At 37.5% G+C, this 144,179-nt stretch overlaps 8 protein-coding genes and 1 long non-coding RNA gene across 15 annotated transcripts in view; 7 read left to right on the forward strand and 2 right to left on the reverse strand.

Moving 5' to 3' along the window:
• Positions 1 to 1,880: 1,880 nt before the first annotated feature.
• LOC128018238 (opsin-5-like) lies at positions 1,881 to 20,541 on the forward strand. Its single transcript, XM_052603631.1, has 6 exons — positions 1,881 to 1,974; positions 3,159 to 3,321; positions 7,680 to 7,807; positions 16,506 to 16,644; positions 18,070 to 18,265; positions 19,193 to 20,541. The coding sequence occupies exons 1-6, from the start codon at positions 1,887 to 1,889 to the stop codon at positions 19,688 to 19,690; spliced, it is 1,212 nt and encodes a 403-aa protein (XP_052459591.1). The 5' UTR covers positions 1,881 to 1,886; the 3' UTR covers positions 19,691 to 20,541.
• Positions 20,542 to 41,477: 20,936 nt separating this feature from the next.
• nfu1 (NFU1 iron-sulfur cluster scaffold homolog (S. cerevisiae)) lies at positions 41,478 to 52,193 on the reverse strand. Its single transcript, XM_052603630.1, has 8 exons — positions 52,098 to 52,193; positions 51,428 to 51,525; positions 51,209 to 51,344; positions 44,495 to 44,561; positions 44,303 to 44,420; positions 44,144 to 44,207; positions 42,168 to 42,342; positions 41,478 to 42,059 (listed from the first exon to the last, which is right to left on the reverse strand). The coding sequence occupies exons 1-8, from the start codon at positions 52,154 to 52,156 to the stop codon at positions 42,018 to 42,020; spliced, it is 759 nt and encodes a 252-aa protein (XP_052459590.1). The 5' UTR covers positions 52,157 to 52,193; the 3' UTR covers positions 41,478 to 42,017.
• Positions 52,194 to 56,400: 4,207 nt separating this feature from the next.
• Positions 56,401 to 72,163, forward strand: sypb (synaptophysin b). Its single transcript, XM_052603629.1, has 8 exons — positions 56,401 to 56,500; positions 58,307 to 58,372; positions 61,186 to 61,310; positions 64,342 to 64,540; positions 65,498 to 65,689; positions 67,672 to 67,810; positions 67,942 to 68,110; positions 70,956 to 72,163. The coding sequence occupies exons 1-7, from the start codon at positions 56,483 to 56,485 to the stop codon at positions 68,091 to 68,093; spliced, it is 891 nt and encodes a 296-aa protein (XP_052459589.1). The 5' UTR covers positions 56,401 to 56,482; the 3' UTR covers positions 68,094 to 68,110; positions 70,956 to 72,163.
• A 1,600-nt stretch (positions 72,164 to 73,763) lies between these two features.
• On the forward strand, positions 73,764 to 88,658 carry plp2b (proteolipid protein 2b). Of its 2 annotated transcripts, none has more exons than XM_052603634.1 (5): positions 73,764 to 74,061; positions 82,222 to 82,377; positions 82,451 to 82,549; positions 82,684 to 82,780; positions 86,908 to 87,097. In XM_052603634.1, exons 1-5 carry the CDS (start codon positions 73,966 to 73,968, stop codon positions 86,913 to 86,915), a joined length of 456 nt encoding a protein of 151 aa, XP_052459594.1. In that variant the 5' UTR covers positions 73,764 to 73,965; the 3' UTR covers positions 86,916 to 87,097. The 2 variants fall into 2 exon arrangements, with proteins under 2 accessions (XP_052459594.1, XP_052459592.1); XM_052603632.1 differs by lacking the exon at positions 86,908 to 87,097 and adding an exon at positions 87,105 to 88,658 and having other exon boundaries at positions 73,766 to 74,061.
• Positions 88,659 to 89,254: 596 nt separating this feature from the next.
• Positions 89,255 to 122,705, forward strand: prickle3 (prickle homolog 3). Of its 4 annotated transcripts, none has more exons than XM_052603614.1 (11): positions 89,255 to 89,520; positions 94,554 to 94,636; positions 113,522 to 113,705; positions 114,648 to 114,761; positions 115,417 to 115,554; positions 116,988 to 117,191; positions 117,366 to 117,552; positions 118,432 to 118,800; positions 119,866 to 120,153; positions 120,230 to 120,583; positions 120,781 to 122,705. In XM_052603614.1, exons 1-11 carry the CDS (start codon positions 89,479 to 89,481, stop codon positions 121,188 to 121,190), a joined length of 2,373 nt encoding a protein of 790 aa, XP_052459574.1. In that variant the 5' UTR covers positions 89,255 to 89,478; the 3' UTR covers positions 121,191 to 122,705. The 4 variants fall into 4 exon arrangements, with proteins under 4 accessions (XP_052459574.1, XP_052459575.1, XP_052459577.1 ...); XM_052603615.1 differs by having other exon boundaries at positions 119,869 to 120,153; XM_052603617.1 differs by lacking the exon at positions 94,554 to 94,636 and having other exon boundaries at positions 89,256 to 89,520.
• Positions 122,706 to 124,691: 1,986 nt separating this feature from the next.
• On the forward strand, positions 124,692 to 128,597 carry fam110a (family with sequence similarity 110 member A). Its single transcript, XM_052603626.1, has 3 exons — positions 124,692 to 124,874; positions 125,023 to 125,072; positions 126,676 to 128,597. Exon 3 carries the CDS (start codon positions 126,781 to 126,783, stop codon positions 128,056 to 128,058), a length of 1,278 nt encoding a protein of 425 aa, XP_052459586.1. The 5' UTR covers positions 124,692 to 124,874; positions 125,023 to 125,072; positions 126,676 to 126,780; the 3' UTR covers positions 128,059 to 128,597.
• A 5,731-nt stretch (positions 128,598 to 134,328) lies between these two features.
• LOC128018244 (uncharacterized) lies at positions 134,329 to 136,252 on the forward strand. The gene is made up of 3 exons (XR_008184791.1): positions 134,329 to 134,456; positions 134,722 to 134,860; positions 134,955 to 136,252. It is a non-coding gene; the product is annotated as an uncharacterized LOC128018244 (long non-coding RNA).
• A 147-nt stretch (positions 136,253 to 136,399) lies between these two features.
• fkbp1aa (FKBP prolyl isomerase 1Aa) lies at positions 136,400 to 138,681 on the forward strand. 2 transcript variants are annotated; one of them, XM_052603636.1, is made up of 5 exons: positions 136,400 to 136,521; positions 136,734 to 136,781; positions 137,483 to 137,595; positions 137,877 to 138,026; positions 138,327 to 138,681. In XM_052603636.1, exons 1-4 carry the CDS (start codon positions 136,485 to 136,487, stop codon positions 138,003 to 138,005), a joined length of 327 nt encoding a protein of 108 aa, XP_052459596.1. In that variant the 5' UTR covers positions 136,400 to 136,484; the 3' UTR covers positions 138,006 to 138,026; positions 138,327 to 138,681. The 2 variants fall into 2 exon arrangements, with proteins under 2 accessions (XP_052459596.1, XP_052459595.1); XM_052603635.1 differs by having other exon boundaries at positions 136,401 to 136,521; positions 137,877 to 138,051.
• A 250-nt stretch (positions 138,682 to 138,931) lies between these two features.
• The window catches only part of LOC128018233 (syntaphilin), a 9,172-nt gene continuing 3,924 nt past the window's right edge, over positions 138,932 to 144,179 (reverse strand). Inside the window, exons 2-5 of one of the 2 annotated variants that reach the window (XM_052603624.1) lie at positions 143,437 to 143,539; positions 143,099 to 143,224; positions 142,136 to 142,285; positions 138,932 to 141,825 (exon numbers count right to left, since the gene is read on the reverse strand). In XM_052603624.1, the coding sequence (XP_052459584.1) occupies positions 140,568 to 141,825; positions 142,136 to 142,285; positions 143,099 to 143,224; positions 143,437 to 143,480 (1,578 nt within the window). In that variant the 5' untranslated portion in view covers positions 143,481 to 143,539 and the 3' untranslated portion in view covers positions 138,932 to 140,567. Of the gene's footprint in view, positions 141,826 to 142,135; positions 142,286 to 143,098; positions 143,228 to 143,436; positions 143,540 to 144,179 lie in introns of both variants that reach the window. The other variant, XM_052603623.1, reaches the window with a different exon arrangement.

The following is a 144,179-nucleotide window of genomic DNA, read 5'->3' on the forward strand; positions in this document are numbered from 1 at the left end:
GATATTTCAGACAACTGCACAACTGGAGTGAATTAATTGTAGTTAAACATTTAGTTATTTTCCTAAGATAATGGGTTTCCACCCATTTTTTATAAGTAAATTCATCTAACCCGATTTTTACAATGTGGCTGAACAAGTAATTTTGTACACTAAAAAATTCAAGTTGAAAAAAAGTTGTATCACGAAGAATGATTATTAAGGCAGTTATTCTAGAATTTCTATGCATAATGTTTATTTTTTCCTTAAACTTTTTTAATCTTTCCTCTTTAAAAATGTACATGAATATTTTTTTATAAACTTACATTCTGTAAGATGTCTGTCTTTCTTATATAGTTTTGATACCTGGCATTGATTTATGGCTCTCAATATCTCCTAGTAGGTACATTGCCAGCGACTTCAATGAAATTTCATAATATTCTAAAAGGAGCAATTTGTCCTCGATTCACATAAAAAATAAAAAAAAGTTATTTTGAGTCAGATAATGTGTACCCTTGTGCAGCCAACCATTAAATAAAATAAAAGAGCGAAAAACAAACAAACAGAAAAACAATGTTTGGCTGCATGAAGTCATTTCAGAACAAATAGAGAACAGGCAGTGCCAACGTGAAATGAAACAGTGTTACACAGAATGTGTTTTTGCTGGATTGGCTGTCAGTGCATAAGTAATGTCCTTCTTTGTTTAGCACTATGTAAGCAACACACATTCACTTAAACATCCAATATGTGTGTGTGTGTGTGTGTGAGAGAGAGAGAGAGAGAGAGAGAGAGAGTGTGTGAGTGTGTGTGTGTGTGTGTGTGACATGTAAATATGGTAATTAAGAGAATATTTTAACAAACAAAATATAAACAAAGAATAATAAAATGTAAAAAAAAATTATATATATTAGCATTCTGTACTATTTCTAGGTCACTAATCAAGAATCCAGTATCAAAGAGTGGTATGTAATAAAATTGTTATTTGTATCTTGTTATTATGTGTGCATCTGTATAAAGGTGACTCATTAGGTAAACTGACAGAGATGCGAGCTGTGTCCCTACACCTCAGGCACAGGCTGAAGCATCACTCCTGCATTTCATAACAGCTGAGATGACATTTATCAGCCTCCAGAAAGTAGGCCGTATGGTCATTGACTCCTCCAGTTCTGTATAGATTGTAAGAGGCTTTGACTTTGCATGGATATCAGCACATGAACATCGTTATGTTTCTATTCTAAATAAACTATTCACACACACATACACACATGGCCAGTTTGAGTGTGTGTTTTCAGGAGGATTTAAGGACAGAAAACAAAGAAAGTGTTTGTGAGCTTCTAGTGGGGAAAAACATTATCTTTTGAGAGGGAAAAGGCAGGTCTCTGGGACCTAGATTCTGATTGAACAATCAGGGCTTTTCTTTGGTCAAATATTATTGTTTAATAACCATGAAACTTTATTAACTCTTTCCACAAGCAAACAGTTTCCCACATAGCTGTTTTTAGCCGTTTTCATGCTTTTTCTAAATTTGAGTGTTTATCTTCATGTATTCTTGTCTGAAGGGTTGACTGAAGAACTGACAAATTCATTTTTTTTTTTTCAAAAAAATGTTTATATATATACATTTTCACTCCCTTTTCCTCTACATGTTCCATAAAACAATTGGACTGGACATTTTTGTGCTGGCATTAGCTGTGAGTGGAAATCTGGCTCTTTTCAGAGAGATGAGCTGCTAATCTCAACTGTAATGGACTCACCAAAAAGCTCAATAAACCACAAAGTCCCCTGATTCTGCCCTGAAAACCCTCATCTCACTCATGAATGCTTAATACTTTTTCTTGTTTTACCACAGCTTCATCCTCATGTTTTTCCCACTGTTCATCTAAACTTCTTGTCTTTTATCTTCTCTGCAGATGGGAAATACCACGGAAACTTCCCATTTTGTTTCCAAAATCCCAAAGGAACACGATGTCTTCATGGGTTCTATATACACAACCTTCTGTGAGTCCATGCACTTACAACTGATCTCTTCTACATTATTTATGGACTTTTTAGCCTTTATTTATAGTCTAGAACAGTCAAGAGATATAGTAAAGTTGAGGGAGAGAGAGGAGAAATGGGATGGGGATCTATACATGTTGATATCATACAGTTTATCATGTGGTTTTTACAAATATCATGAATTATTTTTGACATTTTACAGCCTGAACTAACTTTGCCCTGTCATAAGAATCTCATATTACCAAATGTTTTAGGAAACTTGACCTTGATACACAATGTGATCAGGCCAGTTATGTTTCCCTTACATTTTGGACTTCCCTTCTTGACTGTATCAAAAATTTAATTTTAATTTTAAAAATTAAAAATGTAATTCGGAAGTGTAAAACATTCTCATCATTGCAGAGATGTCTTTGTACTTTGTCTTCAAGTCATTGTATTTACATGATTAATTGCATTTTCAACGTATGCTTGGATAAATTAATGGTTAGAACAAAAAACACCATTGACCCAGATACCAAAATATATTTCATGTTAGAATATAAACAGTCAACTTTGAAAGTATTATCTTGATGCTCTTAATGTTCTTTATTGGTCTGATGGTCTTCATTATTGTAAATAAACTGCTAATTCCTAGAATTTCTTAATAGGATGCATTCATTGCATGAAACACCCCAAGGTATTTAAGGTTTAACTGCTTTACTTCATTGCCTGGAAAATAATGTTAGGTAAGCAAAAAAAAAAAAAAAAAAAAAAAAAATGCTGCGGCACCCGGGGAGCAGTTGGAGATTCAGTGCCTTGCTCAAGGGCACCTCAGTTGTGGTATTGCCAGCCCAAGACTCAAACCCTCAACCTTAGGGTTAGGAGTCAAACTCTCTATTAGGCCACAACTTTCTTTTTCATTTTGTTTCTTGAATTACAGCAATACTGTATTGGAAATTTTTAAGTGTTGAGGGATGTTAGAACAAAGCTTCAGAGGTCATTGGCAAATGGAGCAAGAGGACATGCAGCAGTTTTAAGAGTGACTTCAAATCGTAAAGTACCCAAATAAATCATAGCCATTTTAGGTCTTGCCAAGCTGTCAGAGCAATAACAAAACAGTAAAATAGGGGTTGCAGGGTGTTAGAACAAGAAAACCAATAACGTTACTGTCTATTCACCAAAAAAAATTCTCTCTCTTTTTTTAGGTATTCTGTCACTCTTGGGAAATGGCATCCTGCTCCTTGTTGCGTATCGTAAGAGATCATCTCTCAAGCCGGCAGAATTCTTCATCATAAATTTATCTATTAGTGACCTTGGGATGACAGTTACTCTCTTTCCCTTGGCGATTCCATCATCCTTTGCTCACAAGTAGGCAAATGCCACAAGAAGCCTGTGCTAAAATATTCCCAATCCCATATCAGAGACAATGTATAAAGCAGCTATGATTCACCATTTCATTGACACAGGACCAAAGCTGAAGTAGAACTGCCTAACACTGGTGCCACAATGTGACAAATTGTATATAGCTGGATATTGCAGTTGACTAGAAATACCTACTAGTAACCAAAAATGCAGCATGTTGTAATTTTAGCATGCCGAAAATGGTTGAGTCACAATATTAGGCTTTGCTTTTTTCATGACAATCAGAATTAGTCTTGTTTTTTTTGTTCTAGTTATATAAATCAACAATGTATGGAAACCTTTGTCAGTCTTAAGAGTAAAAAATAAAAGTAATAATTGAGATAAAGTTTAAAAAAAAATAAGTTGAGAGAAATAAACTGAGAAAATACAAAAATTGAGAGAAATTCACAAATACAAAATATAAAGTTGTAGTTATGGGGGGGGGGGGGTTGGGGGGGTCACATTTGTGCCAAAAAATAATAATTTTAAGAGATAGACAAAATTAAATTGTAAAATAAAAATGTGAAATTACAAGAAATAAAATGGTAATTGAGATTTAACATTAAATTGTGAGATATATAAATCACATTTACAAGAAATAGTTTCAAATGTGACCTACAAAAAAATATAGAAACCATTCTGAGATATACATTCAAAACTGTAAGACAAAAAACACATTGCAAGATATAAAATTTGAATTGCTAGAAATAAACATGCAAAATTAAGAAATAAAGTATAAATTGTGAGATATACAGACACAAATGTAAGACAAAGTGATATTGTGAGACATACAATCTAAATTACACAAATAAATGTATAGTCATGAGATTTCACAATTTAAAAAAATGGCTTCCATAATAATGTGCATGTGATTCATTGTTCTCTTTCAGTCAGTCACTATTGATGTCACATCGGTAATGTCAGACTAATTGGGATCTCGCTTAAGCCCCTTTCACACTGCCATTCCGGCAAATACAGGGGTAAAGTGTTCCTGTAATTGTTCCCTGGTCGCTAGATTTGGCACTTTCACACTGCCAGTGATGACCCGGTATATGTGCGTGCTTTCACACACAACCCTTGAAGATCCCGTAACGACACGTGACATCAGCGCGTGACGTGTAATGTACGAGTCGAAAACGCTAGGCACATTATACTTTAACTGAAGCAAGCAAACGGTCTCGACGTCAGCGCGGAAAGTGAGGAACTAACTGATCTCTGCTTCATTACAGTTTGCACATATGTTTTCGTCGCGAATGTTGATCTTCCTTCAAAACAGCCGGTAAAAGAGTCGCGCGATAACGCGCGTCATCACTTCGATACGGAATTAGATCTGGCTTTTGTTCACACAGCGCTCGTTCCGGATCGATTAACGCAATGTTACTAGGTCCCCGACCCGGGTTCGATTCGGTAATCAATTCCGGGACGTGGTTGCTTTCACACAGAAGGCGACCAGGCAGTGTTACGGGAATATTGCGGGTCCGACGTGCAGTGTGAAAGGGGCTTTAGAGAGACCAATCCACTTTGAGTGTAAACTAAATTAGCCAATACACATTGGGTTGCAATGATAGCATCCAGCTGCTGCTAAAAACAGCATGAGTATAATAAGGCAACAGGTACAACGCATACTCATCTTTTCGCTTTGGAGCTGTGTGGTCATATCGTTCTGCTTCTGACATCTGCTTTGAGGAAACTCAACAAGTTCAGGGCACTTTTTACAGCTCTCATGTTGGTAGAATGGCTCTTCAGCAGCGGTGTTTTTTTCCTGTGTCAAGTGGGTGGCACACATCAGGCTGCGCTGCCCCTTGTTTGTGTTGCAGGTATCCCCTGTTTGCTTCAGCACACTAAAAGAGCTATCTCTAAAAGAGAATTCAATGATGGATATCTTTTTAAAGCTGTATTTTTAAAGATGCTTCTCTACCCGTGCATTTCTGGAAGCGGTTGTTACCTGTCGCTCGGTGATGGTTACGATCGCTGTCTCACGTGTCTGGGTGTTAAGCATGCTGAGGCAGCATTTGTGGACAAGTAATGCATTCATGACGGAGGGGGGTGGGGTTTGGGTGTTCCTGTGCCTCTGCCTAGATCTACTGTTCACCCTGGCAAGAGCAAGGTGGATGGATAGGTGGGAGGCTAGGGGTGCAATGCTTCTGGCAGTGGCCAGACTGGTCTTACGTGGTGGTGAGGTATTCCCCTCCGAGGAACCGACCTCCGAGGGCTCCTCCTTCCATCTGCACTTTGAAACCAGTGGAGCTTCCGGTTGGCCAGCTTCCGGTTGGCCAACGATGTTGGATTTGATTCCGGATCTGGTGGCTATGCTTGCCCTTTCTACAGAGAGGGTTTGGCTTGAGTGGTAACCTACATCATGTCCTGAGCCCATGAGCCTGCATAATTGGTTTCATGGGGTGGCTAGTGCTGGTCTCAGGGCCTTAACACAGTGCCTTTCTTTCCAGAAGTGCATGATGAGCTCAGTGGGTCGTGGATGGCACCTTTCACTGCCAGAAACCATCCAGTTGGATTTGGTCGAACAAACATCACGCCTCATGCAACAACGTGCTCAGTTGGTGTTGAACTCCCTGGATAAGAGCAGGACATTGATCCCACTGAAAAAGTTTCAGAGGCTCCTGGGGCATATGGCAACTCCAGCAGCAGTCATTGGATTCATGGCAAGGGAGTCCCGAGGTTGGGCATGGCAATGCAGCACTCAGCGGGTCCTAGTCACACCGGCCTGACACCAAACCTTCACCCCGTGGTCAGACCTTGCATTTCTCTGGGTGGGAGAGCCCCTGTAACAGGTCTCCTGGCATTCTGTGGTTTACACAGATGTCCATCAGCTGGGGGGCCATGCATGATGGGCATGCAGTGTCAGGGATTTGGACGGGTCCCCAGCTGCACTGGCACATCAACTGCCTAGAGTTGTTAGCAGTACGCCTTATCTTGAACCATTTAAAAGTGTGCATACGAGGCAATCACATGCTGGTCCACACAGACAACACTGTGACTATTACGTACATCAAGTGAAAAGATGGTCTACACTTCTGTCACAACTTGCCCGTGACCTCCTCCTCTGGAGTCAGAAGCATCTGAATTCACATTGTGATATTCATATTCCTAGTTTGCACAACTGGGCAGCTGATGAGCTGTCATGAGCTGCACTCTTGGGAGAATGGAGACTCCATCCCCAGATAGTCCAGCTGATTTGTAAACATTTTGGAGCCACTCAGGTAGATCTGATTGCTTCTTCAGAGACCTTTCACTACTAGTTGTTTTTCTACCTGACCGAGGGAATACTCTGCATGGACACAATGGCACACATCTGGCCGCGGGGCCTGCGCAAGTATGCGTTTCCCCCAGTGATCCTTCTCGCACATACAAGATCAGGGAGAATGAAGAGCAGGTCCTCCTAGTAGCACCTTACTTGCCCACTCCTGGCTCCTAGTTACAGGTTCTTGAGGGGGGCGAGAAGGTTAAATCCTCCCCAGCCTTAGGATCTGTCTCTATTGCTTAAATCACTATTGCAGGGCTCTTTTGAGCCTTTGCAGTCAGTTGCGCTGAAGTTTCTGTTAATGAAAACTCTGCTCCAGCTTGCACTGGCCTCCATCAAATTGGGAGGAGTCCTGCACGTATTTTTAGTCAATGAATCATGCCAATAGTGTGGGCTGGCCGACTCCCAGGTAGTCCCGAGGCCTTTCTTGGCAGCTCCCGTGGCTCGTGGAGCCTCACTGACAGATATTTGTAGAGATGTGGGCTGGATAACCCCCAACATATTTGCTAGATTCTATAGACTTCATGTGGAGCTGGTATCCCTCTGTGTTCTCACCTCAAATTGGTAGAAGTACCAAGAGGCCCAGTTAGTGTTGGCTTGCTGTAACTGCTCCAGAGTGTCCATACTGTAGACCCTGTTGAGCTATTCCATCCCCCCTCTTCCATCCCCCTCCACAGCGTAAACCTGAGTATGCACTGCACCTGCTGGCTTATTATACTCGTGCTTTGATGTGGCTTTGATGCAGCTGGATGTAATCATCGCATGCCAATGTGCATTGGCTCATTTAGTTTATACTCAAAGTGGATTGGTTTCTCTAAGAGCGATCCCAATTCGTCCTTCATTACCAGTGTGACGTCTCCATTCCCTCCTTCAGGGAACGAGGGTTACAGACATAACTGAGACATTTCCATGTTATTCCTATTTAAATGCCACATTCAAAATACGGTAGGAATTTTTTTCAGCCATTTCAGATCTGTACCACATTTGTAATGTAATGGTGATTATTTTGAAACCCAAAAAACATTCTTGATTGCTTTCTATACCTGCTTCTCTCTCATTCTCTCAGGTGGTTGTTTGGAGAGCTGACATGTTTATGCTATGCTGTGTGTGGCGTCCTCTTCGGCTTATCCAGCTTGACAAATCTCACCGCTCTGTCGTCTGTCTGCTGCCTCAAAGTCTGCTTCCCAAGCTATGGTATACTTCCTTGACACCTTTCGCACCAAATAATTTTTTCTTCCTCCCTGGCCTTCATCTATATCTTAATTAGGAATTGGTTGCAGCTCCAGGATTCCTTTATGTCCTGCCATGATGCATCCCAAAGGAAAATTAATTAACTTATGGATTTTAGTGTGATTATTGGATATTCTAGCTTTTATCAGGCTTTAGATGCCAGGTGTTCATTTGACTTTTTTGGTCAATACTCCCACATATGGACAGGAGCAGTTGGCCTAATTAGAGTTCTTTAGTTTTGCCAATTTCAACTTTTGACTGACTATTAAAAAGATGAAGGTGCGTGTGGGAGAGAGGAGATAATTTAGATGGAGCAGTTTAACAGCATATAGGTGAGCTTGAGAACAAAGATTTAGATGGCAAGGAGGATACCAAGTGAACAGATGGATTCTGTAGGTGGAAGAAAAGGAAATATATTTGGGATGCGGTTAAAGCCTTATTTTAGAGGGCATGTTGCCAGATAGGCTGTGAATTTTTAATTCTGCACCTGATATGTGCCCTAATTAAAGAGTACATTATAGTTAATGTAAGCAGTGTTGGGGGATGTTCACACAGAACACGCTTTTCCATTCCACCTGCCTCTTTTCCATTTTCCATGTAAGCTTGCACTAGACAGAAATATTGGACTTTTGAGCTCGGGTCTTGTGTCTTTTGCAGCATCTCGCACATGACACATTATAAAAATGTGGCGTTTAAATCCAAATAAGTCAGCTTTTTAAAAAATCTAATGTCAAGACCTTGCATTTTTTCCCATTCCATTGCTCACATCTCACATTTTTCAAAACAAAAACATTCTGTGTAAACAGAATTTAGGGGAACCAAGCAGTGTGTAAGCATTCCCATTCATCTCAATGGTAATTGCTTGGCTGATTCACTCATAAGTTCACAGCCCGCATACTACCATCTCAGAGGATCTCATAAGCAAAACAGTAGTTTTAAATTCTTTATATTTTACATCCTGGCTATGGTGTCATAAACAGCAGTGTCCATTCAATTAAATGGGTCACGTTTGTAATGTCGAATCAAATGGATGAAGATGGACTCTAGCTAGAAATATGCTAGTGTACTTTAGTTTGCTGAAATAAAATAAAAATAAAAATCACTAATTATAGTATTTTACCATTAGATAAGTATATTTCAAAGGATATTAATAGTCATTTTTACATATGACAGTAAATATCATAAATCTAACCTATGGGTTTTCTAATCATATCAGGATCCTGCCTTGACAGTCCTGTCCATCTTGTCTCTGTTCCATGTTTCTTTGTTTGTTATGTGTCTAAGCACATGGTTCTGTCTTTGTTCGTGACTGCCACATGCTCCCCTTGTCCCACCTCCTTGTTACCCCTAGTCACGCCCCCTTGTTTAGCCCTTGCCTGCTTGATTGTTTTCACCTGATCCTCATGTGTACTGCTCTATACATGTATATCGGGTTCTCTTTCCTTGTGTCTCTGCTGGTTCGTTTTTGGTGTTTACCTGTTTCTTGGGCCAGAATTTATCCTTTTGATCTTGCTCAAGTTGTTTTTGATCTCTTGTCTACTTATTCTATATCCTCGGTTCCTTTTTGGCCTTTTAGTTCTATCTAGTTCTTGTTTTTTTTCTCTCCTGAAGAGAAAAATCCTCTCTCTTTTTTTTTTATTTAGGGTTTCATTTACTCAGTTTGAGAGACACTTAGTCACATTTATATAGTACTTTTTACATTACAGATTGTCTCTTAGCAGCTTTAAAGTGTTACACAGGAAAAATCATGTGCTCACAATGCAAGAGAACAACAGAAAAGAGTCAGTTTATCAGTTAAAGTCAGTTCATTGTTCATTCTGTGATGTCATCGTCCGGCTCAGTTCAGTTCTATTCCTATACTTTCTGTGCCAACAGTATCAAAAAATTAAGTGTCCCCAACTAAAGGTTAGATTATTGTAATGCTTTATTGGGTGGTTGTTCTGCATGCTTAATAAACAAACTCTAGCTAGTCCAAAATACAATAGATAGAGTTCTTACTAGAAAATCTTGGGTATTCAAGGGTGTAACTTTGGTTTGAGAAGTGGGGGGGACACAAAATGGGGAAAAATGTTTTCGATTTGAATCCCATTTCCTCCATTTACATACAGTTAGGGACTATGGTGATACAAAATCCAGGAAATAATTAAGTTGTTTATAATGATAAATTCTGCCAAAAAGAATAATAGGCTACTATGTAGAAGAAAAAGATGTCTTACTTTATTTATTGTTGAATACCAAAGACAAAGTCAAAAACGTTCACTAAAAATTTTCCGCCTCACCTATGAAATATGAAAATGTGCTAGCCTGTTTCTGACATGACATAATTAAAATTAATTACCTGACCCTTTACACAGCACATACTTGCAACTCTGAGCTACTTCTCCCTGCCTCACCCTCCCTGTCTTTAATCAGCTTCACCTCATCTGTTCTCTGATATGAAAGCATGGCATAAAAAAAAATAAACAAAAGTTCATCGCAACTGAAACTATACTATAACAGTCAACAGAAAAAAATATCAGGGCCTGATTCTGTTTCTCTCCCACAAGTGAATGTAAATAATTTGAAACCACACTCATGTGATGATATGACCATGTAAAAATAATATTCTAAACAAATAACAACACGCAATTTGGCTCCTACAAGAAGAACATTTAATTTGATAATATTCAAACTGTATTCACTATTTATCATGTACACTTCTTCCCTTTTATCACCAACAAATCAAAATCACCTGGCCTTTCATACAGCACATAACCTACCTGTAACGTTGTGCTGCTACTGCTTTTCCCTATCTCACCCTCTCTGTTCTGAAGCAGCTCCACCTCATCTGTGCTCTGATATGAAAACAACTGAGTTATGATCATATTGAGTCCACATAGCCAGAAAAGAGTCTCTGGATGTACATTTTAAAAACTGGGTGTGCCACATTCATTTTCAGATTAATGTGTAAAAGAAACCCTGACTGCGTATCAATAACTTTACAGACTAGACTGGGCTGATGTGTAAAACTATACTCAGGCTCACCACATAACCATAACACTATATTAAATATAGTCTAACTCAGGCTACCTCGATATTAAGTCTTTTCTTTGAACAAGTAAATCAATTTTTACAAATTAACTTCCATTTTAAATGAACAAATATTGTGAACAACAATAGCTCAAGTTTAGAAAAACATTTATTATTAAGACTTATTTTATTTCTGCATCTGAGTATAATGAGTTGAGTAGCCTATAACAGCAGCCAGAGTCTGCTTGTCATACATTGCTGACAGAAAACGCTGCTGTTTAAAGTGGACACAGAATGTTCTAGGCAACATTAAATGTTTAGGTTAGCTAGCTAACGGTCTGAAGTTACCTAGCAACAGTGTATGTTAACGTTAGCTCATCAACAGGTGTAGACCATAGACTGTAAAAAAATAAGTAGACAGACATTTTGATTACCATGACCTGAGCTAATTTACTTAATCAACCAACTCACATCTCCTTTTCTTTTTTTTCATCCATGAAGACATTAAAGTCATCTGTTGCTGGCGTTTCATTACTGACTGCGATACTGGCAGTAGAACTTTCAGTGCGCTTTTTAGAGTGTGCACGAGACGTCCCTATGAAGTTATTTTTGATTCAAAATAACTGAACACCTTTGGCAGTGCGATTTGTAGTTGTAGAGAAAAGCCACACATGTGTATCAGTAAATTTGAAGTCACAGAGATAAATGTTTTAAGAGTTGCAAACCTGTAGACTTTTTTTCTCTCCCACAAACACAACACAACAGTTACACCTTCTCAAATTCTTCATTGCAGGTGCACAAATCCTATTCTACAAATCACACATTTAGAAACTCGTACGCTCACATTTTTGAAACAATTGCTGCAGTGAATGTGGTGCAAAACGCATTTACACACCTGCATCAAGAAATGTATAGTCGTGGAGAAATGTTGAACATCCACAAATCAGTAGGTGAATTCATCCAATGAGAGTTGCACACTTGTAGAATATTTTCTCAGAAATGTCTTGTATATTTTTCTAACACAAACACAAAGTACATAACTACAGCTGCTTGGATCTTCTGCGATGACACTGTTTTTCGCTTTCAAGTGACAAGTTTCGCGCTCTCCCTTTTGTTTTCCCAAAGCGTCTTAGCAGACGCAGTACAGGTGAAGTATCAATAGGGAACAAATGCTCCTCATTTTAAAAATAATTACTATTATAGTGCTGTCCTCATTTATATCTCTGTTATAGTCATCAATAATAATAAGAATAAATGTTTTTAGAGTCAGAATGATTTCTGAAGGATCACGTGAAACCTGGAGAACTGGAGCTATTGTTCTTTAGAATTGTAGTTTTAGAGTTTTTACTGTATTTTTAATAAATAAATAAAAACTGAGCAAAAGAGATTTGTTTCAAAACTTTAAAAACAATATTACAGACCTTTTTTTTTTTGAATGGTGGTGTATAGTCTATAATTTATTTATATTTTACTTATATTTATTTTCAAAGCAGTTTTTAACACATTCCACACTAGCCCATATATATATATATATATATATATATATATATATATATATATATATATAATTGAATGCTAAATGACATTCATGACATGTTGATTTGACCAGACTTGAAATATTATTACTCGTAAGTTTCACTTTTTTTTTTTTACCCAAATCCTGAGTTGAGCCTTTTGAGTCATTTTTTGGTAATTTTTTCATTGTTTGGGTAGTGTTTGTGTTACCTAGCTCCTGGGTCAAATGTTACAACCAGTGTTTGTGCAGTTTTTGTGTTACACCTGGGTCTTGAGTCAGACGTAACCCAGCGGTTGAATTATTTATCGCTTGGATTTTTTAGTCCTCTTCAGGAGAGAGCAGTTGAATTGTTTTGAACATTTTTTTTTAATTGCCAGTTTGAGGAACAGACACATTCTCTAATATAAGTGAAAGAGTTTATATGTGCTGAGAATTATCTGACTTTGCGAATTAACTGACTTCTGTGATGAAATTGGTCAGTTTAGTCAGTCTGTCTGCTTCCTGACCTGGGCCCCAATTAGTCAAGTACAAACTCTAAGAATATGTGCCATATTTCTAGAGAGAAGAGCAGCACCACACCAGGAGGGATGAGGATCAGATCTGCCAAAAAACTTGTCTATGAAACCTATGTCATTCTGCAGGGACCAGCCATTGAGTGATGACAATCTGACATGTACTGTATTTCATAACCGTGGTAAGAAGTGATCTCCGACTGGCGAAGTCTAACACAATCAGTGCTGATGTGAATAACATTCTTAATGAATTTGCATTTAGCATTAGCCAGCATTTGTAAATTTGTCAAGATGTCAGGTGCTCTTGTTCGCTGTAAACAGTGGACTATGGTGGCTGGTTCACGTTCCATACAATAGAATCACCGGTAACTAGGGCAATAACCCGCTAAGCTAGTTGTATACAAAGCCATATCTAAGGCCCTTACATTCTCATTATACTCAATTAACCCTCAGGTTGTGCTCAGATACCTATAACACTTGTGGTGTTCTCAGTCAAAAATAACTGGCCTACACAAAATAGCTTATAAATCTTTTGTTATGCAATGTTATCACCAAATATTAGTATCAATCTTTTTGTCAGCTTGTTTTCTTTCAATTAGAACTGGTCTTGTATTTTTTTTTTTTTAATGATTGATCATCGGCCTCATTGATATAAGCCTAGGGTTTGGGTTCTTCTCACTGTTGTAGCATGAGGCTGTACCTGTAACACAGTCAGGTTGCACAGGTAGTCCAGCTCCTCCAGGATGGTACATCCATATGTACCATCAAAAGGAAGTTTTCTGTGTCTCCCAGCACAGTTTCAAGAGCATGCATTAGATGCCAGAAGCCATTACATGAGGAGAGCTGGACAGGGATGTAGAAGGGCAACAACCCAGCAGCTTTGTGCTACTTTATACAGTGAGGAATATGAGGAACACTTCAAGTCAGAGCTCTACAGAATGACCTCCAGTAGGCCATAGGTGTGGATGCTTTGGGCCAAATTGTTGGAATCAGGCTTTTGCCTTTCAGGCATTTGCCAGAGAACACCAGAATTGATTGGTCCATCATTGGTGTCCGGTTCCCTTCACTGATGAGAGCAGGTTCACACTGAGCACATGTGACAGAGGTGAAAGAGTCTTGAGAAGTCGTGGGGAACATTATGTCGCGTGCAACATCATCCAGCATTACTGGTGTGGTGGTGGGTCAGTTATGGTCAGGGGAGGAATATCCAGGAGGATTGCACAGACCTCCACCTGTTAGCCAATGGTTAGAAAATATATGGTTAAAATGTTTAAAATCCTTAGAGCCACTGTAAGACCTAACGCTGGTGCAGTGGGTCCTAGGTTCCTCCTGGTGCATTATAATGCCTGGACCCAGTGGCTAGAGTGTGCAGTTTTTAGATGACAATAGCAGTGATGCCATTGACTGGCCCTCATATTCCCCAGACTTGAATCCAACTAAGAACCTCTTGGATATTAGTTGGATCAGCCTTTAGTTTTTTATATTGATTTTTGGTGTGATTTTAAATCCAGCCCTCATTGAGTTGATGATTTTGGTTTCCATTGACTGTTGTCACATATAGACTGTATATAATAAATATTTTTAAATGAGACTTGAGATCCAATATGTGATTTAAGAGTTCCCTTTTTTTTTTTAAGTGTACTGTATGTGAACATGAACATGATAAACATGCTTCTGAAAGGAAAACTAGTTGACAAAAAAGGTTGAATCCCATTTTTTTTAAATAATATAGCACAACAACAGATTTATAAGCAATTTTTTGTAGGCCGGTGTTATTAACTTTATTATTAAATTTGTAAAAATAAACACAAAACCAGTCCTAATTGAAAGAAAACAAGCTGACTGTTACGTTTATGAACTTTCTGTTTCCTTATTTGGTCTTCCTGTTCTTGTTTTGTTAATTGATTATTCCCCACCTGTCTCCAGTTCCCTCATTACCTTCTGTGTGTTTAAATACCCAGTCTGTTCAGTTCCTCCTGGTCTGTGATTGTCTATGTTAATGCTGTTATTTGTACTGTAACCTAACCTAATGTGAGTAAACTCCTCTTTTGATCCCGATCCTCCTCAAGCTCTTTTTCTTTCGTTTAGCATACACCCCATAATTGTAACACTGACAAAAAGATTGATACCAATATTAGGTGATAATATTGCTTAACAAGAGATTTATAAGATATTTTTTGTAGACCGGACATTTTTGACCGAGAACAAGGTTGAATAAAAAAATTAACAAAAAAATAAAATAAAATCAGTCGCAATAGTTATCAATAAATCTTAGTCTAATGCGATAACATTAAGTAACATTTTTGGGAGAAAGATATTCTCTGAGGGTTAAAGTTTGGATGTGTGTCAATAGTTCTGAAATCTTCCCTGTCAGCCTAACTATTTCTCTGCATTTATCACTATTGAATCCCGAGAGAAGGCTACACTATAAATGTGTGCAAGCAGTGCAAGACAATAAAAGGAGAAGAAGCCATTACACGCTGGCATAAGCAAACTAAGCGGTTGTAGCCACCAACCAATATATTCATTTGTTTTGTCATTTAAACAACCTATGACCGTGTTGGCTGATCTATAATGCGCCCTGGATGCTGTCCTGTGGATCTGTCGGATTAACATCACTTAAATTGAACCATTTGATGAAAAGTGGGTGGCCAGAAAGATGTTCACGTTTGATTAAACATACGTAAATAGCCTTGACGCCAATTTTTTTTAGCTAGTTTTAGATTAAAGTTTTTGTCTTCTGTGTAAAATAGGTAGCCTATATATTGTTTTAATGAAAATAAGCTTCAGTTGTTGTTTTAGATTTACAGATGGCTTTCTGAAGTGTTGAATAGTTTATGTTGTTAAAATATAATATTTAGCTGTTTTTCAGTACACCATATTAAGTAGGCTACTACTGTAAGACTTTGAATATTAAAGTGCTAATGAACACCTGGCCACTGCTACTGTTACAGTTAAAAATCATAGAATGATAAAAACACACCAGGCAGACACTTGTGTGATGTAAACATCACATCTACAACATATACATTTGATGCACTCATTGTTTGGATTAGAAAGTAAAGAATATAAAATTAGTTTGATAGATAATATCAGAAATATGATGAGAATTAAGTTATATTTTAGCAGTTTAAAAAAGTAAGACAGAGATTCCAACAGAAAAACAAAGCTTCACAAAGCTACAATCGCAAAAAAAACACTCACAGCAGACAGGATTTTAATGTTCTATGGCCTATTAAAAAAAAAAAAAAAACGTATTTGTTTATGTACTTTTGACAAATTACAAGAATAAGGGAATAGGGATGACTAATGTTTGATCGATAACTCATCTACGCATAGCTTTCTTGGTACAGAATATTTCCCTTGTATTATATTATGCAGTTATAAGTGCATGTAAGAGATGAATGATTGAGACAACAGGAAGTAATGTGCTACTAAAATAAAAAGGATTTGGTTTCAAAATGTGTTTTCAGTTTTCCTTTTATGTTTCTAATCAGTAGTTTATATGTAATATTGTAATGTTTATATCTAGTATTATATTTATACACAGTATGAAACATCTAAGAGGGAACAATACTTTTCATTAAAACCTATGCTAATCTATGATTTTGCTTTCCTTTAACAGGGAACAAATTCTCCTACTCTCATGCCTTTCTGATGATAGTGGGGGTGTGGTGCTATGCCATGGTGTTTGCTGTGGGTCCCTTAGCAAATTGGGGTCACTATGGCCCTGAACCCTACGGGACAGCATGCTGCATAGACTGGTAAGTGCCTGGGAGGATGTTAATGGAAGCACTAAAAGATTCTCAGAAACACAGACAAAGAAAGCCAAAAAGTCAGCCTAAAGGTGAGGTGTGCAATTTATATGCCATTAGTGGCACCACGGCTGCCGCAATACTATGGTTTTTGGTGTGATTGTCTGGGCATTGCAGTTGTTCAGGTGTTCTTTGTCTTTGTTTGTTTGTATGTGCTTGTTTTTGTGTTTGTGCGTTTTTGTGTGTGTATGTATGTGTCTGTGTGTGTGTGTGTGTGTGTGTGTGTGTGTTCTGGGTAGTTGATTACTGACCCAAGTCAAAAGCGCCATATTCCAGTGGATAAAATTCCAAAGGAAAAATTTAACATGTGATCACTTTGATAGTTTGTGGTGCCACAGAGCTACGTTGTACTTTTCACTCATTGGAAAGTCAACCTACTGTACAAATAGCTTATTTATAGTTGCAAAATGAACTGGGATAGGAGAGAGTATATTATCATCAAAAATGACACACTAGTAATCGAATGCACTGCATGTTCTATTGAGATCGCATGCAGTGTACTCTAACAATATTACTCCACTCTTTTTGAGGTTTTATTTTTGGATGGTGCTGCCTTTGAGACCACAATCACTGGCTGGTCTCAGTGCCTTATCCATTAGGCCACTGGGGCTGGGGTTTATGTGCCCCCAATAATTCTCAGTATTGGACAGGTGGTCCAGTGACATTTGAATGGTATTTGAAACAAACATAGTGAACTAGATCAAAGTGTACTTCAACAGCTCCTCAGAACATTCATGTAGCATTTCTAAAGTTTTAGGACTAAGAGGTTTTGTGTTTTATGTCTGGATTGTGGAATAGATAGCCACAGTAATGAGGCCTAAATTCCATTAGCGGGTTAATCATGTAGTCAGTGGGGTTTTTGTTAGACAGGCAGAAACCAAAACATTCTGAGAAATGGATGCCATAGACTGAAGTCGAGAAACACAAAATTTGATTAATGTCTCATTCAATGGCTCCTCAAAACTTTGGTGCGGTATTCCAATCATCCAAGGACTAAGAGGCTTTGTGTTTTACATCAGGACCAAGGAGGGGAGAAATCCAATACCCAGGTATTTACAAGAATTGGCTAAATGATGGCCAGTTTAGTATAGGACTGTGGCAGTCTTGCTTTGAGCAAAACCTCTGGGTTATGCTCTTTAACCATTTTGCTTAAACCCACCCTGGATGGACCTTGAACTCACAAACTCAGGTGGCCCAGTGATACTGAGCATATGAAGAAAGACATATCAGGGTCACTAAAATGAAAAAATAAAAATAAAATAATAATAATAAATTTATCCCAGAGAATTAAACTGTTCAGAGGTCCCAGAAACTCTAGAATTGCTCCTGATTACCGTCACCACTGATATGTACTGTCCTCTTTTCATCTTTCAGGTATGCGCCAGGCCAGGATGCTCTGTCCATGTCCTATATTATCTGTCTCTTTGTCTTCTGCTATGCCCTGCCTCTCGCAATCATCCTTCTCTCCTACATTCTGATTCTCATCACTGTAAGAGGGTCACGACAGGCAGTACAGCAACATGTGTCGCCACAGACCAAGACAACAAATGCACATATCCTCATTGTAAAGGTGAGAGTGCAAACCTCTGTGCTTAAGGACTGGGTGCAATGATATGCAGAGTAATTTAAAAGAGATTTTCAGACTCCAGGAAACCCAAGAAGGATTCAAGTGGGTGCTAGAGGGCCATGAAAAATGATGTTGGACGATATGGCCATTATTTTAGACTTTTAGAAAGAAGCTGTCTGAGATGGCAAACGGGAACATGGTTTATGTAACATTAGCAGTGGATTGTTAGCTGTTTGATAACATATTCAAGTGAAAGGATAATTGTATTACTTACTGGTAAATGCATATACCCAATGTTGGTGAGAGTGATACATAAAATGCATTACCATTCTGATACTGCACATGAACTTGTAGACAACCCTGTGCAATTTGTTCTTCCTCTTCTTCTTTTGAATTAGTTTCTGGTTCAGACATATGTGCCAAAATTAATCCAATATAGTGTAAGTACACTAACTACAGGGTGAAAGTGGAACAGGTAGTCCAAGCTAGTGTAATTGTGAGGAAAGAATGTAGTGTTTTTCCGGTTGCACTTTATTTTACAGTACATGTACTTACATGTACTTATATTGTACTTACAGTGTATTTATAGAGAGTTCTGGTAATACAATGTAACTACATGGGGTAGGGTTAGGTTCAGGATTAGTACCTAGTTATTACATAGTTATTGTAATTACTATAATAAGTACATAGTATGTACATCGGGAACAGGACTGTTAAATAAAGTGCTACCGTTTTTCCCATGCAATTTTAGGGAAGAAGACATAATTGTCACGTCACTAGTTTTAAGGGATTAAAGTAATGACTGCAGGGGGACTTAATTTCTACTGTTGAAAAGTACTGTTTCCGCTGCTAATGAAAAATGACCCATTTGCTTCTTTTCTCCAGAAAATGTGGAAATGTTCTCATAAGTTATTTCTGTTTCTCTCATAGCTCTCAGTGGCGGTGTGCATTGGTTTTCTGACGGCCTGGAGTCCTTATGCTGTTGTGGCAATGTGGGCCGCATTTGTGGAACACAGTAAAGTCCCGCCTATAGCCTTTGCTTTAGCAGCTATCTTTGCCAAATCCTCCACCACCTACAACCCTGTGGTGTACCTGGTATTCAAGCCTAACTTTCGTAAATCTCTGAGCAAGGACACTGCTCATATTCGCAAACGAATATGTTCCAGTCCGTGTAAAGGAAGCCCTGTGCCTGGTGAGAAGGATCTTCAACGGCAAACATCTCTACGCTGCAACAAGGATGCCAGCAACTCTACTCGACTCTCCAATGGCCTGGTGGACGGCCATGGGGCTTGTCTTCATTGCACAGACTCGGACCCTCATTGTCAACAGACCCCACCTCAAAGGACTGCCCGTGTGCTGATTGGTACATCCTGCAGTGAGGTTACTGTGAGTCAGCTGCCGGAGAACATGCAGGCTGACCTTCTGTGAAGGCTCTCTAGGCTCTCCTCATGCCAGGACAAGTGTGAGGAATAGATGAATAGGCAGCCTCAAAATTAAACTTCGGGCCAGAAGTTTGATGTGTCAGAGACAAACTGTGGTCACTTCTGATACTGATGTCATGTATAAGGAGCTGCAAAACAATTGACCCTGCACCTTAAAAAGGTTACTGACCAATCCTACCATAGCAACTGTTGCTGTTCACAATTTTTATCAGACTAGCTTTCGTGGTTTTACTGAAGGCACAGTAAAACTTTGATTCATTCACTGTGAAAAATAAAAAAAAATAGTTAAATAAGGTAAGGAGCTGCAATTTTCTCAACTTCAGTAGTTAGTTGTACCTAATTAAAACTAGAACTAGTTAGTTGTACTTAAATATAACACATTTTTGAAAGGTATAATGGTTGATCTTACTAAAGTTAAATTTATCCATGCATATGGACCTCACTATTTTTCAATTAAAAGGTCTCAATTAATGAAAATGCCTCAATCTTCTGGTGAAACAACAGACTATGCTACATCCAGAACATTGTGGCTATAGGAAAAAACGTTTTCACAACTGTCTAGCCCTGAAAGTTAATAAATGTATAATTGTGTAGCAAATGTTGATATGGATATATTCAAAGATCTTGGCAAACCTATCCAAAATGAACATTAATCACAGTAACGGTAACCTAAAATGTAAAAACACTGAAAACACTACATATATCATCAACATGTTAATCTAAATAACAATTAATGTATACATATTTGTAAGTCCCCATGTTTTGATGAAACATGCACATTTAAATTATCCAAGTGCAAAGGATTATAGGTATTCCTCTAGCCACAATGTTATTTTAAAAGGCTACTCACTTATGCAACTATGTGAGTTTCAAATTGTTTAACCTTTATAACTTTACATAAGCAAAGTTAAACAATTCATAACCTTAATTTGCACTTTAAAATTGTGTGCATAGTAACCTAAAGGAAAATATTGAATACATTGCATATGAAATAAAAAATATTAATACTCAAATCAAGTCAAGCTGAAGTCATTAGCGGCAATTACAAGCATGGTGGAATGAGTGATCAAACTTGACATTATAGTTTATCAATATTTAAAATTACCTAAAAGCTGGCTTTTCCTTTTTATTTTTATTTTATTTTTTGTAATGCCAACTTTAAATATTATATTACATGTAGTGTGTATAACAAATTGGAAGTTTTGAAAAGATGGAACATTCTGTTGGCTTGTCTGAACCAAGGAGTCAGTTTTTACAATTCTAATTGATTGTTTTTACTATAGATGAAATGCATTATCTGGTGCCCCAAAATAAAAGAAAGAAGGAGTCATCTGACATGCTCACACTTAAATGACATCTGAGCACTACATTAATTTAGTGCCGCATGTGAGAACCACATCATTGGTTGTATCAGTAGCAAAAACGATCCATGTATTCTGACCAAAATTTATTTTTGCAAGCAATATCAACTACTCCATTTTGCTGTCCTCTGAAAACCCACATAGGTCATAAAAATGTTTGTGTGAAAATCTCTATTTAGCTCATTGCGGTGAACCATGAATTTGCCACGATCACCAACATAACAGGAAACAGTGGCTGACTTTGTTTAGCTAATAGCACAGCTTTTGGCTGTTCAGATCTTGTGATATTAGAGGAAGGCAATTAATCTTTCAATGAAGTAGTGACAAAGAAAAAGAGGAGATTCCTGCGTGCCATTACTTACGTTCCCCAGAACACTAACTTCTCTATAGAGAAAGAAAGAAAGAATAAAAGAAAGACAAGGGTCAGCTAAAAGAGTAAGCCTTGGGGAGGACATGAGTTTTATGTCTTGCTCAAGAGCACAACATCCGACATCTATGTCAGCAGACAGTCCGTATGCTGTCCTGACATTAACATCCTCATAAAATGCTCTTTGTGTTCAACAAAAGTGTGTTTTATATCTGCGTATATTATATATTATGCAAAGAAATAACTGAAAACTTGCATTTAATATTAGTTTTTTTAAAAACCAGCTGCAATTAAAATAATAATAATAATAATTACAATTTGATCATCACATGAACTAAAAGACATTTCTGAATGTGAGAATATATCATATGACATTCGGCAACAATGCAGCATTTATTGCTATTTTTATCAGTAAGCTATGATAGACTACAACAAGACTCTCTGATTTAGGTTTGAAAGTAGAACAAGTTAAATTAGTCAGATGGTCTGTAAAATTTTCTTATAGTAAATATCTCAACTTAATTAGATTTTCTTATTATTTGACCAAAACATATGGCTTTAGATTATTACTCACTTTCCATAAAACCCTTAGTGTCCAGAGCATATAACCCAATAAAGATATATATATATATATATATATATATATATATATATATATATATATATATATATATTCTACAGTAATCGTGTGTGGAAGTACACTGTGTAAAACAATAAGGTGACAATCATATGATTAAAGTACAAAAAATATGGTTAATAGATTTCTCACAATAAGCTGTTCATATCAAATTTCCCCCAAAATGTTATAATTTCTTGAAGAAAATTAAGCTAATTTAACCTAACATTCTTCCATTGTCATTACTTTTTTTATGGTGATTGTTATTGAATCGTTTAGTGCATCACATACTGTATCAGGTACTATTTTTTTTTATTATTAATATATATATATTATTTTTTTTAATTGCATTATGGTAATGATAATTGGCAAGGTAGTATTCTTAACTGTCATGAAAGCACAATGTGAAACATCTTTATCTTAATTTTCATTGTAAAAATATAACTAGTTATTTTATTTGATTTTTGGGTGAAACATGACATGGAGATGTTATTGACCGATTAGCTTAGAGTGACCTTGCCGAGAATCCGTAATGACTCCTTGTTTGAGTATAGACTAATCCTTAGCCTGGCCTCCGGTTTAAAACAGCTATGGCCTGCGGGAACTGTGAAAATCCTTCTATAGCAGTTGAACTGAATTTCACCCCTTGATTTAAAACCTTATTTTTTCAGGCTGTGAGCATTCATTTCTGACTAATGTCACACTGGCACTATGTGAAGTCATCTTTACTCACAGGGCAGGTTAAACCTAGCAAAACCTATCCCTAAACCCAGCCTTAACCCATCACTCACTTCATCTGGATTGCTAATCTTCTCCCACAGTCACCCCAGAGTGATATTTACCTCTCAGTGTTGATCTACAGTTTCTTGAACAAGTGTTTTCCTCACCTGTACATTATAATGGTGACAGACCCAAAATGAGATTTAAAGTTAACTAAGGTAAATTAATTTAATTGTCGGTTAAATCAAGTTGGTTGTTTATTAGCACTTATAAAGCACATATTAATGCCTTATTCTGAATGATCATATTTTAGATCCCATAATTTCACCCAATACCTAAACTTAACAACTACCATACTAACTATTAATAAAAAGCAAAATAGGTTTTGTGTTTTCTTTCCACTTATATAGCGTTTTCCCCATTTCGTCATAATTTGCGTACAAAGTTCAAAAGCTGGTTTGGATGTGCTGATATTATATTCAAACAACAACAAAAAAAAGTGCCATGGTTTAGCTTTGCTGTGTCCTGTAAGAAGTTTCGGTAACACTTTATAATAACTGCATGCTATTAATCATTAGTTAAGCATTAGGAAACAGTTAATTCATCATTTATGAAGCATTAATATACATTTATAAGCAGTTTATAAATACATATACAAATGCTTCATACCTGATTTAAAAGCATATCTATAATGTATTTAATAATTGTTTTTTTCATACTTTATTAATGATCAATTTATCATTTCTAAATTAAGTATAGCATTATTTACACACCAGTTATTAAGGAGTTGTCAGTGGTTCATAAGATCTCTTAGAAATTGTAAGTAAATTATTAATAAACAATTTAAATGTGTATTCATACATCTTTTTATTCAGACATATAGTAATAGTTACTTATAGTGTTAATAAATGGTTTATTAACATGTATTTCTACTGTAATTCAGGGTTAATTCAGGTAGTTATAAAACATATGTAGTTGTTAGTTAACTATTTTTTGTGAGCTCATCTAAAGTGAGGCCTATTTATGCCTTTTAAAGCTTTTACAAATGAGATTTAAAGGCTGTTAATATTTCTATGTTCTGTATCACTGTGTTGTGTTTGTTTCTCTTTTTTTTTTTTGTTTAGAAGATAACTGAGCATTTAAATATCCTTTATAAATGCTTCACAAGGCATAACTAGTCCTCACTTTAGATGAGCTCACATAAATAGTTAACTGACCACTACTAAATGCTTTATAACTACCTGAATTTACTACATTTATTGTGATCTTATGAATCTCTGGCAACTCCTAAGTAACTGGTTTGTAAATAACGCTATACTTCATTGAGAAATGATAAATTGATCATGAATAAAGTCTGAAATTACACATTATAGATATGCTTTTAAATAAAGAATAAAACATTTATATTTGTATTTATAAACTGATTATTACTGTCTATTAATGCTTTATAAATTATGAATTATCTGTTTACTAATGCTTAATTAATCATTAATAGTGCAATTATTATAAAGTGTTACCGAAGTTTCTGTTAAAGGGACAGTCACCAAAATATGAGAGTTCTGTCATCATTAACTCACCATCATGTCATTCCAAACCTGTTTTTTTTTTCTTTTGTGAAACACAGACACACAAACACAAAATATATTATTTAATGAAAATGTTCTGTAGCGCGTCAACAAGACATATTGTGCAAATTTTGATGCTGATGATTAAACAAAAGAAAAACTGACAGAAAGTCATACTTTTGGAACGATGTGAGAATGAGGTAATGTTTGCAGAATGTTAATTTCATGGTGAACTTTTTATCTTTCATTTCTGGTCACACTGACCATTCTGTGAAATATTGTGCATATTCTGTAAATAAAAACACAACAGAGATCATACTTCTGGCTATTATCTTTATTAAGTTTTGGAATGCACTGTGCAAATAAATGTTTACATACCATGCAATAGTAATTTTGGAAATAAAAGTTTATTATACTAAAATATAGCTGCATCTCACAGCTTCTAAAACATCTAGAAATGAAAGGTTTTTTTTCATGTTTTCATGTTTTTTTTTTCATACAGTAGGTCTTTATACTTTTTATTCAGTTTTAGTTTTAGTTATTTGAGCACATCAAGACAAACTAAATGGTAATGAGAAATGTTTTCGTTTGCAACTACTTGTTTTTTATTAATATTTTATGTTAATAAATTTTATTTCAAACAACAAAACATTTTCTTTTTTTGTTGTTGTTGTTGTTGTTTTTATGTTCTTTTTGAATTAACTAAAATGGTTGATGACAAAATTCAAACTTGACACACTTAAACTCCTTAATATACTCCAAAAATATTGAAAATGTCAAATGCAAGACTTTAATAATTACACGCAATCTAGGAATAACAAATGATTGTCTTTTCTGAGAAACACACCTGCTTGGACTTCACAAAAATGAACACAGCCGTAAGCAAATATTTGGAACTGAATAGATTTTCTGTAAAGCTTTCATAAAGAGGTCTTTCTCTACATGCTACATTTTATCAATGGGCTATTTATTTATGAATCCATAACTTCATGATTCTTGTGAGAAATACATCTAATCTAAAAGTCCATAAAAACAAAGCACCATTTGAAGTTGTAACAAACAACAAAGCCATTAAAAAAAAATATGAAAAGTGACTGATGAAGTCTTGGTAAAATATGTGACTTATGTTCAAATTGTATCCAAATGTTTTAGGACAGCGGAGCTAACTGTCACAGAAGGACGTTCAAAAGGGTGTTATCTCAGTATCTTAGTAGTTAAAACATCCATATATATATATATATATATATATATATATATATATATATATATATATATATATATATAATAGATAGATTACTATTAGAGTGATTTCTAAAAGATCATGACACTGAAGAGTGGAGTAATGATGCGGACAATTCCGCTTTGCATCACAGGAATAAATTCTAAAACATATTACAATTGATCAAATAAGTGCATCCATTATAAGAGATTAAAAAAAAAAAAAAAACTATATTTACTGTAATGATAAAGTTGAAAGCTATAAATGTGATATTTTTCATACCTGTCATTTCAGGGCAAGTTGTCACAAGTTTTCAGTTTTCAAACTGAAACAATAATTATTATTTAGAATTTTTTGCTGTTTCATAAACTACCATCTGTCTGTTCATTTAATTGTAATTTGAGTGCAGTGCTTTAGTGTTTGAACTGAAACGTAGTTTAAAGATAATTCTGTACTGAGAGGTTAATGTATTCCACAGATCTGCTAATAGAATAGAGCAGGGATCAGACACAGATACAGAACAGAGCAAGAGAACAACAGAAAAGAAAAGCCGGCCTTTGAGGGCCTCGTTTGAGTTGATGCCTTTTGCAGCTTTCAGTAATGCAGATGTCTTAAGGGCTGCACAACACACACACAATGACTTCATGTGGCTTGACAGGCTAGCTAAATAAGCGGCCAGCACTTTGTGCACAGTCATCTAAATTAGGTTACATAACCAAACAGATGTAGCGATTTTGCATGCTGTGCTGCTCCACCGTCAGCTGACCCTGCCGACATAAGCAACACCTTACTTCTGATAATCACCTAAAAATGAGCTATTAATCTCTCTAATTACACCCGGATGACTTCATTAGTAATTAGTGCTGTCTAACTATTAATCATGAATAATCGCATCCAAACCAAGACCAAATCAAGGTTATTATAGTTAAATAAAACTAAACTTTACACTTAAGTACACTTCTTAACACTAGTGCAAATTAATTTTTTTACTTTAAAGTGCATTTTAAATTATGTTTTAATCTTTTGTGATGCTTTAAAATAGTGCACTTATAGGTTTACTTACATACTAAAGCACATGTAAAGTAACTGAATATCATTTTAACTGTAATGTGTTATTCAATATTATTTAAAGATCATATCTTTTAAATGTACTAAATTGCAACGTCATCATTACAGATGTGCAATAACACTCTTAAATACATGACATTAAAGTTTCAATAGAAATTATATTAAATTATATATCAGTTAACCATAAATGCTTGACAGTACATCCAGCAGTACTGTACACTTAAACCATATTTCAAATAAACATAATTATGAAATATAAATAAATACTTAAGTCCTTTTCAAGTGGGTCAAATATCACTTTGAAGTTCTGTTTTAAATTATAATGCATTTCAATTTAGTTGCAGTTAAAGTGCAGACAGTTTAAATACATTATTTCTGTAATAAGTCCTCTTTTTAAAAGCATGCTAAGTGTACTTCTTTTTCACGAGTCCACCGCAGTCTCTATGATATTCTAGCACCTATATATATATAAAGATGAATTTGTTGAAATAACACTTTTTTTATGATTTTGAACATTGTTGGTTGAGTTGTTGTGGCCCTGAGGGCAGCTGTAGTGGTTGAGTTTGGGGCGTCTACTAAGATTTGTCACACCAGCTGTTGTGGAGCTTTCCAGTGACTCCCAGCGACACATTTGTACAAATTGCAAATCTTTGTTGGCGTGTGTATCTCTCAGCTCAGCTGTCATCGCTTCAGCACACACACACACGGCTCGGCTCCTGCTCTTCATCGTGTGATGTGTGTGTGTGAGGGAGCTTTGTGGGAATGTCTGTCCTTAATTTGTGTGAAAATGCAAGATGTTTTCTCTGCACAAGGGGTGGGGAGAGAAAGAGAGGAGAACGGATCATTTGTCCTCATCATCATCTGGTTACATCATAAATGTAAAAGGACAGTTGTTTCGCATGATGAAGCGAGCCTCATGAGGATGCATGGACTCATTTTGCCAACTGCTAACAAATTACTGACAAGCTGTAACCTTGGTTTAACCTCGGGTTATACACTGTAAAATCCAATTTATCATCATATTGTCAAATAATTGCACTAATTGCAAATGTTTTCTGTATAATAACAAAAAATGTATGTGTGTTAATGTAATAACCTTCACAGTTGTACTGTAAGATGCACGCAATGTTTTACACAATACAATTTTTTTATATTAAAATGATTAATAAAAACATGTTTTCCATGTAGCTTCACATGAGATGAAGACAGTAATATCAGTAGCCTAAAACAGCTGCTTTTATTTTTGGAAGCTGCCAAGTTTAGATGCTTCCTTCTTCACTAACTCTCTGCAGTCTTACTATTGAACATTTTGCTTGTAAGGAAAATTGTTTATTCTACATGAACCTCTAAAACTTTACAAAAAGGTTAAAGTCATAGTTAAATGAAAGTAGTGATAGTTCATTTCTTTGCGGTTGTGATGCAAAGTACATCTGAGTAAAATGGATGATCAAGGAAAAAATATTGAAAGTGACATGACATACAGCCAAGTATGATGACCCATACTCAGAATCTGTGCTCTGCATTTAACCCATCCAAAGTGCACACACACACACACACACACCCAGAGCAGTGGGCAGCCGTGTATGCTGTGGCTGCAGGGAGCAGTTGGGGGTTCAGTGCTTTCCTCAAGGGCACCTTCACTCCCCCCGCCTACAATCCCTGCCAGCCCTTGAACTCGCAACCTTTAGATTATGAATTACATTAATTAAATTCATTAATTTAAATATAATTAAATGTATGCATTTAGCAGACACTTTTACACAAAGTGACTTACAGAGCATTCAGGCTAAAATTTTTTACCTACAGTAAAATGTTTTCCCTGCGAATCTAACCCACAACCTTGCACTGCTAACACAATGCTCTACCACTAAAGCCACCGGTACATTACAAACCTGAATCTTTAACCATCAGGCCACAACTTTCCAAATGTGGGGCTGAGGTCCTGTGCCTCGGTTGTTGATTGAATGAAGGCAGATCCACTGAATAACGATAACTGAGGAGAAGCCTGAATCAGGTATTTTACTTCTTTTAGCTGGAGAACTTAGAATTAAACAGTTGCATCCCGAGTCACCGTTCAACTACCGATAGGCAGTCCAACTGGGATGAGTGAAGCCAGCGGAGGCAGTACAGGCTGACAGATAGCGGCTACCTCGCCTTTCAACAGAGGACCCAGCACAGCAGATCAGGACAGCAGAAACACGGTCAAGCTTGGGACTGGGACGGGGATTGGAACAGGAGCTCAGATACTGATAAATCGCTGCTAATACACACATACACAAACTGTGACAAGCGAGAGCGGAAGTCCCGAGCTGGAATCCAACTCCTCTCCTCTGGCCCGTAACCCTCCCAACTGACGAGATACTGGTAGCCCCGACCCCAGCGACGCATGTCCAGCAATCTCCTGACCCTGTAAATAAGAGAACTCTCAATGAAAGCGGGACAGTGGGCAGGGCGGGTGAAAGCACGAATGACCGGCTTAATACATGAGACGTGGAAAACCTGGTGGACGCTCCTCAAATTAGGGGGCAATCTGACTCTGACGGCCGCAGGACTAAGAACCTTGATTATGGGGAAAGTCCCAATGACGCGCGGGGCCAGTTTACGTGACTCGGCCTGTAGTGGTAGATTCCTGTGGACAACCATACCTTTTGAACACAAAAAATATCTAGGTGCCTTAACGCGGTGACGATTGCCAGCATGACAGGTTTGCTCTCTATTTCGACATAGGTCAGACCTAACAACTTGCTTGGACTGAGGGAACTGAGTGGAAAAGAGGGGGGGCTGATACCTAATAAAGACTGAAATGGGGATAACCCTGTGGCCAACGAGGGAAGATAATTATGGGCATACTTGACCCAGGGACGTTTCTCACACCATGACACTGGATTGTGAAAGGCTAAATTACGGAGCATTCATCCAAGGATCTGGTTGGTACGGTCTGCTTGCCCATTAGTCTGGGGATGAAACCCAGAGGATAAACTGGCAGTCGCACCGAATTGCAAAGCAAATTGGGGTCCCCTGTCCGTGACAAAGTCTGAGGGGAGACCATGCAAATGAAAAATGTTTTCGATAATAATCTGGGCGGAGGGGAGCTTGTTAAGTGGTACGAAATGGGCTGCTTTAGAAAAATATATGCTATAGTAAAAATCGTAGTATTCTTATTCGAAGCTGGGAGACCAGTGACGAAATCCATGGCTATGTGCGACCAAAGGCGAGATGGAATGGGGAGGGGTCTAAGAAGCCCCGGGGGGGGGGGGGGTTACTAGACTTGGTCTGAGCACACACAGAACACGAGGAAATGAACTGACACACATTGCGTATCCTAGATGGCCACCCAAATTGTGGACTTATGGACGCGAGGGTTCCTCTAACCCCGGTATGAATAACCAGTTTAAAGGAATGGCCCCAGCAGAGAACGGAGGGTCACATGGGCAGAGGGACAAACAATCTGTCCAGAGGGCATCATCTAGGAATGGAAATATAAGTAAGAGCGGCCTTGACTTGTCTCTTGATTCCCCAAGAAACACCTGCTACCATGCACCCCTCCGGTAGGATGGGTTCAGAGGAGGAGGCGTCCCCAGTGGAGCCGAACTGCCGTGAAAGAGGGTCAGGTTTATTATTCTTAGACCCAGGTCTGTAAGAAATGGTGAAATCAAAACGTTAAAAAAAAAAGCCCAACAAGCCTTTTTGTGCATTCAATCGTTTAGCCGACCGGATATACTCGAGGTTCCTATGATCCGTCCATACAATGAATGGAACAGAGGAACACTCTAACCAGTGGCTCGACTAAAGCCAAATCAAATGGCAAGAAGCTCTCAGTTACCAATGTCGTAATTGCGTTTGGCAGATGAGAGGCAGTGTAAGAAGAACGCGTAAGGGTGGACCCTATTATCAGTAGGGGAGCGCGTAAGAAAGGACAGCGCCAATGGCGATATCTGAGGCATCGACTTTGACAATGAATTGTCTCGTGGGATCAGGCGTGATGAGAATAGGTGCTGAAGTGAACAGCTCCTTCAGTCTAATAAAAGCGTGCTGGGCCTTCTCTGTCCATTCAAAACGTCTCTTAGCTGAAGTGAGTGTGGTTAAAGCTGCGACAATGTGACAAAAATTTGAAATAAAGCGCCGATAGAAATTAGCGAATCACAGAAAACGCTGGAGAGCAATACGAGAGTCTGGGACGGGCCATTCTAATACCTTGCGTATCTTAGCTGGATCCATGCTGATGCCGTCAGCAGAGATCACCGAACCTAGGAAATTGGGCATGAAACACGCATTTTTCAGCCTCAACAAAAAGGTTATTTTCCAATAGGCGTTGCAGGACACAACGAATGTGCTGAACATGCACCGCCAGAGATGGAAAAAAGATGTAGTATTCAAAAAAGTATACAAAAACGGAAATGTTGAGCATGTCTCTCAGAACGTCATTGACCACTTGTTTGAAATGGCTTATTCATCTATTTGATGATAATGATTATTACTATTTATATATTTTAATCAGTTTTCCTAATATTGTTGTATTGTTTTATTGAGATGGTGTAAAGCACATTGGTCAAAATGTGTTGTTTGAATGGTGTTATATAAATAAAAGTGAGATTGACATTGACATTGACCAAGGCTTGAAAGACAGCCGGCACGTTGACTAGGCCGAACGGGAGAACCCGATATTCAAAGTGACCGAGGCAGCTTACTCCCATCTAACGAAAACACAGGAAGGGGTCTTTGAGCTTTAACAAAGCTATTTTCACGAGCCCACTGCTTGTCCATTAAATTTCCCTCAGACCCGGAATCAATTAGAGCTTGAGAGCCCACCGATGGGCAGTCCAACGAGTCATTATAGTAATAAAGTCGTAGTTTTTGCTATTTTTGGACCAAAATGTCCAATACAATCGATACTTTAAAAAATTCTAACTGAGCCTCTGATGTCACATGGACTACTTTGATGATGTTTTTCTTACCTTTCTGGACATGGACAGTATACCGTACACACAGCTTCAATGGAGGGACTGAGAGCTCTCGGACTAAATCTAAAATATCTTAAACTGTGTAAGATAAACGGAGGTCTTACTGGTTTGGACGACATGAGGGTGAGTTATTAATGACATAATTTTCATTTTTGGGTGAACTATCCCTTTAAACAGTCATGCAAGTGTTTCTCTGTAAGTACACATACAATTTAATTTATATTATATTATCTGCAAGTACAATATATTTAAAAAAAAAAGTTACACTTTTCCACTTTTTACTTCCTTTTCAGAAGGGAACAATTGTTTTTTTTGTTTTTTTTACATGTCTCATCTTGTTCTGGGTTTGATTTTAAAGGGAGTACCAGGCAAGTGACAAATGCTGCAAACATAGTTCGTTTAAATTTGTTGTTTATTTTGTCCCTATGGACTTCCCCCTGTAAAACTTCTCTGCCTGGAGCAGAGAGATCGCCTGCTGGACTTTCCAGACCACTCGCTCTGTGTTTTCTCTTATACCAGCCTCAGTGAGCGGTCGAATTGCACGCGTTCCAGCGGGCAGTCCTAAAGATGATTTCGCCGCCTTTGTGGAGTGGGTGCTGGCAGACAGCAACTTGGTATTTACCATCAGCCCTGCAGAGGATGATTTCGCCACCAGTCCCACTCCACCACTGCCAGAGACCAGCCCACCACTAACTAATGACGCAACAGAGGTGTGGCATGTGCCCACCGCAGACCATGGAGGTCAGCACGATGAAGGAACCTAGACAGAGGAAAAAGGCGGAAGTTACCATCGCCCTGGAGCCAGCTCCTCTGCAATGGTCTTACCAGGTGTATGAGCCGGCTTCACTGCTGAGCACTTAGGGAGTGTTAGTGGAGCTCAGGGACATAGAGAATTGCCCCGCCCACACTGCTTTGAGTGAGTATGAACTGGCCTCTGGTGGATGTACTCCTGCTCCTGGCTTCCCCTTGGCTCCTCCCACCCTCCATTTTAATATTAAAGTAGTGTTTTATCTATCGGAAACCATAACAATGCCTATGTCACTGTGTGGCAAGATTTGCATAATGCCACCCAAATGTTCATGCAAAGAAAGAAGGCTTAACTTTTATTCTCACTGTTGCTGCTGCCGCCATGTTGTGGAGATGCTGTGTGTTTAATTGTGAAAGCGAAACTACTTTGTTTTGCCTTCCAAAATAGAACGATATCCACTCCATCATGTCTAGAGCTGATCCATGCTGGTCGCTGAGGAAATACATCAACTTTGCACTGTGAAGCCTCCGATCCCAAATGTTTTATGTTTACGCGGCGCAATACAGAACGCAACGTGTAACTAGTGCAACAGTATTAGTCATTATAATCAGTAATTGTGTCCCCACTGGTTGCAACAAATGCCTCGTCTGTAATGGGTTTTATTGCTTTTGTCTGGTCGTGCCGGGAGACGGCATCGCACTATGTTAAGGGACATAACATTTCCGTCACATGCTTGAGGTATTCAGCCAATCACAATGCACTGGATAGCTGGCCAATCAGCATACACCTCGTTTTTCAGGCCGATGATCTTTGTAAAAATCGGCATGTTTAAGAAAGGCAGGGCATAGAGGAACAATAATACAGCCAATAATACAGTATGTGGAAAATAATGTTTTTTTTTTTAACCTTAAACCGCATAAACACATTGCATTACACAAAATACACTACATAATGTTCGTTTAAGAAACATCATATGACCCCTTTAATTATTTCCTGTAATAACCGTCAGCTTTCAGAATGCCTACACACTTCCTAAAGCAGCAGTTAAGGTGATTAAGTTGCTGCTTACTCTGATCTACGTTCCACATTCCATCCACTCAAATCGCATTAAAAATCATGGGAAGACAATATATGTTGAATTGGTTGATGTATGACATGAGCTCAGCATCTTAATACTAAAAATATTCCCTGTTTAATGTCTGGTGAATTACAGAGTTATGCAGCAGCCAGAACATGAAACAGGGATTTTAGATTGAATTTGTAGAATTATGTTGACATAGAGCTGTGAGTGTTTCATTGGCTATAGGTCAGACTGCTGTCATCTTTTCATCTTCCTGAGGTGTCTAAAATTGGGGTGAATGAGTCAGTCTGGCTTCATATTCCTCTCACGTTCACTCGCGAGTCATTGATTTATGGCCAGGATCTTGGTGTTTGTGTGTGTGTGTGTGTGAGAGAGAGAGAGAGAGAGAGCCCGCGAGCTTGTCAGTGCTTTGAGTGACAAGTCTCTATTAGCGGGCTGTAGAGAGATATTGGACTCAGGAGATTTTCAGTCCGTAGTGAAGTCAGTCAGCTCTAACCATCAGCACCCTGAAACCACATCTGAAGACATCACCCACAGATCTGATTATCGCTACTTCTTAGCCTTTCATTTACTCATTCCATTTCTCTCTCTCCACAATCCTCTCCTGCATTGTGAAAGTCATAGTTATTTTAACGTTCTCATGTCTTTCAGTCTGTCTTACTCTCTTTTAAGCTAACATTTATGTTTTTGTTTCTTTATGTTCATCTGATACCCAGAAATAAAACAATAAAAAAGTTTAAACATTTATTATTATTATTATTATTATTATTGTTGTTGTTGTTGTTATTATTGAATATTTGCCAATTATAATGTTAAATACTTAAACTACTATGAAAAAAAAACAATAATGAATTATAATAATAATAATGACAAATAATAATATTTATTATTATTAATATTATATGGACATCTAAATATTTAGTTTTCATTCAAATATAATTTCTATCTGTTGGTTTATTTTTATTTTTGTAATGTCCTTTGTAACAGTAATATTATAAATGTCTTCTTAGATGTTCATAAAATATGTTTATATGTTGAATTGTAGTATAGATATAAATTAATAGTACTCGTGTTTTGTGTATTATAATGTGTGTTTTTCAGCATGTTGATACACATATTTCAACTCTTAGTTAAGGTGAAAATCTTCAAAACTAAATTTCAACTAAACAAGAAGAAAACTTTATATATTTGTGTCATCAAACTTGTGTAAAACAAATTGTGTTCCAATATTACTTCCCTCCCTTTGCTGAGACCACTATCCCAAAATTTAATTAGATTGAAGAATTCTGATGCAATCAGCCAGTGATGTAATGTATGCATTGCACAATAGACTGGCAATTGTATTCTTTACTTTGAAGTAAATATTCATTCTCATATTCGCCTAGAAGTGCTCCAGCACTTAATTAATTAAGTACATCAATTTACTTAAATCAATGTACAGATAAGTTTAGAATAGAACTGCACTAAAAGTTTTTTCAGCATTAAAAATTTCACTTTCGAGACAGTATATTATACATAGATAGTTTATTTACAAATATTTATGCTAAGATAAAATAAAAATATAGATATGGATTTTTCCTGAGTTTTAACACAAAGTCTTTATTCCAAAATGCAATGACAAACTGGATAGGAGGCATAAACCAACACTTACGTAAATGAGACAAGCCCAAGAACACAGGAGAAGGAACGAGGCACAGCTGAACAAATGAAAAAAACCTTAAATAACTAAGACAACCAATGAAAAATGGGAAAAGTAAACAAGGAAATAAAAAAACAGATAAAAACAAGCCAAATGTCCATGAAACCACAACTAACTAAACATATGAGGTGGATAACGACGAACCCCCGGTTGGCGAAGATGTAAGATGGGGACTCCTAATGGAGACATAGCCAATGGAGGAGGAGCCCAGGTCAGAAACGGACCCCCAAAGAGTCAGGGTAACAGAGAGGGTCTGCAGGGCCAAAAGTGGATTTGATGGCTCATGAGACTGAGGCAAAGGTGGGGACCGGGACAATGGTGGCAGAGCCAGAGTAACTGGGGACCAAGGAGGACCTGGAGGGAAGGGGGAACTAGACAGATGGATGGATGGAGGGAGGAGTGGAATCCCATTTTGGACGAGTGATGACGACTGACCAAGGAAGAATTGGAGGGACGAGGGAGCCCGGTAGAGGCAGTGGGACAATGGGCCATGGTGGAAACGAGGGAGCAAGGTGCCAACGCAGAGTTGGAGACTAAAAGACCTGAGGCAAGACAAGGCTCCATGCAGCGGGGTGATGGTTGGCTGGTCACTGTGTCTGGTTGTGTTCTGGACCATGGATAGATTTTCTCCAGGCACCTGATTATGGCCTCCCTCCAGTCAAGCCCTTTGGTGTCTGGGAGGTCTACAGGATGGTGGATATTCGCCCTGATGCAGAACAAAGAATTTATCATCAAAGAATCCTCATCGTAAGGTGAGGGCAAAATGGCTGAAATTGGCAATGAAATCCAATAAATTATGGTTCATTTGAACCACGGCACTGAATTTAATGTAATTCATTTCTAGGTCTGGTCTTCTGTCGCAGTGTTGTAGACAGACAGGTAGAGAACAGATTTAGACCTTAACACAAAGTCTTGAATCTAGGAGGCATAAACCAAAACTAACGTAAACAAAACTGGACCAAGAACACAGAAGAATAACTGATAAGTAAGTTATTCTGATACAAACAAGGTTAACTGACAACAAGTCACAGTTGAACTAAAGAATTAATCATATCAGTAACCAATGACAAACGGGAAAACCAAAGAAGAGAATACAGAAACCAATGAAGTCCATGAAACAGAGTCTAACTGAACATATCCATCCATAGTAGATATATGCTGACTGTAAAATAGAAATGCTAAAAATATAGATTCCATTTTATTTGGTCTCTGTTCCTTTAATCATCTTTTGAAGATATAGAGGAAGTTCTTCCGCAGACAGTAGCACAGATATGAGTGAGTGTCTGTGTGTGTTAGCGGATATTTTTACGTGCATAAGTCAGGCTATAAGGCTCCACAGAAAAGTTATAACAAACTGGGAAAGAGCAATGATATATAAGTGCTATAACAGCCTGGGTAAAATATTATATACCAAGTGACAGAAGAATTTGCACAGAATTTCAAAAGGTAAACAATAGACAGCAACAATAAAACTTCCTTTTAAAAACATTTATTTGCCTTAATATTTGTATATTCTAACAACACATTACATTCTATTCATTATAATTTTTATTGTTTGCTTTATGCTTGATTTATTTGTAACGTATTAACCTCAAACTCTTTTCAGCCTTCTCTTTCTGCAAATTGAATGGGGTAGCGATTTAACAGCACCCAAAATACTATCAAACACTGCAAACTCCAACTTTGCGGAAATGTATAAAAAGGACCACAGGAAACAAAAACCTACGACCCACCAAATGCTGGCCAAATCACAGAGAGGCCGATTCACAAAGGACTAATATTATCACAGGACCTCGGTGCTCGGCTAAATATGGTAGGTCATTTGCAGGGGAATTTTTGCTTTACAAATTACAGACATGGCCGATTCACCATGGATTAAGATCATAGACAACCTCCGCAATTATTACAAATGACTGGAGGTCACCAGGTAATACTAATCCCATGCAAATAGGGCTTTAGTCCCACATTAAGCTGGTGCTGTCCTTTTCTATTAGCTGCTGGTTTGGAAATCTCAGTGTGAAACATAACAATGCATTAAATATAATAGTTACAGTTAGAGGGAAAATCATAGGTAAAGAACAAAGAAGTTTGTAATTCTTGATCAACAGAAATTATTTGAGTCGGCAAGAAGGTAAATCTTAAGGAACAGGACTGGTCACCCCTGGTCTACAACTTCTCCGCTTCCACTTTTGTCTTCTAAATCCATGGCTCTGCTCAGGTCCATTGCTGGGACTGCTGCTCCTTTCCTGTCCCATCTGGAGTGCCAAATGTAGTGTGTTTTCGTCTGCCATGGATCTGAGGAATCACACAGTCTCAGGGTTTTGTGTCCAGAAGAAAGATTTTATTCTCAAGAGAAAATAAAACCGAGAAAGCTCTGCAGAACAGTCTGTCGAGTCTGTGTCGGTTCTCGATTTTATACAGTGCTTCTGAAGGCGTGCCCATGTTCAATACATTTCATACATATGGTTCTGTTTATCAACCCTTTTACCTTTTATGGATGTGTCCAGCTTGCTTTTAGGATGTAGAATTTATTTTAAGTGAAACGAGGAAGCCTAATCATATATTTTGTGTTATGTCAAAACAGGGAGTCCTACTTTACTATATGCTGTATTTTGGTAATGTCTGCACCAAGGAGGTCTCATCATATATTTTGTCTTATGTCTTATGTCTACATACAGTCAAATGCATGATTATAACATTTGAATAACTTGATACATAAATGGCTAGATTCCCATTGATTATGCCTGATTAGTTTACATATTGACCAATAAAAATCTTCCACAACATCCTCATCTGGAAGAAAGAAGACTTAGCAGAAGAAGAACAAGAACATTGGTGGAACTGTGCGTGAGCCTTTTAAGGTCTGAGAAGATTAACGCCTCTCAGGATGGGCTTGTCCAATGAGAAAGGCTGAAATTCCAAGCGGGAGGTTGGAAATATTGGAGAGTTTTACGGCTCCTTGTCTTAGAGCATGGTAATTTGCATATGGAACTCTATTGAGTGTTAATGCAAAACTACTGAAGATTCTTAGAACAATAACATATTAATTAATTCATAGATACTAAACACTGTAAGACTACATATAGGTAAGATTACATGAACGAGTGGTTCTATCATAAGCGTGCATAAAACAGTATACAATACAAAAATTATATATTATATAACAAACAGAGTAAAAACATACACCTGAAGTATATGTGTGTTCATTCAATGAGAGGTTTTCTTATGAACTTAGAGAAGAGTCATTTTCATGGGCATTATTATGTGTCTGTTTTAGAGAGACTTGAGTAAGAGTTGCTTTGCCATAAAACTAATGTTATCAGATTGTTTTGTCTTTGGTTGCTATGAAACCAGAGGCCTTTTCTGAGGTATTGGTTGCATTTTGTGGGAAGGATCCATAGACCCTCATAGTTGGCTTTTTGGTTAGGTGAAGGGGGCGTTAGAGATGCGTTAGAGATGTTAGTTGTGCTTCTGATTGGTCCAAATGCTGCACCATGCTCACACTGACAGCCGCATGCTAACATGTCGTCGCCATGGACGTTTTTCCACAGTGTGTGAAAGCAACACTAAGTTTGCAAGTTGTAGTATTTGCAAGGCCATAGCAAACGGGGACCACCATGAAAACATCCGGCACAATAAATCTAATCAGACACTTAATACACCATCACCAAGCTGAGCATGCCCAGTTTAAAGAAGCTAAAAAGGGAAAGCGGCTAAAGCTAGCCAGAGACAGGCACAAGTCAGCAGTCTCTGCTATCTTTACTTGGTATGAGCAGTGAAAAGACCAAAGCAATTACGAGGACAATTATGGAATTCAACCCAAGAAATATAAGCATAGCACATGATGAAAGCAACCTGGCAAGTTTGCCCTGCTTGGCATATACATTACAGCTGCTGTCCCAGCGAAGCATCACTGATGTGGTGGCAATTGGCAGAAAGATTGTCGGACATTTTAAACACTCAACCCTCTCTGATTCACATCTTCATGACATTCAGACACAGTTAGGTCAACCCAATTAAAGGCTGCAGCAAGATGTTCTGAGATGGAGCAGCACATACTACAGGGTGCAGTCGCTGGTGGAGCAGAGATGTGCTGTGGGACACAATCTGCCAGCCACAGCCAGCACACATCAGGGCAGGGCTTATTGAAGACGTCCTGAGCCTGCTCGCACCTTTTGAGGAACTCAGAAAGGAAATGAGCTCCTCAAAAGAAGGACTGTGACTGTGAGGGAGACCAGACATGCACGTGATGAACCTGTTGCAGAAGCGTCTGCAGCACCTGGTCCTGTCACAAAAGATAAAAAAGTCTATTTTTGTTTGTATATGCTGTCAATTACAGTTCTCAGAAAAAAAACTGAATTGGCAAAAATCTGTTTCAGCCGGCCACACTTACAAAAAAATGGAAATCGGAATCAGCCAAGAAAATAGCAAGCTCTAATATATAATTTAATAAAGATCACAAATAACATGTGCTATCTGGATGGCCTCTTGATGTTTACTTGACACAGCATAGAAACAAGCTTTTTCTTTTTTTCTTTGATGTGAGATGTCTAAACACACCAAAAACATAAGGACCAAACACACCTGTCTGTACACAGAACAATTACAATTGTAATATATGGTATGTAATAATGTATGCTTTATGAATGCTCTCTATCTGATTGACACTGCTTTACATAAAATGAGTTATGTGCTTTTGTTCATATATTGAAATAAAACAGACATTATAAACTTCTACACTAGTGTCATAATTTATCTTCATTTGGTTCGGTTCTCCACAAATTCTTGCACTCTGAAGAAAGATTTGAGATTAAATGGCTGTGATAATTTACTTCCCCTGTATAAACTTAACAACCATTTGTTTGTAAAAAATAAATATAAGATTATCTCTCTCTCTCTCTCTCTCTCTCTATATATATATATACATATATAAATATATATATTTTTTTTTTATGCCTTTATCGTTGTTGGAAAGGAGAAGAAAGTGACAAGAAGTGAAAATAGAGGAGCAAGGGGAACAGAAAAGGATAACGAAGACTCCAAATGCTGGGGTGTTGCCCAGTTTTAATCGATTGAACGGTCTCAATTTAAATGAGATATCAACAAATACGATGCGTCATGCAGGGACTTTTTTGAAACATCTGTAATCTGTTATATTGTAAAGTATTGTTACTGCACTAAAGTATTTTTCCCATCAACATTTAAACAGACAATGCAGTGAATGCCCTTTTAGAAAAGAATAAATACATTTTGGCTATAATCCATGTCTTGTTATTCTATTATTACTGCAGTATAAATCTGCACACTAGAGTTATCTTTGCTCCACAAGGTGTATTTCGTTCTACGGTGATGCCATTTGGATTACGTCATGCATCTGCACCCTTTCAGCAGCTCCTTGGTTATTTCCCACAGAGCATCTGACATTACTGTGCAGTTTGACTGGATCATATTAACTTTTGCAGTACTTTTGACGACCATTTATGTTATAGAAAAGACATTAATTGCAACCTTATTCCAAGATTTCCATTGGATGGTATTGCCAGTTCAGACCACAATTTACAACATTAATTTGTTGACAAAACTCCAAAGCAATTAAATCAATAAATAAATATTGTTGCAAAACAAATTTACAGCATGTCATTCTAACTCTATAGATTTAGAGCTATTAATGCATGCACTGTAAATGCTGTTATTTCTCAGGTATTTTCTCATTCTAAAATGTAGCAACAATGAAAAATTATATCCTCATGCTTTGCCTTGTTGTTGCCAAGAGGCCAGGTTTCATTCCAGTTTGGTGAACTGCATTCATATTATTTTAAAAGACACCCAAAAATGAACAGAACATGGTGTCCATAATAGTTCTTATTTATGCTAATTTCAATTCAAATATACAATATGCTAACAAATATATAAATATGTTGACTAAAAGGTCTATTAAATACAGATTATAGTTCCACTTTTATTTTAAAACTGTTGTTTTGCTTTAAAAAGAAATCTGAAGAGAATCTGACGTGCTATGTACAGTAGTTGTTACAATCTTTAATAACAGCGTGTTTATTTTTGAAAGGCAATTTCTATGGACGCATACTGAACATTCCTCATGTTTTTCCACAGGGCAACAAGTTACAATTCATTGAACACTGTAGTGGAGCACGTTAGCATGAAGCTGCCACTGGATATACTTTTACAAATGTTAAACAGTAATAAGCTAGTTATGAATATTTATGAAACAGACCTTCCCTATGCAAGTAGCCCCAGTTTTTCCTTTATAGGTGCAGTGTATGGATGCAAATGCCAATAATCAAGATGGTGATTAGACAATGAATGAAAGACATGCTGCTTCTGAAGAGAGAAAAAAAGAAGCAGTCTCTGAATGAGCAGTGATTTTATTGTGGCTGTTTGTGTAGTTCTGTAGCGTCCTCTGCTGGTGATACAACTTTTATTTTTTTATGTACAATGACCCATGAAGCAAACAGGATTCCTAAAATTACATCAAGCATGAAACCAATCGATTTCTTAAGCTAATATTTACATGCGTCTTGGAAAATGCCTATTGCATATAACTTATTCAAAAATGCATGAAATTCTGCCTTTTATTTTATCCAGTGCAATGAGTGATAATCTATAAAATATTATTTGCGACCGAGCCCAAACCTGTTACAGCACCAACCAAACACTGTCTATACAAAAGTGTAGCCTAAAAAACATTTGCTGCACACTTGATTTAATATCAGTGTCTGTAGCTAACACATACGTGTTTAAAGGAGTGTGAGACACAGATTTGTCCATTTTCCTTACTGCTGTGTAACGGAGTAGTCTCTGCTAAACTACATGATTGGACACTGATGGGAAGGAAGGGTGCTAGGTCATTTATTAGAAAGGAAGGATGAAGTCAACCGAAACTCATGTCACTGGACTTCCTTTTCGACATCCACATCCTCTTCCTTCACCTACAAGATTAAAAGGCACATAATATTAGTGAAAACGAGTTTACCCATAAATGAGAATTCTGGCATCATTCACTCAGTCTCATTTCACATCCGTTCTTGACTCCTCACCTGCTCGACTCCTTCCACCTCGGGAACGTAGAACTGCAGCATGTTCTGGATGCCGCTCTTCAGCGTGATGATGGAGCTGGGACAGCTGGTGCAGGAACCCTGCAGCTTCAGCTTTACAATGCCATCCTCGAACCCCCGGTACAACACGTCACCTCCATCCTCCTGCACCGTGGGCCTGAAGCACACACGCAGAAAGATTCTGTCATTAATTCCTCACCTTTGTGTCGTTCCAAACCCTTAAGACCTTAACTCGTCTTCAGAACACAAATTAAGATACTTTTGATGAAATCCGAGCTTTCTGACCCTCCATAGACGACAATGCAACTGAAACATTCAATTAAAAAAATACTAACATGCTCGAAAACTCTTGAAAATTGGCACACACCTTGGAACCTGCGGCCATTAGGGCCGGGCAGAGACTGATACACGGGCGTGGCACAGGGGCTCTACAGCACCCCCTGGAATACTGAGGGCCATATATCATACATACTTGCTCGTAGACGTATGAAACTCGGTACACATATAGATCTCATCAAACCAAACAACTTTCCTACTGCATGTCATAGACTCCACCCAACAGGAAGTTGGCTATTTAGGGTTTTTGTATTCATATTTTTCGTCAAAGTTGTGGATGCTTTTGGGTTCCTTAATATACCCAAAACTCTTGAAAATTTGCGCACAGTTTGGAATCTGTGGCCTTTAGGAGCCTGCAGAGGCTGGGACCCGGGCGTGTCCCAGGGGCTCTACGGTGCCCCCTGGAACACAGTCAGAAATGTTGATGTATAGCTCACACATACTTGCACATATTCTTATGAAACTCAGTACACATATAGATCTCATTGTGCTGAACAACTTTTGTATTGCATGTCATAGGCTCCGCCCAACAGGAAGTCAGCTATTTACAGTTATGTAAAAAGCGCATGCTCTAGAATTTGAAATACTTGTCATAGGTTTTTTACTCGATTGCCACCAAACTCGGTCAACATGATCTCAAGACATTGGGGATGAAAAATTGCCAGGGATTTTTTGATATCTTTAATGGTTTGCTCGTGGCGAGGTGTTGAAATTATGGTAAGAAATGAGAAACAGGACGTGTCTAATAGCATCCACATACATTACCTGAGTTTGATCAAACTTCATCGGTTGGTTTGTTGATCGCATATATGTGACTATTAGGAGTCAAAGTTATAGCGCCACCCACTGGCAGAAACTTCAACATGTTCAGTTGGTGAAAATAAGCCAAACAATGAATTTGCATTTAAATATTTAAAAGTTTATCACGGCATTCCATTTCATCTATTCCTGTTGCGTGAAAATGTTCTATCTAGAATGAAGCAGTTTATCATTACAACACCGTAGTCTCTTCTGCTCACTAATACATATATATTTTAAAATGTAATTTATCCCTGTGATCAAAGCTGAATTTTCAGCATCATTACTCCAGTCTTCAGTGTCACATGATCTTCAGAAATCATTCCGATATGCTGATTTGCTGCTCAAAAAACATGATTATCATCAATGTTGAAAACAGCTGTGCTGCTTTATATTTCTGTGGAAACCGGGATTCATTTGTAGGATCTCTGATGAATACAAAAAGCTGCAAAGGACAGCATTTCTTAGAAACGAAAATTGTTTTGTAACATCATAAATGTATTTATTGTCAATTATGATCAATTTAATGCATCCTTGCTGAATAAAATTATGAATTTCAAATGTATTAGAAATAGTATTTGAATAGTTACATTGACCATTTACCCAATATTTGTACATGCGACTGTGTGTATATTTATGCAAGTTGCTGCCTTTGTATAGTGTTAGAAATCAATAATGCTTCTGTTTCAGTTAGGAACGCTGTCTTTATTTGTGGAAGGCAGCTCACTTTTTGAGATTTGAGAACTAATACGACCTGCTAAATTTCTATGCAACATTAAAAAAAAAGGCTGCATTAACAAACGTGCAGTAATTTCCTGCTGTACCTTATGCGTGTGTCCAGCAGCTCTTTAATCATGGCCACCACCTCATCGTCATCCTCAGAAGGAGCTGCAGATGGATGGCATACACAACATTTGATCAGTAATCTTGGATTTAGCGAGGATGTTAAGATGAGAAGTAAAGAAGGGAAGGCGATGTTTAACCCGTGTCAGCACGTGGAGCATCTGCCTCATTGACAACAGGAAGTCCGGAGGTGAAGAAGTCCATGATGGTGGCGAAGACGTCCGGTTTGATCACTTTCCACTCTGTCTGACCATCAGCCTGGTGGATAAAGAGATAGAACGCTTAAAAATAGAGTTACATTAAAATCCTGTTTAAAAGTGCAGCGTCTTTACCTTAGTAATGGTTATGAAGTCAGGGCCGAAGAAGACACTCTTGACTCCATCTATTCTGAACAACTGCCTGAAGAATGAACAGAGCATCAGCAGATTTATAATAAAGGAAAGTTCATTAAGAATGAGAATCTAGAAGAATATGAAAGACATCATAAATATATTTTGAAGTTTTACAGCCATGAAAACTTTTGGAAAACTAATGTTTATGGCACTCAGACAGGTCTGTTCTATTCAGCCGATCTAATTAGGGGAAAAAATGAGCTACATTTCTAGTTTCAACATTATTTGTTCTCCAGACGTTCCTCTTTGAAACAAGTATCAGCTGTATGCATTTGTATGTATTTGGTTTTTGACCAGTTTACTCATGGAGCTGCATTATCTCTGGGATTGAACCAGACAGGGCCTTTAAAAGTAAGTAAGTAAGTAAGCTTTATTTCTATAGCACTTTTCACAGACAAAAAAGTCACAAAGTGCTTCACAAAATTAAATTAAAATATACACTTAACAGATATACTCATGCACATAACATACAAATATACACAGATACACAAAAACATACAAAACCATATTGCTAATTAAATGCTTGTCTAAAAAGATGCGTCTTAAGGCATTTTTTAAAAGCTTCCACTGAATCCAAAGCTCTCAAGGCTAATGGAAGGGAGTTCCAGAGCCTTGGAGCCACCACACAGAAGGCTCGGTCACCTCTTGTTTTAAAACGTGTTCTAGGAACAGTTAAAAGGTCTTGACCAGAAGACCTCAAAGAGCGACCAGAAGTGTATACATGCAGTATATCCTGGATATAAGAGGGAGCCTGATCATGCAAGGCTCTGTAAGTAATGGTTAAAATTTTAAACTGTACTCTAAAACTAATTGGAAGCCAATGTAGAGCCTTAAGTATAGGTGTAATATGTGTTCTTCTGTTGGTCTTATTCAAAAGTCTTGCAGCTGCATTCTGTACCACTTGCAACTTGTCCATAGAGGATTTGTTTAAACAAGTGTACAGTACATTGCAAAAGTCAAGACGAGAAGAAATAAAAGCATGAATAAGCATCTCCATCTCTTTTTTAGAAACCACAGATCTAATCTTAGCGATGTTCCTGAGATGGAAAAAACAGGAACGAACCACAGATTTTACATGACTGCTAAAACACATAGATTTATCAAAAATGACACCCAAATTTCGCACAACATTACAGTCCAAAGATGATAGATCCCCAATTTCCTGCCTTATCCTAGGAATAATGTTATCTGGTGCAAAAATCAGCACCTCAGTTTTGTCTGGATTTAGTTGCAGAAAATTATCTGCCATCCAATTTTTAATGGAGGCTAAGCAATTGTGCAACAAGGACAGTTTGTCCAACCTATCAGGGCTAAAAGATAAATATAATTGAATATCATCAGCATAACAATGGTATGATATTTCCCCAAAACTACCAATTATCTTCCCAAGAGGAAGCATATACAGGCTGAACAGCAGAGGGCCAAGCACAGAACCCTGGGGCACACCACAAGACAAAGGAGCAGAGTCTGACATATATGTTCCTACGGACACAGAGAAACTCCTGTCTGAAAGATAGGAGGAAAACCAATCCAGAGCTGATCCAGTAATGCCCACAGTTGTTTTCAGTCTATCAATCATAGTGCAGTGATCCACGGTATCAAACGCCGCACTAAGATCTAATAGAACCAGCACAGAGCATTTACCCCCATCAGCAGCCATCAAAATGTCATTTGAAACCCTAAGGAGGGCAGTCTCAGTTGAATGATTTTTACGAAAACCAGACTGAAACTTATCAAGGATATTATGGGAATCCAAAACATTATTTAGCTGCTTCGCAACAACCTTTTCTAAAATTTTAGAAAGAAAGGGCAACTTAGAAATATGCCTGTAGTTTTTAAATGAAGCTGCATCAAGATTATTCTTTTTCAAGATAGGCTGAACAACAGCATGCTTAAAGCAGCTAGGAACCTGGCCCAACTGAAGAGATAGGTTTAAAATTGAAACCAAACATGGGCCCAGATGATTTATGGATTTTAAAAGTAAAGTAGTAGGTAAAATATCAACAGGGCTTTGAGATGGTCTCATCGAGCCCACTAATTCCATGATGTCATTCAGGGTAATAGGGCAGAAAGAGTCCAATATTGAAGGTCTATGATCTTTAACTATATGATGGTTAGCTGATGGAACCAAGCCTGCCCTGACAGCTCTAACCTTGTCCATAAAATGAAACAAAAAGCGATTGCAGTCAACATTTGCAAACACAGGGACAATACATGCAGCAGGAGAAACAATGTTGTTAATAGTTTCAAAGAGAGCTTTTGGATTCTTTTTACAGGCAGAAATCAGATTAGTAAAATAAGAGGCTCTAGCCTCTTTAATCATTTTGTTTAAGTCCCTATAGAGCTCTTTAAGATACAATCGGTGAACTTGTAGCGGAGTCGCTTTCCATAAGCGCTCAGTTCTCCGACAAACATGCCTTAAGCTACGAATGGCGTCATTAATCCACGGTGATGTATTGACAGATGAAATTTCTCTAGTTTTAAAAGGTGCCACTTTGTCCAACAACACAGTACAGTGATCATTAAAAGCCTGTGCACAAGCGTCTACATCTTTCGAAATAAGAACCAGGCTTGAGTCGAATGCAGCTGAAAATTTCTCAACAGTACACTGGTTAAAATGAAGATATCCGAAGAAAAGTTTGTTAAGAACCAGAATCCAAAAGGATATTAAGAGATTTTTAGTACTTCTAGCGTTACAGGCCGCACAAACCTGAGGCAAAAAACACAAGAAGTGCTTTCTGCCATTTTTCTTGCCATTATATATATATATATATATATATATATATATATATATATATATATATATATATATATATATATATATATATATATATTAGGGCTGTCAAATGATTAAAATTTTTAATCAAATTAATCAGAATTTTCAGTGGATTAATCATGATTAATCACTATTTGCAACCACACCTGAATCCTAACCATTTTTTTTTTCTGAAATGCATACCAAAAGATAAATAACAGGACACAGATACATAATTTTCATGTATTGTTTCATCATGTGGTTCTTTTTTTCTGAATTTCAAAAGTTTAACATTTACTTAGATCAAATTTACCTGAGCACTATATCAAACCATGCCATTTAACTACAGATAGTGTAAGAGTTTTAGGTGAACCAGTGGTTAAATATAGCCACATATCTATGAAATTATGGATAGAGAAACTCGAAAGAATGAACTCAGAAACACAAACATGCGCCACAATCACATAAGCAGCACTCTGGGCACTCTTGTTTTTTGGGAGGTGTTCATTTGCTCTGCCACAATACTTTAGGATCGATATTTTCACGCTCTGAAGGCTTCAGGTGCCAGTAAAACCAAGTAAAAATGCATATGCTTTCCCAAACAGCTGTAATTTTCGCTGCATTGCATGTAGGCGTTTTGCGCCTGCGCAGTGTGAAACACAGGACGCTATAACACAGTGATCCTCAAATCTGGCTCGCGAGATCCACTTTCCTGCGAAGTTTAGCTCTAACCCTAATCAAACACGCATGAGTTAGCTAATCAGTGTCTTTAGGATCATTAGTAAATCACAGGCAGGTGTGTTTAATTGGAGTCTGCGCTAAACTCTGCAGGAAACTCGCGAGCCAGATGAGGATCACTACTATTGAGAATGAGAAGTTGTCGTCATAGCACAAAGCCCCTCCCTCGATATCACGGTCTCCGCCATGTTGGAATCAGAATCAGAATGAGCTTTATTGACAGATATGTTTACACATATGAGGAATTTGTTTTCGTGACAGAAGCTCCGCAGTACAACAGAATGAAAGCGACAGCGAATGATACCGGCGGCGAAACAGGATTGTTTAAATGTGTTGTTAAGAGGAGGTTCTCGCAATTCTGCACTGTTTTACCATGCCTGGAAGTTACTGCTGCGTTAAAAACTGCTGCAGTACCTCACACGATACATATGGAAAACATAGGAACAATGAAATACCGTTTTTTTTAGGTTACACCAAGCGCAAAACAGCGGTATTTGGAGAAGCTCTCAAGTGGCACAGAGACCTGGACCATTTACCTCCATGCACACATATGGACATTGGGAATTATATTGATTTTGGTTTAAGTTACTACACAATGCAGGAGTTTAAAAGCCACAAGTCTTTGGAAAGTTACGAGGCTTTCTGCTGTGGCTGGGTCCATTTACAGCAGGTGATGAAAACAGTGTTGTACTGGCCAAAGTAAGTTTATTCACATGCGTTTTAGCGTATTGTAATTACATTGCATTTAGAATTAACTGCGACAGAACACTAGATTGTAACGAGATGTTCAATGTATACAAACGTTTCCAACATGTTTTGATGTAGGCTAAAGCTGTGTATGTTTAGTTATAATTTGATTTTAACCCAATGAAACATACTGTACCAGGTTTTTTTTGTTGGGGGCTGCAAAGTGGACAAACCAGTTCTGGGTTAGCTTGGGTAGTTAAATGTGTGATTGCGAGATGTAAATGTCAAGGTTAGATTAAGCCATTAACAGCGTGAATGCAAAGTGACTTACATTGTAAACAATATAATTCCCAATGTCCATATGTGTGCACTGAGGTATATGGTTCAGGTCTCTGTGCCGCTGCAGGGAGCTGCCCGAGAGCTTCTCCAAACACCGCTGTTTTGCGCTTGATGTGAGCTTGTTCCTGTAAGGTCCACTTTCTTTCGCCTTATGTTTTTGCATTGCTTTACTTTCTTCCTTTTCTTTCTCGTATTCGTAGATCCGTCTCGATCTGTTCCGCCAACAAAATAAATGCGCAAAAATGAAAGCGCTCTGAAATGTTTAGTCGCGCCTCTGTGAAGTTCTGAAGGCATTGCCCCTGGCAACAGATAGCGTATCCTTCCATCAGGGCCGACTGGCTCAGACCCCTCCCAAATCAACCCAAATCGGCACGTGACTTCTCATTCTCAATAACAGAAAGAAGAAGCTCCAGCGTATCAACTACCAAAGTCGTCTCTGTTTATCGAGCTTGGCATGAATTTATTTGAGAGTAAATGGGGTAAAACCTTAAGCTTCTTCGGTGTTTTCGTCGCGGCGCTCGCCGCTGTTTTTTTTACTATCTTGAGAATTCAGAGATCGACGAGACTTTCCTAACCTGAATAATTTGTCACACTGCGCATGCGTGAAATGCGTTAAAAAATTTGACGTAATTAACCACAAACCACTAATTAACGCCGTTAACGCGCTATTTTTGACAGCCCTAATATATATATATATATATATATATATATATATATATATATATACACACACACAGTACAGACCAAAAGTCTGGAAAAATTACTATTTTTAATGTTTTTGAAAGAAGTTTCTTCTGCTCATCAAGCCTGCATTTATTTGATCAAAAATACAGAAAAAACAGTAATATTGTGAAATATTATTACAACTTAAAATAATAGTTTTCTAAAAATTATTCCTGTGATGCAAAGCAGAATTTCCAGCATCATTCCTCCAGCCTTCAGTGTCACATGTAACATCAGTCTATCACATGATCATTTAGAAATCATTCTAATATTCTGATTTATTATGAGTGTTGGAAACAGTTCTGCTGTCGAATATATTTGATGAATAAAAGAGTTAAAAAGAACTGCATTTATTAAAAATAAAAAACAATTTCAAATAATATATATTCTAATAATATATTTTCTTTACTTTCACTTTTTATCAATTTAACACATCCTTGCTGAATAAAATTGATTGACTTTATTTAAAAAGAAGAAAGAAAAAAAATACTGACCCCAAGTTAATGACCAGTGGTGTATATTATTACAAAATATTTATATTTGAAAAACATAGCTTCTTCTTTTTTTTTTTTTTTTACTTTTTATTCATCAAAGTATCCTAAAAAAGTATCACATGTTCTGAACAAATATTAAGCAGCAGAACTGTTTCCAGCTTTGATAATGAATCATCATATTAGAATGATTTCTAAAGGATCATGTGATAATGATCCTAAAAATTCAGCTTTGCATCACAGAAATAAATGATAATTTAAAGTATAATAAATTTAAAAACAATTATTTTAAATTGTAATAATATATCACAATATTAATTTTTTTCTGTATTTTTGATCAAAAAAAATGCAGGCTTGATAAGCAGAAGAAACTTCTTTCAAAAACATTAAAAATAGTAATGTTTCTAAACTTTTGGTCTGTACTGTATATATATATATATATATATATATATATATATATATACACATACACACACACACAAACAAAATCTAAAATTTGAGCTGGGGAAGTTTCTGAAATTTGGTTGATTTGACACATAATGAACCATAAGCCTACATAAAAAAGGAAATACAGATCGGCCGATCATTAATGCGCATCTCGTCAGTAAAGCCGGTTTTCTAATCAGCGGTTAATTCCATCAGGTGTGTGATTTCACATAGAGCAGCTGTTACTACACAGAGCCGTTGTTAACTGAGAAGATGCGCCAATAAACGCTGAAAATGAAGTGGATTTGCGCATCTTCTCTATTAACAACGGCTCTGTGTAGTAACAGCTGCTCTGTGTGAAATCACACACCTGATGGAATTAAACGCTGATTAGAAAACCGGCTTTACTGACGAGATGCGCATAAATGATCGCCGATCGTGATCGGAGCACCCCTAGCAAAAAGATGTGTGTTTTGGATGAAATCTAAACCCTACCTTGCCAGGGGTGAACAGTAAGCATCTCTCGGTCCAGGAAAGTCCATAGTCCCTGATTCCAGCACCACGCGACCAGGAAGAAACTTCAGGCTGTGTGGGTTAGGAGTGTCTTGGGTCTGAATAAACATGTTTCTGACTGAGGAGATGAAAGAAATGTTAAAATCCATTCCAACCAAACACTTCACTGTCACATGCAACCCCAATCATGCTGACACTTACTAAACACAGCGGCTGTTTGTTGTGGAATGGGACGTCTGTTCACGCTGTGAAGGGGTGGCCTGGTGAGCCCTGTCCCATGATAACTGCATACAGGATACCTTTGAGCACAGTGAATTATTAATCATATATATATCAAGTATATGCATTATTACTGCAATTGTACAAATTAAATTTTCACTGTAGGGCATTTTTCCTGATATGCTCTAATAAGATCTACAATGACATAAAGACAAAGTGCCTTTACACAAATAAACAATAATATGATAATACTGTGTAATACTGTATTAATATATTGCATTGTTTGGTAGTCATGGTTTTGACAAATTACTTCTACATATTACATATTAAAATAAAACATAGGTAATTTGGCATGAAAGCAAAGTTCCATGTTTGGTCTACAGCAACCAGATTTTGTAGATTTTGCAGTCTAGAAAATGATTAGCATATATTCAAACGTGTATAAAACAGTGTTAATAACAGCGTATTTCATGCCATTATTTGTCCAGTAAGTACCCTGCATCTGCGTCATCAGACCTTGTCAGTGACACTGTAAATGTTACGAAAGTCTTTAAGACGCAAACGCTTCACGCGCCTCTAAGCACCTGTCAGACATTACAGATAACTCCTCACTGATACAGAAATGCACAGCAGAATGAGTACAGTAACTCACGATCTCGTTAAAAGTACAGATAAACTCCTTCCAACACCGACGCTCCTGTGCGCGGCCATGTTTGTGAGGGCATGAAGACTGTGTGACGTCACATCCTGGATTAAATACGGGGCAGAAATAAAATAAAATAAAATAAAATAAAATGAAATGAAATGAAATGAAATGAAATGAAATGAAATGAAACGAAATGAAATAAAATAAAATAAATATTTGATGACATTCAAATCGATGTCTCTAAAGCGTGTCTGTAAAATCTTTAAAAATGCACTCAAACACTCTTTGATTATCATTTTCCACAGAATTTTTCACACAAATATTATATATTTATGCCATTAAGTTCTCTGTCTCATCTGGACCAAAAATTCCAAAAATTGGGCTTTTTACTCCAAACTGGTAATTTATTACCTGTTACTTGTTACTCCTTTAAAAAGTAATTTTATTACTTTACTTATTACTATCTGGCAACAGTAATTAGTTCCACTATTAGTTACTTTTCCTTTAGTTGTAAATGTGCATCTTCTCCATAAAATTGTTCGAAAATGTTACTAACAATATATTTCTGCCTTATCATTCGACCGAAATCTACATTGGATCAAAGTCAGAAGTTTATACAAACACTCAATGGTGATTGATGGTGGCTTTTCAGTAAAAGTGTTGTTTTAATTACCATGTGTAGCTTAAAGGTAATAGTAGCTATAAATTCTCTGTTTAAGTTTTATCACACACACACACACACACACACACACGCACGCACCTGTGATAAAACTAAAGAAGATTAAAGGTAACACTGATGTTGTGTTTTTAATATGTTTTTAATAAACTCTAAAGCACTGTAAATGACTGTAGTGAATGAATGAGACTTGCTTGTTGAGCGTCATCTAAATCTCATATATATTATGTTAGGTGAAATTGTGAAGAAAGCAGTGGGTAAAGAAGTTTCTTTGCATAGCTAAAATTGTCCCTCCATTCAGCAGCATTACATGGGAACACAGAAACAGCAGTGGAACTGTTGTAAAGGTGATTGAATGGGAGAATGATGATGATGAGGGTTTTAACATCCCGAATCAGAGATCTATAGGCCTCACAACTCTTGATGAGAAAACTGGACAAATCACTATAACTAATTTAACTGTCAAACATAGTGGACTTTATACCATTGACATCGACAGTAAAGAGCAGGAACAAAGATTCAACTTGAAAGTTATGGGTGAGTGGTTGTTGATTGTTTAAATTAATATTATTAATTTTAAAGCATAATGTTTGTATTACGACTTTTTTATACTTAACGTATTATAGCTACTACTTTGATAGTATATATACTATGGTGCTGAAGTACACCCAAGAATACCATTGTACATGTCCCAAAAACGTGATCGTACAATGGTGCTATTATTATTTGTATTCAAACACCAAGATATTACAGTCTGAATTTTTTTCATCATTTCTTTCACAGAGAAGGTCCCCAAACCTGTGATAAAACTAAAGAAGGTTGAAGGTTACCCTGATGTTGTGTATTTAATATGTGAGTACAGTGAAACAATCATCTGGAGAAATTCTTCTGGAGAAACACTGATCGGCTCACTGCACCACATCCAAAAGGAGAGTTCATCAGAGTTGAATTGACTGGAAATCCTGATAACTTCTACACATGCCTAGATAACGGTGCTAGTAACCAGTGATCCAGTCTATGAGCGAGAGCTGTTTAAAGGTAAGATAATGATTTACTTAAAGGGATACTCCACCCCAAAATGAAAATGTTGTCATTAATCACTTACCCCCATGTTGTTTCAAACCAGTAAAAGCTCATCTTCAGAACACAATTTAAGATGTTTTGGATGAAAACAAGGAGGCTTGTGACTAGGGGTGTAACAATACGCGTATTCGTATTGAACCGTTCGGTACGAGGCTTTCGGTTCGGTACGCATTATGTACCGAACGGTGCGTTGGACGAATTAATTACATTTGGAAAATAAAAAAAGTGTTTGAAATATAATGTTACGCGTTCAACAAGGTAGCCCAATAACCCATACACCCCCGAAGAAAAAAAAACACCAACTTATATGTTTATGTTAGGATACTCAGTCAGGCGCTCGCTCACTCAGCACGCGCTGAAGGCTCGTTGCAAAATGGCCAATGCGTTTAACAGACCAGAAATAGAAGATCCTCCAATAACCAACAGGTCTGGTGTTTGGGTGCAATTTGGATTCCCTTTAAGCTATAATGGTGATGGCAAGAGAGTGGTGGATAAAAAAAAAACAACGGTATGTCGCATCTGCTACATGACAATAGGGTACACCAGCGGGAAACATGTCAACTCATTTACGCCGACATCACCCCAGTGTGTCAGTATCTGGAACAAGACGAAAAAAAGGAGAAACATACACGCAACAAACTATCCCTGCAGCATTTAGACAGACATTTCCAACCAGCGCCGCCGCTCCCACCAAGCGCATCACACACTGTGCGTAGGGCACCAAGTGCTGATGGGGCACCAAAAATAGGCTAATTTTTTTTTTAATGCCGGTATTATTTCATTAGCCAATAGAAATATTAGCCACATTTTAGCCATGTATATGTAACAAAAAAGGGGGAACAAGAAAGATATTTAATAATTGCTCTAGTCTAGTCTAGAGAGTAACCCCCCCTGACAAGCAACAATCTTTCTCCTCAATACTTTTCAGAGTTGATAACTGATTACAATCCTGTCCTCTTCTGCAGGTACCCAGATCTAGACTGCAATGCAGAGGTGACAGATCTTTTGTAGTAGTAGCCGGACCGAAATTATGGATTAAATTACCATTATCTATCAGAACAGTGACTACAGTGTCTGAGTTTAAAAGTCTTTTAAAACCCTATTTGTATGACTGTGCTTTCAGTGTTCTGTGAATGTCTATTTTAATATGGGTGATTGATTTACACAATTCTGTACAGAAATTTGGTCAACCATGTTTTTTTAAATGTGCTTTATAAATAAACTTGAAACTTTATGTTTATGAAAAGTTTCGCAAGCAGAATGGATCCATTAAAACAACTAAAAACGCAGTATTATGCATCCCAGGCCAGTAGTTGATGTCACTTCGCCTGCACATTCCTATAGATTTAACACATCGCACGTGCATCACCGTTTTCGCAAATTCATGTTTTGTGGTTTTCACAGAAATGCTAACGGTATAGTTTTTGAAACCTCACATTTTTAAACCCATTTTCAAAGGTTTCGTTTTCAAGCCCCTTAGATCTTGTTGTTGTATATATGAATGGCCAAAATTAATTTTTAGTTCAAAACAGTGTTGTGTAAACACCTAGCTTTGCTAGCTTACATACATTTTACCTTGTACTCACCATTAAACCTGAGGCATCATGCATGAAATCTCATCCAAATACAATTAGCCAAAAAAATATGTCACTCCCATTTCTAAAACAAGTCCATACAGTCACTGTTATGTATCATACCAACCCGGTCTCACCGGTCCCCTTTTTGGGTTGCCCCCAACCCAACATAACCTTCACTGTGGCATGAGCAGATTTAGCTAAATAACAAATTGCTATGAGATTGTGTCACATTTTAAATTTGAAAATCACTATATGATAATTCATAGTCCTATCATAAGCACAGTCTGTTTTATATAGATGTACTTGTTACATATACTCTTGATGTTACATAGTCATAAGTCAAAATCTGTGGCAACAGTTTAAAATTCCACCGGACACCTGGATCAATAATATACTGCATGAACATATTTACATTTGAACCTTATATAAAACAATATATCAGGGTGAGCAGTACTCTACACGTATTATACCTTGTTTTACAGTGTTTTGTTCAAAATGATTATGTCCTGCCAAAGCTGTTGAGGATTATCAGAAAGCCAGTCAATGCATTTAGTCAGTAATGCATTGATGTATGTCCACTGAACAAAGTTCACACGTTTCTCTTTTCAACATCATGCATAATCTGCCTAAATGTGTGCAGAAAATTGACATTTAATTTCGTACTGTAGAGTTAAACTGAAAGAAAAAAAGTAAATATCTTCAATTGTTCAGTGTTATGTAGGCTACTGTAAGTAAAATAAGGGTGGAACTTACATTAAAAAGAAATAACGTACTGATTGTAATGTATTAATTTAAGATTTGCATCATTTTATGTCTGACAAAATATTTAATTTAGTATTATTATTAATTTTTTGTTTTATTATTATTGTATGTTATTATAATTCGAGGTTGCTCATCCTGAAAATAGAAGCACATTTCTCCAGACAAGCATGACTTGGATTTGGAGCGAGAGATTATCGTGAGCGTGTTTTGGAGCGCGGCTCTGCGGTGACCCGGATGTAGCGGCGCACTGCCTCCACTCGTCTGATCCTCTTATCAGCGACAAGGCGCTCGAGATGGATGTTGTCAACCAGGTAGGGCTTTCAATCACAGCTATTCACCGAATAAATTCTGCAATCTACTGCAAACTCCTCGCACTTATTTGCGTGTAACGTTAGACCAGACAAGCTACTGTTATCTGACTGACCAACGTTGATTTTAACAGGACGGACAATGGAGTTTAAATGAATGAAATACCTAGATGCGACGTTTCGTTGACTTTCAGGGATTTTTAAAAAAAAATAAAACAAAATAAAGCACAACAGAAAACCGTTGGCAATTCAAGACATTTCAGGTGAAACCGTTAAATAGCGGATGTATGCAGTGCATTGCGACGGTGGTATTTATTTTTTATACTGCATGATATATATTTAGTGAGAATGACGGAACTAATGCGCAACTATTTTCAAACGGGGCGCTGTATGATTCACAAAACCCAAACTGGCTGTTCAGATAGCTCAAGGTGTGTATTTTCATGATGCATATGTGAGATGAGGCATTAAAGAACTACAGCCATCTGCGGGCTATTTATCTGTATTTACACTGACGTCCAATTCGCAAAAGAATCATCTTTTGAACCGGTTCTTTTCAGTGATTCAATCTAAACGATTCCTACACAGTTCCTAACCGACTTGACTTTGTATGAGTCTACGGGAGAACTTTTAGCGGGTGACATGATTGAATCATAAACAATTTATATTTTAAATACATAAATAAAAAAATAAACTTAAAATGCTGCTTTTGGAGCGACGCCACAAATGACTCGGTGAACTAGCTCTTTGAGTCAAACTGTTCGAAAGAACCGATTCGCTCAAACGAATCGGAATTCAGAATACTATTTATCCAGACAGCGTTCGTCAGATATTATTTCATCGTAACAGATCAGGGATATTCCCCACTGGGTTACAGCACATGGCATATCGTTTGGACAAGGTATTAAAGAGCAAGATGAGAGATGACATCGCGACGCCGTCGCTGCATCACAGTCTGCAGCGTGCCGCATTCGGTCGCGCGCTCTCTGGCCTTGCGCCCGCTGTGCGAGTCAAATATATCTGCCTTTGGACTGTATGTGCTCGCCAGTTGCACTTTCATAAAGGAAACGTTGAGATAAGCAGCTTTGACTAATTCTAATGCTTGCAAAGTCTCCCTCTCCTCTCGCGAGCGCGCGCTCTGACGTCACCAGAGTCGGTCAGCTTGTTACAGTGTATCGAGTGAAAGGAGCCAAATGCAACTTACCTGCATTGAGCATGTCCATTGCACACACATATAGAGACTGTAGATAAATAGATATTTAAGAAGAGCACTCCAGTCTATTAAGTACAGTACTTGTTTATAATTTTAACTGTAGTGTGTTATTTGATTGACATTTAAAGGTAAAACATTTTAAATGTACTAAACTGCAACTTCATCATTACATTTTTTTTTAAAAATTCGAAATATCTTTAAATACACGACATACAAATTTCAATAGAAGTGACATTAAAGATTATTTTAGTTTACCATAAATGCTTGTCAGTACATTCAGCACTACGCTTTAAGCATATTTCAGAGACAATAGAAATGATTTTGAAATGACATATCTAGTCCTATTTAAAGCCACTCTAAGTATAGTTATTATAGTTTAAATACAAATGTATACTACAGTACATTTTCATTTACTTACAGTTAGCATGCATTTAAGTGTCTGAAAACAGCAGTTCAGTCTGTACATGATGATCCATAATAAATACTCTCTTAAAAAAGTATGCTAAAGTGTACTCAATTATGTAGTCATTTTACTCATCCTGGTCTTTAAAGCTGTGCATTTTGTTGCTGATATTATTTATGTATTTCTTTTTTAGCTGGTCGCCACCGGGCAGTTCACAGTCTTCAAACAGCCATTAGGATTTATTAAAGTCTTACAATGGGTGAGTAACTACAGAGCTTGCAAGGTGGTTTTTTTTTTGTTGTTGTTGCTTTCCTTCATATTGTTTCCTTCATCAAAACTGTAGTTTATCTTTAGATATTTGGGTTTGCAACTTTGTAAACCTGCCGTTTTTACTGAAAGCACTGGTATTTTCTTAGAAGAAGTGCAAATCTAGCTTCTCTCAGTTCTATCTGGCAGTAAACACGGCACACACATGGCGTTGTGCACAGACTGTGTGGGAGGCTGTGAACAGTTGCTGCTGCTTATGTAACCGGCACTCGGAGAGGAACCCGACGCTAGTTTACAGTCACGAAGTCTAGGAAATCAAGGCTGTCTGTTATGAATCTTCTACGGTTGTAAGATTTCAAGTGCTCCAGTATCTTTAGAAAGCAAGCAGTGCATGTAATAACCCCTTTCATCTCCTGAGACACTTCCAACAGCCCAGGATAATGAAGTGTTGTGTCCATTACGTCTGGTGCGTCTGCCATATTGTGCCAGGGACCATTTGTGTACAGAGAGTCAGAAGTTGCACAGAAGTTAGACAATCACTGTAAATAATTACTGGTATATATAATAAAATGTCTATAATCACATGCACAGCCAGCATGTGACCAAACTTCAGCCTTGAAATGTGGTTTCATTGTCGGAAAAAAACATTGAAACAACGTTTAATGCTAAAACACAAAACACATTATTATTCCCCCATGCTGAAAAACAAGACGGTGACAGTGTTGCAAATCAAAAAGCTGACATTCAATGAAACATTTCTGATCTATGTCATTGATTCATTTTGTGTACTTCAGATGGATAGTTTACCCAAATGTTATCATCATTAACTCAACTTCACGCTGTTCCAAACCTGTATGAATTTGATTTGGTGCATCAGAAACTGATTGGACTGTTGGATCATTGTCTTTTGCTATAGAGCACAACAGTTCCTGAACGTATAAACCTTTACAGACAGACCTACTGTGAGGTTGTAAATCGATGGTATTTGCTTATGTAGCTGTCAGACCACATTTTTCAGCTTATTTTTTTAAATAATCATGTTTAATGCCAAAATTCTTGGTGAAATACCACATCACCCATGATGCTGTGCAGAAAGTTGCAGCAAAGCGCACCAAAAGTTCCCTTTAGCTCCGCCTACTGCCATGAAGCAGCACAGATGAGTCAGTCTTCTCATGCTCAAATTTTTTGTGCATGTATATATAATGCTTTAACAAAGACTTTTTACGTCCCTATGGGAATAATGAAGAGAAAAAATACTTCCAGAAGCAGCTCTGCTGAAAAAGTTGGCAGACACTAGTTAACTCTATTACTGCGATCACATGGGATTGATGCATACCACTGAACACGCCATCAGAGAAGAGAAGAGATGTGGAGGGCACGTCAATACAAATAAAACTAAATAATGATATGCATGGATAAACCATGTATGATGAATTCCATAAGAGAATAAGAATTGTGACGAGTGCTGCTTGTGTCGTGTCTATGTAGACAGAGTGATCCAGATCAGTCATTTCTTCCGTGATTGTTTGGATGCTGTCTGTGTAGGCCGTGAGGTTTGGGAACAGCTTATGTGTGTGTTTGTGTGTAAATGTGTGCGCAGAGTGACATATAGTAGATCGGCACAGTGTGTGTAGTGACAGATGGCGAAGCACCTCGGTAAGATTAATAGCAGGATTTTCTATTCAATCGGATCTTCCTGCAGTGAAGGGAGGGTGTGGTAAAAATACTCCGACCAACTAATCTCTCTCTCTCTGTGTGTGTGTGTGAGTGTGTGTGTGTGTGTGTGTGTGTGTGCGCGAGAGAGAGAGAGAGCACGTGCCTGCACCATTGTGACTTTAGTACATTTGCTAATACTAGATAATTACTGTTTCAATTCCAATCCGTTCACTAACATTATTGTGACAATTGTTGAACGCCTCATGTTTGTCACCTCATCTAATTTGTTTAATTATCCATGACAACAGGTGCACCACGTTGCATTAGTATGCGTGTGTCAGCAGAGCGTCTGATTGGGTGACAGAGGAAAGGACGTGATACGACAGATGGTCACTCATCTAAAAAAAAAACACTCTATAATTTACTCTTTTCTGTATTTACTCTCTATTTGATATTTTTTAAATATACCTAATTTCTTTTTCTTAATAAATTTAATTATTATTTTACAAGTGAATTGTCTGAAACCATATTTTTATTAAATATATCTTTAAATATTCCAAATTGGAGTCAGTAAGATACTTAAAGAGACATTAAAATTGTTATAAAGTGACAGCGAAGGCTTTTAAAATGTTACAAAAGATTTCTGTTTCAGATGAATGCTGTTCTTTTGTACTTTCTCTTCATCAGAGAATCCTGAAAATATCGATAATTTACACAAAAATATGAAGGAGAATACCTGTTTTCAACACTGATAATAATGAGAAATGTTTCTTGAGCAGCAAATCAGCAGGGATCATGTGACACTGAAGACTGCAGGAACGATGATGAAACTTTTCAGTCATACACTACATATAAAGTACATATGGAGATATTTTTCATACATATAGAATGAAGTTGTTATCTTTTCTCCATGGGACATTTTTTGAAATATGAGCCATAATGCAGTGTGACTGATCATTATAAAGCCCTTCCGAAAATTGCCTATTGATGAAACTTGAACTATAATATGACATTGATTTATACTGTATGTTGCTTGTACAAACACAGTGAAATAATCTATTGTACATGAGCATTTGTGGACACCCGTTTCCTCCTAGCTGTCATACTACACACTTATTCAGTGTAACTGACTGTGTTTCTCCTTCTCAGTTCTTTGCCATCTTCGCGTTCTCCACCTGTGGCGGTTACTCTGGAGAGTTACGTCTGAGCGTGGAGTGTAAGAACCGCTCAGAGAGTGACCTGAACATTGAGATTGAGTTCAGCTACCCGTTCAGGTCAGTGTCCCACTGCCAATCATGTCCAATCAGATCCAGATCCGGATGCATGTTTTTAGATTACCGTAATGTCCGGACTATAAGTCACACTTTTTTCATAGTTTGGCTGGTCCTGCGACTTAAAGTCAGGTCCGACTTATTTATCAAAATTAATTTGACATGAACCAAGAGAAATTAACCAAGGGAAAACATTACCGTCTCCAGCCACGAGAGGGCACTCTATGCTGCTCAGTTCTCCTGTAGTCTACACTGAAGACATAGAGCGCCCTCTTGCGGCTGGAGACGGTAATGTTTTCTCTTGGTTCTTGGTTCTAAATAAATGCGACTTATAGTCCGGTGCGACTTATATATGTTTTTTTCCTCATCATGACGTATTTTATGACTGATGTGACTTATACTCAGGTGCAACTTATAGTCTGAAAAATACGGTATGTAAGCAATTAAAAAAAAATGATTATATAAGAAATAAAGGTTCATTTAATTTAATTTATTTATTTTTGCAAAAACAACACAAAAATAGGTCAATTCAACTCTTTAAGTTTTTTAAGAGTGTATTTAGAATTCATGCAACTATGGCTGCATTTACACTGGACGTCTTCATGCACAGATCCAATCTTTTGACTCATTTACATTCACTTTTAGACACGACTGGTATCTGATATCTGTGTTTACATGATTCCCAGCCAAAATGATAGTCGCTTTACTATGCACATGCTATTAAAATGATGTATATAATTCACGTCAAGTGGCCATTATTATTTGCCAGCATGGACAACAGCAGAGGTGGGTAGTAACGAGTTACATTTACTTCGTTACATTTACTTGAGTAATTTTTCGGGGTAACGAATACTTTTCGGAGTATATTTAAAGATGGGTACTTTATACTCTTACTTGAGTACATTTTTTGGGAAAAATCTGTACTTTTACTTCGTTACTGTGGGCGACGCCCCTCTCGTTACTTTATCTTAATGCAATAAATGCTTCAGTTTATTCCAAACGCGCCGTCTACTTTTCTCTGGACAATGAGCGATGACCATTCGCGAATGATTCATTCTTTTGAGTCAACTCTGTTCAAAGGCTTGATCAAACCAATTGGCAAACGAGTGAATTGGTTCATGAATCAGTTTGATTGAGTCGTTCAGTTCCATGCTGCACGCGCTGAGCTCTGAAGCGGTTCACTCAGAGTTGTAACGTTTAAGAATATTAGCAGCTTTGAAAACGGGGCTATGGAACTGCACTGAATTGAAAGCTAATCTGCAAAGGCTATTATTTGCTTGCGATGGAGATCCTTATTAGATGAACGCGTGTGCTGTCTACTGTTTAACAGGTAATAACTTGGGCTACATTCGATTACAGTACACGATACCACTGTGACATTAGTTTGTTGTACGTGTGTGGCTTATAACAGGTTGAATGCAGCTTCCAAAAGACAAAGAATAGCCGATTAAGATTTTATTAATTTTAATACAATCACACCAGTGCGAGTACGTTCAGCAAGTCATATCATCAGCTGCTAAATTCAGATCTGTGATCGCTTGCTGGCGCTGAGCCAGAGACAGACGCGTTTTTACAGCGCTGCGCATTAACCAATCACACACGGTTCTGTTGAGCTTTTGAATGCAATGGCCAATCAGAGGTGTTCCGATGAGTCATCGCTGAAATGCCGGTGCTTCCTTCACTCGCTCACTTACTGAATACCTCTTTCTGCCGAATTCTCTCGTCAGAAACAACAAAGTGCAGATGTGTGTACGAATCTATAATTAAGATATTGATTTCACAGTGTTAACAGTTTCAGTGATTTTAATGGTAGTTTCTGAGAGTGAATGAAATCTAGACTGTCAGTGAAAATTGTTTAATAATGTAAATGTTATTTGCTCTCTTTCTGAACAATGAAAGATTAGTAGCAATATTTATATCACATTAATTTTCAATGTTAAATTCACATTTAAAATAAAGTCAGTCGTATTAAAAATATGTTATGGCATGATACCTATATTTGTTACTTAAATAAACAGACAGGGTTTTATAATAAATTACATAAATTGGATTAAAGGCTGATGAAATATATACATTTATACACACACGCATACATTACATACATTTTTTGTCTATATATCTATATAAAAAAAGGCTCCGAATATATGACCCAAAGTAACTAGTAACTAACTACTTGAGTAGATTTTTTATCCGATACTCTTTTACTCTTACTCAAGTAACTATTCAAGACTAGTACTTTTACTTTTACTTGAGTAAATATTTCTAGAATTACTTTTACTTTTACTTGAGTAAAGTTTTTGGGTACTCTACCCACCTCTGGACAACAGCTGTCCTGATGTTCTGTAGCACAAAATCCGACTGAACAGAGAAATAACGGAAAATAGCGGAATTTTCATTTGTTTGGCTATTTTATCTTCAGCGTGTTAGAAGTGGAATTCTTTAGTTAAATAAAGTATTGCCAAGAAGATGATATTATTTAAATGAATTCGGGAGAGAAGAGAGAGAGAAGAGAGAGAGAAAAAGAGAGAGAGAGAGCTTGTGTGAATTGCTAAAAATATTTTCTTTCTTAATTCGTAACGTGCCGCCCTTGCATTGGGAGTCCTGCGGGAATCAGATATGTGTGTTTAGACAAAGCTCCGATGTCCAGATATTGGATATGTATCTGATTTATAAAACACATTTGTAAGTGGCTCAGATCGGATGTGAAAAACAATGGGATCTCATGCAGTTTTTTTGTGTTTACACGTGTGCAACAAATTCCAATGTGTCAGATGGGAGCCAAAAAAATTTTTTTTTTTGTGCCAGTGTAAATGCAGGCTATTTAACACTTCAGACCAAACTATCAGTTACAGCAACGGTACACCTGACATACACATAATAACTGCAGAAATACCAGCAGAGCATTCATGGTACACTGCTTAAAAAGAGTTTAAATGGTCTGAATTAGCTTGAATTAACATGCACTCACACTCTCATTCTCTGGTCAAGCGAATACAACTTCTGACAGACATTAACCAAAAGTCTTTCTCCACAGACTGCACCAGGTATGGTTTGATGCTCCTACGTGTAAAGGGCTGGAGCCTGAACGCCTGTTTCTGGTGGGAGACAACTCTTCCTCTGCGGAGTTCTTTGTCACCATTGGTGTCTTTTCCTTTCTTTATTCAATGGCAGCCATTTCTGTGTACATCTTCCTCCTGGAGAAATACCGTGAGGGAAACAGAGGAGCTCAGGCTGTGAGTCTTACAGTCTCCTTCCTGTGAAGCACAACTGTTATGAATCTTTACGTTATTCATTCATCGATTAATTATTAGTTCATTGAAAGTTCTTGTTAGCTCAAGTCCATGAAAGGAATAGTTCACCCCAAAATGAAGATTTGCTGAAAATGTACTCATTCTTGGGCTATTCAAGATGTAGAGGAGTTTGTTTCTTCATCAGATTTGGAGAAATGTAGCATTACATCACTTGCTCAACAGTGGATGCTCTGCAGTGAATGGGTGCCGTCAAAATGAGAGTCCAAACAGCTGATAAAAACATCACAATAATCCACAAGTAATCCACACCACTCCAATGACCTGTGAAGTGAAAAGCTGCATGTTTGTAAGAAACTAATCCATCATTAAGTTAAAATGAGTCCATGGATAAAACATCTTAATGGATTGGTTTCTTTACCAGCTGTTTGGACTTTTGGCGGCACCCATTCACTGCAGGGGATCCACTGCTGAGCAAGTGATGTAATGCTCCTCAAATCTGATGAAGACACAAACTCTTGTCAACACTGTTAAACCTGAAATATAATGTTATGAGACTGAACATATGGCATTGAGCCTACCTCATTATTTACAGTCAGTATTCTTACGTTTGTGCCTACCATAATATTTTTCCTGTAATAGAGTGATCACTATGACTTTAACCCATATTTATCATGGAAAACTACTGAGCGCTAATGATTTTGATGACAGACTGAAATACTGAAACTGTCTGAGCCTTGCATTAAAAAAATGATGTCTTTCTCTTTACATATTATGTCAGAAAGATTATTTTTAAAGGAGAAAATGTCCCAGTACAACATAATGGCAGTCAAAGCATAATTATTTTTATTTAATTCTTTTAATCTTATGTAACCAATTCAAATGCAATGATGATGTGTATTCCAAAAATCTGAAGTATGACTGTGTTTTGCCGTTTTACAGGATTTTGTGGTGACAGCTATTTTCACCTTTATGTGGTTGGTGAGTTCAGCGGCGTGGGCCAAGGGTCTCTCAGATGTGAAGAGTGCCACTGACCCTGATGAGATCATCGACCTCATCCCTGCATGTGACCACGAGGAAAACCGCTGCAAAGAAATCCACGAGCCCGTGGTGTCCGGCCTGAACACATCCGTGGTGGGTCCAGACACTTTAACACTCTCATGATGCACATGTATTAAATGTGTTTCTGGAATGTCACGATGACACATGGACAATTGAGTCAGGTTCAGCATTATGTAAATGAGGAGTGACGAGATGATAACATAGTCTTGCACTGATAAGCTTTATGCTACGTTATGCCTTGCTATATACAGTTTTATTGGAACGTTTAGGAACCCCTTAAAAAATATTAATTTATGAAATATGTTTACATATAAAAGACAAAAAATAAATTGCTGAAATTATTAAAAGTAGGCAGCAAAAGTTTGGGAACCCTTGGTTCTTAATACGGTGTGTGGTTTCCTGGATGATCCACGACCGTTTTTTTAATTGATTTGTTTGTGATGGTTGTGCATGAGTCCCTTGTTTGTTCTGAACAGTTAAACTGAGAACTGTTCTTCAGAAAAATCCTCCAGGTCCTGCAGATTCTTCATTTTTCCAGCATTTTTTGCATATGTGAACCCTTTTCAAGAGTGACTATATGAGATCCGTCTTTTCACACTGAGGACAATCAAGGGACTCAAACACAACTATTAAAAAAGGTTCAAACATTCACTGATGCTCCAGAAAGAAACAAGGCATTAAGAGGCAGGAGTGAAAACTTTTTGCATTTGAAGATCAAGGTAAATTGAACTTAATTCGTCTTCTGGGAAACATGCAAGTATTATCTGTTGCTTCTGAAGGGCAGAACTTAATGGGAAAAAATATATATTTCAACAAAATAAGAAAAAATGGCCATCTTGATCGTGTTCAAAAGTCTTCACACCCGGCTCTTAATGCATCTTGTTTCCTTCTGGAGCATCAGTGAACGTTTGAATCTTTTTAATAGTTGTGTTTGAGTCCCTCATCTGTCCTCAGTGTGATAAGATGCATCTCAAAATCATAAAGTCACTGCTGGAAAGGGTTCAGATATGCAAAAGCTGCTGGAAAACTGAAGAATCTGCAGGACATGGAGGACTTTCTGAAGAGCAGAGCTCAGTTTAACTGTTCAGATCAAACAAAGGACTCATAAACAACTATCACCACAAAAAAAACAAAAACAAAGGCAGTCGTGGATCATCAGGTAACAGCACACAGTATTAAGAACCAAGGGTTCCCAAACTATTGAAGAGGATTATTTGAATAATTTCAGCTATTGCTTTGACTTGTGGACTATACTGTATGTAAACATATTTTATGTACAATATCTAACTCAGGACAGTACTAAATAAAATAAAATCTCTCTTATTTTGTTCAAATGATTCCCATTTTCTCAGATCCTGCAAGGGGTTTCCAAACTTTTGCATGAACTGTACAAACACATGCAGAATGTTACTGAACTTCAGTGTTACCTGTATAAATCACTGATGGGATTTTAATTCAGTCATGATAAAAAGACGTTGCAATGTTGATTCGATTTGCAAAAATCAACAGTGAACAGAGTTTTTTTTATTGTTAACTAAAACTAAAACAATAAAAAATGTTAAAGTTAATAGAAATATAGCTGAAATATATTATAAAAATTGAAAAACTGTATTATAAATAATGAAAAACTTTTAAAACCTAAACACATTAAAAAAGCTGCCTAGGCAACTAAATGAAATAAAATAAGTTTAGGTTGAAGTAAATTTACAATCTTGATCCATGACATTGATTAATCTGTTGATTATATGTTGAAATACAAGCTAGAAATGTTTTGTCCATCCACAATGTTAATTTTTAATGGCAAGGAAACCAATTTGGAGTAAACATAGATTTGTCTCTTTTTTTTTTCCTGCAATAAATCTTATTTGTGATCAGACTTTAAAAAGTTATGGCCAGTTATACAGATTACCAGTACACTTGAACTAAAAATAGTTTAAATCAAGTGGTCAAATCAGTGTGAACCTCACTTGGTTAGTCACATGTTGAGTTTTATCAAGTGAAACAGGCTGTAGATGTATAAATAACCATTTGGCTGATTTCTGTGATCTCCGCAGGCGTTTGGCTTCTGTAATATGGTGCTGTGGGCAGGAAACCTGTGGTTTGTCTTAAAGGAAACCGGCTGGCTTGCAGCCTTTGCCGGCACTTACATGCCCTCAGGACAGAAGCAGCCAGCTCCAGACACCTCAGGCCAAGGTGGGCATTACACTCACAGTCCATAAGTTAATGTCAGCAAGTTTATTTGTAGCTGTTATAAACATTTATGATTAAGTTAGTTTATAACAGTCACAACTTAACAATATTCACCTTTAAATGTATTTTTTTAGGCTATGGACAAGAGGGTTATGGCCAGGACCCTTACGCCAGCACTCAGAGCGGGTACCAGCCCGACTACAGCCAGCAGGGAGGTGGATACGAAGGCGGAGGCTACAACCAGTATGGTCAGGGGGAGCCCACCTCCTTCTCCAATGAGATGTGAGCTCCAGCTCTGCACTGGTGAGTGAACAAGCCCTGAAACCGAACATGACACATGTAACATTCTGCTGTTTCAAATATTTTTTTTTTACATGTATTTGTTATTTCCCCTTCATCGTAATGATAGCAGTTTTCAAGCTGCAACCACTCCACAAGTTTGTGTTGATGGTGATGATCATGCTCTCTAGCATTTGATGAATCTTGTGCATCAGTGGAATCAGGAACATCTATTTGTTTGTAAAAAGATTCACATGATCAACACAAATTTACTAATTTTATTAGTCACAGAAAAATTGTACACAATCAGATTTTTTTTTGTATTCATTTGAAATCGTTTAAAATTCAAACTTTTGTTAAAATTATTTTATTGACAGATCTAATAATTACGTTCTAATAATACAGATCATGTCAAAGCAGCTTTATCATGTCAAGCGGGAAAACAGTTTGCCAATAATGCAATTGGACAATAATAAAACAGTCAATTTTTCAGGTTAAGCTGCAGTAGGGAACTTTTGACGCTCTAGCGGTTAATGAACAGAACTGCTTGCGTCTTGCGGAAGAACATCGTAGCCGGAACTACTTCTCTCTGTTTATGTCTATGAAGAATCACAAAGGTACTGGGTTACTCCGCCGCGGTACCCCCGAAGCAATCTAAAATAGTCCGAATATAAACACTTATTATAGGTGCACCCTAGTGATTCAGGACAAGCTAAAAACACGGTTTGGAAAATGGATTCATGGTGTACTCGCTTATTATATACATTTTTCTAAATTTTGAACACAAACAAAGTTACGGAGCGCAGCTCTGATTGGTTGTTTTTTTACCGGGAGCGCATGACTTTCTGCAAATGGCAATAGGACACTGGGAGGAGCCAGAGGAGCTTGAGTTTTTCACAGATTATCTGTCTCATATTCTACTGTCAGGACATAATGACAGGTTTAACAAATATGCAAAAAAATATATTTTTACAAAAGTTACCTACTGCAGCTTTAAGGTCAGTTCACTGTTGACATATAAATGTTTTTAAGTTTAAAATCAAAATTTTTAGAGGGGGTAATATTTTAAATTTTACACTACTTTTCGAGGTTTGGGGTCATTTTTTTTTTTTTTTTATGTTTTTGAAAAATGAAAAGCTGAATTTTCATCATCATTACTCCAGCCTTCAGTGACACAGGATATTTCAGAGATCATTCTGAAATATTTATGATTATTACCACTGTTGAAAACACTTGTGCTGCTTTATATTTATGTTGAAATTATGTTACACTTCCTCAGGATTTTTAATGAACAAAAAGTTCGAAACAACAGAAGCTATAAGACCACTCAGAGAGCAACAGTATACAAGTGATGTATCAAGTCTCAGTTAGTCTAGCACAGTACACATAACACGGTTTTTTTATATATCAATAAAAAAAAAAAAAATTAGAATAGTATAAATTATAGTATTATTATTAAACATTATTAATTGTAGCATTAATTGGTCGGGTGCTGACGAAAAAGATGTGTCTTTAGATGTTTTTTTGAAAATGACTGTGGGAACAGTCCAGGAAAAGGTCTGTGAGGTCTTTTGTGCATCTTTGGGATGACACCATGAGGCATTCACTCGCAGAACGCAAGATTCTGGAGGGCGCATATGTCTGAACTAGTACATTTAGGTATATTGGAGAAGAGTCAGTAGTTGTCTTGTAGGCAAACATCAGTATCCTGAGTTTGATCTGAGCGGCTATTGGCAGCCAGTGCAAACTGATGAAGAGAGCCATGGATTTATTTTTGTCTCATTGAAGACCACTCTCACTGCTGCCATCTGGATCAGTTGCAGAGGTCTGGTAGTACATGCCGGAAGGCCCACCAAGAGAATTGCATTACAATAGTCCAGTCTGGAGAGAGCAAGATCTTGGATCAAAGTGGCCAACTTTGATAGTAAGAGTCTAATCTTCCTAATGTTGTATAAGGCAGATCTGCAGGACTGGGGCGTTGTAGCAATAGGGTCTGTGAAACTCAGGCCAAAACCTGTCGGGCTTGGGTCCTGTCGGGCCTAACTTTTAAGGCCGATTACAGCTCTAATGCCAATAAATAAGAAATATTGCTGACTTGTGCGTTTCCAGCACTCTCTTTACATTCGTCTGATATTTGGCGTTGAAAAAGGAAACGTCTTTTTTTTTAGACATGGAAAATCGATTTTACAATCGATTCAATGAACCCTCATGTCTTAAAAATCAAAAATGCTTTTTTCACAAAAGTGACAGCCCTACCTTGTCGGTGTCCTTGCTCAGTGGAGTCGCTTGTCCTTATATTTGTTGGTCTTCACATGAGAAGGGCTTCACACAACATTTAAAATGTCAGATTAGGTTTCTTGCATCAAAAAGCTTAAAATTTAGTTTTGATAATTTTCTCTGACTCTTAGAATAAAACTTTGTTGTGGTTTTGATGTTGTATATTTTGCTTCTACCCCCTAAACTTTTTTACCAGGAGTGGAGCATAAGAAACAACATGTTGTCATATTTCATCGGTGATTTCAAATATGAATTTTAATCTTAAGCTTGGTGAACAGTTTTGGTGAATTTTATGTTTACCCATTCAGAGAGATAGGAGCTGCACTTGTATGCCCAAGAGGTGTTTCAAAGATGGCCGCCAAGTGACATGACTTGCCTTTAAGGGACTTTGGCTGAACTTACATTGCATACGATAAACATGTTGCATACTAAAAAAAAAAAAGTTTTTGTTTGTTTATATATATAAATGCCATGTACATAGCCATATGGTTTTTAAAATGCATTTTACATGTTTGTATATTGTTGTTTAAACTTTCTTACACATTTCCATAAATAGAAATTGTAAACATTCAAATGTGTGTCTTCTTTATAGATCACAGCAAGATGACAGAAATGTGATCAGCCAGCATGAAAATACTAGCAATGTTTCATCTCTCCAGTCTTTCTTTATGATCAGTGGGTTTAAAGGGAAGGGGTGGGTGAGGGCTAAAGCACATTTAAGAAATGTTAGCAGGGTTGTTACTAAATCATAGCCAGGAGAAAACGCTTTGGACCCAGGAGGAAGTGAAGATCCTGATTTCAACATACTGTCTATCACATCGAATCCAGCGGGAGATCATCTGTCCGTTAATGATGAGGAAAAACTTGAATATGCTACCAAAAAGATCAATGAAACCTATGATATATATATATATATATATATATATATATATATATATATATATATATATATATATATATATATATATATATATATATGCTACATATGGGGATTATATGAATTATAGTAATATTATACTAAATGTGTTTGTCTCTGTGATGTAAATATGAATTATATTTAAATAGATATGCTGTATTGTGAATTTAACTGTCGCTTTTGTGTGTGTGTGTGTTTTTACTTGTAGTCTCCACATTTTTGTTGTTTTTATTTATTGTAGTGGTGTTTTCCCTGTATTACCACTACACCTCCTCCATCATTCAACCCACAGTACTGACCTTAAACCTCCTATTTAATGTGTGTTTTCTTTTTTTATTTGTGTAAAACTTTCTTTTAAGGTTCATGAGAGCACAACGATAAAATAGTATAGCAGTTATGTGTCGATCATTACTAAAAGTGTTAACAAAAGTCAGTAGTCTTAGATAAAATTGGTAGGGAGAGAAACTAAAGAACAGAGTGAAACGGGAAGTACAGATGTACATGCACGAGATTTATTTCCTTTTATGTTTTGGTGAATTTTCCAAACCTTTATAATCTAAAGCACATATGTATTGTTGATGCTATAAAACGAATTGTACAATTTATCGTCATGGGTGCTTCAGTACTTGATGTTTGGTTTTTCTAGTGCTGTGAAACTCCACTGATGCTCTTATTCAGACATGAGTGTGAATGTGAACCAATGATATTGTTTCTGAAGATTCATTTCCATGTGTTTTGGCTTTTTGTTCAGATTGAAGTGGATATTTTAATGCTGCCTCTGTCTCTCTGCCTGCACATGGAGGTCCATAGCTTTCTTTCTCTCCCTGGTTATATGATCTGATAATGCAAAATAAAATAATGTTAGAGAATGATGAGTGATGACATTAATGCTCCAGTGTGTTGTTTTTTTATTGAAAGCATTGTAATTTCCCTGTGTGATCAAAGGAATACTGACTAATTTTTGATTAAAATGTTTATCTTAGGGTTGAAACACTTTGAGTTCTCTAGGGATGCAAGATGTAGGATTGTTTATCATTCCTGGTCTTATAACTGACGTGGTTGGTGACTTTTTAGACCAGAAGAGGGAGATATTTAGTAAATTGTGGAACCGTTAGACCTGTTGGACCAGAAGTCAATAACAAAAATAAATGTGTTTATTATATTATTATTTATATTAATCACGATTTTCACATACCTTCACAACTGTTTTAAACATAATAACAATGTTTGTTGAGTAACATATATGACTGTAAATAAAGAAGCAAAAAATGAAAGAAAAAAGGAGATAAAAAAAAATAACATTAATAACTATAGGCCCCAAAACGCATTGTAGCAGAACCATGGCTCAATCATATCAAATGGTAATACCACGCTACTTTGATATACATCATACTGAATTATTTAAAGGGTTTATTTCAAGAAACCTGTCAAGAACATGGGTGGGTCATATTTAACTGCAAAATCAAAATGTATATAAAATCATATTTTGTCTGAAGAAACTTTTTGGAATACTACAATGTTTAATGTTGCTTTTTTTAAATAATTATCAGTACTGTTATTTGGGAAAAGACAATTTAATATGACGCAAAATTTATAATAAATGTTGATTTCATAAAAAAAAAAAAAAAACGGTATTACTGATTTTAAGTTATTTTAAAACACACTGTAACATGGAACCAAGTGAGTGGTCAAACAGGCAAGGTCACACACCAGTAAACGGGTATAAACCAGGGTAAGACAAGGATAATCCACAAAACAGGAGAAGGTCAGGGCAGGCAGCAAACAATCAGAAATTAGTCAACAGTCCAAGGTGAAGAAACAATGCTAGGCAAGAAAACAAGGAACTAGGAAACACAGAAAAGACATAGAACAGCTACAGGCTAACAATACTGAGCCATGTGTGTGTGTGTGTGTGTGTGTGTGTGTGAGAGAGAGAGAGAGAGAGAGAGACCTTATATCAGGGATTATAGCCTACATATAGATATGTTGGTAGAGTAATAACTCATGTTATTTAAATAACTAAAATGTAGAGAAATACAATGAGAAATTCAAGTGCCTAAATTCACCTAATTAATTATTAATTTGTTTAGTTATATAATTTATACTTTGCATAAGGAAACAACACAAATAAACTTGGGGTAATCATAAAAATAATTTTATTCATAATTAATTCATTTGTTAGCATACGTTTTGTATATTTAAAAGTAGTGGATCACATAAACATCTAAAAAAAAGTAGAGTTTTAGTTTTCCAATGCGGTTTTAAACTGGGGCTATGGTGGTTTCCTTTTTTGTAAACCTCTTTATGAATGTAATAAAGAGAGCTCAGCACTGAATGAAAATTTCCACCACTCACAGCTATATTTCACGTTTCAAATCCTAGCACTCTGCATACTCAGACTTGAAGGTAATTCAGCTGCCGAGTCGTCCGGGATTTACCTTCAAGAAAAAGAGCAAGTATACACTAAAGCCAACGCCCCGCACACGCGCACTCACGCAGTGCACGCACACACGCGCGCGCGCGTTCCTCTCCGCTCTACAACAGTGCGACACACATTTAGAAAGTTTATGAAGACGCTGCGTCAAAGTTGACGGTCTGAATCAGTCAATACTTTTTTGTGAGAGTTTGTTGATACGGGAACTAGGCTTCATACGAAGACGTTAATTCACAGGAAAACATCTCGAGAATGGCAGAAACCGATGCAAGTCCGTTCGGAGGCTGTTTGGAGAAACTGAAGCTCTACGTGCGAACTCGGAAAGGAACGATCCTGACCGCAGAAATAGTAAGTTATCAACATGACTCCGACTTTAACTTTACATCTAATCTTTTAAGAGGCTTGCACTGTGCCGAGAGGAATAACTTCAGTTACAGAATAAATAAACAAAATACTTTGGATTAAAATGATCTCTTGTCATTGAGACGCTCCTCGTTTGTTTTTAATTAATCATACAGCATATGTGCTAAACATTTAGTCTTATAGTGTGTAAAGTGTCTGTCAGAGTCTTCACTTTTGAGTATAAACCACATACTTTAAGAGCTAAAAATAGATCCGAGGAAAGTGGCGTAGTTGTCACACAGTTGCATTCAAGCAGCTGTTCAAAGTAACATAAACTTGCCTTACATAGAGTATGGTTGCGAATATAATTATGAAACTGTATCACTACATATTCAGTCTTGTCTTAAGCGTATAACACTGGGGCTAAAAGAGTTTTAATGGTGAATGAAATAGCTCTCATTGCAGAGGCATTTGAAACTTCACACTGACACACTAGTGTCTGCTTTTGGGAGGAGGTGGCATGGAATGTAGACCATGTGCTTGATGGTGTGTGTGTGTGAGGTCAGAGTTCACGAGGCGTCACCCATCTGCTGGAACCACAGAGACCAGGCTGCTGTTCTCTCTTATCACGTCTCTCCGTCCACAGAAAGTAGTAGTTGTGGGTGACCATGGCCAAATGTTTAAGGACTGTAACACAGCAGGCCTTTGAATACCAAAAATATCTAAAACTGAATACCTACATATCTGTCATATGTCGTACATTCTAATGTTTGTTGGTTCGTTTATTCATTTTATAAATCTCTGGCGTATGGTTGTTTTCATTTATTCTGTCTGTTGATGATATGTATTGTTCTGTCTGTCATAGATTTGTTTAGCCTGTTTGTTGGTTCTGTCCATCTGTCATTCTAACTGTCTGTCGTATGATTGTTTACGCTTTCATTCTTTTATCAGTAGTTCTATGCGCATTCATACTTTGTTTGTCTGTCTACCTATTCGTTCGATCTGTCTGTCTATCCGTCAGTCTGTTGTACGTTGATATGCTTGTTTGTTCTTTTGTTTGTTTTGTCTGTATATAGTTCTTTAGTTCTGTCCTTGTGTCTGTCTGTGGATTGTTTTTGTTTTGTCTGTATATAGTTCTTTTGTTCTGTTCCGGTGTCTGTCTGTGGATTGTTTTTGTTTTGTCTGTATATAGTTCTTTTGTTCTGTCCCGGTGTCTGTCTGTGGGTTGTTTGTTTTTGTTTTGTCTGTATTTTGTTTTGTCCCGGTGTCTGTCTGTGGGTTGTTTGTTTGTTTTGTCTGTATATAGTTCTTTTGTTCCATCCCGGTGTCTGTCTGTGGGTTGTTTGTTTGTTTTGTCTGTATATAGTTCTTTTGTTCCATCCCGGTGTCTGTCTGTGGATTGTTTGTTTGTTTTGTCTGTATATAGTTCTTTTGTTCCGTCCCGGTGTCTGTCTGTGGATTGTTTGTTTGTTTTGTCTGTATATAGTTCTTTAGTTCTGTCCCGGTGTCTGTCTGTGGGTTGTTTGTTTTTGTTTTGTCTGTATATAGTTTTTTGTTCCGTCCCGGTGTCTGTCTGTGGGTTGTTTGTTTGTTTTGTCTGTATATAGTTCTTTTGTTCCGTCCCGGTGTCTGTCTGTGGATTGTTTGTTTATTTTGTCTGTATATAGTTCTTTTGTTCCGTCCCGGGGTCTGTCTGTGGATTGTTTGTTTGTTTGTTTTGTCTGTATATAGTTCTTTTGTTCCGTCCCGGTGTCTGTCTGTGGATTGTTTGTTTGTTTTGTCTGTATATAGTTCTTTTTTTTTCTGTTCCGTTGTCTGTCTGTGGATTGTTTGTTTGTTTTGTCTGTATATAGTTCTTTAGTTCTGTCCCGGTGTCTGTCTGTGGATTGTTTGTTTGTTTTGTCTGTATATAGTTTTTTGTTTCGTCCCGGTGTCTGTCTGTGGGTTGTTTGTTTGTTTGTTTTGTCTGTATATAGTTCTTTTGTTCCGTCCCGGTGTCTGTCTGTGGATTGTTTGTTTGTTTTGTCTGTATATAGTTCTTTTGTTCCGTCCCGGGGTCTGTCTGTGGATTGTTTGTTTGTTTTGTCTGTATATAGTTCTTTTGTTCCGTCCCGGTGTCTGTCTGTGGATTGTTTGTTTGTTTTGTCTGTATATAGTTCTTTTTTTCATGTTCCGTTGTCTGTCTGTGGATTGTTTGTTTGTTTTGTCTGTATATAGTTCTTTAGTTCTGTCCCGGTGTCTGTCTGTGGATTGTTTGTTTGTTTTGTCTGTATATAGTTTTTTGTTTCGTCCCGGTGTCTGTCTGTGGGTTGTTTGTTTGTTTTGTCTGTATATAGTTCTTTTGTTCCGTCCCGGTGTCTGTCTGTGGATTGTTTGTTTGTTTTGTCTGTATATAGTTCTTTTGTTCCGTCCCGGGGTCTGTCTGTGGATTGTTTGTTTGTTTTGTCTGTATATAGTTCTTTTGTTCCGTCCCGGGGTCTGTCTGTGGATTGTTTGTTTGTTTTGTCTGTATATAGTTCTTTTTTTCATGTTCTGTTGTCTGTCTGTGGATTGTTTGTTTGTTTTGTCTGTATATAGTTCTTTAGTTCTGTCCCGGTGTCTGTTTGTCTGGATTGTTTGTTTATTTTGTCTGTATATAGTTATTTTGTTCTGTCCCGGTGTCTGTCTGTGGATTGTTTGTTTGTTTGTCTGGGTTTTCATTTATTCTGTGTGTTGCTCATTCAGTGTTTTGTTCTGTCTGACTATCGCTCTGTCTGTGGATTGTTTGTTTTGTCTTTCTGTCTGTTCTAGCTATTTTTCTGTTTGTCTGCCAGTCTGTGGCTCACTTTTCTCGTTCAAAGTTCATTGTGTTTAGGATTTATTTCGGTCTCTTTCAACTTCCTTGAATTCTAATTCAAAGTGGAACTCTTTAAAGTGTTTGTAACCCCAATTGAAATTCCGTTCAAGTGAAGATATTTAATGTCTATTTAAAAACGTTCTCAGTCCTATTCTAAATGATGCACAGTACTGTAACAAATTACTGAAATTCCTTCGCCGCCCCCACAGCTCATTATCATACCTCATTCTTATTTAAAATATGTCAAGTCATCACATGACATTCATTCTTTTGGAGCTTGACAGACCTTGGTCTCTATTTGTTTCTGCTTTTGTGGAAGAAAGCATTGAAACGCAAGTATGAATAAATGATGATGCAATTTTCATTTGTGGTGAACTTACCCTTTAAACTAAGCATAAATAGTCTGTAATAGCTTTTCGTATTGTAAAAAGAGAGAAAAAAAACATGAAGCAATAGCAAATTAATAAAATGGCTAAACAAATTTCTTGTTAGAAAATTTGTTCAGAGTAAATAATTCAAACCGGAGCTGACGGAGGGACTTTTGTTAACACATAAACTCACCATGTCTTTGCATACAAGACATAAACCATCAGAGAAAACACAGATAAATGCCAGAATGATAAACCGGCCCGGCTCTATCATTTATTATGCCTCAATGAAGCATTCCTAGTTCACCACATTTCACATGGCCTACTTTCTGTATCCTGTTGAAAAATATCATCAGCATATTGTGTCCTTATCACAATAATCTGCATTTGTTGCATTGGCCTATGATGGAATAACTACCTAATAACTAACTAACCCAGAAAACTGTGGCACTTTGAGGAGTAATAGCATGCTATATAACTAATTGCACGTTAAGGTCATGAACGTTGGACATCATGTACTCCTTTTCAAGAAATCAGTTTTGTCGTGCAGACACACCCACATCTAAATGTGTTGAGTCACTGGAAATAAAACGACACGCCTAGTGACTTACAGTAAATTGCCATTCATGTTGAGACTTTTACTGAGACTAACAGTAGATGAGTGATGTACTGTATAGCTCTCTTATGATTGGTCAAATGTAAACAGATGCAGGAAGGTTTGCTCTCTTGTCACTCGAACAAGCAGTGAGCATCTTGACATCACTAAATGCGTCTTTGTTAAATGATCAGTGTTGGGGTGTTTAATATTCCTTGTAATATACACAACTGTAACTAATTAGGCTATGGAAGTACAGTTGGCTGCGTGTTTATTTACCATGTTTTTGCATTACAGTGAATGATTTTTTGTGTGTGTGTGTGTGTGTATGTACTTTTAGTCATTCTTTATTTCTGGTGTTTCCTTATTTATCCGTTCACCCTCGTGACCCTGTGCAGCTCGGGGCCCTCAGCAGTGGGTGTTCTTAAAGGGCCAGCGCTGCATCCTTCAATAGAGCTTCATTGTGCTCTGCCTGGAGCTCAGTCTCCCTGTGAGGCTCATAGAGGCAGTTTGTGCCAGTCCCCACAACTCATAAAGCTCCGATACATATGTGCATGAAGGAGGGGTGCCTGATGACATCATGCCGCCCGCTTCGCTGCGAAGAACTGTGACTTCAGTCAAACGGAGTAGGTTGAAGGCAAACTGCAGTCGTTCTGCTGGCAGCGGTATATTTATGTGCCCTCAAGCTGGCTTCGTTTCAAAGGCACGTAAAGAGATAAGACTGTGCAGCTCCTGGCATGCCTTTATCAGCCCTTTCTCTGGTATTCGGAGCTTAGCTGAAAATGAAAACTCTGTACTAAAAATGGCTTGTTTACAGTCGCCTATAAGTGGTGTTCTGTGTAAGGCCAGCATTTGACTTCTTAACCCCAGGATAGCTGCACGTTTTCCTGGGTAAGATTGGATCAGTGCACTAGTATTGTGTTGTCTCTTTTATTTATGAAATAAGGGGCATCAGAATATCAGTGTAGTACATCAGTCAGTTTATCAGTGTTGTTGTTGTTTTGGTCAAATTGAGGTGAAAATGAGCTCATGGGCTATATGTGTGGTTAAAACACTCAATTTCCCAAAGATTGTAATAGTATTTATATTCCGGTGAGTGGATTGTTCCAGTAATAAATGACACAGACCCTGAAGAGACACAGTGACAAATATAACATGTGGCCAATACAGATAATAATCCCAGATATCCATCAGTGATGTAACACGAGACAGTGAGTGGATAGTGAAAAAGGATTGAAATAACTGCAGAGAAAAAGGAAAGTGGTTTGATGAAGACAAACAAAAGCACCAATGAAACATTAAAAATGACACCAGGAACGTGTTGAGACAGTAAACAGTGAATTGTGAAACAGCGATTAAAGTCAGAATCAAACAAAGTAGCGACAGATCTTTACTTCTGTATTGTGATGTACATCTGAGTGACACGTTTAGTGAAAGAGCAGGCACGTACGACAAGGACCGCTTCTGTACATCAGTTGTCGGTTCGATGAATGTAGATCAACTGAATCTGAGCTTGCAGTGGATAAAGAGTCTATGCTTACGCAAAATAAGCAATCTCATATGTAAGCAGATGCATATGAAAAATAATATGAGCATCAACAATAAACAGTGTATAAATAAAAACTGTCTAAAGTTCCACAGTGAACTGTCGGAAGCAGTAAAGGACTGCGAAGCTTGACGGTTGTTGATGGAAGCGATCTACTGCATCTTTGCTTTGAATATTGAAATGAATATGATCCAAATGTAGTCTCTGATAAGAAAATAAACACAGTTATCAGTTTTTTGCTCATAATGTTGCTTTATGAAACCTGCCTACATTGTTGATTTTATTTAATTTTTATTTTTAATAAGGTAGAGGGACTGATCTTTATTTTGATGTATGTTCAGATATTCATACCAAAAAAAAAAAAAAAATTCTGGGGGCCTTGAAATAGAGAAAATCGTCAAAAATGCTGCTGGTAGCTGGAAACTAACCCTAACGCTGGTGGGAAACCATGAATCGTTACTTTAAGATCAATAGCATGCATTTAGAAAATCATGTTTCGTTTAATGTTTGGTAGATATTGCCATGGTAGCATACGTTTGTGTTTTCCCCAAGTGACAGAAAACAGGAAACTTGCCTCCTAACACATTAAGAGTCTTCCTGTTTGAGAAAGCAGTATTATTCTGTGTTTTATCAATTGTTAGTCTGGCAGCAGATCATAGCAAACACAAGGCACAGGTGTTCAGCAGCAGCATGTGTACAAATCTTTAACACCACCACAAACCACGGCAAGATGAACTGAACCACGCAAGAACACCTGTACGGTCCTTCAAACAAGTATGAAACAAATAGTGTTTGCTAAGGCTTCCTTTCCCTTTTCTTTCTTTCTTTCTTTACAATTTAATTAGGCTTGTCAGGATAAGTTTAAAGTTTAAAATGTAAGCATGTTGAAAACTTTGTAATCTTATTTCAATCTGCGTACTTGTCATTCTTTCCAATCAAACCATGAGTCATACTGTAGATTAATGTTGACTAATGTCCGCTGCTGTTTCCCAGTTGTTGCCAGCAGTGTTTATTTAGATCCCAGCGGCACAGTGTTGAGTTTATGGGCTTTTTGATTAGACAGTCATAATAGTCTTGTACTCCCTAAAGTATTCTTGTAATAGTTCTCTGTTTTTAACCATATAAGGGCCTTCAATCTCGTCTACAACTTTGTGAATTGTGCTGTGTTTACATCCGTGCCGTAGTCCTCTCTTTAGTCTTCACCACATGTTTTAGTAATCAGACTTGGAAAAGCTTCACAGATCTCCATAGGATGTGAGCGAATCAGAGCTGCACTGTTAACTGACACCTAGAGCAGATGAATTGTGGGTACAGTAGACAGCTTTGGTGAATTGGCAGTAAACATGGGTGACGCACTGGAGAGGGAGAGTTTCCACACTAAAACGCCAAAGACATTTGGGAAAATAATGAACACAGATGTTTTCTACATCTTACGCAAGAGACAACTGAACAAGTTAGGGATTGTTTTATATGAGCAAATTAATACTACTAGAGGCATATGGACAGACAATATTACAATTATTTTTTTATTAAAACATGAAAGTACACTGGCCTTAACCGGTATTTGGACAGTTAAACCACATTGAAAAGTCATTTCAAGTTACGGTTTGTTTTATGTAATATGACTATATAAATTGAAAATTATTATTAATGGAAGCAAATGGACAGAAAAACAAAATACAATATTGTCTACAATATAAAACTACTTTTCAATGAAGCAGAGCAATCATAGATTTGAATTTTAAAGTTAGTCTTTTTTTCTGTTTTAATTTTCTTATCATTTACAGTAGATAACTTGTTCTTAGTTTTCATTCTGTCATTGTAAGGGTTTTTTTTTCAAGAAGTTTCTAGTTTGTTTCAGTTTCAGTTTTAGTATTTTATGGCTGCCAAAGTTTATTGGTTTTATTCAACATGTTTAACACGTGTTAAAACATTGATTTCTCAGCACAGTCTAGTGTTGGTGTTTTCCAGTGGCATTTCCCGTGTTTTATGTAGGCCAAGTGTAATTGTTTCAAGTTTTAGAATGTGTCTAATTACAAATTAATTTGTTGCCATTTTTGTTTTCTTTTGGAATCTTGTCATTTCAATTCAGTTTCAGTTTAAAGTGCATTTGAAAGATGTAGCTACTCAAATGTTTTCATTTAGTTTTTGTTAAGGTCAGCATGAAATGAACCTGCAGAAATATGGATCTCTTTTCTATTATGAACAATGCATCCAATTTATTTTTCAACTTCTCTTTTTCCATTTAATGTTTAAATGATCTTCCGGTGAAAATGACAGCCTCCAGTCAATCAGCTTAAACTTGTCCCTCAACAATCATCAGAAGAAAGATCTGGGTCTCTTTAGTTTGGGGACCAGTTCTCACTATTAACTAACCATTAACTGACTTTTGCCTCAATAAACTCCTAATTTGCTGTTTATTGATAGTAAGTTATCTGTTAAATTGGGTATGGGGTCGGATTAAGGGATCTAAAATATAGTCACGTAGAATAAGGCATTAATATCTGCTAGTATATGCTAGTAATATGCATGATGATAAACAACTAGTTGGCTGTGAGAATTGGACCCTAAACTAAAGTGTTACCAAGATCTGTCACTTCTTACCTTTTATTGTGACTTTAATGATAATAACACTATTGCAATAGAGAAACAGGCTCACTGCAGAACTGTATGAATACGCTATCTATCAGCAAGGGCTAACTGCTAATGCTAACTAGCTAAACCTTGACCAAAACCATGTTCCCATCCTTACACACTTCTACTCTGATGCAGTCGAGTTTCTTTTAAGTTATTAAACTGCATGTGTGTGTGTTTTCTGCAGCTGCTCAGCTTCATCATCCTCATCTGTTATGCCGCGTCAATGTATGGCGGCTATTCAGCGGTGGCCATCTGTGAGATGGTCTTTGCCATCATCTTCTTCATTGTCTTCATGATGGAGCTGGACAAACAGTTCCTGGTGGTGAACTGGCTCTGGAGCGTGAGTATGAATTCACTAGCATCACGGTCCAGCCTAGCTTTTGCATGCTTTAATTTTCTGTTTGTCCCTTCAGGATCTCATCCGCGCTGTAATCGGTGCAGCACTCTATCTCATCACCTCTCTGATCTGTGTGATCGGGGGATCCGGGGACGGGGCTCGCATCGCTGGCGGGGTGAGACATCCAACATTCAGCATCAAATGCATGCTATATTCATGTCTTTACGATCAAATCGGATTTATTAGTGCTTTATATCCTCCTCTGCACTTCTGGCATCTGTTGATAATAATGCTGACCTTCTCTGGCAGGTGTTCGGTCTGGTGGCTGGGATCTTGTATGCTTATGACTCCTACACAATCTTCTTGGACATCAAGAGCGGCAGACAGCATACAGCTGCCCCCACAGGTGCCTGAACACATTCATTTATTAAAACATGTTAGAAAGTTCACTGGCCTCAAAAGGTATTTGGACACTTTAACCTCATTTAAATAGCATTGCATTAGATCTCAAATATCAAATCAGGCGTCAGCAGATCTTTAGTGGATATACTGTGTCAGGATGTAGATGAATTTCTTATTTTATCACCAATGGATGCTCTGCAGTGAATGGGTGCCGTCAGAATGAGAGTCCAAACAGCTGATAAAGACTTCACAATAATCCACACTGCTCCAGTCCATCAGTTAATGCCTTGTGAAACCAGAAACTGTGTTTGTAAGAAACAATGCATCATTAAAGCGTTCGAACTATTGCTTGTGGCCAGAGTATGAATCCATAATCCATAATAGCGCTTCCTCCACTGTTGTCCTTTCACATCAAAATCAAGTGGCATGTTTCTTTAAACTGTGCTTGATTGGAGCATATTTCTCACCTGATTCAGATGAGATGACTCTTCCACTGGAAAAAGCAGCGGACTCATATTGTAGCCAGAAGCAGTGGTTTGAATTTAAATCCGTCTTGATGGGTTTGTTTCTTACAAAAATGCAGCTTTTAGCTTCACAGGATGTAAACTGAGGGACTGGAGTGGTGTGGATTACTGTTTTTATCAGCTGAATGGACTCTCATTCTGACGGCACCCATTCACTGCAGATGATTCATTGATGTGCCCCTATTATGGGTAATGAAAGGTCCATATTTTGGTTTTGGAAGTCCCCAACAGGTTGACATGCATGCAAGGTCAAAAAACACTTTCATTGTCTTAAAATAGGCATTTTTTTTTTTACTTTTTTGTGCAACGACTCCCAAACGATTCCTTTAATGATTCATTTTTCCAAACCGTGCCTTTGTATGTGTTCAAGACAGGTTATATATATAAAAACTCCCAACACTTTTCTCTTCCGACTTCAACATCTTCCTACATCATTGGTTTACCCTTTTCTTTTTTTTTGTAAAGGGTGTTTGACCCTGCTTGCATGTTTACTTTGTAAACACTGGGTCGTGCTTCTGCAGCGATGTTGGATGATTTTGAAGTTGGAGGAGAAAATGAGTAGGGAGTTTTTCGACACACCCTGACTGTACCCTAATGGATTTCCCCTCACCGTGCAGAGCAGGAATCTGCTACTGTGTTTGAGGGAGGGGAGGTTCATGTTTTCCCGGGTCTGCACGCACAACAAGTTGGCGGACATAAATATATCATTTTGACGTCAACTTGAAACAGCTAAAGATTTGTTTTTTTGAATGACTCGTTTTCATGACTCGGAGTCAACTCTTGCTTTTGAAAGACAATAACTCTGTTCACAGTGCACTTTTAGATTTCAAACTTTGCAGGATGTTTTCATGAACTTAGAGCCGTGCTACACACTGCATGAAAGGCCATTTTCATTTATCCATAATAGGGACACTTTAAGTTTACACAGGTGTCCTGGTGAAGTAACCACTTTTTCTGTTCAGTATTTCTACACCAAATCGAACAATTTCGTGTTGTGAAATGTTTGACCTGAAACATGTTCTTACATATTTCTATGAAATAAAAGCTCCTTGGTTTGATATTTTATCAAATGCAGTGACATTCATATATTTTATGTATCCTTTATAGGGCAAATGTCTGTACAGTATGCCCTGACAGAACATGACTAATTTTACGTAAAACTTTTTTGAGAGAAAGAAACAATTTAGACCGTAAAATATTTTTTACCCGAATTAACCATTTTCAAAGAGAGATGATATTTTAAGATAAATAAGTGGAGGAATTAACGTACAAGTCAGATTTGTATTCATAGGTAGATAGATACATGTCTAATTAATTGTTTACTTCATAGTTTTATTACTCTTAATTATTTTGTTAAACTGCACTGAATTCCAAGCTGTTTTTTCTTTAAGTGGGAAAATTCCAGTTGCTCACCAGCATTTTCAAAACAAATTTCAATTTCAATGTTATTACTTTTTTGAGATATTTAAATATGAAAAATTATCTTGTCTCAGAGGAACATTGTGGGTTTTGTACAAGTTAATACTTCAGTGCTTCAGCCTGCATAAACAGAAACCATGTGTACGGTAAAGCACTTAAGTTAGATTTTTGTAATTTTTACAAACTGAGGGATGTGGTAAGTGACAACACATCAACAGATGCTGTCCGTCTGTTCCTCGACCAAACTGAGAACTGAATTAAATGAAACGAAACTACATTTTCAGAGAAACCTGAGAGTTTTCTGTCCCTTACACTAGAGACATGATCACTTTAATTGATTAACCGATTTAATTTGGCTTTTACTCGCATATAAAGATTGACAATTCTTATACAGAAACTCCATCAAATACGTTCATTGAAAGCTCAAACGTGTTTTTTAAAGGGGTCATGAATTGGCTTCTTTAAATTATCTTATACCGTTGTCTGAGGTCCACTTATGACGTTAGCATGCATTCAAAAACATCAAAATCAATATGTTATATGCTATTTGTATAATGGTTTAGAGGCCTGCTCGAGATACGCTGGGTTTTTATTGGTGTGTCATTTTTAAGACTTGAGGAAGTTAAGTCAGAGTAAACTAATGCCTTGTCCAAATACATTTGTGGTCTTTGCACTTGACCACTTGACAACTTATATGATGTATTTCCTGTTTTTGGCCTGTAAGTGTTCAAATGAGGATGAAGACCACAAGTGTGTGTCGAATTTTTCCATTACCTAAATGAGCTTTATTTTAATTTTAAATTCTTTGCATTTTTTGCATTTTAAAATCAACTTCATTTTAAATCAAAGTCTCGTGATTTATTTCCAGAACATGACGCATTATGGGATACATTAAGCCTCAAATAGCGCTCCGGAGTAAATGTGCAAGACTGTCCCAGGTCTTAAAAATAGCAAAGTGAAGTGCCTTTAAAGGGGTCATGTGACGTTGCTAAAAAGAACATTGTTGTGTATTGGGTGTAATGCAGTGTGTTTATGGTTAAGGTTAAAAAAAAATGTTTCCATATAATGTACATTATTGTTGCTCCTTTTTGAAACGGGTCAATTTAATAGATTTTAAGCTCATCGGTCTGAAAATCAGCATCACATGACCCCTTTAATGCAGACTTAATCCACGTGTATCCATCATGCATCATATTCTGGAAACAAATCGAGACTTTTTGCCGAGAGATCATGGAAACCTTTCCAGTATAAGTTAAATATGAATATAATAACAAGAGATAACATATAATTTGGTAGAAAAACAGTTTTTATGTTTTATTTGTGCAAAGATGAGAAGTGCTGATACTTATTTTGTAAAACATTGCAACTGCTTTGTATCAGCTTATTAGAAGCACCGCAAATTAAAATTGTCATGTTTTAGAGACAACTGAACAGACATTTAGAAGTTGATTTAGAAGTTGCTTCATGTGAGCTGAGCATTTCTAATATTTGGATCTGAAAGAAGGTTACACAGCGACTGTGTTCTTCCACAACTAAGCACTGCACAATATTTTGTGATCTTCAACAGCATGTTTAGTGCTTATTTACTCTGTCTAGTTTAGCGCCACTCGTGTTATTTCCCTGCTGTGTCATGTGTGGATCAGGGGGCGGGGCTACATAATTAGGCATGATCTTCTTCTGTGGAGGCGGAGCTTAACCTACAGGCACATTCCAGCATCTGGCGTTCGCTGGGCCTGGTGTCAATAAAAGCTTTTGTTTCAGTTACAAGGATGTTTTCACTTCTGAAACTTACAGGATATTCTTATACATCAAAAGCTCAAGAAACAAGTTGATTTCTCAGTTCATGACCCCTTTAAACAATGTTTTTTTGGAATAGACTTTCAATAGAGAGACAGAAATCTCTCAAGTTACGATACGAGTGTGAGCAAAACATGACAAAATGTACATTCGGGGTTGAGCTGTTTTTTCCGAGTGTGCACTTGCATTTCTTGTGAGTAGAGCTTTCAGTGCACACAAATAAATACAGATACCAGAAACAAAATCTAAAATTAAAGAATGGAAAATAAAAATATGAAGATAGTTAGAAAATATTTAAGGATTGTCTACATATTTACAGTATTGTGGATTTTTGTGAATTTCCAGGATATTTCTGCCAGTTGGTGACGTGTTGTTACCTCTCTCTGAACAGGTCGCTGAAGGCCATCATGGGATGGTTACCACTGACAATTGGCATTTAAGCCAAACGGTTATTGTGACCGACTGGTCTCTCCGTTTCACACGTCTGCTCTTAATGTTGTGTTACTGTAACAACTTAACCTGACTAACTATCCCCCAGTCATTTACTCTGCGTCTCCCTTTTTGTTTTCTCTCTTTGTTTTTTAACAGATGACACCGTTTGACACTACTTTCCTCACTACAACATTAACAGCAACCAAAACATGGAGAGCAAGTCTAAAACTGGCAAAAGGAGTGAATTCCTGAGAGTTATTGCAAAGTTACCACGAGAGATGAAGACCAGAGGAATGCAAAAGGGACAAAACTTTAAACAACACAAGAGGTTTATGGATAAAAGGGGTTAAAAAGTGAACTGTAAGATTAAAGACACCACCATATATGAAGGAACAGAGAGAAACAGAAACCATCGTCTTGGTCGGGTGGCTTTTGTTACCACAAATCTTTTGTTAGAAAAGCACTACCAGGACATTTAATAAGAGATCTTTTTTTTATTTTTTTTATACAATTTACAAAAGAGATTCAAAGTCAGTCTGTCTTCCCAGTCTTTACTAGAGAAAGACACATTTTGACCAAGTGATTTTAAACAAAGTCGTGTTGGAAACTTGATTTAATTCAGTCTGGTGCTGTTTTTTTATGATGACACATGAAGGTTGCGTTTGTTATGGTGTAAAATTCACTGTAATTCATAATTGTAGCTTAAAATCTAATAACTATTGATTGTTCATTTGGTTTGTGCTTAAAAAAACGTTATAGTCGTATAAGGTTAATCAAACGGGATTTGAGTCGGATATATCCAACTCATGTGCGGTCAAGAAAACAGTCACACATTTAAAGGGATCTTCTCTTTGTTTCAACTGAAAAGGAGTGGATATCATCTTTAATATTTTCCATGGTGCCACAGTTTTGTACTGTAACAGGTTCTGATGTCCATGTGTTGGTACAATGTTAATTTTCATTCATCTTTTCTTACATATCGCCATTAAACCTATTACCTCAAGAGTTGCTCATTATCTTGATGCCATAAGTATTTTCTGTTGTTATTCTAATAATAAACTGATCACGTATATTAATATATCTTCATTCACAGTCTGTACAGTTCAACCCTACTGAGGAATGTAGTGTAATAAACACTGAAACTGCCTTCACAGTTTGTCAACATTCACTCATTCAAGATTTCCCCAAGACTAAAAAGAATAAATATCTGTTCACTCAACTGTACAAGTAAGAGTTTTTTATTTATTTTATTTTATTTTATTTTTTTGGAGTGCCTTGAAAGAGGTTATTCAGAAGTATTTGGCCCTTCAGATGTTCAAATGTGCTGTCAGAAGCGTGTACAAGCCAGAGATGCATAGATCTGAATCCATTTATAACATGTTTAAATTGTTTTAACCATTTCTGAATTATAGATTGTAATGTGTGAAGTCTGCCTGATTCTTTCCCTCATTACTATTGTTTTTACAACCTCAGTTTTTTCCCCAATTACTTCTTGAAAGCATTTATTTGTGAGATGGTTCTGTAAAAAAAAAATGGTAAACTCAGGATGTTCTGCTCTTTTTAAACGGGACACTTTTAAAGAAACACTTTATTGGATGTTTTTGGTTTTACAAGTACAGCTCGTGGAAATAATTGTGCAGAATTTATGTCTCTTTCTAACAGATATGGCTGGTATTTCGATAACATTTAATAAAAGGCTGTTATAACGTGTTGGACTGTTACTGGTGTAAGTGCTTCCCCCTCACTGAAGACAGCGCCACCTGCTGGGAACAAACCAATCATTTAGACCGCAAACAATGACAAATAATATCACAAATTTACTTCATCTTAAAAATGTTTGCAAAATTGTTTTTTTTTACATTTAACATTTAAAAAAAGAAGTGTTTTGCTATATTCAACGATAGACTGGTAGTGACGAATATTTGTCACTAGATGGCAGCATCTACATTAACTCAGACAATCTCTGTGTGTGGAGTTTTTTTTTTTTTTTTAAAGAGGTTTAAATTATTTAATTATTGATATTACAAGGAGAGGGTGACTTATGAGGACATAACCCATGTCCCCATTTTTAAAAACGCTTATATATCATACAGAATTAGTTTTTTGAGAAAGTAAAAATGCACAAAGTTTCCTGTGAGAGTTAGGGTTAGGTGTAGGGCCATAGAATATACAGTTAGTACAGTATACAAGCAATTACACCTATGGGACGTCCCCACTTTTCACAAAAACAAATATGTATATATTTTCAGAGGAAATGTGTTAATAAACCGAGAGTATGTGTCCTGTGTTTGTGTTGAGAGCTCAGGTCAGTGGTGGTGAGCGGGGGGTGCTCTGTTCCTCAGTTAAACTCTTGTCCTGTAGGTGTAGCCCGTCTGGTTAGGAGCTCTTCTTCTCCTCAGCACGGAGCTCTACAGGCCAGAGAGCACACCCCGGGGAACAGCGAACACAAGTTACGGCGGACTGAAGGAAACTTCGGCGGAAACATGAGAGGCTTCGCGTGAATCCGCGCACGAGACACCGCAGCGCCGACATGTTCACGCGCGGGGCGAAGAAGCGAAGCTCCGGTCGCTCGGTAAGTTGCACTAATGTCGTTGCATCCCGCTTTTATCTCCATATAAATGCATTTGCATTTCCTTTACTAAAGTCTGTCCTCGGTTCTTTGAATGAACAGATCGTGGCTTGAAGTTTTAAAGGTCATTTTAATCCTAGCACGCTGTGTTGATGATCGAGAGTTACTTTTGTGTCTCGCACTTATTCTACCTGAGGAGACTGTTTTCATCTCTAGTTAAATGCACGGAATTGACATAAATAAAACTTACACTCCTGAATTTAATTTGACTCGTATCAGTAATGCTTTCTGGATGCAGCACAGAGTTATCAATTATAATTTTCCCCCCTAACCATTAATGGGGCATTTTTCGTGGTCTTGATAAATATTGTGTTGAGGAGGCGTGGTTTATTTGTGGCTACGTCACCTTTACCTGTACAGGTGACGCCATCGTTTAAGTATAACTTTTCATATAAAACAAATAAATGAGTATTATGATGTGAAATATATTACACTGGATACATTTTACAAAACAAAATAAAAATAATGCACGTGTTTACGCATAGTTTACGTTTAAAATAATATACATAGGCTAATGCAAAATAATTATTTTTGGTTAAAGTATAAACCAGAAAGAATATGTAAAAAAAAAAAAAAAAAAAAGTAATATTCTACAGTTTTAAGAATATTACCAAATGTTTTCATTTCACAGTTAGTCCTGAAATAGTCGGTGCATCTGCATCAGTTATCATCTCAACTGAATGCTTCATATTAAGTTTGGTCCTGAATGTATTTTCCTTCCTGAAGGAAGTGCTTTCTATTAAGGAAATGCACAAAAAGTAAACACAACCTAAAAACATCAGGACACGCTTATATTCACTGAAGATGTGAATTGTATTCGATTATTTTGAATGGATTCCAATGCAACCAGAAACTCTCGGCTCTATGTATTTAAATGTTTACCAGATGGACTTAATCTTGTAGTCGTGTGCATTAAGATAATTTGATATTGTCCTTTCAGTTTTGACCCGGAGTCACAGGCAAGTGTCTTGACAAATAAAAACAGACACATGATCTTTGACATTCGAACACCTCCTTGTATGTCCCTTACTAGCTATTATTCAGAATGTCTTCACTCTCTCCGACTCTACTGGGATTTCAGCATGAGGAAACCACGATGATGGGCCTCATAAAACTTTTAAAAAGTGTTTTTGAGCTTTTGAGCTCTCGTAACTGTTGTCATGGTCACAATCGAGAGGAAATGTCCCCCGAGGGTGTGGACAGGAAGACACCCCGAGGGCATCCTGTCTCACCGTCAGAGACGGGACACAAAGGTGACTCAGACACCAGTTTTCTACATGAACGTAGTATGTTTCTCCACACACACTGTGCATGTCATCAATTCAGTCTTTCACGCTATCTTTACAGTGCAGACACATCCACACATTAATCTGCACAATATCCTCACTCTCACTGGTTAGCAAGTCATTGTTTTGTCTTCATGAAAGTAGTTTATCTGTTGCTTTTCTTACTTGCTTTACTCTTTGTACTTCCTTTACTTGCATTTTTATTTACTTAACATTTACTTAAGTTTATTTTTATACTTAGCTACCTTTGTTATTATTTTATTTTGTAGCTTGCTTGACTTAATTTACATAATTGCATTAATTTCAGCACTGTTATTTCTTATACTTTTGTTACTTTCTTTACTTCAGATACTTGCATTACTTGTCACCTTTAGCATGTTTGTTTCTTGCGTTACATTTCTTATCCTAGTTTCCTTTATAAACTTGCATTACTTGTGTTATTTTTAACACTATTGTTACTTGTTTTACTTTCCTTATAAAACTTTAGTTTAGAGATGTCGGCCAATAATCAGTATCGTGAAATTATCACAAAATTGAAACATTAAATGCCGTTTTGACACTTTAATGTGACGGTATCGTAAGCTCACACTTGACTGAAATGCAAAATAAAAGCAACGTTGCAAATAAAAATATGTTGCCAAATCATTGCTTTTGTTTCATTTATATTTAGCAATTTGTTGTTTTCTTGCAATACTTCATTTTAGTTTAAAAAACTTTTCTTTTGTGGTACTTCACTTCTTTTGCAAGTATATGTGGCATTGAACCGACTCCATAGCCATTGTCACCTGTAAGCTCTTTCTGTAGCTGTGGTCTACTAAAAGCCTCAAAGTCATCATCGCTTAAGTGGAGAGAACAAAGTTCTTTAGGTTCTGAGTTTTATTTATTCACAGACATCTTCCCATTCAAGCGCAAGGTTGGGGGTTCGAATCCCAGGGAACACATGTTAGGAAAAATATTGTTAGCCTGAATGCAATGTAAGTCACTTTGGATAAAAGCGTCTGCTAAATGCATACATTTAATTTATATTTGAGTGTGATTATTATATTTGAAAATAACTTAACTTAATAATAATTAATAACTAAATATCTTGGAATATAATAGTGTTGTAGTTGGTTTTAATCTCTAATTTACCAAACGAGAGGGTTCTGTGTAGTCTACAGTATTAGTTTGGAGAGGGCTTTTTTCCTTAAGAAAACCAAACTATCGTATTGGCATCGACAGACATCATTGTGAATAATCGTCTATCAGTATCAGCTGAGAAATGTCACATCGGTGCATCTACTTTAGTTACCTCTTTTACTTTACATGTGTACATTTACTAGTGTTATTTTTTGACACTGTTGTTACTTGCTTTACTTTCATTACTTTACATGATTTACTTGTGGCACTTTTGTTACTTACATTACTTTGCTTACATTACTAGTTTCATTTTCTTTATTTGCATTTCTTCTATTACTTTGTGTACTTGCATTACTTTTGTTGCTTACTTTACCTGTGTCACATAATGTACTCGAAAAACCTAAAAACTTTGTTTTGAGGACTTTTTGTAGCCCTGGTTAGACAAATTAAAACAAATGACTTTGCAAATTAACATTATTACTTTTATATTTGTATTACTTTCCTTGTTTATGTTGTTACTTTACATGTTAGAGTACATTTGATATTTTTGTTATTTGCATTACTTTGGATACTTTGCAAGTTCTCGTACAACTGATTTCTTGCTTAAGATAAAGTATTTACTGTATTAAGTATACAGTAAATGTTATTGATGTTTTCAATAAAATAAATGTTATAAATAAAACTCAAATACAAAAGCAAATAAATAAAACATGTTCATGTCTTTTTCAAACCCACTTGTAAACATTCACTGTTGTCATATATACTGCTATATGACGCGGCCTTTAGTTTTTCGATGCATGATAGTACCTTTAATCAAATTAATGAATATTGCCAGCTCTAGACCTGTATGGCAGGTTTTCTTTTTTATAACCATTACCAGTTTGATGCTCTGAATATGGCAGTTTTGTTTTTCACAAGACTATCTACGGCTGTGTCTGTACAAGGCTGTGTCTGTCTTTTTTTGTGCAAACCCGTGTTTTACAGGTTGTCTTTCTCCTGAAAGAAAATTAACATTTTTGAGTCCTTGGCAAATTGTATCTTGTCTTGTTTTCAAACTGGTTTTCACTTTCTCGCTGGTTCCTGCTCAGTGTGTGTGTGAGAGAGCAGGCCAGGAGCTTTAGTTTTTTGGCTGTGGTGTTGCTGTTGCCATATATAGGTACACCAAAGATTACAAACACCCTAACCACGTCACTCGCAGGTTTTGAAGAACAAGTTTTCAGTTTTATTGCTTTATTTGTTCCCACAAAAAAGTAGAAGACCTCGAGGCTAAACTAAGCCTGACATAAAGTTGTACTGTAGAAACATCTAGATTTGTACTTAACCCAGAGTTGCTCTTCAACGTTTTGCTGCTGTGTTTTGTTGGAGCAGTCAGTGTTGCAGCCATAGAGAAACAGAACAATCCTGTTAAGGATATTATATACTACTATCCCTTTGACAACACCTGAATGAATTATTTTCTAGATTGTTAATACGTTACAGGTCAGAAAACACAAATCAGTGGACCGTGTCAGCTGGGTGGATGTAGCGAGTCCAGGAATGCATTTATACTACACACCTGCTAACCTTAGTTTATTGACGTTAACTGCTGTACACATTTACACATATGTGACGTTTACAGTATCATTGTTAGTTGTTGTTGAATCACACTGTTTGTTTATTATGGTAAGTTTACAATGTAGCTAACAATGTACTAAAAAAGGTTTTTCATTTGTGTTTTTAAAAGTTTTGCGCACAGTCAACGAACATTGTGAAAATGATCCCCATTCTCTCAGATAAAACTGCAAAAACTAAAACGCTGTATTATACAAGCCATGCCAGCAGTTGGCGATGTCACTTTGTAAAGAAACACCACTAGGGATTGGGGACACCACTTATTTTGTTTTCCGACACCATACCGATATTTTTAAAGGCCAGTATCACTATCGTCGATATCGATATATGATACTTTTAAACTGAACTTTTAAATTGATACTAAGAGTAAAATAGCTAATGATACCCACTTAACATTATATTTGAAACACATTTTAGCATTCAATACGCTTTAATTGCAACTTATTAGGTTATATTTATGTTATGAAATATATTTACTGTAGTGGAAACCATGGAAATCTACAAATGCTATGGTTTCTTATGAAACTCTCAGGAAACGCAGCTCTGTTTTGACCTATTTAATGCATACTTCACACATTAACTTTTTTGTTAAATAAAATCACTGGTAAAAAAAAAAAAAATCACTGTAGTATGGAAATTGTTATTATATCAATACTTCAGAATCCCTACTACAGTATTGCACACATACCTACAAACTGAGCATGTAATATGCATGCGCAGGAGGTCTTTTTATTCTCACCAATTTGTGTTATTATGACACAAACATGATAACAGTATCAAAAACGTGCCTCCAAAATGCATTTCTTTTGTTGTTGTTAAATGGTGTCATGTCATTGCCCCATTAGTTCAGATCAAATTTTATTTCCAATTTATTTCGAAATGCAGATTAATATAACCTGCAGTAAAATAAGATGCACATTATTAAATAGTTTTGACCGTGTGTGTAATTGTGTGTCGCAGACAGAGGCGGAGGATCCGGACCAGGGACAGCCATGTTTGCGCTGTGCAGAACAGTGTCCTGGCTTCCGCATGCATGGATGGAGGTAAGACCGCCGTGCTAAAACTTGAGGAAAGACCCAGAAAGAACTCCCATGTCCTCCTTTTTACTGTATTTTTTGTCATTGAAATGAAAATGATGCGAGCCAGATTCAAAGCAACACGTTCGATATGAGCACCACAGGATCCGACCCTTGACTTACTTCTGAAGGACATTTGTCTCAAGCCTGAGAGCGTACAGACGGAAACATAACATCCTTAGACATAACACTTTGGATTATTGTTTTAGTTATACTTTTGTTTTGAAATTACTTTGCGGAAAAGGAAAGGAGGGAAAATGGCCCTGATAAAGTGCAGTCTGTCAGGACCAGATACGTGTGTGTGTGTGCGGTGAGTGAGACCTGGGACGCGAGACATGTGTGTAACGTGAGACGTCTAATCATATTTCCAGAGCAGGTAATGAGAGTCGCAGTGTGTTTACACTGACCACACTTCACTTTTACACCATTAGACGAGCCATCAGATGAAGGATGAAGAACTTTAGTGTAGCTGCAGTGTGTGTTTGTGTTTTCTGCTCTCTAATGCTGATTGCACTATAATATTGCAGGATTCTTGATTGTTATTTCTGGGAATGAGTTTATGACTCCAACATTATTCACATTTAAACAATCCAGATCGTTTGGAGTCAGCTGGTAAATATGCTCTCTTGGCTGTTTACAAGACGCTGTTCACTTTCTTTGCTGGCAGCTGCAAAATTTTACAGACAGACTTGTGAATGTATGGTATTATACACAATGTGTTGTTTTTGTTGTTGTTGTTGTTGTTGTTGTTTTTAATAACTATTCCAAGAATTCTACTTTTGAATTGTAAACAATTTTGAGTCCGTTTTGCAACCATTATGTTTCAGCCGTTGTGTTAAGAAGCCAGACAATGACCTGGAACAAATGCTAAAGGACATGAGGCATTCCTGTGTGTGTGTGTGTGTGTGTGTGTGTGTTTACATAGCTGTACATTGAAGGAACATTTTTGAAAGAACTTTTTTTAAATGGTTTAACATAAACCAATATAAATAAACAAAATGTAAAAATGGTTCACGAAGTTGACAAACTAAGGCTAACGAAAATAATTTTAAGCAATTGAAATATATCTGAAATAAAATATAGTCATTAGATAACAAAAATGAATTAAACTTAGGAAATTCTATGTATTGTCTTGGCAAGTTGAAAATTACTAAAACTGAAATAAAAATGAATTGAAGCTAAATATTAAAAACTCAAAGAAAATGACAAACGTATAATCACTTAACGTAAAATTATAATAAAAATAAAAATATATAAAAATGAAAGATGATTAAAATATTAATGAAGAACAATAATGCATAAACTTATTACTAAAATAACATTTAGAAATAAATAACAAAGATTACATTGGAGTAGGATTAGTCTGGCATTATTATATTTACATAAAATAGCATGAAGTCTATGGTATTTCCTCATTGAGCCCCTGGCAGCAAACATGATAGCATGTGCATCAAGTGCAAAATGATAGTCTTTTGGGTTTGTATCATTCAGATTCAGAAAAAACTAAATAATTTCTTTTGCAGGTCTGCTTAATACATAATTTCACATGAAATTTGGTAGTGCATCAAATGTGGAACCACAATAAAGTCAGTAAAAAAATCTGGGGATTAAAATTCAGATATATTTTTTCGAGATGGAATGCCTTCAATAATCGGCTAATTTCTTTTCACTGAACTCATACAAAGTTCCCTACATTTTCAAGTTTGAGGATGCCATATAGTACATAAAAAATGGCCTACTATATAAATACACACACATGCCTCTCTTTAGGGGATGTATCTGGAGTTTATACTGCTAGGTGAATAAATGTGTGTGCATCAGATCAGATTAAATTAGTGAGACGGCACTGTTGGTCTCGGTCTAAATGAGCAGAACAGAAAGTAGCCATAAATCCTGTACCTGCGCTCTTCAATCTCACGCCTGCGGTTCTGTCCAGAGTCATACATCAACATGAGGTGAAATCTAATCTTTTGCCCATTCTTCCAGTCAATCACTCTTCATTTGACCACAAACTAATCTAGTAAACAGAAGCAATCACATCTAGAAGTGCAATGACATGGCTCCAATCTGATTATGTGCTGCTTTAATCTTTGTGAAGTATTCAGATTGTGCTCAACAAGCTCAGGAGCATCATGCAAAAATCAGCATTATTTGCTACTGTCCATCACTGCAACTTTCATTTTGTTAATTTGTGACCCTGGAGCACAAAAACAGTCTTAAGTTGCAATAGTCAAAAAAACAAACCCTGCATGGGTCGCAATTATAATTTTTCCTTGTACGCCAAAAATCATTAGGATATTAAGTAAAGATCATGTTCCGTGAAGACATTTTGCAAATTTCCCTTACTGTAAATATCAATCAATCACCTTTATTTATAATGCGCTTTAAACAAAATACATTGCGTCAAAGCACTGAACAACATTCATTTGGAAAACAGTGTCTCAATAATGCAAAATGATAGTTAAAGGCAGTTCATCATTGAATTCAGTGATGTCATCTCTGTTCAGTTTAAATAGTGTCTGTGCAATCATTTGCAATCAAGTCAATGATATCGCTGTAGATGAAGTGACCCCAACTAAGCAAGACAGAGGTGACAGCGGCAAGGAACCGAAACTCCATCAGTGACAGCATGGAGAAAAAACCTTGGGAGAAACCAGGCTCAGTTGGGGGGCCAGTTCTCCTCTGACCAGACGAAACCAGTAGTTCAATTCCAGGCTGCAGCAAAGTGAGATTGTGCAGAAGAATCATCTGTTTTCTGTGGTCTTGTCCTGGTGCTCCTCTGAGACAAGGTCTTTACAGGGGATCTGTATCTGGGGCTCTAGTTGTCCTGGTCTCCGCTGTCTCTCAGGGCAGTAGAGGTCCTTTCTAGGTGCTGATCCACCATCTGGTCTGGATACGTACTGGATCCGATGACTGCAGTGACCCTCTGATCTGGATACAGACTGGATCTGGTGGCCACGGTGACCTCGGAACAAGAGAGAAACAGACAAACATTAGCGTAGATGCCATTCTTCTAATGATGTAGCAAGTACATAGGGTGTTATGTGAAGTGTTTCCGGTTCCGGTTTACCTAATTGATGCAGCCTAAAAAATGGATTTGGATATTAAAAGCGTATTAGTATGTTATGTGTAAGCCAGGTTAAAGAGATGGGTCTTTAATCTAGATTTAAACTGCAAAAGTGTGTCTGCCTCCCGAACAATGTTAGGTAGGTTATTCCAGAGTTTAGGCGCCAAATAGGAAAAGGATCTGCCGCCCGCAGTTGGTTTTGATATTCTAGGTATTATCAAATTGCCAAATTGAGTTTTGAGAACGTAGCGGACGTAGAGGAGTATAATGTAAAAGGAGTTCATTCAAATACTGAGGTGCTAAACCGTTCAGGGCTTTATAAGTAATAAGCAATATTTTAAAATCTACACAATGTTTGATAGGGAGCCAGTGCAGTGTTGACAGGACTGGGCTAATATGGTCATACTTCCTGGTTCTAGTAAGAACTCTTGCTGCTGCATTTTGGACTAGCTGTAGTTTGTTTACTAACCGTGCAGAACAACCACCCAATAAAGCATTACAATAATCTAGCCTTGAGGTCATAAATGCATGGATTAACATTTCTGCATTTGACATTGAGAGCATAGGCCGTAATTTAGATATTTTTGAGATGGAAAAATGCAGTTTCACAAATGCTAGAAACGTGGCTTTCTAAGGAAAGATTGCAATCAAATAGCACATCTAGGTTCCTAACTGATGACGAAGAATTGACAGAGCAACCATCAAGTCTTAGACAGTGTTCTATGTTATTACAAGCAGAGTTTTTAGGCCCTATGATTAACACCTCTGGTTTTTCAGAATTTAGCAGTAAGAAATTACTCTTCATCCAATTTTTTATATCGACTATGCATTCCATTAGTTTTTCAAATTGGTGTGTTTCACCAGGCTGCGAGGAAATATAGAGCTGAGTATCATCAGCATAACAGTGAAAGCTAACACCATGTTTCCTGATGATATCTCCCAAGGGTAACATATAAAGCATGAAGAGTAGAGGCCCTAGTACTGAGCCTTGAGGTACTCCATACTGCAATTGTGATCGATATGATACATCGTCATTCACTGCTACGAACTGATGCCGGTCATATAAGTACGATTTAAACCATGCTAATGCACTTCCACTGATGCCAACAAAGTGTTCAAGTCTATGCAAAAGAATGTTGTGGTCAATTGTGTCAAACGCAGCACTAAGATCCAATAAAACTAATAGAGAGATACACCCACGATCAGATGATAAGAGCAGATCATTTGTAACTCTAAGGAGAGCAGTCTCAGTACTATGATACGGTCTAAATCCTGACTGGAAATCCTCACATATACCATTTTTCTCTAAGAAGGAATATAATTGTGAGGATACCTCCTTTTCTAGTATCTTGGACAGAAAAGGGAGATTTCGAGATTGGTCTATAATTAACAAGTTCTTTGGGGTCAAGTTGTGGCTTTTTTATGAGAGGCTTAATAACAGCCAGTTTGAAGGTTTTGGGGACATATCCTAATGACAATGAGGAATTAATAATAGTCAGAAGAGGACCTATGACTTCTGGAAGCACCTCTTTTAGGAGCTTAGATGGTATAGGGTCTAACATACATGTTGTTGGTTTAGATGATTTAACAAGTCTATACAATTCTTCCTCTCCTATAGTAGAGAGAGTAAATATGTCAAAACTTAATATTTTGTTTAGTATCATGCATTGCTAAGAGCTTAAATTGGACAACTTCAACGGTGATTTCACCCTCAGATTCCAGATTTTAATAAACTAATAAACCATACATCAATGGAAAGCTTATTTATTCAGCTTTCATGTGATGTATATACCTCAATTTTGAAAAAATTGACACTTAAGACTGGTTTTGTGGTCCAGGGTCACATATTCGACCCGTTCTGCCTCGTTCTTTTCTTCACAGACTCTTTCCCACACATCCACCCATCTGCCCTCTGTTTCGTGTCCTAATCTGTCTCGTCAGGCTAATAAGATCAGTCCTTTCAGGTCCTTCTGCTGCCAGGACTGCAGGAATAGAGCCACCCGACTCCCACACTTTCCCTCCTCTCTCAAGAGTTGTCCTCTTCTGTCTCCCTACTCTTTCTACTTGATTTAGTCATTGACTTGCCCTCATTCACTCGCTCTCATTTCCCTTCATTACATCACATGTTTAGGTTAAGGTCAGTGTTGGGGAGTAACTTCTAAACGCAGCAATGCTTACTGTACTAGTAGCATTTTATCAGTGGGACAGTAGTTTGGCAGTTTTCTAAGTCAATGGCATTTCCAGGAACTACTTTTTTTGAGCTTTTTTTTCTGGTCAGTACGATTTGTTTTTGAAAGAAATCTCTTATTCTCACCAAGGTTGAATTTATTAAAAGTAAAACAGTAGCTAATAGTAATTGTGACTCTGGTGGGCAACCCGGCCTTTTTAGCATGAACAACACACTCTTGTTGAATTAACACTTTGAGGAAGAAACAAAGGAAAAGGGATTTCTAACCATAAATTTATTAGCATGAACTTAAATTAATGCAAAGTCATTGCATTACATTCAGCACCAAATTTAATTTAAAAACACACCTAAACACCTTATTGTTGTGACTTAATTAGGTGTGATTTAGCTAGATGGTGATCGTGTGTGCCAGTATTATGTTATGTCTATTAATAGACTAGTCCCAGAAAGCGTGCCAGCTGAGCAGAAGCAGACAGAGAGAGAGAGAGAGCGAGAGGGTGAGCATTCATCATGTACTCCAGCAGACACGCATGACGAGTTAGATGTTGTCCAAGACAGTTGTGATGGAGGTTGTCCAGCTCTTGTGAGATTTTGATTGAGTTACCAGTGACCTCCTGGTAATTATAAGAGTCTGGCAGGATGATAGTAGCTGAATAACACATGGAGAGTCAAGCAGCCATTACTCAACCGCTAACTGCTGCCATCGTGAAAATCTCCATCTGTTTCTAAAACCATATCCCTCCATAACTCATGCAACTCTTTAGCAAAGAATGCTGTTTATACTGCATTATATTTATTATTGTCATTATGTACTTCAAAAGCATGACTGAAGTAACACAGGGAATTTGCATATCAGTATAGAGTGCTTTAGTGCCCAATTTCCCATTCATTTTTTCCCATAGGGTTTAGAATTTCTTTTAATTATAATAAAGTGTTTTAAGCCATGAACTAGCTACAAGGACTATCAAAACATTACATACTTTGATTTGAAGCAAAATAAGTAGATGAAAACCTGACAAAATGACCTTAGTGATGGAAAGAACCACAATCCCATGAAGCATTGTGAATGACATTATAGTTGGATTAAAAACAACAGAGAAATACAAAACTGTTTATTCAAAGGGTTAGTTCACCCAAAAAATGAAAATAAAAGGCTACATTTTACTCACCCCGAGGCATCCTAGGTGTATATGACTTTCTTCTTTCAGATAAGAGTTATATTAAAAATGATCTTTTATCTTTCAAGCTCTATCATTGCAGTCAGCGGGTATTGCGTTGCTTCAAGATTTGAAATTGCAAAGATGTCAGCTGTTACTACGCAGAGCCGTTGTTAATAGAGAAGATGCGCAAATCCACTTCATTTTCAGCGTTTTTTGGCGCATCTTCTCAGTTAACAACGGCTCTGTGTAGTAACAGCTGATCTATGTGAAATCACGCACCTGATGGAATTAACAGCTGATTAGAAAACCGGCTTTACTGACGAGATGCGCATAACGATCGGCCGATCGTGATCGGAGCACCCCTAATAAAAAGCACCGTTCCATAAAAAAAAAAAAAAAAAAGTGTCTCAAATGGCTCCGTGAGGTGAACAAAGGCCTGTAGTGAATCAATGCACTTCATAAAAAATATCCATATTTAAAATGTAATAATTATTTTAATATAGCTTGCGAAAAATGTTGTAAAACGGAAGCAGTTCCGTGAAAATTATGTATGAGGTCAGCATTGCGCATGCGCCAGTGAGTCTCGTGGAAACCAACTTTTGTTTACAGGATCAAAAGAAGCAAAGTTTCCTTACTTTAGCAAAGGTAAACCAGTCACCTCTTGGTTTATATCAAAATCCTCCAACAAATCTTTGTTTTGTTTATCTAATTAGTGACCGATGTTTTGTTCTTTTTCGCTACGTTTCCACGTGCATCACTTCTGAGCAGCACATGCGCAAAGCTAACCTTATACGTAATTCTGAGCGCAAGCTCAATTAAAGTGATTATTTGAAAGCTGGACCTGAACCCGCCGAGAAGACACAGACCCGACTGGACCCGATTGTCACACATTCCACCTTAAATTGCTATTACAGTCAATAAACCTGTTGCAAAAATACATCTTTTTGTCTTACCTAATTTAGGGAGACGTAGTCTCTCTTCCTTGTACCTGACTGCCTTTGATGCATTACAATCCTCCGACAAGAAAGTTATCCATGTTATTCCTCTCGTTATTCCAAGTCCAAGCTGAATCCACTCATTATTTCAGCTTCAAAAGTCCACTTGATGTCACGGTGACAGATGACAAATGCAACTGTGCACATGTACATTTTGACTCGAGTTAACTCTAAAAGAGCCGATTTATAAGCCGATATTTTGATTGTGAAAATAAACTGGATATTAGACCCATTTCCTATAAACTGCACTTACACAACATTCAATAGTAAAATATCTGCCTGTTCTATGTATGTGGGCTGTAAAAAACATTTTCCAGAAGGGATTATGTTAAAAAAACAATTGCACATCAAAAGTATATATTTTTTAATTATCAAAAACAGTCTGGTTTTAAACATTTAACACTTTTACTTTCTTCCAGTTTAAGCTGGTTTTAACAGTTTGTGTGTGTACTGTAAATAAATTATAATACTAAAGTTAAAGTATTTGCAGAAGTAGTCCCACACTTTGCTGCTACAGCATTCACCTTTTTCAGCCATCTGAAGAGAGACAGAAAGAATAAGCATGTGTATTAATAATATCACCATGTATCATTACTCATGTCATCATTAGAATTATAATAATAATAAACAGGGATCTCCTACATAGGCAAAAATTATATATATATATATATATATATATATATATATATATATATATATATATATATATATATATATATATTATTTATATATATATATATATATATATTATTTATATTTTTTTGTCTAGCAATAGGTTAGAGCTGAAGATCTTTGCCCGAACCCGACGGGACCCGGGCTTAAGGGCTTAATTTCTATCATCTTACGCGGGCTCGGGCTTGCGCTCCGGTTTGCGAGGTAAACGAGCGCTCATGTGATGTGTTTTGATTAGCGCGAGAAAGATGCGAAAATGAATGCTGAGCAGGTGTAATGGAGGCTTGCCTCTGGTGATTACGTTTTGGTTGCACCAGCAACTAAAGCAAAGTCTGAGGTGTGAAAATTTTTGACCATGATTATAATGAGAATAATGAGTTAATAATGACGCACCATCAGGAACGCGCAGAAGACATCTACAGTGGATTCAATCATTTTCCTCCACAAAACCATGTAGACCTAGCCTTATCTCTGTGAGTAAAGGTTTTTCAAATGATAACTAAATATTCATTGAGTCTTAAATGCATAATGTTGAAAGAGTATTTACGCTAATGTTGGCATTATTCTTTTATTAAATAAAGCAAATCCGGCGGAGCCTTTATCTTAATTTCGTTATTGCCAAATACCCATCTTAATTTAAAATTTATCTTAATTTAATTTTTTTTAAATGACTCGTTTTTATTGGTGCATTGGTCTATTTATAGGTTAAATGAGCCTATGTCTAGAATGCTGAGATGTTACGATGTCACAGAAGACTTATTTTATTTCTTTATTCCAACTTCCAAGTGGTCTAGTCTACGTTAGTTATGAGTAAATTATGTTAAAACATGAATAAATTGCTCATTGTTGGCAAAAGGCAAAAGAGCTGTGTGCGTGCGCACATTTTGAATAATGTCGGGCTGTAAACGGGTTCGGGCTTTAAAAAAGCTGTCAATCAAAATGTACTTGTCGGGCTCGGGCCGAAACCTGTCGGGCTCGGGTCCTGTCGGGCCTAACTTTTAAGGCCCGATTACAGCTCTACAATAGGTATTACCTATTACCTACTTATATTTAACAATATTATTACAACATTTTCCTGTTATGTCTGTAAAGCTGCTTTGAAACAATCTGTAAAAAAGAAAAGAAAAAAAAAGCGCTTGTTCAGCTCACATTTATTTACATGTCCCCTCTGGTTTAATCATTTCTGACGCACCTACTGTAGTTACTGTAACTACACTATATTTGCTCTCACAGACACATTCACAACGGACCCGTATATCTACTCTTCTCTTTGTGCAGTCTGAATCAAAACATCGTCATATGCTGGTGAACGTAAAGTTAGCCTACTGTTACCGGAAGATCACGGAATCAATTCGAAGTTGAATGGTTAACGTTAGTGTCATGAACACACCACTGTCAATTTTGAGAAGAACCACCTTCAAACAAGTTAATAGCAAGCATTTAAGGGGCCTGCTAAAAAGGAAGCCATATTAGCGTTAGAATAACATAACAGTTGTTGTTTTTTCGAGGCACGCTGTACATAACTTCTAGTCATTGACTACACGCGCACCCCTGCCACAGTTACGCGGTCATTATGTGGGAAACAATGCAGATATATTTAGAATAAGTTAAATGCAAACGTTATACAATCGTTTGACCTCTTATTTACTTTCGTGCTCTTCCACTGATAAACATGGTATTAGCTTTGTGGCTAATCTAATATAGCAATGCATTAGCGGCTGTAAGTGATGTTACAGAATATTTAGAAATGATAACGATAGGACCTTTAGCTAGAACTACCACACCGTTTTTATATAACTTAGTGTATGAACTAAATCATTTCACATGAGGGAAGCATGAGACTGTTTCTCATGTTTTATCGGCCGTTATAAACGCAGATGCCGATTTAAATGCAATAAGCTCATATCGGCCGATAATATCGTTCGGGCTCTAAATCTTTAAGATTAAACGGTTCATTTATATTATTATAAAAAATTATTGAAAAGCGCGATTTTGCGGTCGAAGTGTCCCTCACTGGTTGCCATAGAAACATGAGACGTGCTCGAGACTGCACATGCGTGCTAGCTGTATCAACCTAAAATATGCTTTGACGCAATTTGAGTGTCATAGAAAACATTATCACCATGCTTGCACTTGCATTAACTCTGAGTCTGCGCGCTCTGCTTCTAACGACAGAGAGAGAGAGAAAGAGATCGCTTTTTTTTTGGCTCTCACTTTTCTTTTCCTAATTTTACAAGTTGCAAGTTACAAAAAACACAAGCAGTGTCTGATCTCGGCCGGGTAAGTGCACTCTCTGCTGTGTGCTGTTTCCTTAGTTGTGTTTGTTGTTTACCATTTACATGTTGTACACCTCCCCATGTTAACAAACTCTCAAAACAAAATTGTGAATCCCACGAGCGGCGCTTGCAAAGGACTCCGAGTTAGACAAATCAGGCTTTGTGTGTACAGTACAGGAGTGCCATACTGATAAGGAAATGAATGCCACATGTTCTGTACATGTACGCTAACGTACTTGTGAAAATCAAAGGATACTTTGGGCTTAAGACTCAAAACTATCTGTTTTATAAAGGATCTTTAACTTGACATGTTTTGACTTGACTGGACCACATCAAAGATGTAAAGATTGACAAGAATGAAGAGACTGACAAACATGCTGACAGAGGCCTTGTTAAAACATTCTGGCTGACGGATACTTTCTCCATTGATTGACAAGCTTATTAAAACCTAACCTCCATTCATTTGGTTGCAATAGCAGTCTTAGTGGTTTTTATAGTAAATCAAACTCAATTTTAAAATTTTCTTAAGAAAATATGAGTGCTGCAGCAAGGGTGACACCATGTTTAATTTTTTGACAGCAATGAAAACGAAGTGGTGAATGTTAGGTTCATGGAAACCTGGAAGTACAGCGTGTTAAGTGGATTGTATTGTTGTTTAACAACATACCGACTGTTCAGCTGACAAAACAACTTTCCAGAAGACTTTCACTAGACAAAAAAAAATACCGCTTTGATAGTTTGAAAATTGTGTGATCTTGGACCTTTATACAGTACATTCTATTGTAACTGTAAGTCTATTATCATTTTCACCCACGTAAAAGTTCAATATAAAAAGTTAAAATATCTAACCTGAAGGCATTTGTGACAATGTAAAAAAAAAACAACAGCAAGGTTACAGTGAGTCATTTAATTGATGGGAATGGTGCCAATTTTTGGAGAAGAAATTGAAGCTTATAATTTAAAAAATGTATCTATGCTGTTCTAGCTGTTTAAATAATGCTATTTAGAGTTTTTTAATGGCATTTTAATGGCATTTTTTCTTATGGCATTGGGAAGTTGGATATAACTTCCCAGTATAACACCGGAGTTAAATGAGTGAATTATACACACTAAAATCATGTTAACATGCATATTAGTCTTACTATATAGTATTTTAGTAGTATTCTCACAGCAACCCATATATATATACACAGTACAGACCAAAAGTTTGGACACACCTTCTCATTCAAAGAGTTTTCTTTATTTTCATGACTATGAAGATTGTAGAGTCACACTGAAGGGCTAACATCAAGGGCTATTTGACCAAGAAGGAGAGTGATGGGGTGCTGCTCCAGATGACCTGGCCTCCACAGTCATCGGACCTGAACCCAATCGAGATGGTTTAGGGGTGAGCTGGACCGCAGACAGAAGGCAAAAGGGCCAACAAGTGCTAAGCATCTCTCGGGGAACTCCTTCAAGACTGTTGAAGACCATTTCAGGTGACTACCTCTTGAAGCTCATCAAGAGAAAGCCAAGAGTGTGCAAAGCAGTAATCAAAGCTAAAGGTGGCTACTTTGAAGAACCTACAATACGACTGTGTGTGTGTATATATATATATATATATACGCAGCGTGGCACAGTTGAAGCTTTCTCTCATTTTGTAAGAGAAATTTTCTGTGGTAATCAGTCACAGTTACACCACCAATGCTGTCCATTGAGTTTAACTTAAATTAAAACCAGAATATTCTTTTAAGATGAAAGAGGCAAAAGAGAGGCAACTTCATACTATACATCTTTAGCTGTTATAGATGAGAACATGTTTGAAAAATGAAATCTGACACATGTTAGTGAGGGAGGAGGCAGAGGGGAGGGATGGTGAAGGAAGGCATCTATTGTTTGGGTCCAGTGTTGGCTTCAGTGGCCTGAGGGGCGAGAAGCAGAGAAGCAGAGAGGAGCGTCATTTGACTCGGCTCAAGCGGGATGACGTTTTATTCGCTACGCTGCCACTGAAGAGTGGCTAAACTTGATTAAACTTTCTTAAGTTTGAACAGTTCGACACATTACAGCTCTTAAAAACCAAATTGGAAATGGATTTTGCTGTGTCATGGACGGCACTGTAATCAAGGTAATATTCTCTGGATACTGATCACTTGGTGTTCGGTGCCTTAGAATAGGATCTTGTAAAGCATATCAAAAAGGTTTGTGTTTGATCCCATCTGACAGGAAGTCTGTTCGACAGTCAGAACAGCAGCAGTTATGATGATGATTGACGATGATGATGATGATGATGTATTGGCTGTAGTTTGGCAGAACTGTGCTGTTGTCTTGTGGGAGTTTTTCTCTGGTTTCTTTGTTGAATAACAGATTTTGGAGTATTTATTCAGTTTTAAATATTGTCTAAAATTTTGTAAATATTCCACCTCAGATTTTTCAGACAAGTAGCTTATGAATGCAGAAATGCAGTTTTATAATAAATAATGCATGATTACTGGACTGTGGAGGGAAACCGTTTTTTACAATGGCAGATATAATAAATCAAGTTAAAATAAGTTGCACATCATTATTCTACTATGGGGGGGGGGTTGTCTGAAAGTGGCTAGATATCAAAATTAATAGGGTAAATTTATCTATTAAGCTCACCAAAGTCTACATTGAGACAATTTCAAGGTACAAGATTTAATTACAAAAAGTTATTTTAAAACAAAAGATTAATCTCTAACACAAAAATATTACATTTTATTCTAAATGGCAAAAATTATAAATCATTCAAACTGTTTTTTCTTCACATCAACAACTTTAATTGAGTTACACAACATAGATGAATTTCAATGATGTATACTGACTTAACTGCATTATAACATTTAATAATAATAAAAAAATACAATTACAATACTTGGGAGTTTCAGAACAATTAAAAGCACACTGAACAACAACAGACATGTTTGTCACCATAATGTATTTAATAGAAACAATATTTTATAAGAGTAAGCTCCTTTTATTAAGTCACATTTTCAACACAAACATTTTAACAGTCGCCAAAATGTGAATCTGTATGGAGCACAGATATTCGCAGGGTATTTTTGAATGGTAGTAGCTATTCAAACTACAAAAAAAAAAATATAACATTTTAACCAGGCCGTTTCTGTTAATACATGTCTTGTAATATGTATTAAAATAAAATAAAAAAGATTTTGCAAAATAAATAATCTAGGTAATATATTAAGTTAATAAATTTTATCATGAACAACTTTTAATAAAAATGCCCATTTAAGAATCTTCTCTTTTGGTCAAAGTTTTCAGACAGCTTTTAAAATGGCGGAGTTATAGGAGGTATGTAGTAACAAACACCTCAGTCTGTTAAGACATTAAATTGGATAATACATAATTTTTTCTTTTTATAATCGGAGCTCAAATATGTAGGTGTGCTTAAAGTGCTTTAAACACTTTGTCTCTGATCTTTGTTTGTTTTTTGCGATGTTTTGATATATAATATATTGATAATAACTTAATTACAGTTACTGAATTATCTATCATATCGTGCTAATGAATTATATTCATTATTTAATATACAAGACAACTTCGGTGAGATTTTTTATTTTTTATAAATAGATACTTTAAGTAAATATTAAAGTTTTCCAAAGTGACAGTAAAGACATTTTAGAATGTTACAAACACTCAATTTGAAATAAATGCTGTTCTTTTAAACATTCTATTTCATCAAAGAATCCTGAACATCAACAACAACAAAAACATTATAAAGCAGCACAGCTGTTTTCAACATTGATAACCAGAAATGTTTCTTGAGCAGCAAATCAGCATACTGCATTGATTTCTGAAGATCATGTGACTCTGAAAACTGGAGGAATGATGCTGAAAATACAGCTTTGATCACAGGAATAAATTATATTACATAATATTATAAAATGTATTCAAAAATAAAATATTCATGTTTAATTGTAATAAGACCACACAATACAACTGATTTAACTGTGTTTTAATCTACTTACTGTGTAAATATATGATTATATATAATATTGTCTTATTGACTTAAGTTCGGCTGAGGACACGGAGTGACGGCTTACACAGAGAAGAAGGGATTGGTAGAAAGGAGTGGTGGATAGGTGGAGGAAGAGAGTAAAATCAGTGAAAAGCTGCTTTTGTCTTCCATCTGTGCTTGTTCAGCCTCTGTCACCAAAACCCTACACACACTATCAGACATACTTTCTATTTCCCTGTCAGACATGGGGACTGAAGCTGTCCATTAAAATGAACTGATGTCTGATTTAGAACACCAGCGCCTCTCTCATAACTGTACTGAGGAGGATTACACCCCCATCCATCCGTCCACACACACACACACACACACACACACATACACACTCACTCACTCACTCACTCACTCACACACACACACACACACTCACGCACACTCACACTAACACACACACTCACTCACTCACACACACACACACACTCACGCACACACTCACTCACTCACTCACACACACACACTCACTCACTCACTCACTCACTCACTCACTCACTCACTCACTCACTCACACACACACTCACGCACACTCACACTAACACACACACTCACTCACTCACTCACACACACACAAACACACTCACTCACACACACAAACACTCACACTATCACACTCACACACACACACACACACACACAAACACTAACACGCTCACACACACTCACGCACACAAACACACACACTCACACTAACACACACACTCACTCACACACACACTCACTCACACACTCACTCACTCACTCACACACTCACTCACTCACTCACACACACACACACACACACTCACTCACACACTCACTCACACACACACTCACTCACACACTCACTCACACACACACACACACACACACTCACACGCACACACACACTCACACACACATACACTCTCACACACACGCACTCACACGCACACACACACTCACACACACATACACTCTCACACACACACACACACTCACACACACACACAGGCCGCTCTATTCCCGCTTCACCTCCGTGTGGACCTGTAGACCCGGCTCTGACCTCATTCTCAGCGTGACACAGAGAGAAAGCAGAGATGAAGGGGTTTGATATCATGAACACGTGTTCATCAGTCACAGCTGCGCTCCGTCCGAGGACGACGCTTGTTTTGAGTTTTGTTGGGACAAAGTCAGGATAGAGGACTAGTTTCTTTGAAAAGTGTGTCGCACCTGGACATTTTCTGGCTGATTCTTGAGCTGTATTCAGTACGTATTCATTCATTCTCTTTTAATCTAATGTTTTTAGGATTACTGATTGTTTTCATTACATTAGTTGATGGCTTTAAAACACTTATTGTATGATAAATAACAATATTACAGAAAAAATATATATTAGTAGTCATAATTTAGTTTTATTTCATGATGCAAATGTAAAAAGTGTTATTTAAACATCTCAAACTGTATCCGTAAGTCAACACATCATCTGTATTTCATTAGGAATAGAACACAAACTCTATACTCTTAAACTTTTGTCAATTTACCTTTAAACCTACTGTATTATGTTTTATTAGCACATTATAAGTTATGAACATAATCAAATTTTTACTGAAAAACCTGTCGTACACAATCTCCAACATGCCTTCTGTTGTCTGATCGATAGTTTATACTTTTGACCAAGTAAAAATCCTATTGTATGTAAAACTCTTCAGGTATTTTTTTTTTTCTTCACAGATTTTATTTAAAGTAACATTGAAACAATATTGTTAGTAATATTTCAAGATTAACACTTGCTGTACTTTTGGTTTATTTGATTATCCGTGTATAATATTTTTAAAAGATCCTGTTAAATGTATCAATGAACATCAAGCTAGCAAATGTTTATTTGTTCATCTCTTGCATTATATGTTTTGAAACTAAAGAGCATTGATCATAAAACTAAGCATTTTAAGATCATCTTACTTTGACATGTTTTTGGGAAAGATAAAGTATCTCCTAATAATATAAACTAATATTTAGCTATATCAGCAACTGCACCAAATTGCATATTTTTGTTCATGTTATGTATCTAAATGAAGTTGATTTGTATGATCTACATACTCAATGAGCAATACATGTCTTATGTAGAAGAAATGTAATATGTAAGTAAAATATGTATTAAATGTGATGCTCAACTATAAATACATATCAAACATGAACGCCATTTACAACCTGGCCTTTTTTCCCATAATTTGACAGGATAGTCAATGAAAAAAAAAAAAAAAATGAGGACATGGCTTGATTTTATCATTGAGGAATTGATTGGATTGAGAAAATTCTCTGTATGACAGAAGGGAGAGCCTGAAAATGAAGAGGGATTGGTAACATCAGCCAAAAAGAAAAGTCATAGCAAATCTGAATTGATGTGCTGAATGATGAACCGTTCACAGTAAGACCAGGAGAAAGTAAAAAGTCTGGTTCTGGGGCAGTTTTGAGATGATTTTTGAGGGATGGGAATTTGAGTTGAACATGATGAAACACCTTTTATGTGTGTGTGTGTGTGTGTGTGTGTGTGTGTGTGTGTGTGTGTGTGGTTTAAGTCATGAATCATCTTCCTGAAATTATGGTGTGTTTTGAGTAATAATAGGTATCATCGACATCATCTAGTGCACATGAATGTCAATGACAGGGTTTGACCACATTCTGGATTAAATAAAATCCATAACTAATTAATTACAGCGTGTCTGTTGAAAGGCTATTTGCAGTAACCACCACTGATTGTTGAAGCCAGAAACCGAAACAATGGTTTGGCGAGCAAAGACCTTTTTTACACGACTTTATTCCATTCTGCTTCCTTTTTTCATCACATATTAACTCTGAGAGGAGTCTACTGTCCATGTCCAGAAAGGTAAGAAAAACATCATCAAAGTAGTCCATGTGACATCAGAGGCTCAGTTAGAATTTTTTGAAGCATCGAAAATACATTTTGGTCCAAAAATAGCAAAAACTACGACTTTATTCAGCTTTGTCTTCTCTTCCGTGTCTGTTGTGAGAGAGTTCAAAACAAAGCAGTTTGTGATATCCGGTTCGCAAACGAATCATTCGATGTAACCAGTTCTCCAAATCGAACTGAATCGTTCGCGTCACCAATACACATTAATCTACAAATGACTTAAAATGTTAACTTTTTTAATGTGGCTGACACTCTCTCTGAGTTCAAACAAACCAATATCCCGGAGTAATTCATGCACTCAAACAGTACACTGACTGAACTGCTGTGAAGAGAGAACTGAAGATGAACACCGAGCCGAGCCAGATAACAAACAACAGACTGACAATACGTCATCAGAGCGTTCCTTTACGCTATTGCAGACTGAGCGAGAATGGAAGGTGTCATTATTGTTATTTGAATGAATGAGACATGAGCTAATCTGACAGTGTTGTATTCAATCCTCCACTAACACGGTCTCTCATCGTGTTGCTGGTTAGCCTCTGCTCTGCCTGTGTGCCGTCATGTGATTTAGAGGAGGTGTGGAGTGGTCTGCAGGGAGAGTGGATTCATATCTTATTGCAGAGTTAGCTTGCTATTGCTAGCCTCTTTGAAATCACACAGGCCGATGACACATGCACTCTAGAAAGCCTCATCTTTGTCCATCTTCTGCATTATTTTACTTCAGAAGTTATGTCTTTTTTAAACAAAAGTTGCGAGAGCCTCATAACTCTCTCACACATGTGCTCATCAATGCAGCCATCTGTTGTTCTTGCAGTCTCTGCTATTCTGTTGTTGTTGTTCTGTCTCTTTATTTTTGTTTGAAACAACGACCTGCGCATGTGTGACCCGGTTACAAATGGTGCGCATGCAGTACATACTATTCTGGGTTGCATTTTCCAAAAGCATGGTTGGCTAACTATGGTTGTTCGTTCCATTGGAACTATATTGGTAACAATGGAAAATTGCGATCAGTTGCTTTTGGGAAATGCACCGCTGGTGAGGAAATTAGCATCAAGCGCACTGTACATGGAACCTCACGCACATGTAAAATCAGAAGTATACTTTGAGCTTTACAAAAATCAGGAGGTGCATATACAGTATGTGCGTAATGTTTTGATTACATTAGTGTACGCGTAAAAAGTGAAGTCTACTTTGTATTTTTGTACAGCACACAAGTCATAAATGGTCTGAATTCACTTCGTGGAAATTAGTCTTAATATCTCCTATTGCGTTTCAAGAAAAATGATGATGAGTAGACGGCACAATTTTTATTTTGCGTGAACTGTCTTTTTGGGAAATGCTGAAGTTGCACAAATGCACCATGGGCAGTGCCGTCTCCCTCTTTCTTATGTTTATGAAGTCGTATTAACAGTTTCCATACAACAATGAATATATCATTTTGTTTGCCTGATTGTCTGATACACAAAATTGTATTGATTCCCTAATTTTTTTTTCAGATCCTGAATCATCAGTTTCAGTTTGAGTTAGTTGTTTTGGCTGTGCTCACTCAGCGCCGCTCTGCTGACCTGTTTCCACAGGAAGATCTGTGTGCACTGTAAGTGTGTGCGGGAGGAGCATGTGGTGCGCTCTGTGCCCGGACAGCTGGAGAGGATGATGTTGAAGCTGGTGTCTGACTTCCAGAGGCACTCCATATCTGACGATGACTCGGGCTGCGCCTCGGAAGAATACGCCTGGGTGCCGCCCGGGATCAAGCCTGAACAGGTGAGCAGGCAGCATTCAGGAGACTATAGCTACTTACAGTTAGGTTTATTTAGTGATAGGAGAGTTTGGTCTGAATCAGCCAATCACAGCCTCTTTTGCACTTTGTCAAACAGTGGCTGCTCTTTTTAATCCGATGAGACATAATGGTGATTCACATGTCAAGCTTCACTAAAAACAAAACAACATCTTGGTTGCCTCGTGTAGTTTTGATATTAAGCATTGTTTTATTTCCTCCACATTATATTTCATTTTTTACCCAATAACCACTTGCACAGGAAGAGATTGTTTACACATGAAAATTGACAGTTTGTGAGTAGTTTTGTAGATCAGTCTAAAATTGCATTATAAGTGTGGGTCCATGTTGCTGTTTTTGTGCACATATTTTAGTAATCATCTTAAATTAAATATCATTCAAAAGCTGAAACAGTCAAAATTCATCCTGGGAAAGCAGCTTTGAAATCAGACATTGCATTACCATAGACATTGTCCTTTAAATCAGGCTCCTCCCCCTGGCAGGCAGTGTCCAGTGTAAGATTACAAAATTTACTACACTATTTTATAATCAAAATGTTCTAATCTTGAGTCCCAAGGTATTTTTTACACACATTTACACCCGGTGGCTATCAACACCTAAACAAAACCTCAATTTTTGTGAGATCAACTTCAAATTTGGAACCTAACTTAATTAGATGCATGGCTTTGGTTTCATAGTAGTTTTACATATTGTCTTTAAAGTAAACAAACTTCTATAACTTTTTTACACTTTCGTTTTTTGATTTAATGATTATTAGTATTTTTATTTATTTTTCACTTTCAGTAATATGACCAACCTTAGGTCTGTATTCCAAAGCGTTCATAAATTACAACCATTTAAGTTCAGGTTTTTACATCTATGTTGAGAAAGGGGGAGAGAGTTAATTATCTGTGTTCATGTATGTACAGGTGTATCAGTACTTCAGCTGTATTCCAGAGGACAAGGTCCCATATGTCAACAGTCCAGGAGAGCGATACCGTATTAAACAGCTCTTACACCAGCTGCCGGCCCATGACAGCGAGGTAAAACTGTTTACATCCTCACTCTCGTCTCCAGTGAATCCTGAATCTATGAACCCAACAGCCTGATCTTCAGTTTTTTTTTTTTTTTACTATGTTAATAAGATATTTTGGGGGGAAACTTAAAGGAATATTCAACCCCAGAATTAAAATGTTGTCATTAATCACTTAACCCCATGTTGTTCCAAACCCGTTAAAGCTTAATTCGTCTTCAGAACACAATTTAAGATAAGTACAAAAAGTATTGTCATCGCTTCATAACGTTACAGTTGAACCACTGATGACAATATTTTGACAACGTCTTTCATACCTTTTCATGACCTTGACACTGTTATTTACTTGGTAGTCAATGGGACAGTCACAAGCCTCCCGGTATTCATCCAAAATATCTTCAAATGTGTTCTGAAGACGAACAAAGCTTTTAAAGGTTAGGAACGAGTGATTAATGACAAAATTTTCATTTTGGGGTGGAGTATCCCTTTAATCACAAAACAAACTTAATGGCCATAAGGCTTCATTTTCATTATGAAAACATAATTTCTTTTTTCATGTTCAACATGTTTTCATGGATTTTACCCTCCATCGTGGCCTGAATTGATCAGTGATGATGACAGGGTTAGGTTGTAAGTGTGTGATGGTCTCGTGTGTGTGTGCACAGCCTCAGTACTGTAACACTCTGGATGAAGAAGAGAAGAAAGAATTGAGGTTATTCAGCCAGCAGAGGAAGAGAGAGAATCTGGGCCGTGGCATCGTACGACTCTTTCCGGTCACCATGACCGGAGCCATCTGTCAACAGGTAGAGAAACAGAGACATGAACGATCTTCTCGGCTGTAATGTCACCTTGAAATCACAGCTCACTGCTTCCTGGTCTAGGACAAACAGTGCTTACAGTATCAGCTGAAGTGTGGTATGTGCATTGAGCTACTTGAGCTGAAGAGGCTTTCGTCTGGCATGCGGCTTCGGGAAACCTTTTAACATGCTGTGATGAGTTCAGACTCCAGCCTGAGCAGATATCATATGTACTAGATAAAAGCGCATACTTTCCATTCATCCACGGTGATATTTTAAGAGTTTTGCCACATTTTAACACCCATAATGCACTCCAGCTGATGAGTAGATGCCAGGAGGGTGTGGATGTGTTGAGGAGAGGCAGTTTGTGTCATGTTGTGTTGATTTGTGTGAATACTCAGTCTTTTTACGTCATCAAACACAAAAGAAAAAGAACTAGTCTGTATCTCTATCAAATTTAACTTAGAAAGCTTTTTTTGTTGTTGTTAAATGTTGGCTTTATTATAGAGGTTGTGCTCTGCTAAAGAACAATGGAGTGCTGCTAAAGCTTAGTTAAAGAGTGACGCAGATTTGCTTTATTCGCTGTAACAAGTTTGAGTGACTTTCTTTTTTTTTTTTGCCTAGTATAATTTATTTTTATTTATTTTTTAGTTTTGACTCATCTTGCACTGTTCAGTTAATAATAATAATAAAAATAATTTAATTTGAATAAAATATACAAATGAAATCAATAGAGATATGTCACTATAGTAATAGTTTTGTACTGTAAAAAGAAAGGAGTATTTAATAATATTAGTAGTAGTAACAATAATAACAATTTAATTTCAATGAATATAAAAATTAAATCAATAAAGATAAAGTACTAAAGAAATATTATTGTTTTGTAAAAAAATGTAGTATTTAATAATATTAGTTATAATAAATATACTACTATTATTATAATGATTGTTATTATTATTTTGTTTTTCAATCATTTAGAAAATTAATAATCATGTATTAAAATAAAGAAATATTGCTTTACTATTGTCCTTTAAAATAAAGCCTATTTCACAATAATAATAATAACCATTGTTATTAAATTGTATTATTAATTTGTACGTAGTTATAAAAATATTTTTATGGAAATAATACTACTGTAAATAAATTGTACTGTAAAAAAAAGTAATTTTACAATTTTGTAAAAACAAATTGACAAATCTAATATTTATTAAATTCTTTGCTTTCAAATGTTAAACTAAACAGATTTATTATTATATTATATTATATTATATAAAAGTTCTAAATAAATAAAAGTCACTGATCAGGAGATTTGGTGATCCTTCTGCTGTTCTTCTTGTTTCGGTCTCATCACAGTGGTAGTGTAGGAGTGTTTTCCACATGTAATGATGAGTTTGGAGACTTTGTGTGGCTCTCTTCTCACCCCGCTCTCTTCGTCTCAGTGTGGCAGGCATATCTGCGGCGGTGACATAGCAGTGTTTGCGTCGCGAGCGGGTCACGGCTCCTGCTGGCATCCTCAGTGCTTCCAGTGCGCTTCCTGTAGCGAGCTGCTGGTGGATCTCATTTACTTCTATCAGGACGGACACATCTACTGCGGCCGGCACCACGCCGAGCGCCTCAAACCCCGCTGCCAGGCCTGCGACGAGGTGACTGCTTTCCACACCGCTCCGTTTTCATCACACATGTGCCAGACACGCTGAGCCTCGGTGCTCGTGCAGGACACAAGGGTTCAAAAATTTGAGTTTGATCATATTTCTGTGACAGAAACAGAGTTGGTGCATGTGACTCACGCAGTATCTTGCTCCTCCTGTGGTGATCAGATCATCTTTGCGGACGAGTGTACGGAGGCTGAGAGCAGGCACTGGCACATGAAGCACTTCTGCTGTTTCGAGTGTGAGACGGCGCTGGGCGGCCAGCGCTACATCATGAGAGAGAGCCGGCCGTACTGCTGCCACTGCTACGAGTCTCTGTACGCCGAATACTGCGACACCTGCGGAGAACACATCGGTGAGAGCACACACACCATAACACACCGCTGCCACACAGTGACAGAGAGAATCACAAGAACATTTAGAGCAAGAAATCATCAGATTTCCACTTTTCAATATCACATTACTGTAAATAATTGATATTTTTTTATTCAAAACCATGTAAATTGAAGGCAATGCAACTAATACTACTGTGATGTATAAATATATTTTAAATAATCTAAACAATATAATTGGGGGGTACTTTATAATCGTGAAATTAAAGTCTTAATGCAGGAAAAGTTAGTCATCCTAAAACTGTATTTAAGCAAAATATGCAGTAGAAATCCTTTTCTGAATATTCAGCAGTGTTTTAGGATGCCTTTGTAGCATGAAATGACAGAAATACAATTATATAAAGCTGTTTTTATTTAATATTTAATAGAATAAATTAATACACTGCATAATATATTCAGACAGAAAAGTTGTTTTGAATTGTAATAGCATTTCACTGTGTTTTTGATCGAATAAATGCAGCTTTAAGTATAAAAAAAGGTTACTGATAGCAGATTTTGAATGGTAATGTAATAGCTCCCTTTTTCATTATTTCCTACAAAACTAGTTCATAGGCTTGAGAATGCACTAGTTGCATATATGCATATATATATATATATATATCTAACATTTGTAGTGCTGCCCACTTGCCCTTACTGAGTGTTCTTGACAAACTGAAGCATTGTTGAAGATTTATCTGTGTAATTGAAAGCATTGCTACAGATGCAGAAGCTTAACTTGCATTTAAACACAACGTTCCATCCAATAATGGCAGTAAAAAGCTCAGTCATTACAGAGAAATGCTGTGCTTCCGTGATTGAACGGTTTGAAGGAGTGCTGTGAGGCTTCTCTCATGTGTGTGTAGGTATAGAGCAGGGTCAGATGACGTACGAGGGCCAGCGCTGGCATGCGTCTGAAGCGTGTTTCTGCTGCGCCTGCTGTCGGCTCCCTCTGCTGGGCCGACCCTTCCTGCCTCGCCGCGGACTCATCTTCTGCTCCCGCTCCTGCTCGCTCGGGGACGACCCAGACAACTCCGACTCCTGCGATTCTGCCCTCCAGAGCAAACCGGTGTCACATAAGACCATTCAAACCCTGCAGCAGAGTTCCAGACCTCGGCCACAGGAGGGAACCAGCGTCACTGCCGCCATCTCTACACTGAACACATGCAAACATACAGTCAAAGCAGCTAGTACGACAACAGCCAATGGGAGTCATTCTCCACTAGAGAGTAAAGGTGCAAATATTACCATGCATTAGTATATTTAAAGGGAAAGTGACATACAGACAAGTATGGTGACCCATACTCAGAATTTGTGCTCTGTATTTAACCCATCCAGAGTGCACACACACACAGCAGTGAACACACACACACACACCATGAACAGTGGTGTCAAACTCTATAACCACTAGACCACGACTTCCAATTTACCTGGTGGCTCACACATTTCTCATTTTCTCATTTCACCCCAAAAAGAATCAATTCTATTTTGCATAATAAGAAGGCCTACTTTTACTAATATTAAGATTTTGCATTCTGACATGAAATTCATTAGATTAGAAGTAACCATTTTCCCAAATGTATTTTCATTATTGTGGTACAATAATGTGTTTTAGTATTTCATTACATAAATCTGAATTATTAATCAATTTTTTCTCCCATGACAAAAAAAAATAAAATAAATATATATATATATATATATATATATATATATATATATATATATATATATATATATATATATAAGTATTTGGTAATTAAACAACTTTTTATCTCTAAATTCTCATTATTGTAAAGAAAAAATAATTACATTTGTATTTTAATTGTGTAAGTACAATTATATGCATATGTAATTTATTACCTTTAGTTTGTTGATCTAAAAAAATAATAATGCTGGACAAAAAAAAAAAAAAAGAGTGAAGGATAAAGGATCATGTGAAACTGAAGACTGGAGTAACGATGCTGAAAATTCAGCTTTACATCACAGGAAGAAATGACATTTTACAATATATTCAAATAGAAAACAGTTCATTTTAAATTGTAACAATATTTCACAAATTACCAAATGGTGAAGAAAAGACACCTCTGTAAAAAAAAAACAATTGAAAATCTTACCAAAATACAACCGAAGCTGCGTTTCCCAAAAGCAGTGTCCTCGACCATCAAGTGCTTTTGGGAAAGGCAGCCCAGGACTTTTTTTTATTGTGAGGTTTACCTTCATGATCAACATTTGTACAGTTGAATGTTATTGACACTGTTTGTATTCACAAGCATCTTTAAAGTCTCTGCTTGTTCATTTAGCAGGTGTTCACACCTCGTTCCATCCTGTACTGAATGGCGAGCCTCCACCGTATGAACACTCACATCTGTCCTCTCAGCTCCGTCCAGCAGCCAATGACAGGCCGGCATTAGTTTGCACGGACCAATCAGGCATCAGCACGCAGCAGGTGAATCACACGCCAGACCGTCTGGAGTTTACAGCGGAGCTGAACGGATACGCAGAATTTGGCCCTTTCCCGCCAAGCTTCACGTCTAGAGGGACGTCCACTGCAAAGGATTGTGGGAACATCATCGAGAGCAGTTGTTCAGGTACTGTATGCTTGAGTCAGTAAAGCAGTTTATCTTGTCCGAAGCTGTATTTCTTATTGAACTTCCTTTGTCATAGGAATTTCCTCTCAACTGGAGTCTTCAGATGCATTTGATGATCTGAATGACTCCGACTCCTTCCCGCCTCCTCCGCCCCCCGTTTTCTTCGATCCGTCTGACTCCCCGGCCGCTGTCACCGAAGCCCAAGACGTGCCTGGGACACCGGTCCGCAGCAGCACCGCCAGGGTCAGCTTCAGAGAGCCAATCAGCTGCAGCTATTCAGTGGAAGAGGAAGAGTGGGAGGAAGAGGAAGAGGAAGAGGAAGTGGTGGAGACGGAGAGAAGAGGGGATGAGGATGAGGAGGAAGATGAAGGAAGTTTGGGACACAGATTGCACTTCTGCACTGAAGGACCATCTCAAATGGACCTGCTGGGTAAGATTGTTTTTTAATAATCCCAATTCTGGTTTGGACAGATGGGTTCAGTAGTGGTGAGGCCAGGCCGAAACCTGGAAGCCGAAACCAGAAATTCAAGAAGTTTATCGTCCTCATGTTCGCTTCAGGCCTTAGTTCACCCCAAAAAAATTGAATATTACATCAAGGGTAATCTCATTTGATCATGTTTCCTTCAGATGGGTCGAAGCGCCGCGGTTTCCATCGGGGAAGCGGTGGCCACCATCCCAGCGAGAAGCGGCTCAGAGGCTCCCGAGGTCCACGGAGCGACAGACCTCGTCTGGAAACCCTGGAATGCAGAGTAGGGGACCGCAGGCGGTCCAACAGCGCCCTGGACGGCAGCCTTACCCTGCACTCCACCCGCTACCGCCACGAAGACTCCTGCTCCACCTGCTCCTCTTCCTCAGACTCAGAGGAGGAAGGCTTCTTTCTGGGCCAGCGCATTCCCCTGCCACCGCAGCTGACGGGCGGAGAGAGAGCAGCAGAAGGACAGACAGAGGACGAGGACAAGAGCCGAAGAGGAAGCTTCAGGAGGAGGACGCAGAGTCTCAGTAGAAAAGACAAGGACAAGAACTGCATACTGTCCTGAGACCAGGACGTGCGTGTTAAAAACTGGAAATAAAAGAACTCGGTCACTCTCTGAACTAACAAGCTGCTCACTCAAGGTCAAAGTTTATGAGTCACATTTTGTGTAACAAAAACAGAAACGATCTTACAGTCTGTGCAAATGTGTGCCAGTATTTTTATAAAGATGATAAAATATTATCCAGTATCAGTTTCAGTGTCATGGTGCTTAGTCACATAAACTGGCGTTATTATTCGGGCCGAGGAACATTTCGAATCCAATTTTTGTTTGTTGCAGGAAAAGTAGATTTCTACAATTTCTACATGTATGCGAGGTGAACGGGTTTTATTTTACAGCGAAAGAACGGTTTCACACAACATGAATATTTAGCGCAAAAAATTCCCTCAAATTTTGGCAATGCAGTTTATTTGATCAGTATGGAAGCTTGTTTCCACCACGTAATAAATGAATAAAAGGTAATTGCTACTTTTCCCCCAAATCAGCAACTTTTGTCTCGTAATTTTACATCTCACAATTCTGACTTTTTGCTGTAAATAAACATGTAATTCTGAGAAATAGTCAGACTTGTGCGAAAACTAAATTTCAAGAAATTTTCATTCAGTGGCTAAATTGGGCTATTCAAAAAAAAAAAAAAAAAAAAGCAATTTCAATGTAAAAGTCCTTTCACACCAAAAACGAAAAGACTGAAGGAAATTTAAATATTGCAGATTTGCCTTTGAGAAAACGGTTTCTGTTTCTGTTACTATTTCTGTGTTAGTGAGATGAGTTGACATTTAGTCTAGATCTACAGTAACATCATGTTCAAACAGTGCACACAACACATCTGAACTCACTCCTGATTTCTCTCTACATGAGGACAGGAGAGCTGTCGGACAATCAATGGGAAACAAATTAGCTGCCATTATTTATTTAAAAAAATAACTCATATTTTCCTGTAAATGTAAAAAATCGGATACTTTACTAGTTGCTTATCTGATTACGTAACTCACGCTACTTGTAAGATGTTACAAGATGAAATGTTAAGTGTTAAATCTAAAACTACTAAAACAGGTGAATAGTTGTTGCTTGTCTGACTGGATTTGAGAGGGCCGTGTTATTTGCGCTTGCTGAAGGTTTAACTACGTGAAACTCATTGAAACACAATGTTGTGGAGTTATTGTTTTAGAGCATGTACTGGAGACACAAGTCAGCATACTGTATAGCAAATGTCGTAAGGCTACTGCAAGCCAGATCATAACAGAATGTGGGGAAATATAATCGTCATCTCCTCGTCAACTGTAAATCTGTACATACAGACATTTCAAACCTCTCTGTGTAAATGAGAGTTTAAATCAAGACATGATTTTTACTGTGTTTTGCCAATCAGAGATCACAGTACTGTATATTAGAATTGTATTTTTATAAACAACATGGCGATAGTTTTATTTTCTTGTCTAAGATGCTTTCTGGCCTAATATAATTTTTAGAAACTTTAAAAGTGTATCTTTTTAAATGAGAAAATAAATACTTGATCCTAAACATTTTTCCAATCTTTTTTTTTTTTTTTTTTTACATTTAAGGCACTACACAAAAATAATGATTATAATTATACTCGCATCCTGTTTTTAGCATGTAAGTTTTGCTACAAGGTCTATAAATAATTAACTGTAAATCAGAAATACCTACACTGTTTTTTTTGTTCTTCTCATTGTCTAATTCTAAGTGTGTGTGTGTGTGTGTGTGTGTGTGTGTGTGTGTGTACAGGTGCTGGTCATATAATTATAATATAAAAAAAAGTTTATTTCAATAATTCCATTCAAAAAGTGAAACTTGTATATTATATTCATTCATTACACACAGTTTAATATATTTCAAATGTTTATTTCTTTTAATTTTGATGATTATAACTGACAACTAAGGAAAATCTCAAATTCAGTATCTCAGAAAATTAGAATATAACTTAAGACCAATACAAAGAAAGGATTTTTAGAAATCTTGGACAACTGAAAAGTATGAAAATTAAAAGTATGAGCATGTACAGCTCTCAAGACTTAGTTGGGGCTCCTTTTGTCTGAATTACTGCATTAATGCGGCGTGGCATGGAGTCGATCAGTCTGTGGCGCTGCTCAGGTGTTATGAGAGACCAGGTTGCTCTGATAGTGGCCTTCAGCTCTTCTGCATTCTTGGGTCTGGCATATCTCATCTTCCTCTTCACAATACCTCATAGATTTTCTCCGGGGTTAAGATCAGGCGAGTTTGCTGGCCAATTAAGAACAGGGATACCATGGTCCTTAAACCAGGTACTGGAAGCTTTGGCACTGTGTGCAGGTGCCAAGTCCTGTTGGAAAATGAAATCTGCATCTCCATAAAGTTGGTCAGCAGCAGGAAGCATGAAGTGCTCTAAAACATCCTGGTATACGGCTGCGTTGACCTTTGGCCTCAGAAACAGTGGACCAACACCAGCAGATGACATGGCACCCCTAACCATCACTGACTGTGGAAACTTTACACTGGACCTCAAGCAACGTGGATTGTGTGCCTCTCCTCTCTTCCTCCAGACTCCAGGATCCTTTTTGAAGCGAGACGCTTCTGACGCTGTCTGTTGTTCAAGAGTGGCTTGACACAAGGAATGCGAAGCTGAAACCCATGTCTTGCATACGTCTGTGTGTTGTGGTTCTTGAAGCACTGACTCCAGCTGCAGTCCACTCTTTGTGAATCTCCCCCACATTTTTGAATGGGTTTTGTTTCACAATCCTCTCCAGGGTGCAGTTATCCTTATTGCTTGTACACTTTTTTCTTCCACATCTTTTCCTTCCCTTCACCTTTCTATTAATGTGCTTGGACACAGAGCTCTGGGAACAGCCAGCCTCTTTTGCAATGACCTTTTGTGTCTTGCCCTGCTTGTGCAAGGTGTCAATGGTCGTCTTTTGGACAACTGTCAAGTCAGCCATCTTCCCCATGATTGTGTAGCCTACAGAACTAGACTTAGAGTCCATTTAAAGGATTTGCAGGTGTTTTGAGCTAATTAGCTGATAAGAGTGTGGCACCAGCTGTCTTCAATATTGAACCTTTTCACAATATTCACATTTTCTGAGATCATGAATTTGGGATTTTTCTTAGATGTCAGTTATAATCATCAAAACAGAAATAAACATTTGAAATATATCAGTCTGTGTGTAATGAATTAATATAATATACAAGTTTCACTTTTTGAAAGGAATTAGTGAAATAAACTTTTTGATGATATTCAAATTATATGACCAGCACCTGTATATAATTCCAAGCTAAAAAAAAGAACAATATATCTTCTCAAAGATAAACGACTAACTTGATGTCAAACAGCTTGTCTCTTCTCTACATACAGCAACACACATAGATTACAGACAAAAGGTAGCTATTTCCTTCAGTGATCAGGTGACTCAAAGGGCATATGGGACATACTTCCTGGAGTGTGAATGAGTTTCTGATTGGATGGGACAAGAAAAAAGGGCAGGAGGAGTGTTTGAGAAGAGAGTCAAACCGGTCTGGCAAGTTTTACTTTTTCCTTAACACAAGCACACGCGTGGACACCATCTGTCTTGCTATCTTTCTGTTCCCTGACACACAAAAGACATTACTGACTGAACTCAGTCGCTCTGTCCTACCTGACTCAAACTTTAGAGGTTAGAGGGGAATCCAATGCTGCTGAGTTTCCTGAAACAGTCACAGGTATGTGTTTGGTTGTGTGCGTATTGTCTGTTAATGTGTCTCACTGCGATCTATACCTTTAAGCAATGTGGCTAACATATACTTTACTGCAATCAGTCATCTAAGTTTGTCTCTCTCTAATTCCCCGTAACTGTTGTTTTGGTTCTAGAAACAATCCTGGATCATGTAGAGACATGCCGTACCCTGTCCCAGGAATCTGTAAGCGAAATCTTGTTTACCATTTATTCTTGCTGACCTTTTTTTTTTTTTCTTGCCTTAAGGGATCGATTTAAATTTCTTAATCTTGAATTGTAATATCATTGTTGTGTTATAAACAGGTATATATAAAGAGATAGAGGGAGTGTGAGGTCAGAATTGATGGAGACATTGGGAGAGCAGAGAGGATGAAAGGATGGAATAATGTATGGATCGTATTAGACAAGAAAGGATAAGAGTAAACTGCACTTTAACCTCAGGAGTGCTGGCTGATGTTGAATGAATGATAAGCATTTGGACAATGAGCTGCTATTTCATTGGCCGTACTTTACCTCTAAGTGAAAATATCTTAAGTCCATTGATAAAAGCAGCACAGTTGTCAACATTGATCAACAACACTGGACAAAAATCCAGTATGAAACATCAGAAAGTCCCTCGAGTTAACCAGTGACTTCAGAGTCACATGTCTCGCCGAGGTCACATTCCTAAATGGGCAATGTCACAATGTGGGACAAATGTTTTCATATCAGTCGTCATGTTGGTTTGCTAAATGGAAGGACACTGCAGGCTTTCAGTGTGATTTACAGTTATTTTAGGAAGTAGTCAACTAATAATACATTCATCCCAGGTATTGATGTTTTTGGAGGCATAATTGTCTGTGCCATTTGTGTTATGGCCAGATTCAAATTGTGGAGCTAGCTGATAAGAGTTGTGCTATCACTTTTGTAAGCAAATAAAATGTTGACCAATAGCAGACAACAAAACTGAGGAAAGAAAATCCCATTCTTATTTACGGAAAGGCTTGAGCCATATATGCAGAGACTTTTTAACCATCTGATTATTCGGCTACTGCAAAATCAGAATCTTACTCAATGTGGCCATTTGTAATTCACTAAAGCACAGTAAAAAAAAAAAAAAATCTCAGTTCTGTCCTGAGGTATGGATGCCTAACCATGTTGTGAAATGTACGTGTGAAAGTTTGCAATCATACCATTTTAAAACATGTTCTACTGGAATGCTATCGTTGCTGTTACTTGTCGGCCCTGTGCTGGAAAAAATGCTTATCTGCTTGTGACGTATCAAATACGTATCAAATGTTTATCTGCCTGTGAGATGTCAAATATTGAATCTGTGTCTAAAACTTTAGTCCGTTTAAGTGAGAATAGTATCTCATCAGCTGTTTATGACCACTATTCATATATTGCACACCTTTAAGGTAAGAGTTTAAAAACTCACAATGGACACCAATATTTTAACAAATTGTGATGGTAAAATTTGCTTTCCAAGTGATAACGGTGTTAAAGTAGCCAAATTCCATGGGAAGACCACTAACACTGCTCTGGCCTCCGGAACTGTGACACATGACATCAGCCACCCTTCATGATGTCATGTAGGGCCATACTGAAAAAAAATAAAAAAACTTTCCCGAAACTTATACAAACCCAGAAGAAGCGTATATGGCACAGAAGCGTTTTCATTTTTTGAGGCTTTGGTCATGTTTAGCATTAGACTCCAACTCTTTAACAGTGTAAATAGCTCAGAATGCATGATATAACATTAGACAACTGCAATTGTCTGTTTGGCATAATTATTTCTCTTCCCACAGGTATTAAAGCATGAATCCAACCCTTTAATTTGGAAGTATACTCAGTCACTCAGTACAAGTCCATTTATCTATTTCCAAGCAAACCAGTGCAGATTTTCCCCAAGGATGTCAACTGACACTCTCCAGCCATCTTCACGGAGAATAATAAGGCTGGCTGGAGCTCCTGCCGTTCCAAGTCACAACGCAGAGTCCAGGGATACGCAATCTCCAGGGATACGCAAGCCAAGTGCAGTGGAACGTTTGGAAGCAGACAAGGCCAAGTATGTCAAGACCCAACAGGTGGTTTTGAAGAAGCAGCAGCCAGTTATTTGTCCCTCCAACAACAGCCCGAATGGACAAGGTACTCAACAGCCATCAAGGAAGATCCCTGCAAGACCCACAAAGTCTGAGATGCCACCCCTTAACCTGGAACATCTTTGCAAACTGATTGATGGAGTCAGCGATGCCACCGTTCCAGTCGTTTCAACACAACCCAGCAGCAATGAGAAAGATGTTACAGATCCATCCAAGGCCACCTCTCCACCACTGGAGGAACCTTCTCTGGGGTCGACTTCTGCAAGTCAAGAGAAAGCTGCAATAGAAACCTCAGGGGCAAACGGATGTCCTACGATGACAGTGCGGAGAGTCGACGTCAGACCCCAGTTACCCCAGATGAGGATGGCTGGTAGACCACAGCTACAGAACCGCTTACCGGTGCAACAGGCCATGCCGCAGGTCCCAATGCAACTTCTGCGCTTGCTTAGACCGTACATAAAGCCAAATCAGCAACCTGCTGACTTCAAAAGGCTCCATAATGTCACACAAACAAATGGCACCAGAGGACCTGTTAAACCACCAAACTGTGCTGTGCAAACCTCGCCTCCTTTGAAATCCTCAGCTAGCCCACCTCCACCCCTCCCCATAAAACCAAACACAGAACCATTATCATGTCCCTCACCGACCCCACTTACTCCAAACTCCACTGATTCGCTCCTAGCCAAAAATGACTTCCAGTCTCCGCCATCTCCAGCCATCACTTGCATCTCCTCAACAAGCTCCAGGAAGCGTCCTTCACGGACACGCTCAAAATCGGACGTCAGCGACTGCTTTTCACGAGCAGGAGCAGAGCTTGAGCGCTTCTTTAATTATTGTGGCCTTGACCCATCGGATTTAGATGAGTTAGCAAGGCCGGGTTCTGACATTGTGTCCGTTTCACATCTACGTAGCGCCAGTGCCCCAGCATCCGAACGTTCAGCCGAGGGTGAAGATGAGGGGGAAGCAGCGGCAGCAAAAGATGAACGCCCTGTTTATGGTGTTTCCGTCATTGAGAGAAATGCTCGAGTGATCAAGTGGCTTTATGGAATGCGCCAGGCCAAAGAGAGTCCCAAAGTGGCCGATATGTAACAGATAACAAATAAAGTTACATACAGCCAAGTATGGTGACCCATACTCAGAATTCACGCTCTGCATTTAACCCATCCAAAGTGCACACACACAGCAGTAAACACACCGTGAACACACACCCGGAGCAGTGGGCATCCATTTATAATGCAGCGCCCGTGAAGCAGTCGGGGGTTCGGTTCCTTGCTCAAGGGCACCTCAGTCGTGGTATTTCCGGCCGAGACTCAAACCGACAACCTTAGGGTTGGGAGTCAAACTTGCGAACATCTAGGCCACAACTGCCCCAAACAATACAATGTCTAACAAATAACCACCATCCAGACTGAAATGTAATGCAATGTGTTGTACAAAATATTAACATTTCCCATTTAGTATTTTGTTGCTTATCTGTATAGAGCTGTCTAGTTGAATCTGCCGTGTCATATATGATAGCTTACGCATCGTGGTCAATTACCTTACCACAAACACCTGTATTTTCCAACAATAACTACACATGCATGGTTGCATTGTTATGGTGACCACAAATAAACCCTTAAACACAATATATATATATATATATATATATATATATATATATATATATATATATATATATATATATATATATATATATATGTTTTTTCATTGCTGTCTTTTTCAACAATGACAGGCTGTACCTGACAGGCCAATCAAACAAGGAGTTTTGGTGGAGATATGCAAAATTGATGAATGCAGTTATCCGTGTCATTCAAAAATAATAATAATAATAATATTGCAGCTAAGCTTTATTACTTGTTTTAATATCTTGTTTCTTGTGTCATATAACATGAATATTTCTATTGTTTGTCACGGTGTTAAAATGAATTGGTTGACACAGTAGCCTCAGATCTTTTGAGTATGAGTATTATGACTTGGATATCTTTTGTAATACTTAACGTAATGATACACGACATACTCGGTGTATGATTTGAGCAGAAGTGAGCAGCTTTGATCGGTTTAGGGGTTTTTTATCAAAACCAGTCCAAAAACCAGTGTTGTGTTGTACTGACAAATGGACCGTTTTAACAAACTGATCTTAAAAAAAAAAAAATGGGCATAAAAATGAATTTACATTACTTCTGTTTCGTTGTATACGATGTAAAAGTTTGGACTGTAAAGAATATGCAGATGGGGTGGCATCAAAACTGGTGTTTTCTCTCGCTTAAAAATAGCATTTAAAAGAATACAGTACTTGAAGGTCACATTTCATCACATTTTTACATCACTTCACTTCATCATTTCCTGTTATTATGGCCAGGAAAAATGTGGTGGATGTAGTTACGTTTTTAGAACATGGTATTAACCCCTTAACCTGTATATTTCCATCAAAACCATGGAAACACTTATCTTCTCTTGTACTCAACCCATCTATCTCTTAATAGTTGAAAAAATACCCTTTTCATAGACCAAGAGGATGCATTTCCACAGCAAGTTTGTATTTGTTATATTTTGGAAAGTAATGGAAATACAAAAGTGTGTTTTTCTATTCTTTCTTTTTTCATTCACTTACCCTGTCATACTTCAAATGTGAAAAAAGTAAATTAAAATAATTATACACACACACACACACACAAGCTTGTCATTTATGCTTTTAAACCATCTGGCCTCTGCACTGTAAGTGTATTACTGTAAGTGCATTTTCTGTTCATTTTCACACATTAATGATTGATGTATGAGTCATAATTACTGTGAGAGACCGTATACTACAGATGATTAAGCTGAAAATAACACATGATATTAATTTCTAGAGAATGGAACGGTTCTGTGCATGTTTTAATCTTAAAAGTAGTTCAGGCTTGACACGACTGATCTGGTTGTCCCCGTCTCAGGGCTGTGCTGTCAGTGCAGTTGGCTCACTTACATCTTCCTTTGGTTCATACCCCACAATGCAAGGAGCTCAGCCTTCAGTGTTCCCTAGTACCTAACCATCAGCTGTCTCCTTATTCTCTCAATCACTAACATATGCCCTGTACTTTTACCATGTGATGCTTTTTATGTAATAGCAAAATTAGCCGGCTTCCATTAGCGCCACTCTAGTGTTCATTATTGAGGTCAAATGGCAGTTACATCACACAGCGTCCCACACGTCTTTCATGTGCTGTTCTCTTTAAAGAGAGCGTTCTGCTCCCTGCAGTGCTATACATCCCTCACATGTTTCTGGGAAGAGAGCTCAGAGAGAGAACACTTCAATCGTCAGCGCTCAAATATTACAATTCACTCATCATTTTCTCATAACTACCTTGTTTCAAACCTGACTTTTTTGTGGAACACAAAAGTAGTAATTCTGAGGATATCATTTGGGAAAGAGCAGTCCTTCAAATATTCACCTTAATTTAAGAAGAATTCAAATTCAGACAGGTTTGAAACAACATGAGAGTGACTTTTACTCTTTTTTTTTATCTTATCTGATGTGTTTGTGCTATGCGTTTTTATTTATTAGAAATGTTTTTCATTACATTTAAATAAAGCTTAAATCAAATCAAGATATTTAAAATAAATGTAACTACTTTACAAAAATTGTATACATTGCCGACTAACTTAAATGCAAATAATAAAATGTGAAATAATGCAATTGTAATAAACACTATTGTTCAAAAGTTTGGGGGCACTTTCTTTTTGAAAGAACTTAAAGCTTTCATTCAGCAAAGATGCATTAATTGTATCATAAGTTACATACGTTTACAAAAAAAAAAAAAAACATCAAATTCAAAAAGATCATGTGACAGAAGAACTGGAGTAATGATGCTGAAAATTCAGCCTTGCAATAAATTACATTTAAAAAAATTTATTACATTAAAAACATTTATTTTAAAACTATACAGATATTTCACAATATTACTCTTTTATACTGTATTTTAGATGAAATAAATGTTAAGCATAAGAGACTTCTTTAAAAAAAAAAAAAAGAAATTCAAATCCCCAAACATTTAAATGATAGCGTGTACCCAAAAGATCACCTGTTAAACAATACAGCTTGCTTAATTATTCACAAGCTGATGCTTTATGCTACAATTAAAAGTGGCACTCAGTCATCTACAGCAGGTTTGTGTGGGGCAAAGGTTGCCACCTACAGAGATTGTTCCAGATCAGTCACTTGCAAAGTTACATTTTGGGCAGAATGCTGCTTTATAAAACAGCGGTCCATTTAGGCAGTAGATAGCTCACTAGGTTTCGCAACAGAGCCAATATAACCTATTATTACAAAACCAAGACTGAACATAAATAAATCAATCAAATAAACCGAACTAATTCCGGGCCGGATGTGTGTGATGACATCTCTCTGAGCAGTAGCTGGTGTTATCAGATGTCTTTCAGGGATGAGTGTGGAGGCGGTAGCTATGCTGATGGCTGCTGTGATTCAGGGTCAGGTGCTGTGGGCGTCTAACAAAGACCGAGATCAAGCCTGTCTGAACGTGGACCCAACACTGGATCTCCCACGCAGCACAGCACTGCACGAAACTGTAACGCAATAACACCTACACACCAACACCACACTGGAAAATACTGTGCAGTTCGACTGTTCTGATGTTACTCAGGCATTTGACTATTATAACTATACTGCCGTTCGCAAAAGAAAGCATTAGTTGTAATATTTGCTCTATCTGAACAAAGCCATGAAGTCTTTAAACTTAGGGTGTAATTTTGGTTCTGTTTAGTGCGTCAATTACTATCAATCTTTTTAAAGAAGTTTCTTTGGGTAATTTAGAGATTGTTTTGACGCCTTAGGGACTGTTTTTATAGTGTTTGTTCTGTCTGACGTAATCCAACTTTTAATTCTTTTCATCTACCTAAATAACTGTGTTTGATAACACAGTTGAAAAAGACCTAATGCGAAGAGGTGCGGTGTACATTTTTGCACAAATAAGAGTCGTTTTGTCAGATTCCCTGAATATATTAAGCACGCGGGTTTGTTGAAGACCCTTAGTGATATTTAATAACCTGAAAGTTGGCTACTTTTTTTTTTAAATCAGACAGTGAACCAATATGTTTAAACTTTAGTGAATTCATTGCTTTGCATTGCAAATAAAATCTCATCAGACTGGCTCTTAAGCTCTTCAGCAGTTCAGCGTCGTATTTCATGACTTTGTACAGATGTATTGTTGTTTCTCTCTCTGGCTCCGGGTCACATACACACTGATACCTGAACGCTGTGAGCAAGCTGATTGGCTGTGTGTCGTACCAGCGTCTGATCCCCAGCTTCCTGTTCTCCACTGTCAGGTGACTGGTTTACCTATAATGCACATGTCAAACAATAACTAGAGCAAAAACACAAGGTTGACAAGCAATTGTAAGTGCTTACCCTATCTTCTATAATGTATAAAAAAGACGGTTTCATCATTTCAATCATGGTTTTTTAGAAACTAGGAACTAATACAGAAAATAACTTCCATTTTTATGAGAATGCTCCATTAGTGGTCGCTGAAACCTTTTTGGCTTCCTTTCCAGAAGTCTTTGGGGAACTTTACACTGTTTTGCACTAATGTTGCTGGTCAAGGAGCTCAGTTACAGTATCTCATGTTAGCTACGCTGGTAAGACTGGTATGTGATAGATTTATAATTAAACTCAAAGTGACACTGTGCAGTAACATACGTGTTAGTTATCGTGTCACAAGTGTTAGCAGGTGTCCTCAACTCTGGGCCTCGAGGTCCACGTTCCTGCAGTTATAGCTCCAATCCTAATAAAACACACCTGAACACGCTAATCAATGTCTTCAGGATAGCTAGAAAGTTACAGGCACTTGAGTTTGGTCAAGGACGGAGCTGAACAGGGCCAGAGTTGAGAACCATTGCTATAAAGTGTATTTACGCACCACTTGAACACTGCATTCAGCCAATCAGCATACAGGACTAGAATTATCTATTTTATAATTGCCATTATAAGCTTTATCTTGCCAAAACCAGAATCAGTTACGCTAATGGAATGATGCTTTAGATTTTGAATTCACTGGATGTCCTAATGTGCGCACAGGTGTCTGCTACCATATCAGTGCCAATGTGACAGATGACACTGGTGAGGCTGGCACTGTTTATAGTCTAGCTGTAAGATCCTTCTGTTTAATGGTGATGGTGAAGAGAACATACATATAATACAGGTGGATAAAGATCTGGGTTAGTAGATTCACAAACTTGAGCTATTTAATTTTGTTCCAACCATAAAAAACATAACTTTTTTATGGCAATCATTATGTAATTTGCCTGTGTTTCTCCATAGCTTCTCATACCAGCTCTGGTGATCCTAGCTTCCACGCCAGAGAGCTTTCCAGTGTGCATGGTCATGTGTGTTTTGGCTGGATCTAGATTCGTGGTACCATGGTGAGTAACAGTAAGACCTAGATCTGTCCACTTCACACTGTTCATCTCTGCTACTCAGGCCAGAGAGTTAACACTTGGTGATCCATCAGGAAATCTTCACAAGGTTTATGCAGGACATTGCCATCTCTTTTGGTAATATTTATAGTTTAAAGGGAAAATGTGCACTTGTTTTATTACGTTGTACTTTTCAGTCATTAATTTTACTCAATGGAGAGGTCATATATTTCGTGATATTTGCGAACGTGTTCATCACTGCTTAAGGAAAGAGTATTAAAAGGGAGATGGGTTAATGAAATGCTTTTTTTTGGTCTGGATCTATTAGTCTTCAAAATACATTAAAATTCAATTTACACAAACATACTTTTAGGGGGGAAAGTCAGTCTTACAGTTGTCCTCCATAACAAAGCCTCATTCATTTATTATTTATTATATCAATTATAACATTTTATCATTAATTATATCACTGCTAAGTAATATATATAAAAAAAATAGAATAACAAGTGATCCAACAAATGTTTATGACAGGGTTAGTTCAGGTTGTAAAACTTGTCATTCATGTGGTGCAGCCTCCCAAAAACGTTTTTTTTTTTTTTAAGTAATTAATTAATTTAAATATACAGAATGTTTAAGCGGTGTATACTTGCATTCAGATGCAAGGACGATATGTTAAAATGCTTTTATTGGATGGTTACACTGCATTACATGAGATGTGATATTATTTCTATAAGCAAACAGGTGTACAGTTTTGCCTACTGAATGATATATTGGGAGACGAAATCTAATCGATGTACACAAAAGTAGAGATTTTGAAATGACCCTAGAAATTCCACAGCAATGCACTGAACACCACTCCAAACATCCAAACCACAAACCTACTCCCTATGGAGGTTTGAGTTTTGTGAAACATCAGTCGAATGCCTTGAATGCTATGTTTTGCTCAGGTCAACGCTGCAGATGTAGAGGATGAGTCTGCTGTTCAGAACCCGTCCTGCAATCTTCTTTTCCTGCTCGAGGTTTTGTAACAAGCTTGTAGGAGGCCTGTCTGCTGGCTTCTCCACTATGACACTACAGTGAGTCAGCACTCGCTCTCTTTAAGCCAATGTAATGCCTGACTTAAAGTGACAGTCAGTCCATTTTAAAAATACTGAGGACACCGGCACTTAATCCGAGTTCGATTGTTCAAGCTCTGTGTCCTGCAAGTTTTTAAATACTGTCAGGCAAGAATGTTTGACCAAAACAAAACCAAGCTCACGTTTGCAATAGTTCAGCCTTTTTTGTGGAAGTCTGAAATGTTTACCTTGATATATTTACACTGAGCAATGTGTTTTGTTGAAGCTTCACTGGATATAAAGCAGGTGCATGAAGTCATGCGAATGAAGTTTCTTTGGGCCCCCGGTGGGTTTAGTTTTCTATTCTTGACCCAATCAATGAAGCACATCGGAAGCAAGTTTCAATAAGATCTTTGAAACACAAGGTAAGACATATGAGTGCCAGCCAATGTCTCAATCTTAGAAGATGTATGAATGTTAATAATAGTACAATGTACACTTTCTTTGTTTCTTTTCCAGTTCTTTAGAGTGGCACACTTGCCATTTTAGAAGAGGAAAATGTCCCCATAATTCAACAAATCACTGACTCCAGTCAGACTTTCATTTTTAAATCAAAGACTAGAATAATATCCCATCTTAACCCCTTACCTGTCACTCACATTTTTGAACATAGACTTTGTAGTGCATGATCCAAACTTACATTTGTATAATTCATGAATGAAAACATTTTGTAACATGATATTGATGTACCATTTACATGGTAATGCATGTCTGATTTTAAAATGGCTTTTAAAGGATGAATTTTGAGATTTTAAGTTTTCAGTTGATATATAATTTCTAATGATTTCTAAAATGTGATAGAGAAAAAGGCAACAAAGAAGTCTTTTTTTTTATTTTTATTTTTTAACAAAGGTCAAAACTCCTGTTATAATGGAGATTTTTGAGGGTGCACTCTTGTCATAAATTAATCGATTACATTTCCTACAAATATATATTTGGGAGTCTTAGACCTTTCCAATAATATATAGTTTGTCAAGATTATATTAGAATTAATTGTAATATAGTGAAGTAAATGTAGGCGTCCCACAGAGGGGACGGGTGACTTAAAAAAGGATTCATTAAAAATGTGTCACCACTAATGTAGATTTATTAATATTTGTCTAAAACACACACACACCCGTATAATTTCATAATTAAAATGCTTTAAAACTGCAGGGAACCAAACAGGATGAGTTCCATTGTCTGTGTTAGACAATTTTCAAGTAATTTACCTAGCTCTGATCATTTCACACTAGAAAGTCTCAGTGCAGTTACATTAAATATTAGTCCTCTTGTGTACAGTTGTGGGGGGAAAACAACAGCATTATTTGTTTTTTATTAATAAAAGCTGTAAATGTATTTGAATTTCATTCCACTGAAGTAAACCAAGTGTATGGGTCATACACTGCTGTTGTATCGATTTCATATAATACCATGTACCTTTACAATAACATGCCATTAATATTTTAAAACATGTTGCTATTTAGAATTAGATCAGATTCGGTATTATATAATATATGTTAAAGTTTTTTTTAAAGATGTCAGTCAGTGTAAATAACTAACAATAGCCTACAAAAGATGATCTGCTTGTGATGGAGACAGAATTGGCAGATGATTATCAGTGCAAAAAGAAACAACTCCAGCCAGCACCGAGACTCGAACCTGCGACCTTCGGGTTACAAGTCCTGTGTACATGGTGTGTACAGGTGTTAACAGGAACAGATGCATTAAAGTAATCACACAATGATCAGAATTACAAATACGTCATTTATGACAGTGGTGGCAAATATCAAGTTAGAGAAATGTCGTTGTGCTAAATTGGGTTAGAGCTGAACCCGTGGTTAATGCACAGTGGATCTGTCGGTGTGTGTCTGATAGAGCGCAGTTCGGCGTCTGTCCGCTGGCGGCGCTGTGTGCGCGTGCGTGGCGCGGAGCGGGGGTTGTGCTCTCACTCAGCGACTGAAGCGCATTCTGTGTGCAGAGCTTCAGGAGGCAAAACAAGCAGCAAGGATGGGAGTCGAGGTTGAAACCATTTCTCCTGGAGACGGTAAATTGCACCACAAATAGCATCCCATCGACAATTCACAAGCCACAAGCCACAAATCTTCTAAATATGAAATAAGACTCATTTAAAATCGACACATTCTGCCTGTCTTGGGCATCACGGGCGTTAGCTTGCTAGCTAACTTAAACACTAACCTCTTCCAACAGGATTTGCCGTGCACTTTTAACATCTTCTCTTCTTGTTTCGGATTTCAGGAAGCACTTTCCCTAAAAAAGGACAGACGTGTGTCGTGCACTACGTGGGTAAGTTTGATAAGTGAGAAGTGATGAATCGCACGAAGGGTGTTAGCCAGCATTAACTGTTAGCTGATTAGCCGCACTGACACAAAAGACACTTTCGCATCCGCGAACGGCTCTACAACGCTCTCAATCTTTAGTATTTTTACAAGATTTAATGTTTGCTACATATTTGATCGTTCCTTTTGTTCTCATCTGATAAATGCGTTCGAACACCACATGATTTGGAAACCGTGGCCTGTTCTTGCGGACATACGGTGTTTATATTACCGTGAAAATAGCGGGCAGCCTCGTCAAAACTAGACGTCTTTGGAGAACGTCACATTTCAACGTCTTTACCGCGAGTATGATGCGCAGAATGTTGAGATTGGAATGTTCTGCAGTTCGAATCCTCCGTGGGTGTGATTTTCAGAACGCTTTGGTTTGCACATGCCCACGATTGTCAAAACGCTTTGATTCGAACATCCGGCTTCTATGACGCGCGCACGTTTTTTTTTTCCATTCAGACGGTCATTATGCTTTCAAACCAGACTGTTTTGATGAATCCAAAGGATTGTGATCTGCAGCCATGGAAGGCTGTTTTTAATATTTCCTGTGCTGTCCAAATGAAAGGAAAATCAAATGATTTCGTATTCAGCGTTTCTTGTAAATGTGCAGGTTGACGCAGCGTCATTCACGTCTCTTGTTAATTCTCTCTAATTTCTCAGGCTCTCTGACAGATGGACGCAAGTTCGACTCCTCCCGGGACCGGGGAAAGCCTTTCAAATTCAAAATCGGCAAACAGGAAGTCATCCGTGGTTGGGATGAAGGAGTAGCCCAGGTAATTAACAAACCTTGATGTCCTTTAAAAAATAAGGTTTGATTTTCAATATAAAACTGCCCGACCTACATCAAGCTGTTATCTAATGCCACACACACAGTGTGTTCATAAAGTAGGTCTCGGCCTAATTGGAAAATTTCCCCTTTTGCTTCAACACACAAGTACATGCAATCTCTCTATTGTGGTTTTGATAACCAAGCAGTATCACTTCTGTTATCCTCCATTCATTGCTTGTTACTTGTGACTTAATTTGGTAAACTGACCTCTTCTCCTTGAAACAGATGAGTGTGGGGCAGCGCGCCAAGCTGACTTGCACTCCGGACTTTGCTTACGGGAGCAAGGGGCACCCGGGCATCATCCCTCCCAACGCAACCCTCGTATTCGATGTGGAGCTGATCGGCTTGGAGTAAAGCCCCCACATTTGGACTCAGGTTATTCCCTATTCATTCTTTCAGGGTATGTGCAGTTTTCCACATCTATGTTGTTGTTACTTGGTATTTAATACATTTTATGACTGCATGTCACCTAAGAAGGTACAATTTTTTCATCATCATAGATAGTTCCTCCAGTTGCATGGATAACTTTTATAACTAGCAGTTGTAGTCTTGGTCTTAAACATCCTGTAGAGTTTATTTAACAGGCTCTTAGATTAAACCTGCGTAATCATACTTATGGCCTTTGAGGAACACAGTTTAGTTGTTTAATAAACCTCTCTCTCTGTTTTCTTCCAGGTCAACCTTTTTAAGGAACATTGCTCCATGCATGTGATCCTCAAAAGGGACTAGTGTTAATAGCGATACCACTTAGCTTAGCTCTGATTTGCATTTGTATATTTGGTTGCCTTTTTATTTCTTTTCTGCTTGACATAATCACTGGTATACTCTCAATTATTGGATGTTCACTAAGAAACAGTTTTTTCTTTTTTCTTTTCTTTCCTTTTCTCTTTTTTTATATTTGATTTCTGTGTTGTAAACGCGATCACAGCAACAGGGTTGTGGCTGAGCTGGTAACAAGTACTCTGGTGGGGAAATCTGGTTAAGTATAAGACGAAACTACTTGAAAATAAATTGTTTATAAAAAGATGAAGCTGGTTTCTGATGTGTTGATTGGGGAAACTGGAATGGTGTGTTATCAGATGAAGACAGCTGGTCCCTATTTCATTTTGTGCACACTGAAATCTCAGAGGTTGAAATCCCACAATGCATAACTGAATATTAAAGATCAGTTTTGTTCTGATTGCATGTAATTGTCATGTTGCAGTGTTTTGCTTGAAGTGAGGACAGACTACGACACTTTTTAAATAATAGAAAAAGTCATTAGCACAACAAAAGCACCGTCATTTTAAGAAAACATTTTTATTTTCAAGGGGCGATTGAATCATACAATCCACATTTACAGTAAGGTTTGAGTGTTAATGGGCTTTGTCTATATACACAATCATATTTTGTAATAAGGCTCTGCAAATCAGGATGAGTTCTTTATGTAAATGTCTATTTGAAACCGAATCTTTAAGTTTCCTGATAGCTAGCTAACTAGGAGTAATTGTGCTAACATGCATTTGAAGCCCTTAAAATAGTCTACTGGAATGCCATGATTGCAGAGTTTTTTTCTTTTGTGCTACTTCAAAGAAACAGAAGACTTAGCTTTACAAATCCATGAATTAATTGCAAATATTTTCCTAATAGTTTACTGAAATCTGTATGCATGCAACAGTTAAAGACCCATTTGTTTTCTGAGTGGTGTGTTGAAATATTTCGAGATTTAAAGACAAGCCTTTTATGACAGTAAATGTACATCTTCACAACTACCGTTCTACTATTTATAAACCTTTGTTTTTCTAAGGTTTCCGCTAAGATTACATCCTCTCTAGTACTATTCACCTGAGTTCCACCTGAGACTGAGTTTAATGAACAGAAACATCTACCACCCAAACAAAGGACAGATGAATAAAGTCATCTTAGGCCTCACCTTCCATCGCTTGCTCAGAGAAATCTGGCATTTGATCAATATTTTCTACAATTCAAATAATTAAGCAAATGAAGCATATTAAAGCAGTTTCTTTTTGCTCATATTAAGAATACACTGTTGTGTAACCGATACAACAATTGACACATAAATTGAGTCTAGAATTACATCAGAATAGTTATCCTTAACACTCCACATTAGTAAAGATATTTTCAGCTTATAGGATCAATGTTTTATGATATAATAGTGACTTGTGCATGTTTTTTAGAGATCCAAGCAGCAAAGTTGCCAGATGCCTATTGCTTCTTGCGCATTTACCATTTAATTTATTTTCACACTTAAATGGAATTTTGTGTTTATATTGTGAAAAGTTCTGTTTCTTATGGAATTAGATGGATATGTAAATGGTATGTAAAGGTTTAAAATTTGAAAGCCTGGCCACACTTATTTGTTTGCGCTATGGACGTGAAATGTCCTCTTCTCATGAAGATCAGTTCACACCAATGTCTATGTAACCTACCTAAAGTTACGTGCAATTTTTTTTCTTGAGAGCAGGCTTCACTCATGAAACTAGAACAATGAGTTCAGTTCAGTAGAACAGTTAACATAAGAATAACATTTAGAGACATTCAATTATTATTATTTAAATCTTAAGGCCTAAACTTCTGTCCATTGTGACTTCTCTGCTCAGCTCGGACTCGTGTTTGCAGCTACTTTTGACTGTGTACTTTCAGCCAGGAATGGGCGGAAATACAGCAGATAAGAGAACCAGAAGGAAAAGGAAAACAAATGGTGGAAATGAACCAACACCCTTAAACCTCGTGAGTGTCTGTGCAAATCAGAGCCACATTCCCTCAATCTTTGTCCCTAACAAGCATTGGTGTGATGGATTTCGACCTCTTTGGTTCAAAAATAAATAAATACAAATCCCAAACTGGTAGATAAAGGACAAATAACCCCACTCAAGATGCAGTTACAAGCTTTTGATGGAACAGTAATGCTAGCTATCAGATATCAGCTCTTCCTGTTCCTGAGGGACTTCCAACCCGTCTTAGAGAGTGCAGAGCAACGGCACAGCAGCCGCGCAACAGGGAGCCCATGTTATACACCGGCATGCCTTCATTCCGTGATCCCCGGCAAAGCCACGCCAGTGTGGGAACTACAGGAACGGCCACCGCTAAGAGGTCAATCAGGAAATAACGGCTCCAGTGGCTCCTCTGAGGGGGAGCTGATTCTGCATCCTCCTCCACTCCATCTTCATCGCTGACCGTTACTACCGCTGCTTCCTGTGGTGGGGGCACTCTGGGACAAGGTTGTTGAACCTGTGGCTTCGTCAACACTGTCGCCATTGTTGTTGATGATGAGAATTCAACTGTGCTGTCTAGCGGCAAAGTTTCTGTGATGCAAGACAGCTGAGCAGGGGAAGTAGTTGCAGAGGATGGTGTGAACACCTGTGGTTCAGCTATAGTAGTGTCTGGTGCACAAGTTGCTGAAGTGATGATGCTCAATTCCTCACCTCCGCCCTCTTCAGAGATCCAGGTTATGGTGGGGCTACAGGCCTGTGAGCGGTACCCTGGCCTGTCACTGACCTCCGATGCACTAGGGGGCGCTGGTGGTGGAGGAGGTGGAGGTGGTGCTTCCTCCTGTGGGAGGTGCAGAAACAAATGGTGGTGTGGGAGGTAGGCATGTGGAATACAGCTGCAGTTGTTGTTAACGGCATGGCAGGATCGGCCGACGGGCAACACCGCCTCTCCGCTGCACAATCTCTCACAGGTGGAGGATCGTGACAGAGAGGAGCGTAGCGTTGCGTGAGGGACTTGCTCAGACAGTAGAGCTGCTTCCAGAAGTAGATGAGTACGCCCGTCCCCTCTTGGTAATGTCATCGCCCCTCTATTGGCCGGGATGTAGCGATCAGAGCGTATGTTTCCATTGCGATCTGTAGCGCCAGGTGACGTGTCACTGCTTAGCCTGGTGAAGGTGGCGCTGCGGTTCATGGTGTGGGCCGGAGAGCAGCCACAAGACCTGGATGCTCTAAATCGTGGGCCTATCCTTCCGACGCCTAGACCTTCAGACTTACAGTCCTGTTGTTCTGCCTCATGGGTCCCCAGATTGGAGCTAACAGTTTCCACAGCCTGCTGAAGCTGCCGGATCTCCTTCCGGGCCTCTTTTAGGGCCAACTGGGCCTCTATGCGATGACATTCCTCTTCAATCCAATCCTCCTGCATCCGAGTCAGCTGCATCCGTAACTCCTCGATCACAGAGTCTCTGCCATGGTCAAAAATAAAACATGGGCATAGAAATAAATCTTGTGCTGTCTCTGACAAGCGCATACTGTTAAGTAGATACTACATTTGGTTTGAAACTTGCTTCACATCCATTAAAAAGTATGTTTTATTTGGTATGAATGTGTTTAGTATGATAATGTTTAATACTCTGGATTCTGACATATTTGTAGGCATATTCAAATGCAGGGTAAATCCTGCTGTATTCTGTATATAACCACATGTATGATGCTAAGGATGTCAGGAGGCTTAACTCCACTGACATGTTGTTGAGAGATAAAAGCATTACTGACCTGTCCTGAAGCCTCTCCACGTTTTCTTTCAGCCGAGCTCGTAAGTGACGAATGCACACTTCCTTCTGCTGCAGTGGGGTGAGATACTGCTCAGGAGCCGGCGGACGGATCCCGTGGTTCTCACTACAGGTGGCATACTTTGTCTGCCGTCTGGGTCAGAGAGCGAGAAATAAATCATCTTTAATTGTGCTGTATCTCATAATTTGAATATAGTTAACACGTCAACAGTCCTGATATGTCCTTAGTATGATTATTAGGTTCGGTAACTCTCAGTGTAAATTTATGCAGTAAGGAACTTTACCCTTCTCATTTGCACAAAAATCAACAGATTGTATATTTATGCCGAAGAGACATTTATGGAGGCCCTACGAGGCGATGCATTATCTTCTTCTTTTTTTTTTCTTGTTCTTTTAATTTTCCTGTGATCACAACCTATAGCAATTACTTTATGATTTTACATGATCATGCATTTCTTTTGTACTTGACATAACGTAATGGACTTGCAATAGTGTTGACAAGGAAATCAACTTACATATAACACCATTCACAAAAATGAAAGATAAAATTTATGCCAAGTCAGTCACAAATGCAACTGCGAAAGGTTTAGATTTTCAGTGAATAACAGCTATTTGTATGACTTAAGCAGACTTGGAATATGATGTGAGTAAATTATCTTTATGGCCTTTCTTTGTCATTTTTTGCCCTTCTCCCCATTCACTTTGATAAAGAACAGAGCAGCCCATACATTCTACAAAAAACCTCCTTTTGTGTTCCGCAGAGAAAGAAAAACATGTTTGGGATGACGTGAGGACACTAGTAACCAGACTTTTAAATGGATATAGTGTCATGTCAGTTCCATTAATTCTATTTTTGCACTGTACTTTTTGCCACCATACAAAATCTGGAACACGACCCTAATGGAAGACAAGTGAGTGTGTGTGTGTGTGTCTGTGTGTCGCTCACCGTGGTGTGGCTGGGTTGGAGCGTGGTACAGTGTTGCTCTCTGTGCATTTGCAGGATACTGCTGAGTAACTGCTACGGACAGACGAGTCCCCATGCGAGTGTCGAGTGCTGCTTGGGGCAGCAGGCCTTCTGTGACACACACACACACACACACACACACACACACACACAGCTGAGCTCTGACGTCCATATCAAACAGGCTGTCACAGTGCAACTTGGATGTGTTTTAAAGGAATTCAAACTACTGCCACTGAATGAATATATCACATCCTAATAATCAGGCTAGAAAACTTTCCATGCGTTTGATTGTGTGTGTTCAAAGAGGAGGGGAGCATTACCTGCGGGAACCAGCAGATGGCTTTCGGCTCGCAGAGTGGGACATGGGTGAGGACCGACACCTCGTAACGGCACAATTACAAGGATTCCTCAGGACAGATCTCTCTAAGACAAACACACAAACCACAGAATATAAAATACAATCAGATAAAAACTAATAACATTTGAATGACACAATATTAATCTCTTAAAGATAGATAGGTACTTAAAGTTAAAGAGACCCTTTTTTAACAGAACACAAAATAGTCTGATTATATTTCAAGAGACTAAGTGACGGTAACACCCGAGGGTCTGCAGGTCATTTCTTTATGTTTTTTAAAGCATGTTTCTGCACCACATGACTTTGATTAATGGAGAAAAAAAAGTTTTTGAAATAGAAATAAGCAGTGAACCTGAATTTATTTATTATTATTATTATTATTTTTACAGTATATACACTATTGTTCAAAGTTTGGAGTTGGTAGGATTTTTAAAGGTTTTTGAGATAAATTTCTTATGTTTTCCAAGACTGCATTTATCTGATCAAAAATACGGTGATATTCTGAAATATTACACATTAAAAATGACTTTTTTTTTATTTCAAAATACATATTTTAAAATGTAATTTATTCCTGTTGTTATGTAAAGCTGAATTTTCGTCATCAGTCTTTAGAGTAACATGATCCTTCAGAATTCATTCAAATATTTTGATTTGCTGCTCAAGAAACATTATTTAGCAATGTTGAAAACCATTTTGCTGTTTCAT

Source organism: Carassius gibelio, chromosome A8 (genome assembly GCF_023724105.1).
Source record: "Carassius gibelio isolate Cgi1373 ecotype wild population from Czech Republic chromosome A8, carGib1.2-hapl.c, whole genome shotgun sequence".
Lineage (NCBI taxonomy): Eukaryota > Metazoa > Chordata > Actinopteri > Cypriniformes > Cyprinidae > Carassius > Carassius gibelio.

Bases quoted from the DNA above. Each gene is read 5' to 3' on its own strand.
- LOC128018238 (XM_052603631.1), top strand. From the start codon at position 1,887: ATGGGAAATACCACGGAAACTTCCCATTTTGTTTCCAAAATCCCAAAG. The intron at 3,322-7,679 runs GTAGGCAAATGC...TCATTCTCTCAG, and splicing joins CCATCATCCTTTGCTCACAA to GTGGTTGTTTGGAGAGCTGA. The intron at 16,645-18,069 runs GTAAGTGCCTGG...TTCATCTTTCAG, and splicing joins ACAGCATGCTGCATAGACTG to GTATGCGCCAGGCCAGGATG.
- nfu1 (XM_052603630.1), bottom strand. From the start codon at position 52,156: ATGGCCGCGCACAGGAGCGTCGGTGTTGGAAGGAGTTTATCTGTACTT. The intron at 44,208-44,302 runs GTTAAACATCGC...ATCCATCTGCAG, and splicing joins TGCTCCACGTGCTGACACGG to CTCCTTCTGAGGATGACGAT. The intron at 42,343-44,143 runs GTACAGCAGGAA...TGTGTGCTTCAG, and splicing joins CTGCTGGACACACGCATAAG to GCCCACGGTGCAGGAGGATG.
- sypb (XM_052603629.1), top strand. The intron at 61,311-64,341 runs GTCAGTGTCCCA...CTTTCTCCACAG, and splicing joins GAGTTCAGCTACCCGTTCAG to ACTGCACCAGGTATGGTTTG. The intron at 64,541-65,497 runs GTGAGTCTTACA...GCCGTTTTACAG, and splicing joins GAAACAGAGGAGCTCAGGCT to GATTTTGTGGTGACAGCTAT.
- plp2b (XM_052603632.1), top strand. From the start codon at position 73,966: ATGGCAGAAACCGATGCAAGTCCGTTCGGAGGCTGTTTGGAGAAACTG. The intron at 74,062-82,221 runs GTAAGTTATCAA...TGTTTTCTGCAG, and splicing joins CGATCCTGACCGCAGAAATA to CTGCTCAGCTTCATCATCCT. The intron at 82,550-82,683 runs GTGAGACATCCA...CTTCTCTGGCAG, and splicing joins GGGCTCGCATCGCTGGCGGG to GTGTTCGGTCTGGTGGCTGG.
- prickle3 (XM_052603614.1), top strand. From the start codon at position 89,479: ATGTTCACGCGCGGGGCGAAGAAGCGAAGCTCCGGTCGCTCG. The intron at 94,637-113,521 runs GTAAGACCGCCG...CTGTTTCCACAG, and splicing joins TTCCGCATGCATGGATGGAG to GAAGATCTGTGTGCACTGTA. The intron at 117,192-117,365 runs GTGACTGCTTTC...TGTGGTGATCAG, and splicing joins GCTGCCAGGCCTGCGACGAG to ATCATCTTTGCGGACGAGTG.
- fam110a (XM_052603626.1), top strand. From the start codon at position 126,781: ATGTCAACTGACACTCTCCAGCCATCTTCACGGAGAATAATAAGGCTG.
- fkbp1aa (XM_052603636.1), top strand. From the start codon at position 136,485: ATGGGAGTCGAGGTTGAAACCATTTCTCCTGGAGACG. The intron at 136,522-136,733 runs GTAAATTGCACC...TTCGGATTTCAG, and splicing joins AACCATTTCTCCTGGAGACG to GAAGCACTTTCCCTAAAAAA. The intron at 137,596-137,876 runs GTAATTAACAAA...TCCTTGAAACAG, and splicing joins GGGATGAAGGAGTAGCCCAG to ATGAGTGTGGGGCAGCGCGC.